This window comes from Zingiber officinale, chromosome 7B (genome assembly GCF_018446385.1).
Source record: "Zingiber officinale cultivar Zhangliang chromosome 7B, Zo_v1.1, whole genome shotgun sequence".
NCBI lineage: Eukaryota > Viridiplantae > Streptophyta > Magnoliopsida > Zingiberales > Zingiberaceae > Zingiber > Zingiber officinale.
In genome coordinates, this window is record NC_055999.1 from 42280451 (window position 1) to 42424629 (window position 144179).

General features: G+C 38.2%; 2 protein-coding genes across 5 annotated transcripts; both read left to right on the top strand.

Moving 5' to 3' along the window:
* The first annotated feature begins 64285 nt into the window (after positions 1 to 64285).
* On the top strand, positions 64286 to 92973 carry LOC122005699 (aminoacyl tRNA synthase complex-interacting multifunctional protein 1-like). The gene is made up of 11 exons (XM_042560822.1): positions 64286 to 64464; positions 65140 to 65244; positions 65334 to 65504; positions 66460 to 66525; positions 68004 to 68069; positions 68458 to 68651; positions 68712 to 68802; positions 68902 to 68970; positions 87822 to 87913; positions 89930 to 89993; positions 92659 to 92973. Exons 1-11 carry the CDS (start codon positions 64360 to 64362, stop codon positions 92761 to 92763), a joined length of 1128 nt encoding a protein of 375 aa, XP_042416756.1. The 5' UTR covers positions 64286 to 64359; the 3' UTR covers positions 92764 to 92973.
* Positions 92974 to 93481: 508 nt separating this feature from the next.
* LOC122005701 (protein FATTY ACID EXPORT 3, chloroplastic-like) lies at positions 93482 to 113201 on the top strand. 4 transcript variants are annotated; one of them, XM_042560825.1, is made up of 7 exons: positions 93482 to 93742; positions 94372 to 94759; positions 94922 to 95089; positions 110560 to 110606; positions 110739 to 110776; positions 112624 to 112722; positions 112809 to 113201. In XM_042560825.1, exons 1-6 carry the CDS (start codon positions 93575 to 93577, stop codon positions 112706 to 112708), a joined length of 894 nt encoding a protein of 297 aa, XP_042416759.1. In that variant the 5' UTR covers positions 93482 to 93574; the 3' UTR covers positions 112709 to 112722; positions 112809 to 113201. The 4 variants fall into 4 exon arrangements, with proteins under 4 accessions (XP_042416759.1, XP_042416758.1, XP_042416757.1 ...); XM_042560824.1 differs by having other exon boundaries at positions 112820 to 113201; XM_042560823.1 differs by having other exon boundaries at positions 112823 to 113201.
* Positions 113202 to 144179: the final 30978 nt, after the last annotated feature.

Consider the following 144179-nt stretch of genomic DNA (forward strand, 5'->3'; position numbering starts at 1 on the left):
CGAGTCGCACGCTCGAGGATCGAAGGCCCCGGACCGTTCGGCCGGAAATAAATTATCCGAGCCAAGCGCTCGAAAGCGAAGACCCCGTGCCGGTCGGCCGGGCGTATATTAAGCGAGCCCAACGCTCGAAACCGAAGGCCCCGGACCATTCGGCCGGAGGTATATTGATCGAGCCGCACGCTCGAGGATCGAAGGCCCCGGACCGTTCGGCCGGAGGTAAATTATCCGAGCCAAGCGCTCGAAAGCGAAGACCCCGTGCTGGTCGGCCGGGTGTATATTAAGCGAGCCCAACGCTCGAAACCGAAGGCCCCAGACCATTCGGTCGGAGGTATATTGATCGAGCCGCACGCTCGAGGATCGAAGGCCCTGGACCATTCGGCCGGAGGTATATTGATCGAGCCGCACGCTCGAGGATCGAAGGCCCCAGACCATTCGGCCGGAGGTATATTGATCGAGCCGCACGCTCGAGGATCGAAGGCCCCGGACCATTCGGCCGGAGGTATATTGATCGAGCCACACGCTCGAGGATCGAAGGCCCCGGACCGTTCGACCGGAGGTAAATTATCCGAGCCAAGCGCTCGAAATCGAAGACCCCGTGCCGGTCGGCCGGGTGTATATTAAGCGAGCCCAACGCTCGAAACCGAAGGCCCCGGACCATTCGGCCGGAGGTATATTGATCGAGCCGCACGCTCGAGGATCGAAGGCCCCAGACAGTTTGGCCGGAGGTAAATTATCCGAGCCAAGCGCTCGAAAGCGAAGACCCCGTGCCGGTCGGCTGGGCGTATATTAAGCGAGCCCAACGCTCGAAACCGAAGGACCCGGACCATTCGGCCGGAGGTATATTGATCGAGCCGCACGCTCGAGGATCGAAGGCCCCGGACCGTTCGGCCGGAGGTAATTTATCCGAGCCAAGCGCTCGGAAGCGAAGACCCCGTGCCGGTCGGCCGGGCGTATATTAAGCGATCCCAACGCTCGAAACCGAAGGCCCCGGACCATTCGGCCGGAGGTATATTGATCGAGCCGCACGCTCGAGGATCGAAGGCCCCGGACCGTTCGGCGGGAGGTAAATTATCCGAGCCAAGCGCTCGAAAGCGAAGACCCCGTGCCGGTCGGCCGGGTGTATATTAAGCGAGCCCAACGCTCGAAACCGAAGGCCCCGGACCATTCGGCCGGAGGTATATTGATCTAGCCGCACGCTCGAGGATCGAAGGCCCCGGACCATTCGGCCGGAGGTAAATTATCCGAGCCAAGCGCTCGAAAGAGAAGGCCCCGAGCCGTTCGGCCGGAGTTAAATTATTCGAGCCAAGCGCTCGACGACGAAGGCCCCGAGCTGCTCAGCCGGAGGTATAGTATCTGAAGGCCCCGTGCCGCTCGGCAGGAGGTAAATTATCCGAGCCAAGCGCTCGACGACGAAGGCCCTGAGTTGCTCAGCCGGAGGTATAGTATCCGAAGGCCCCGTGCCGCTCGGCCGGAGGTAAATTATCCGAGCCAAGCGCTCGACGACGAAGGCCCCGAGCTGCTTAGCCGGAGGTATAGTATCCGAAGGCCCCGTGCCGCTGGGCCAGAGGTAAATTATCCGAGCCAAGCACTCGACGACGAAGGCCCCGAGCTGCTCAACCGGAGGTATAGTATCTGAAGGCCCCGTGCCGCTCGGCCGGAGGTAAATTATCCGAGCCAAGCGCTCGACGACGAAGGCCCCGAGCTGCTCAGCCGGAGGTATAGCATCCGAAGGCCCCGTGCCGCTCGGCCGGAGGTAAATTATCCGAGCCAAGCGCTCGACGACGAAGGCCCCGAGCTGCTCAACCGGAGGTATAGTATCCGAAGGCCCCGTGCCGCTCGGCCGGAGGTAAATTATCCGAGCTGGGAGCTCGAGAGCGAAGGCCCCCGAGCCGATCGGCCGGGAGGTGTATATATTTAGACTCGTAAGCGAATGACCCGTGTTGTTCGGCCGGGCATAAATATTGTTCGAGCGCGGGATATGATACGAAGACCCAGGCCGCTCGGCCTGGTAAGGAGTTAGCCTTGGAAGACCGACGAGCTCCGTCGTTAAAAATCGAGAGCTGCGCCGACCGGCTATAAATATCCGCGCCGACGAGCTCCGTCGTTAAAGATCGAGAGCCGCGCCAACCGGCTATAAATATCCGCGCCGACGAGCTCCGTCGTTAAAGATCGAGAGCCGCGCCGACCGGCTATAAATATCCGCGCCGACGAGCCCCGTCGTTAAAAATCGAGAGACGGTTCGGCGTCTATAAACCCTCCGGCCGGGAAACCGGGAGACGGTCCGGCGTCTATAAACCCTCCGGCCGGGAAACCGGGAGACGAGCCGGCGTCTATAAATCCCCGAGCAGAAGACCGACGAGCTCCGTCGTTAAAGATCGAGAGCCGCGCCGACCGGCTATAAATATCCGCGCCGACGAGCTCCGTCGTTAAAGATCGAGAGCCGCGCCGACCGGCTATAAATATCCGCGCCGACGAGCTCCGTCGTTAAAGATCGAGAGCCGCGCCGACCGGCTATAAATATCCGCGCCGACGAGCTCCGTCGTTAAAGATCGAGAGCCACGCCGACCGGCTATAAATATCCGCGCCGACGAGCCCGAGGTATATTGTACGAGCCAAAGGCTTAATTCTGAAGACCCTGTGCCGTTCGGCCAGGTAAACGTTGTCCAAATTAGGCTTAAAAGCCCGACGAGCTCCGTCGTTAAAGATCGAGAGCCGCGCCGACCGGCTATAAATATCCGCGCCGACGAGCCCCGTCGTTAAAAATTGAGAGACGGTCCGGCGTCTATAAACCCTCCGGCCGGGAAACCGGGAGACGGTCCGGCGTCTATAAACCCTCCGACCGGGAAACCGGGAGACGAGCCGGCGTTTATAAATCCCCCAGCAGAAGACCGACGAGCTCCGTCGTTAAAGATCTAGAGACGCGCCGACCGGCTATAAATATCCGCGCCGACGAGCTCCGTCGTTAAAGATCGAGAGCCGCGCCGACCGGCTATAAATATCCGCGCCGACGAGCTCCGTCGTTAAAGATCGAGAGCCGCGCCGACCGGCTATAAATATCCGCGCCGACGAGCTCCGTCGTTAAAGATCGAGAGCCGCGCCGACCGGCTATAAATATCCGCGCCGACGAGCTCCGTCGTTAAAGATCGAGTGCCGCGCCGACCGGCTATAAATATCCGCGCCGACGAGCTCCGTCGTTAAAGATCGAGAGCCGCGCCGACGGCTATAAACTATCCGGCCGGGAGAGCGGGAGCCGTACCGGCGTCGATAAATCCCCGGGCAGAAGACCGACGAGCCCCGTCGTTAAAAATCGAGAGACGGTCCGGCGTCTATAAACCCTCCGGCCGGGAAACCGGGAGATGAGCCGGCGTCTATAAATCCCCGAGCAGAAGACCGACGAGCCCCGTCGTTAAAAATCGAGAGACGGTCCGGCGTCTATAAACCCTCCGGCCGGGAAACCGGGAGACGAGCCGGCGTCTATAAATCCCCGAGCAGAAGACCGACGAGCTCCGTCGTTAAAATCGAGAGACGGTCCGGTGTCTATAAACCCTCCGGCCGGGAAACCGGGAGACGAGCCAACATCCACGTTGAGCGCCAAGGCATACAAAGCGAAGAGCCGAGCGGCTCAAGGGATATCAGCAGCAGCGATAAGGCAACGACCGCCCGCTCGGACACACAGTCCAGTCAGTCGGACTCACTGCCTCCTTCGACTAGACTTGAAGGGGAGGCAAGTGATCCGGCGGTAAGAATGGGGGACCCACAGATGGGGTCCATGGGGTCCCGTCTGAGCGGAACCAGAGATTACCCAGCCAAAGGTTTGGGTTTCCGACGCCAAAGCAGGAGAACCGGAGCCGAGTGGCCGAGCGGAGGTGTTCGCTCGGCCGAGGACAGAGTGGCCGAGAGGAGGTGTCCGCTCGGCCGGAATCGTGGCGAGGGAACAGTGGTTAGCCTAGCGGCCTATTCGCTCGGCTCGGGATATGGTATGTCAGCAAAGGCATGATGATTAGACTGTACGCAAGATGGCATAATTAAAGGCCCCACCATCACGTCACGGAGAGGTTGATATAGTAGCAGTATGGTCTTATGGATGCCCTTCTGACAGGCCCACACCTAGGCATGGTCGAAAGCATATGATTGCTTCGATTGGTGTGCCTAGGCTCTTTCGAGAGGTCTATATAAGGCCTCCACTTCTTCACCGGAGGTACACAAGTCTACATTTTCTAAGCCACTTTCTTATTCCTTCGCCTGACTTGAGCGTCGGAGGGTCATCACCGGGGACCCCTCCCCGGCCCGACTTCTGTGCAGGTTCGCCGGAGGTCGGTGCAGCTGGTCGGAGATAGAGGAGAGCGCCACGTGCCCAGCGTCCGTCGATTCAGCGACTCGGACAGGATCAGTGTGCCATGCCAGTACATGTTTTCAAATAGCATTCTTTAAAAGCATGTTTGCATTGTTGCATGTTTTAGTGAGGTAGTTGGTTTCTTACTAAGCTTTAAGCTTACAGATTCTACTTTCCTTATACTACAGATAAAGGTAAAGGGAAAATGGACTAGCAGAGGAAGCTGGAGTTCAATGCAAAGATGGTGTGTGTGGCAGGAACTGGAATAAAAGATCCTTAGGGAATCTAGCAAGCTTAAACAATTGAACCTTTAGTATTTTTATTTTTATGCACTTTTAATTGTTAAATGCTACGAACTAGTAGACCATGCTTTATATCCAGTTTAGAATGCTAGCTTTATGTCATTAGAATATATTCTATGGATTGTATAAGTGAAATGTGAGATTTTGGCACGAACAAGTGCTGAAATCAGAGTGACAGGGTGAAATCAGAGACCCTGATCGGTCTACAGACCGATCAGAGTGTGGGTTGTGCCGCTGGATCAGTAGCTGACCGATCCATGCGCAAACAGAGAGTTGGCGTCAGTTATGGATCGGTCAGCCGACCGATCCGTGTGCGAACAGAGAGCACAGACGCTCGCTGATCGGTCAGCCGACCGATCAGTGAGCCACTGGATCGGTCTGCCGACCGATCAGTGTGCTCCTGGATCGGTCGGTAGACCGATCCAGCCGCATACAGAAGTGAGGAAGCATATGGATCGGTCTGCCGACCGATCCAGAGGATTTTTCCGTGCCAGTATCAAGCTGGATCGATCCGACAGCCCAATCTATCCATGGATCGATTGAAATGTCTGATTACAGCTAGCAGGACATCCGAGAGGCATAGAATATCTCCCCTAGCATGTGTACGACTCCTAGGTACACCTAGAATACTAAGTTCAGTTTACAGTAATCAGTTTTGTAAAATTTTAATAAATCCAGATTTTCCGCAATAGTAATTTAGCACAGCATTACGTAACGATCGGCCTTACAACCTAGTCAGTAGAAGGCGGGTCGTTACAGAGTGGTATCAGAGCAGTGTTCCATACTTCCTACACACACATCAGCATTGAACCTGCAGCTTCCAAGTAAGAATACCTCTACTTTATTTATGTTTCCTGCTTTCTTGTTATAGCTCATGTTTATAGATAACGGATGCATGTTAGTATATGATAGTAGTTAACATGATAACCATAGTTACTCCCTTATGATTATGTTAGTCATGTATGTCCTCCATGTCTTTAGAAATGGCACGAGGACGCCCAGCTAGAAGGGCACCAGCTACTGAGCCCCAGCACGAGGCAGGCAGTTCAGTGCCTCCCCCAAACCTTACGGCATTAGTGGCTCAGTTACAGCAGCAGCTAGCTGAACAGTAACAGGAGATAGCCACCCTCAGGCTAATCAGCAGAATACCCCCACAGTCACCCCTGAACCTGACCTAGCAACCCCAGCATTTATAGAGGTTCTACCAGTCCAGCCTACAGCACCAGCAGCCCCAGTAGCAGAGGCAAAGAGGGAAGCTTACCTGATCCAGTGGCAGAGAGTTAAGCCCGAGAACTTCTCAGGCACTAGTGAACCATGGGATGCACAAGCCTGGTTCAAAACACTGGAGAGTACGATGGAGCTTCTGGACTGGCCATAACACGAGAAGGTGAAGTGTGCCTCCTTCTGCCTGACAGGGGATGCACGCATGTGGTGGGAGAGAATCAGAACGAAGCGCCCAGTGAACCAGATGTCATGAGCTGACTTCGAGAAGGAGTTCTTTGAGGAATTCTTTCACATGCGGGTCACGAACCGCCACTACGACGAGTTCACAGAGTTTCGTCAGGGCAACCTTTTAGTGGAGGAAGCCGTGAAGAAATTCAACAGGTTGGCTCGTCTATGCCCAGAACTAGTCGGTAAAAAGAACAACCGTTGATGCTCAAGATGCCGAGGTCGAAATAGCAATGAACGTGGTCAGCGGCATCCACAGGCCGCAAACCACCGAAGAACTAGTCAGCAGCCTTGACCACCGAGCACTACCAGAATAGTATCAAGGCAAATCCTCTCGGAACCTAAGGGTCAAGGAGGCTCGGTACCCGAGCAGGCCACGGCCTCATGGCTCTAATCGAAAGGGAACTCCAGAACAAGCGCAAACCAGGGAGTTAACCAAAAGGAGGACCAGCCAGCAAGCAGCCCAGTTATCCAAAGTGTGCTACTTGTGGGAAATTCCATCCTGGAGTTTGTCGTAAGGGCACACGAGGATGCTTTGAATGTGGACAAGAAGGGCACATGGCTAAGCAGTGCCCGAACAAGACCAGTCTTCCTCAGCCACAGCCGATTCAGTACAGAGGCCAGCCAGCACAGTTGCATCAGATGCAGGCCGCTCTAGGTGGTCCACACATCAGCCAGGGCAGATTAGAAGCCCCTCCAGCTATGACCAATGCGAGGATCTACTCACTCACTAGAGAGGACGTAGCAAATGCCTCGACAGTTGTTACAGGTCAGATTAGTATTTTTCAGCAAATAGCAACTGTCTTATTCGATACTGGGGCAACCCATTCTTATATAGCCAGGGCATTCACAAACAAGTTAGCAATACCTCCAGAGGTACTCAGTAGTCAGTTTCTGACGACACTGCCTTCAGGAGAAATTATGGCATCCACGCATTGGCTCAGAGCAGTGCCAGTCATTATAGCAGACAGAGAACTCTTCTGTGATCTGATCGTGCTAAATATGACTGACTACGATGTCATTTTTGGAATGGACTTCTTGATCAAATACGGTGCTTCCATCGAGTGCCGTAAGCAGAAAGTCATATTCCAACCTGAAGTAGAAGCACAGTTCGAGTTCGTCAGAGAACCAAAGAGAAAGGCCAAGAGGTTTCTCTCAGCTATGAAGGCACAGAGATTGATGGATTCAGGGTGTACGGGATTTTTAGCACACGTAGTCAGTACCAGTCAGGATAAGGACCAACAGCTAGCAGAGGTCCGAGTCGTATGTGACTACCCAACAGTCTTCCCTGGAGAGTTACCAGGACTAGCACCAGACAGGGAGATTGAATTTGAGATAGAGCTCATTCCCGGTACCAACCCTATTTCCAAAGCACCCTACCGCATGGCTCCAGCAGAACTGAAGGAACTTCATGAGCAATTACAGGAGCTACTTGAAAAAGGCTTCATACGCCCTAGTCACTCACCATGGGGAGCGCCAGTATTGTTCGTGAAGAAGAAGGACGGGAGCATGCGCCTGTGTATAGATTACAGAGCATTGAACCAAGTTACCATCAAGAACAGGTATCCTCTTCCCAGAATTGATGACCTGTTCGATCAGCTAAAGGGAGCAGCAGTGTTCTCTAAGATAGACCTCAGATCAGGTTATCATCAGGTGAAGGTTAAAGAAGGGGATATACCCAAGACAACATTTAGGACCAGATACGGACATTATGAGTTCGTAGTCATGCCCTTTGGCGTGACAAATGCTCCAGCTACTTTCATGGACCTCATGAACAGGGTATTCAGGGAATATTTAGATAAGTTTGTCATCGTGTTCATCGACGACATCCTTATCTATTCCAGAACTCAGGAAGAACACGCAGAGCACCTGAGAATAGTACTGCAGACCCTCCAGCAGAACCAGTTGTACGCCAAGTTCACGAAATGTAAATTTTGGTTAGATCAGGTAGCCTTCCTGGGTCACATCATCTCAAAGGATGGTATCATGGTAGATCCCAGTAAGATAGAAGCAGTGAGTAACTGGAAAAGACCCAAGAACGCCAGTGAGATCAGAAGCTTTCTGGGATTAGCAAGCTATTACAGAAAATTTGTAGAGGACTTCTCCAGGATAGCCTCCCCACTGATAGCTCTTACCAGAAAGAATAGAAAGTTTCAGTGGACTGAGGACTGCGAGAACAGTTTCAGCGAGCTAAGACGGAGATTGACCAGTGCACCTATTCTAGCTTTACCATAAAATACAGACAGCTTCGACATTTACAGTGATGCCTCTAAGTTGGGACTAGGAGCAGTGCTGATGCAAGATGGCAAGGTAATCGCCTACGCCTCCAGACAACTCAAGGATTATGAGAAGAACTATCCTACTCATGACCTTGAGCTTGCAGCAGTGGTGTTCGCTCTCAAAATTTGGAGACATTACTTGTATGGAGCTCAGTGCAGAGTGTATACAGATCATCAGAGTCTGAAGTACTTCTTCACTCAGAAGGATCTGAATATGCGACAGCGCAGATGGATAGAGCTGGTCAAGGACTACGATATAGACATCCTCTACCACCCAGGGAAAGCAAATAGGGTAGCAGATGCACTTAGCAGAAAGTCCAGTGCTACCTTATTATCTCTAGCAGCCATGTCACCACCCCTACAGAAGGAGATCTCAGATTTCGGTCTCGAACTCATAGTCGGACAGCTCTCTACTATGACATTAGAATCTACCTTGCTTGGTGACATCTAGACAGCTCAGGAGCAGGATCCTGAAATTCAGAGAATCAAGCAAGGTATAACAGAATCAGAAGGTGGAGAGTTCAGAATATCAGATAGCGGAGTGTTGTATTTTGGTGACAGGCTATGTGTTCCAGATCAGGAGGAACTACAGAGGAAAATCCTAGATGAGGCTCACAAGACTCCCTATGCGATGCATCCTGGCTCCACCAAAATATACCAGGACTTGAAGAAACGTTTTTGGTGGCCTGGGATGAAGAGGGACATCGCACGATATGTCAGCACCTGCCTAACCTGTCAGAGGGTTAAGGCAGAACATCAGAGACCAGGAGGAGTTTTGCAGCCCATCCAGATCCCAGAGTGGAAGTGAGAGGATATTTCCATGGACTTCATAGTGGGATTACCCAGGACCACAAATGGTTTTGATACCATCTGGGTAATAGTCGATAGGTTGACTAAATCAGCCCACTTCCTAGCTATCAGAATATCCTATTCTATGGAGCAGTTAGCTCAGTTGTATCTCAAGGAGATCGTCAGGCTGCATGGAGTCCCACGAACCATTATTTCAGACAGAGACAGTAGATTCACATCACACTTCTGGGAGTGTGTACAGTCAGCTTTGGGCACGAAGTTAAAGTTCAGCACAGCTTTCCATCCTCGGACAGATGGACAGACGGAGCGAGTAAATCAGGTACTCGAAGATATGCTCCGAGCATGTGCCCTAGATTTCAAAGAAAGTTGGTGCAAATATCTGAGTCTAGCAGAATTTGCATATAACAACAGTTATCAGGCCACTATCGGTATGGCACCTTATGAGGCTCTCTATGGGCGGAGGTGTAGATCTCCAATCTGCTGGTATGAGAGTGGTGAACAGAAAGAACTAGAGTTTCAGACAGATATAGTAGCAGATACCACAGCAGCTATACAGCAGATCCGCCAGAGGATAGAGAAGAGCTATGTTGATACATGGCGCAGACCCTTAGAGTTTTCAGTTGGGGATTCAGTGTTCCTCAGAGTAGCTCCCATGAAGGGAGTAATGCGTTTTGGGAAGAAGGGCAAGCTAAGTCCCAGATATGTGGGACCATACCTTATCAGCAGAAGAGTGGGCAAGGTAGCATATGAGCTAGAGCTACCCCAGGAAATGTCAGCTGTCCACAACGTATTTCATGTCTCTATGCTGAAGAAGCATACCCCAGATGCCACCCAGGTGATTGAGCCCCAGTCGATACAGATCCGCGAAGACCTCAGCTATGACAGTCGGCCTATTCAGATAATAGACCGAGCAGTTAAGAAATTGCGGAACAAGGAAGTACCATTAGTCAAAGTCATTTGGCACAGTCACACAGCAGAAGAGGCAACTTGGGAGACAGAGGCTAGCATGAGACAGAAGTACCCAGAGTTATCCTAAGTTCGAGGACGAACTTTTTATAAGGTATGGGGGATTGTAACGCCCGGAAATTCTCAAAACTATTTTAGAAATATAGTATGATTTTTCTGGAATTTTTAGATATTTTTCCGGAATTTTCCGAGTAGCGGAAGCAGCAAAAATAATTAGAACCACAAAACGGCCTAAGCGGGAATCGAACTCGAGACCTATGGTTTAAGGGATAATGCTAGTAACCAGTTGAACACAGCAGGGCCATGCTGAAAGGAAAGGGGAACATTTATATTTAAGTCTAAGTTGGGTCGAATTATCCACTTAAGATAAATAAGAAATTAGTAAGTGAGGGTTTTATTTTTTATCGTGATTCTCTTCTCCTCAAACCCTCACCGCCGCCCCTCCTTTTTCCTCTCCTTCTCTCTCGGCACCCAAGCCCCCAAGGGCTCTCGGATCACTTTCCGGCGACGACTCCAACACGAGGACGCTCTCCTTCGCGAGGGGAACGCTTAGACGCGAGAAGATCGTCGAGAAGTCGTCTCCACCGGAATTCTAGCGAATAGAATTGTAAGGAAATTAGCGTACGAGGTAAGAAACCCCTCACCTGCAGTATAAGTAGCTCCGTTTGGGTTTTCTACGCATTAGTTTAGCTATATGCAGATTTTTATCGACGCATAGCGTGAAATTGACCCTCCTCGCAGGTTTAGGGATTTAGTGAGCACTTCTAGATGGGCCGGACACGTAATCCCTCTTCAGTGGGGGTTTCTAGACGTTGTCGGGTGCCTAGAAGTGGTCTCCCTAATAGAGAGGAGAGTTGGGGCACACTAAGTGTTCGATAAAATAGCTAGTTAAGTAAAAATACAAATTAGGCATTTTAACAGCTCAGTTGAATGCATTAGAAGCATCTAAATCAGTAAATCAGTTTATTCTAGCTTATATGGGACTACGGTCCAATGGGTGGGCTCCCACAGTCGCCTCTGGGTTCAGACAACCTAGCTCTAGGTTCAGATAACCTAGAAACAGCAATTTAGAACAGTTTAGCTATATTCAGTATTTTACTTTTCAGTTGGCACTGTACCGGATTAGATATCCATTGGGTTGGACTCCCACAGTCGTCCCTAGGTTCAGATAACCTAGTAAACCCTACTAAATTCGGGACTTGCAAACCCGGGTTTAGTTAGGGATGCGCGCACAGTAAGTACAGTTGCCGGGCCCAACAGCACATGATTATTATTTTGATCTACTATGCTATCAGTTTTCAAACTCATAAAATCAGTTATGTTAGTTGAGTTTGATTTCAGCTTCAGGTTAGCTTCAGTTAGCTTAGTTCTCTATTATTGTTCTATGTGATTAGCTTGCTATGCCATGTTTCAGCTTACATGTTCAGTTATTTCAGTTTATGCTTGCAACCATAGTATGCCATGCCAGTACATGTTTTCAAATATCATTCTTTAAAAGCATGTTTACATCGTTGCATGTTTTAGTGAGGTAGTTGGTTTCTTACTAAGCTTTAAGCTTACAGATTCTACTTTCCTTATACTGCAAATAAAGGTAAAGGGAAAATGGACTAGCAGAGAAAGCTGGAGTTCAATGCAAAGATGGTGTGTGTGGCAGGAACTGGAATAAAAGATCCTTAGGGAATCTAGCAAGCTTAAACAATTGAACCTTTAGTATTTCTATTTTTATGCACTTTTAACTGTTAAATGCTACGAACTAGTAGACCATGCTTTATATTCAGTTTAGAATGCTAGCTTTATGTCATTAGAATATATTCTATGGATTGTATAAGTGAAATGTGAGATTTTGGCACGAACAAGTGCTGAAATCAGAGTGACAGGGTGAAATCAGAGACCCTGATCGGTCTACAGATCAGAGTGTGGGTTGTGCCGCTGGATCGGTCAGCTGACCGATCCATGCGTGAACAGAGAGTTGGCGTCAGTTATGGATCGGTCAGCCGACCGATCCGTGTGCGAACAGAGAGCACAGACGCTCGCTGATCGGTCAGCCGACCGATCAGTGAGCCACTGGATCGGTCCGCCGACCGATCAGTGTGCTCCTGGATCGGTCGGTAGACCGATCCAGCCGTATACAGAAGCAATATGGCTTATGGATCGGTCAGGTATCAAGCTGGATCGATCACGGGATCGATCCGACAGCCCAATCGATCCATGGATCGATTGAAATGCCTGATTACAGCTAGCAGGACATCCGAGAGGCATAGAATATCTCCCCTAGCATGTGTACGACTCCTAGGTACACCTAGAATACTAAGTTCAGTTTACAGTAATCAGTTTTGTAAAATTTTAATAAATCCAGATTTTCCGCAATAGTAATTTAGCACAGCATTACGTAACGATCGGCCTTACAGCCTAGTCAGTAGAAGGCGGGTCGTTACAGAAGGCGCCTCCATAAGCCTTGAAGGCGCCTCCAATGCTGTCTGAGGCAGCTCAAGCCACCATGAGGGTGCCTCCAGCTCCGCTGCGCGTAAACTCTGCTCCTATGCACCCGAGGCACCTCAAGCTCCACGAGGGCGCCTCGGGTATTGTTCATCCGAAGCTAATCTTGCTCCTTTGTCCCTGCAAAACATGTTAGTCCACAAACCATCCACATATCCTGTAAAACAAAGTTAGCACCCACAATAAACATAATAATATGAAAGTTTGACAGTCACAGATTGTCCAGTTCTGACTTTGGACTTCCGACCGAAAACCCTAGGTCGAACCGACGCCTATTGTTCCCTCTTCCGGGGAAAGCATCCTCACCTACTCCTCTCAGGAGAAGTTACCTGATGCCAGTCCAGTCCTCAAGACCGACTGGACTTTCTGCCTAGGGTTACCACCCCCTAGGATTTTTCTCCACCTAGGGTTACCTCCCACTAGGACCTAAGTTTACCCTTCCTTAGGATTTCCACCACCTCGGGTTGCCACCCTTTGGACCTAAGATTATCGCCCCTTAGGGTTTTCCTCCACCTAGGGTTACCACCCCTTAGGACCTAAGGTTGCCGCCCCTTAGGATTTTCCTCCACCTAGGGTCACCACCCCCTAGTACCTAGAGTTATCACCCCCTAGGATTTTCTACCTTCCTAACCTCAGTTAGGACTTTCTTGAAAAACCTCATTTACACATGTTAGATAACAAAACAACTTAACTTTGAATCTCTTTGTCATTATCAAAACTTGGGTTTAATCGTCGGATGCTTCCCACGCCAACAATCTCCCCCTTTTTGATTATGGCAACGAAAATTCAAAGTTAAGTAAAACAATGCTATAAAGGATTTTCAAAGATAGCATAAGCGTAACAATATAAAAGTAGGATAAGCAAGCTTTGTAAAAAAAACTCCCCCTAAATAGAAGCTTACAAAAACTCCCCCTTAATAAAAGCTCCTCAAAAAAAATTAATTTGAATTTTCTCATACTCTCCCCCTTTGTCATATATCAAAATTGTTAGCTAGAGCCCTAGAACCAATCATTTGATGATTGTATTTTAGACTTGTTGTATCATATTCTATATAAATAAAGGCATTTGGTTTTTTGTTATTATACTTACTTATATTGGTGCCAAATAAACTAAGTATAATAACGTCCTTGAGTAGAAGGTTCTTACCTATATCAATCGATTGGTTGAATCGATAGTGAGATGATATAGGGAACACTACTCTTAATCATTTCTAGTCGAGTATTAACATTCAGGGACAATGTTAACGCAATAAGACTAACATGTAGGTCAACTCGATGACTTGATCTCACAAGTTATGGATATAGAGATATCAAGTTGACACATGGGTATGCATTAGAGAATGTATACTGAATGAACGGCCATGAGAAAGTATCATGGATCATTATATGAGTATCATATACTTTCTCATGTGGCTATTAGTATGACTACTAGTCCTTAGACCTGAAGTCACCATGATTCCCTACATAAGGAGTTATGTACTTTGGTTTCGTCAAACGTCACCCGTAACTGGGTGGACTATAAAGGCGATTACTGGGTATGTAACGAATTATGCAGAGGGATGTGAGTGATGTAGATGGGATCTATCCCTCCTATATGACGGGAGCGACATCGATATTCTTGATAGAGTGAGACCACGAAGTGCATGGCCATGCCCAAATGAGTCAATATAGGATATTGAGCTCATTTGATTTAGTGAGTCTACTTGGAGTTCAAGATTTAGATTGATTAGAGGATGACACGGTCTATGCCTCATATTGATCAATCTAGATGTCTAGGATAGAAGGACACTTGTCATATATTGTGAAGAGTCACAATTGATAGTCACAAGGTGATGTTGGATCTCAACATTCTTGTAACTTGGGTAGTAATGATGTATTGCTAGATACCGCTCATTACTTATGCTTCTAAATGAGTTTAGGGGCATTGCCAACATTACAAGAACCTATTGGGTCACACACAAAGAACAAGTGGATGGAGATTAGGTTCATATGATGAACCAAGAGGATTAGATTCATGTGATGAATCAAATTGGATTAAGAGTAATCCTAATTGGGCTAATTGAGTTGGACTCAAGTTGATTCATGTGTTCAATGAGTCTAATTTAAATTATGACTCATTGAATCAATTTAATTAAATGAATTAGATTCATTATATTAAATTGGCTTGAATTAAATGGTTGGATTAGATTAACCATGAGAGAGATTAAGTCAAGTTTGACTTGACTTGAGAGGAAGAGGAAGAGTCAAGTTTGACTTGACTTTATGCCACATCATTTGTGACTTGGCATTAGGAGAACTAATGATGATGTGCCACATCATCACATGTGCCACCTCATGGAGGTTACAACTATTCTCTTTAATGACCTCCACATTAATTGTGATTAATGTGAAGGGGGTTACACCACTTGTAGTGGCCGGCCACTTGATGGAAAAAGAGAAGTTTTCTTTTGGTGAGTAACTCTCATTCAAGTCATCTTCCTCCTCCTAAGCTCTCTTCTTGCTCTTTCTCTTCTCTTGGTCGTGGGTTTCAAGCAAGGGAGAAGAAAGGAGAGTGAATCTAATCCAAAAAGAAAGGTTAGTGAAAGTCACATAGAGATTTTAGAGGAGTGTGTTCTCTTCTTTTCTTTTCTTCTTCTTCCAATCCCATCCGAGAGCATCAAGAAGTGCTAGCACACTTGTGGTGTTCTCTTCTCCATCCTTGTGTGTTAGAGAACACATCTTGTTCATGTGGATACTTCTAGAGAGTTGTCTACTTTGACAACTAGAGATCCGGCATCTCCTTGGACAAGCGGGACTCGCGAAGGGCACGCATCGAAGGTATAAGATTTTCTCCATGTAGATCTAAGTGTAGATCTAGGTAAACTCGTACTCGTAGTTTTTCGAAAAAAAAATTCTTTGCACGGATCTGTTGGCTAGGGAGTTTCGGGGTTTCCGCGACGCGAAAAAGCGGTTTTCGCGGCCCGTAAAACCCAACAAAAATAAGCAAGACAGTAAAGAAAAATTAGAAAAGTGATCAATGGCTTTAGCTAAGAATAACTTCTTTTTGAGAAATCTTTTTATAACGTTTAAAATAGAGAATTAGAAATACTTTGATAAACACTTAGCTTTTTAAAATAAATTTCCTTGTAACACTTTTAGCTAAGTGAACTCAAAGGTTTTTAAAAAAACCACAACGAACATGTATAAGATGATTTAAAAAATATTAGGGTATACCTAGGAGGCATTCTTGGTCTTAGATGAAGGAAACTTGGGTTGAAGGCGCCTTTAGAGGGTTGATATCGGCTAAGGAATGGCGAGGAGAAAACGAACAGAACCTCTTCTGTTATCTGTAAATTTTTTGGTTGAGGGTGCCTTCAACGTCTTTGAAGGCGCCTTGGAGGCGTTATTAGAGGCGCCTTGGAGATGATTCGAGGCGCCCTAAGATGGGTCGGTAGGAGTTTTTCCGCCTTCCTCGAGGGTGCCTCCCTTGTGTGGGAGATGCCTCCGAGAGGCGACTGACGTGTCTTCTTCATTTTTTTTTAATAAGTTTTTTTAAATAAGTTTTTAAAAGATTTTTAAATAAATTTTTTAAAAGATTTTTAAATAAGTTTTGAAAGATTTTTAAATATGTTTTAAAAGATTTTTAAATAAGTTATTAAAAGATTTTTTAAATAAGTTATTAAAAGATTTTTAAATAAGTTTTTAAAATTTGACTTAGTTAAGTTTAAAAATTTATTTAATATAGTTAAATAAATTTGATTATTAATTAAGTTGATTAATTTGACTATATCCATCCTAGATCCATCTCACCCATTTTTTAGTTATTAATCAGAGAACCTTAAGTAGTTTTGTGATATGGTTATCTTTAATTTAGATTATTTCTAAGGATTAATTTACATTTGAGTTAAACTTAGATTTTTTTTTTCAATTGGTTAATTAAATATACATTTCGAAGATTGGATCCCAAGCTGTGGCGAGGCACTGGGCCTTCTTGGATATGGGATCATCCACCACTTCTAGACAGAGCCTTTCAAAGAAAATATATATTTAATTTCCCTTTTGAAACCCCTAGATTTAACTGAACAAATATAAATTACGCCTAGGTCCTTAATCTATCCTAATCTAAGCATGCATATTACAAGAAAAAAAATAAACAAGCATCAAGTAATTTTATCTATTTATTAAGATAGTTTTTCTATTGGCTCCCTCTGGATCATAGTCTCGATATGATCTATCAAGATAATATACTTGATCCTTGGGGGCCCAATATTGACCAAGTCCAACTTGATTGACCAAGTTGGACTTAGGTACCCATGCTTGGACTATCTTTCTATTCGATCTATTAACAAGCAATAAATAAGACCGATATTTCTTTTTGGTTCTAAATCCTAGTCCGGATCGATTGTATACGACTTTTTGATTTCCAAGAATCAAGTCGAGATTCTTGGAACCTAGTGTAAACCGTTCCAATGTAAACTTCAAATCTTTGACTTGACCTTTCAGGCTGGAATTCTCTTCCTCAAGCTTTTGGACTTGAGTTGAGGTTCCAGTCTGAACTGGGTCAGTCAAGGATTCAGAGTTAGTCACTTCTTTAAGAAATGTTAGATTTGATCCGAACATTAGACTTAGCTAGTTTACACATTATGTAATTTATTAAATTATACAAACGAAATGTACTTACAGAGGGGTTCGGCCCTTCGGAAATGAATACGGATTCGTGGCTTCTCTCGGACTCAGCTTCTGATTCGTCCTCGCTTCCAAATTCATTGATTTAGTCTCGGGCCATCATTGCGAGGAAACTCGTCTGTTCGAGTTCTTCACCGTCGGACTCTTCCGAAGAAGACTCGTCTTAAGTCGCTTTCAGGGTCTTCTTCCTTCTGGGTTTCTTCGCGTCTTTCTGGTTCGGACAGTTGGCCTTGATGTGCTCCTTTTGGTTGCATCCGTAGCATGTCACCTCGAGCTTCACCTTTAGTTGGGCCTCCTTGGATTGGATCACCTTTCTAACATCCTTCTTGTTGAAGCCCTTCTTCTTTCCGTAGAGCTTCCTCGCCAGGTTGACAAGTTCAGTCGTGAGCTTGTCATTGTCGTCGTCTGAATATGGTTCTTCTTCCGACTCTGGTTCGGCTCTGCGCCTTCTGCTTGTACCTACAACCAAAGCTACACCCTTCTCGGCTGGTCGTGCATTGGTCTGCTCATGCAATTCAAACTCAGAAAAAAGTTCATCTAACTTTATTGATGAGAGGTCCTTGGATACCTTGTAAGTATCTACCATGGATGCCCACAGGGTATTCCTAGGAAAGGCGTTGAGTGCATACCTTATAATGTCCCTGTTCTCCACCCTTTGGTCGATTACGTGGAGTCCGTTCAATAGGTCTTGTATGCGGGCGTGTAGTTGGCTTGCCGTTTCATTTTCCTACAATTTAATGTTATATAGTTTATTTAAAATAAGGTCTCTCTTGCTTACCTTTGTGTCTGATGTACCCTCATGTAATTCGATCAGCTTTTGCCATAGCTCCTTTGCACTTGGGAAAGGTCCTACTCTGTTGAGTTCCTCCTTTGTCAGACCACACTGGAGGGTGCAGGTTGCTTTGGCATTTGCTTCTACTTTCTTGATTAGGGTTGCATCCCAGTTCTCGCAAGGTAGTGGCTTACCGGCGCCGTCAGTTGGTATTTCCAGCTCAATTTTGACGATCATTCAGACTTCAAAATGAGTCTGGAGATACGCCTTCATCCGGCCCTTCCAGTAACTGAAGTCGTCTCCGGTGAAGAGCGGTGGACGGGCGATGCTATAACCTTCTTGGAGAGCCATTGAGGATCTAGCACGAAAGGATGAAAAAGAAACGTGTCCCAGGACTTGATCTTGGATTAGCAGTGCGGTTTAAAAGAAGAATATTACGCGATCTCGAGTGGTGTTGCACCAACTTCAAGACAAATCCGATTACGAAAAAAACTAGATCGAAAGACAGAAAGAATACCGATTCCGATCGACTCCGAAAAAGTTAAAAAAATATCACGAAAAAGTGCTTGATTCGTGGTTGCACCAAATCGAAGCTACCCCGCTCTGATACCAATTGTTGGATCAAGAAGAGCTAGAGGGGGTGAATAGTGCTCATGGCTTTCATTTGTTTCGTATTCAGAAATTCGACGAGTAATGCAGCGGAAATAAGCAAAACACACAGAAAGACTCAAGTGGTTAGTTGGTTCGGAGCCTTAGGCGACTCCTACTCCAAGGCTCGCGATCATTGATCGCTTACTGTGGGCAACAACTATAATATCGCAAAAGAGTACAATTGAATATTATAATTAAATGCACTAGAAATTATACCGACAATAATAAAACATAAAACTGAAGCTCCGGGTTGTCGGTGGCTTGTTACAGCACTTCTGGAACGTCTCTTGAGCAGCACGCAGAAGAAAGATCGCTTGGGAATTGTTATGTTGAGTTGCAGGTCGAGTGCTCCTTCTAAGGGATGTTAGAGGTGCCTCAAAGCCCCTTGAGGGTGCCTCTATTCGCCGAGTTAGTCGCGCGTGGATAAGCTGAGAAGAAGTCTTCGTCTATCCTCTTGAATGCACCTCCATAAGCCTTGAAGGCACCTCCAATGCTATTTGAGGTGCCTCAAGCCACCATGAGGGCGCCTCCAGCTCCGCTGCGCGCAAACTCTGCTCCATTGCACCCGAGCCGCCTCAAGCTCCATGAGGGTGCCTCGGGTACTGTTCATCCGAGGCTAATCTCGTTCCTTTGTCCCTGCAAAATATGTTAGTCCACAAACCAACCACATATCCTACAAAATAAATTTAGCACACACAATAAACATAATAATATGAAAGTTTGGCAGTCATGGACTGTCCGGTTCTGACTTCAGACTTCCGATCGAAAATCCTAGATCGAACCGACGCCTACTGTTCCCTCTTCCGGGGAATGCGTCCTCACCTACTCCTCTTAGGAGAAGTTACCTGATGCCAGTCCGGTCCTCCAGACCGACTGGACTTTCTGCCTAGGGTAACCACCCCCTAGAACCTAGGGTTACCACCCCCTAGGATTTTTCGCCACCTAGGTTTACCTCCCCCTAGGACCTAAGGTTACCCCCCCCTTAGGATTTTCACCACCTAGGGTTGCCACCCCCTAGGACCTAAGGTTGTCGTCCCTTAGAGTTTTCCTCCACCTAGGGTTACCACCCCTATGACTTAAGGTTGTCACCCCTTAGGGTTTTCCTCTACCTAGGGTTACCACCTCCTAGTACCTAGAGTTACCAGCTCCTAGGGTTTTCCACCTGCCTAACCGCAGTTAGGACTTTCCTGAAAAAGCTCATTCACACATGTTAGATAACAAAACAACTTAACTTTGAATCCCTTTGCCATTATCAAAACTTGGGTTCGATCGTCGGATGCTTCCCGCACCAACAAATCTCTATATTCGAAAGGTTCTATTGGTTGATCAATTCAATTTTAATTTACTTAGTATTAGTCAGTTGTGTGACTCGGGATACTTAATCACATTTTCAAAATCTGAGTGCTTAATTAAAAACATTGAAAATCCTGAAATCACACTTAAGAGGATTAGGAAAAAAGAATATTTATACAATTGACCTACCATCCTCTTCACTAAAGTGTCTATTGACACAACAAGAGGAAACTAAGTTGTGGCACAGAAGACTGTGTCACATTCATACTAGACTCATTTCAAAAATGAGTCAAAATAGCTTGGTTATAGGTCTGCCCAAACTTAAATTTATAGAAAGTTCAATTTGTAATGTTTGTCAACAGGGTAAACAAACCAAGTCAACACACAAATTAACCAACTTAAATAGAACTAATTCAATACTTGAGCTCCTATACTTAGACCTATTTGATTCACATAGAGCCAAGTCACTAAGCAAAAACCAATATTGCTTAGTGATAATCGATGACTACTCAATATTTACTTGGGTAAAATTTCTAAAAACTAAAGATGAAACCTACGCAGTCTTTAAAATATTTTGTAAATTAATAGAAAATAAAAAAGACACTCAAATAAAAAGAATTAGGAGTGATCATGGGGGAGAATTTGAAAACCACAAATTTATTGAATTTTGTGAAATAAACAGATATAAACACGAATATTTATGCCCTAGGACCCCCCAACAAAATGGTCTAGTAGAACGTAAAAACAGAATCCTACAAGAAACTGCTAGAACCATGTTAAATGAATATAATTTATCTAATCAATTCTGGTCTAAAGTAATTAATATAACTTGTTATATACAAAATAGAATTTTAATTAATAAAATTCAAAATAAAACACCATATGAAATTTATTATAATAAAATTCCCAACTTAATCTATTTAAAAGTATTTGAGTGTAAAGTACACATACTTAATACCAAAGACTACTTAGGCAAATTCACATCAAAATCAATCCCAGAAATCTTTTTAGGGTACTCCACAACTAGTAGAGCTTACCGAGTCTATAACAAAGAGACCCTAAAAGTTGAAGAAACAACCAATGTGATTTTTGATGAAGAAGAAATCACCCATCCGACCAAATTTTGGGTGACCCAACTCTAAGAGTAAGAACTAGGTCATCTTATAGAAACCTAAGTCAAATAGCCCTTATTTCCAAAATTGAACCCAAAACTATAGACGAAGCCCTACTCAACCCAGACTGGATATTAGCAATGCAATAAGAGTTTGCTCAATTCGAAAGAAACCAAGTCTGGGAACTAATAGCTAAACCCATTAATAAAATCATAATTGACACTAAATGGGTATTTAGAAATAAATTGGATGATCAAGGTGAGATAGTAAGGAATAAAGTCAGGTTAGTAGCAAAAGGGTTCAGCCAAGTAGAAGGGTTAGACTATGATGAAACCTATGCACCTATAGATATACTTGAATCTATTAGGATGTTGCTGGCCTATGCAGCACACAAATGATTCAAGTTATACCAAATGAATGTGAAATCCGCATTCTTAAATGAGTTCATCAAGGAAGAGGTCTATGTAAGTCAACCCCCAGGATTTGAGGATTTGAACCACCCAAACTATGTCTTTAGGTTAAAGAAAGTCTTATATGGTCTAAAACAAGCACCTAGGGCATGGTATAAATGACTATCAAATTATCTAATATCTAAAGGGTTTAACCAAGGTCAGATAGATCCAACCCTATTTGTAAAAATATTAGAAAAAGATATTTTTATAGCCCAAATTTATGTAGGCGATATAATTTTTGGTTCAACCAATACTAAATTTTTAAAAGAATTTACCAAGTTAATGGAAAATAAATTTGAAATGAGCCTAGTAGGAGAACTCAATTTTTTTCTTAGGCCTACAAATTAAACAAACCAAAGATGGTATTTATATTTTTCAAATTAAACATCCTTTTTACAGTAGGTATAGGTGCAAGATATCAATCTTGTGCAAAAGAGTCACACTTAACAAACGTTAAAAGAATACTTAGATATATTAAGGGAACCCTAAATGTAGGACTCTGGTACCCTAGGACTTACACCTTTGATCTAATTGGTTATTCTGACTCAGACTATGTCGGGTGCAAACTAGATAGAAAAAGCGTAAGTGGCAGCTGTCAATTTTTAGGTCAGTGCTTAGTAAGTTGGTCAAGCAGAAAGCAACACTATGTTGCTTTATCCACTACTGAAGCTGAATACATAGCCCTAGGAGAATGTGCATCTCAACTATTATGGATGATGCATACCCTAAAAGACTATCAACTAGAATATCAAAATATGAAAATTTCAATTGATAACATAAGTTCAATCAATCTAACCAAGAACCCAATTCACCACTTAAGGACTAAACATATAAAAGTAAAACACCACTTTGTAAGGGATCACGTAGCTAAGGGTGATATTGTACTTAACTATGTTGAGTCCAAATCAAACCTGGCTGACATATTCACAAAGCCCTTACCTGAACTTGAGTTCAGTGCACTTAGAAGACAAATAGGAATGTGCATGGTAGAATAGAATTTACTTTTAAAAAAATTTATTTCTGCTTTCTGGTTTACTATCTAAAAAAATTATGTTTTTAAAATCAATCTAATTTTAAAATTATCTTTAAAAATTCTATGAAAAATAGTTTTCAAAATCCCAATTTTGTTAGTTTTCAAAAATTTAGACTTAGCCTAGGAATTTACCCCTAGAAATCATGTACCCCTAGTTTCAACCAAAGCATCTCACAAGCATACTAGGTTTAACTTGCTTGTGTATGAAAACACCTAGAATGGTATGAGATGCATAGGGTACTGCTTGGACTTAAGAATGCTTATGTCTGTGCATCGACATAAGTCTGGGCAATAAATACCAATTTATATTAATCAAGTTAAGTTATCCTATATTAGTTAAATCTAACTAGATCACTGACTTAACTTGACTAACCAAGTGAAAGCTATTACCTCTTAGGTAAACAACTAGTAGCTAATGGTTAGACATTTGGCTAAGGAAATTAAGTATTCAGTTTAATTACTCATGCTTGGACTTTAGGACTTTTTAGAAAAGAGAACTAAATTTTTTAAATTTGACTTACTTGTTTTTGATTCTAAGTGAAACTGGCCTTAGCTAAAGTTTTACAAGTTGAAACTATTTAAGCTAAGTATTTTTTTCAAATTTAACCAAGTAAAATTACTTTTTCTCTAAAAATTTTTCTTTAAAGTTTTATCAAATATTTTTTCGCTCTTTTTAAACTAAAGTTTTTTGCTAAGTTACCTTTCAAAGTCAACAAACTATTCCTTAGCTAAAAACTTCTTTCCAAACTTTGTTTTTGAAAAGGTTTATGTAAATCTAAGTACTTTCTCAAAAATCAGATTATTTTTAAAGAACTAAGCTCCCTATTTAACTTTTGATAAAGGTTTTTCTATTCATTCACTTAGCTAAAAAGTCTACAAAAAAAATTTATTCTAAAAGCTAAGTTGTTATCAAAATGTTTTAAGCATTTGTTCAACCTTCTTGTTAAGTTAGGTCTAGCTAAAAGTTTTTTGTGTATTCTAAAAAGCTAAGTTTTTAAAATCTTTATAAGGCTAAAACTAAGTTTATGAAAGCTAAGTATTTTTTCAAAACCTTCTAAAAAGTCAAGTTTTAAAAACTTTCTCAAAATCAGTTATTGGCTATGTACTTTTAAGTTACATTCTTAAACTAAGGCCTATAATCAACTTCTCAACTTGTCTACTTTTATTTATTATACCCTCTTTTTGCTGTTATTTTTTATATATAGCAAAGGGGGAGAGTATATGAAAATTCAAATATGAAAAAAGAGGAGCTTTGCATTTAGGGGGAGTTTCTCACTTAAACTTTAATTAAAGGGGAGCTTTGCATTTAAATTTTTTGCTTGTACTGTCATTGAAATTCTTTACAGCATTATTTCTTTATTTCATTATATATTTTTACTTAACTTTGAATTTTTATTGCTATAATCAAAAAGGGGGAGATTGTTGGTGTAAGAAGCATCCGACAATCGAACCTGGATTTTGATAATGACAAAGGATTCAAAGTTAAGATTATTTGTGATCTAATGTGTTGAATAAGCTTGCAGGAAAAGTCCTAAGGTATCTTAGGCAAAAGTCTTAACTACGGTTAGGCAGGTAGGAAACTCTAAGGGGTGGTAACCCTAAGTCCTAGAGGGGTGGTAACCCTAGGCGAAAAGCCTTGGCGGGTCGAGGTCTTCAGGCAAAAGTCCTAAAGTCGAATACTCTAGGTGGAAAATCCTAATGTCGCGAATCAGGTGAAAGACTGGGCAGGTCATGGAGCGGACGTCCAGCGGAAAGACCTGAAAACTCGGGCGCTGAGCAAAAGTCCAGTCAGTCTGGAGGACCAGACTGGACCTAGGGTTTCCGGTCGGAAATCTGAAGTCAGAACTAGATAGTCCGGTAATTGTCAGACTTTTATATTCATGTTATTATGTACTAACCTTGTGTTGCAGGGTATTTTTGAGACTAACATATCTTGTAGGGACAAAGGAGTAAGATTTGTCTCGGATGAACAGTACTCGAGGCGCCCTACATGGAACTTGGAGACGCCTCAGGTGCAAAGGCTGAGGAGTGTGCACAGCGAAGCTGGAGGCACCCTCATGGAGTGCTGAGGTACCTCGAACAACGTTGAAGGCGCCCTCCAGGAGGTTGGAGGCGCCCTCTGTTAGGATGTACACTTAAAGCCTAGCTTTTTGTATGAACATTTATTTTGAAATAAGAATCACATTGGTCAAATGTCTGCATTTAGTAAAATGCAGTTGTCCATTTAATTTATATTGTAGATAACATGGTGTGTGGTGTCACACAAAAAATCATGTTATCAGTTCCTCATAAATTATAAATAGTAGCTTATAACCGAGATGAATTGGGACAAACCATTGGAATGGTTGTAGTGTAATTTGGTATTAGTTTATTTTGACTATAAAATTACACTAGTACACTATGAGTGTATTAAACAAGACCATTTGAGGCTATTCTTTTTATACTGACTGCATAAAAGAACAGGACCTCTGTTATTATAGAAGTGTGTGCTCTTAATCTCGATATAATAACAAGCACATATACTTAGTATTTATTTCTTTAATTTATCAATGGGTAATATTTATTCAGTTGGATCAATAGGCCCAATAAGTTGGGAAATAATATTATTTATATGGTGTGTTGTTGATTATAGAAGAAAACTATGTCCTAGTAATCTATGTTGATGATGTCCCCTTGAGGAGCTCATAAGGATTGTCATGTAAACCCTGTAGGTGGACCTAGTTCGGCATGACAATGAAGTTGAGTGGTACTACTCTTGGAGCTAGATGTTAATTAAGTGAGTGTCAGTAACTCATTTGATTAATGGACATTCGATATCTTAAACACAGGGAGATTAACGCACTCATAATAAGAAGGAACCCATAATGTAATATGGGATTGGTGCGGTAGTTCAATAATAACTCTTTAGTGGTATGAGTTATTATTGATGAATTTGAGTTGGGTGTTCGAGGCGAACACAGAAAGCTCAAGCTCGTCAGGAGATCAAAACCAATTCCTCCTCTCGGTCTCTGTTGTAGCCTCTATAAAGCCTTATATCCACAAAGTCCACTTCTTACCCAAGTAATGAGTCGGACACATCCTTACTTGGTGCAAGGGGGTCGGCCAAGCATTGGCTTGGAGCACAAGTAGTGGCCTGCCAATCCTTGCTTGGTGCCCAAGCAAGGGGTCGGCCATAACATGATAGAAAAGGAGATTTTATTTAAAATTAAATTTTGATAAAATCTTTCTTTTTTTGAAGTCATCCTCATGGTTTTAAAAGAGAGTTTTAAATTTTAAAATCTTTCCTTTTATAGCTATCTACAAAGGATTAAAAAAGAAATTTTAATTTTGTTAAAATCTTTCCTTATTTGTAGTTATCTATAATGTTTAAAAGAGAAATTTTAATTTTGATAAAACTTTCTTTTTTGTAACCATGATTTAAAAGAGAAATTTTAATCTTTCCTTTTCTGTAGCCTTCTACATTGTTTAAAAGAGAGAGATTAATTTTAAAATTTTCCTTTTATAGTCATCACAATAGGAAATTTAAAAGAGAGATATTTTAATTGTTATTAAAATTTCCTTTTTTGCCATGGACAAGGATTGTAAAAGAGAGGTAGAGGGTGCTTTAAGGACAACACATCTCTATAATTCCCTTGCTCCCTAAGGGTCGGCACCTCTTCTTCTCCTTGTGTGGCCGGTTTTCTCATCTTCTCCCCTTCACCTAGTTTTCTTCCCCAAGGTCGGCGGCACACATCTTCTTCTCTCCCTTTCTTCTTTCTAAGGTCGGCACTCATCTCTTCTTGGTGGCCGAAACTTGAAAGAAAAGAAGAAGCACTTGGTGGCCGGTTGATTAGAGAAGAAGGAGAAGAGAAGGAAGTTTCCCATTTTGGCATTCTTTGGTGGCCGGATTTTCTTGGAGGAGAAGAAGTAGTTCGAGTGGATTTTATCTTGGTAGATCGTCGCCCACACGATGTCCAAGAGGAGGAGAGGAATACAGGAGAAGATCAAGAGGTCTTTGTTTACAAAGAAAGGTATAACTAATTAATTGTTTTCGCTTCAAATTAATTAGTTTGTGTTCTTTGTATGGATCCTGAAATACCAACACAAGAGGCTAGCGATTTCGTGTTTCGTTTTTGTGTTTTGTTTTAGTGTTTTGATCTTGTACTTCTATTGAGGTCTTTGTAGTTAAACCTAGGGTTACTGTAAGAAGTTTAAATATCCAATTTGTTTGAAAGGGTTTATCTAGGAAGTGGTGGATGATCTCATATCCAAGAAGGCCAAGTGTCTCACCATGTTTAACCTGGAAGTCAATCCTTGAAATAAATATTTAATCAACTTCTGTAACATAGGATGAACTTGGAGTAATAATGTTAAGTATCATTTGCAATCCAAGTTTTAACTACTAAAGAACACATGAGTTGAATTTAAAGTAAGAATGTTAAGTTTCGTTTCTAATTCAAGTTTAACTCATGAGGAACACATAAGTTGTTAGGAAAGTTCTGTGCTTGTATAAATTTTTATACAGGGGAAGCAGAACGGAATTCTGAATAGCGACCAACAATCAAGTGGATAGACGAAGATTGTTTCGGAGCTGATCCACGCTGTGGATCCGGCGGTGATGGAGGCGCCCTAAAGGGGCTTGAAGGCGCCCTAAAGGGGCTTGAAGGCGCCCTTAACAGCCATTATAAGGCAGTCTCTATTAGTTAGAGCCCTAGTGTCAATCATGTGATGATTTTTGTATGGACTCATTGTATCATATTCCTATATATTAATAAAGGCATTTCTTTATGGTTATTATACTTACTTGTATTGGTGTCAAATAACTAAGTATAATAGCGTCCTTGAGTAGAAGGCTCTTATCTATATCAATCGATTGGTTGAATTGATAGTGAGATGATATAGAGAACACTACTCTTAATCATTTCTAGTCAAGTATTAACATTCAGAGACAATGTTAATGTGATAAGACTAGCATGTAGGTCAACTCGATGACTTGATCTCACAAGTCATGGATATAGAGATATCAAGTTGGCACATGGGTATACATTGGAGAATGTATACTGAATGACCCGCCATGAGAAAGTATCATGGATCATTATATGAGTGTCATATACTTTCTCATGTGGCTATTAGTATAACTATTAGTCCTTGGACCTGAAGTCACCATGGTTCCCTACATAAGGAGTTGCATACTTTGGCTTCGTCAAACGTCACCCGTAACTGGGTGGACCATAAAGGTGATTACTGGGTATGTAACAAATTATGTGGAGGGATGTGAGTGATGTAGATGGGATCTATCCCTCCTATATAACAGGAGTGACATCATTATTTTTGATAGAGTGAGACCACTAAGTGCATGGTCATGCCCAAATGAGTCAATATGAGATATTGAGCTCATTTGATTAGAGTGAGTCTACTTAGAGTTCAAGATTTAGATTGATTAGAGGATGACACGGTCTATGCCTCACATTGATCAATCTAGATGTCAATGATAGAAGGATATTGTCACATATTGTGAGAGTCACAATTAGTAGTCACAAAGGTGATGTTGGATCTCAACATTCTTGTAACTTGGGTAGTAATGATGTGTTACTAGATACCGCTCATTACTTATGCTTATAAATGGGTTTAGGAGCATTGCCAATGTACAAGAACCTATAGGGTCACACACAAAGGGCAATTAGATGGAGATTAGGTTCATATGATGAACCAAGAGGATTAGGTTCATGTGATGAACCAAATTGGATTAAGAGTAATCCAAATTAAACTAATTGAGTTAGACTCAATTTGATTCATGTGTTAAATGAGTCTAATTTAGACTTGGACTCATTGAGTCAATTTAATTCAATGAATAGAGATTCATTAAATCAAATTGACTTAAACCAATGGTTAGATTTGATCAATCATGGGAGATAAGAGGTCAAGTTTGACTTGACTTGAGAGGGAAGATGAAAGGTCAAGTTTGACTTGACCAATGCCACATCATTTATGTGTTGGCATAAGGTAAGCCAATGATGATATTTCACATCATCAAGGATGGCTTATGTGTGTGCCACCTCAAGAGGGAGACCAAGAGCCATGACTTTTGGTATCCCATGGAGGTTTATAACCTCTCCATGAAGTGGTCGGCCACTTGATTACAAGTGAATGCAATTATGTGCTCATTCACTCCTTCTTCTTCCTCATCTCTTCCTCTCTACTCTCCCTCTTCCTCCATTGCTGAGACTCCTTGGAGTGCTAGCACACTCTAAGGTTTCTTCTCCACCTATTTATTCGTGTGGATACATATAGAGGAGTGTTCACTTGACACTCTCGAGATCCGGTAACCTTGGACGAGCGGGATAAGCGAAGGGCTTCGCATCAAAGGTATAAAATCTCTACCATGTAGATCTAGAGTAGATCTAAGATAGAAACAAGTACATGAATTTATTTTAATCTTCTCACGGATCTGGTGGCAAGACTTCGGGGTTTCCGCACCGTAAAAAGCGATTTTTACGGCCTGAAAGTCCCAACACTGGTATCAGAGCCACGTGCGAAGCATGTACTTGTTTCATTTTGTATTTTTATGAAAAATATCAGATCTGTAAGTTTCTATAAACTTGCTATTTTTATATATTTTATGAGTATTTTTCTCGTAGAGGTGAAGCAACAAGTGTTTGGACACTTGTAGGCTTCGACTACCGAGAAACACCTTCCGAAATGGCAAGGTCTCGTCCATAATATTTTGGGGCAGTGGCTTAAGGTGCTGTTAGATCGTCGTGGGATACTCGTGAGACTCATTTCATGAGAAGGGGTGTTGCCCCTAACCCCACAAGGGGCATTGTCCCGCGATCGCGCTCGAATACCCCTAAACGGGACCGTCGGGAAGTTGTAACTCATAAAATTGTAAAAATAGTAATAAAATTATAGAAATTTATGGAAATTACATAATTTAGAATTATGTATAATTTTGTGATGGTCATGGCCCAAAGAATCTAATTTGATTGGAAATATGTGTTGTAATTCATAATATGGCTTGCGTGCCATTTTTGTATGATTATGCGTGTTGTATTTGATACGCAACCTGCGCGTCGTGCCTTTCTAATTTAATTCTTATTGTAAATAGATTTTAGACTCGAATGTAACTCGAGTTTCAAATTTGTAATGTACAAAAAAAAAATGAAGCGGTGGAAGGTCCACTCGAGACGGAGTTACGAGGAGGGTGTGAGCAACACATAGCGGTCAAAGGGATGAGCTTGAAGAAGCTGTTGACCCTAGGTTGACCGTCCGATCTTCTCATTGGCTTGAGAAGATCGTAGTAGGGTCATGACCTAATCAAAATTTAATTAATTGCTTGTGTGTATGTGATGCATGCTAGAGTAGAGTAATTAATTAGTGTCTTAACGATTAGATTAGATCTTAATCACGTATGTGATACATCTTAACGATTAGATTAGATCTTAATCGCGTATATGATACACATTAACGATTAGATTAGATTTTAATCGCGTTAACTCGAAATGCCTACCACATTTTGATACCCATCACTACCTCGATCACATGTTGTTGTTGAATTTGCCAAAGCAGAGCAACGCATATTATCTTGGTAGGGTGCAGAGGGACAATCTTGGTCCCATCTATCAAAGCTTGGGTGAGTACAAACTCAATTAGATTGAGTAAAACTAGTTAACTCAATTGGATCGGGTTTAACTATAGGTATTTTTCAATGGTTGGAAGATAGGTCAAAATCACATTTATATTAATTCTTGGGCGATTTAGCCAAAGCTAACTCAAGTTTTAATATATATGCGGATCTTAATCCTATAAACAAGAGTTGCATAGAGATGTAATTGGTAATTAATTACCTATCGATCATACTAAGTCTTGGGTGATTTAGCCAAAGCTAACTCAAGGCGTAGTATGATGTGGATCTTGTCCCGCAAGAATTATAGCTAGTTGGTTAGAATCTAGTGAGTGTGGTTTGACCACATCCATGACTCGATTTTACAAAAGTTCTATAATTCAGTGGGAGCATCGTTTAATTAAAGGCCTAATTAAATAATTAGTGGAATATGATATTTATTTTCTATATTTTTCTGTTGTAGATTTCCATGTCGACAAACACGAATACCTTCTCTCTGCGTTCTGTCCTTAATAAAGACAAGCTCAATGGAGCTAATTTCCTGGACTGGTACAGGAATCTGAGAATAGTTCTCACTCAAGAAAGAAAATTGTACGTCCTGGAGCAGCCCATTCCCGAGGCACCTCCTGCCACTGCCACGCGAGCTGACAGAGATGCTTATAAGAAGCATCAAGATGGCACATTAGATGTGTCATGTCTCATGCTCGCAACCATGAACTCTGAGCTTCAGAAGCAACATGAGTTGATGGATGCTTATGATATGGTTGAACATCTTCGTCAACTATATCAAGGACAAGCAAGGCATAAGAGATTCAAGATCTCCAAGGTACTGTTTCAGTGCAAGATGCAAGATGGGACTCCCGTAGGTCCATATGTACTCAAGATGATTGGATACATAGAGAATCTACAAAGGTTGGGATTCTCACTTGGCCAAGAGCTGGCCACTGACTTGATCTTGCAATCCTTGCCAAAAAGCTACAGTCAATTTGTCATGAATTACAACATGAACGAAATTGACAAACCACTGCCTGAGCTTCTGAGTATGTTGAGAACTGCTGAGCTCAACCTTAAGAAGGTTAAGCCCAACTCCATTTTGATGGTGCAAAGGCACAAAGGCAAGGGCAAGCCTAAAGGTAAGGGAAAGTCCCAAGCCAAGGGCAAAGGCAAGGCACTGAAACCCAAAGGAGGGGTCGCCAAGGATGCTACCTGCTTCCACTACGATCAGATCGGGCACTGGAAGAGGAACTGCAAAGTTTACCTGGAAGATCTTAAGAAGAAGAGAAGTGAGACTTCTACTTCAGGTATATATGTTATAGAAGTCAATCTATCTATTTCTGCATTATGGGTATTAGATATCGGATGTGCTTCTCACACTTGTACTAATGTGTCGGTGTTAGTTAGAGCCCTAGAGCCAATCATTTGATAATTGTTATATGGACTCGTTGTATCATATTCTTATATATATATAAAGGTATTTATTTATGGTTATTATACTTACTTGTATTGGTGCCAAATAACTAAGTATAATAGCGTCCTTGAGTAAAAGGTTCTTACCTATATCAATCGATTGGTTGAATCGATAGTGAGATGATATAGGGAACACTACTCTTAATCATTCCTAGTCAAGTATTAGCATTCAAGGACAATGTTAATGCGACGAGACTAGCATGTAGGTCAACTCGATGACTTGATCTCACAAGTCATGGATATGGAGATATCAAGTTGACACGTGGGTATGCATTGGAGAATGTATACTGAATGACCCACCATGAGAAAGTATCATGGATCGTTATATGAGTGTTATATACTTTCTCATGTGGCTATTAGTATGACTATTAGTCCTTGGACCTGAAGTCACCATGGTTCCCTACATAAGGAGTTGCATACTTTGGCTTCGTCAAACGTCACCCGTAACTGGGTGGACTATAAAGGCGATTACTGGTTATGTAACAAATTATGTGGAGGGATGTGAGTGATGTAGATGGGATCTATCCCTCCTATATGACGGGAGTGACATCGATATTCTTGATAGAGTGAGACCACTAAGTGCATGGCCATGCCCAAATGAGTCAATATGAGATGTTGAGCTCATTTGATTGAGTGAGTCTACTTGGGATTCAAGATTTAGATTGATTAGAGGATGACACGGTCTATGCCTGACATTGATCAATCTAGATGTCAAGAATAGAAGGACACTTGCCATATATTATGAAGAGTCACAATTAGTAGTCGCAAGGTGATGTTGGATCTCAACATTCTTATAACTTGGGTAGTAATGATGTGTTGCTAGATACCGCTCATTACTTATGCTTCTAAATGGGTTTAGGAGCATTGCCAATGTTATAAGAACCTATAGGATCACACACAAAGGGCAATTAGATGGAGATTAGGTTCATTTGATGAACCTAAAGGATTAGGTCCATGTGATGAACCAAATTGGATTAAGAGTAATCCAAATTAGGCTAATTGAGTTGGACTCAATTGGGTTCATGTGTTAGATGAGTCTAATTTGGACTTAGACTCATTGAGTCAATTTAATTCAATGAATAGAGATTCATTAAATTAAAATTGACTTGAACCAATGATTAGATTTGATCAACCATGGGAGAGAAGTGGTCAAGTTTGACTTGACTTGAGAGAAAGATGAAGGGTCAAGTTTGACTTGACCATTTGCCACCTCATTGGTGAGTTGGCAAAGAGTGGGCCAATGATGATACTCCACATCATCATGATTGCTTAAGTGGGATGCCACCTCATGGGAGTTACCAAGAGTTGTGACTCTTGGTATTCCATGGAGGTTATTAACCTCATTCATGTGACCGGCCACTTATTCATAGGGTGAGTTTCATTTTTTTTTTTTTAACTCTCATCTTCTTCCTCAAGCTCTCTCTTCTCTCCCTCTCCTCCACCTTGGCCGAACCTTTCAAAGGTGCTAGCACACCTTTTGTTTGGTTTCTTCATCTCTTGCTTGTGTGGATACACATAGAGGAGTATCTACTTTGATACTCTCGAGATCCGGCGAACCTTGGACGAGCGGGATTAGCGAAGGGCATCGCATTAAGGGTAAAGCTCTTCTCCTTTGTAGATCTAGTTTAGATCTAGCTAGAAACTCGTACTCAAAGTTTTACGTAAATTTTATTTCTTCGTACGGATCCGATGGCAGGGTTTCGGGGTTTCCGCAATGCAAAAAGCGGTTTTTACGGCCCGAAAAACCCAACAGTAGGCGCTGAGAAATAGCAGCGCGTTGACGAAGGGCGAGGTGGACCTATGAGTAGACAATGGAGCACGGGTTGCTGCTGTTGCTATAGGGACTTACTTTCTATCTCTTCCCTCTGGGCTTGTACTAGAACTAGATGAATGTTGTTATGTGCCTGCTCTTACTAAGAACATAATTTCAGTTTCTTGTTTGGACAAGAAAGGCTTTTCGTTTATCATAAAGAACAAATGTTGTTCCGTCTATTTAAACGATATGTTCTATTGTAGTGCACCTCTGATGAACGGACTCTATATTCTAGACTTAGAGAACCCCATCTATAACATAAATACCAAAAGGTTCAAGTCAAATGATATGAACCAAACCTATCTCTGGCACTGTCGCTTATGTCATATAAATGACAAATGCTTATCCCAGCTCCATAAAGATGGTTTGCTGGACTCATTTGATTTTGAATCATATAAGACATGTGAGTCATGCCTACTAGGCAAGATGACCAAGACTCCCTTTAGTGGACACAGCAAAAGAGCGACTGACTTGTTAGGACTTATACATAGTGATGTATGTGGTCCTTTCAATATCGCTGCCAGAGGTGGCTATAGGTACTTCATTACATTTACTGATGACTTCAGTAGATATGGTTATGTGTATTTGATGACACATAAGTCAGAATCCTTTGAAAAGTTCAAAGCATTCAAGAATGAAGTACAAAACCAGCTTGGCAAGAGTATTAAGATACTTCGATCAGATCGAGGTGGAGAATACCTTAGCCATGAGTTTCGTGACTATCTCCTGGAACACCACAGTGGAATGGTGTATCTGAAAGGAGAAATCGTACCCTATTAGATATGGTGTGATCTATGATGAGTCACACAGATCTTCCTATATCTCTTTGGGGCTATGCTCTAGACACAGCAGCCTTCATACTTAACCATGTTCCATCCAAGGTTGTGATAAAGACATCATATAGGATATGGACTGGGAGAGTTGCCCAGGAATCTTTTATGAGGATTTGGGGTTGTGAGGCTTACGTTCGACGTCAAGTCTCAGATAGACTGTGACCCAAATCTGATAAGTGATATTTTATAGGATATCCCAAAGAAACGAAGGGATATTACTTCTACATTCCTAGTCAACACAAAGTAGTTGTGGCTAAGACTGGGGTATTTCTAGTAAGGGACTTTGTTTCTAGAAAAACTAGTGGGAGTACGTTCAATCTTGAAGAAGTTCAAGATATGGGCCATAGCACTGAAGCCTTGATGGAAGTTGAACTGGAACCACAAAGTGTTGTGGATGATGAGATTGTTCCACAAGGAGTTGAGGAACAACAACTAGTTTAAGTAGACATACCTCTTCGCAGGTCTGATAGGGTACGTCATCAGCCAGAGAGATACTCATTTCTCTTGTCTGACCATGATGACGTTATGCTCGTTGAGAATGAGTCTACCTCCTATCAGGAGGCTGTGATGAGACCAGATTCTGAGAAGTGGCTAGAGGCCATGAAATCCGAGATACAATCTATGTACACCAACCAAGTATGGACTTTGGTTGATCCACCTGAAGGCGTCAAACCCATTGGATGTAAGTGGGTCTTTAAGAGAAAGACTGACATGAATGGACTTATTTATAAAGGTCATTTAGTAGCTAAAAGTTTCAAGCAAATTCATGGTATTGACTATAATGAAACCTTTTCTCCAATAGCGATGTTTAAGTCCATTCAGATTATGCTTGCTATTGCAGTATACCACGATTATGAGATCTGGCAGATGGATGTCAAAACCGCGTTTCTGAATGGAAACTTACTCGAGGATGTGTACATGACACAACCTGATGGTTTTGTAGATCCACAGCATACTGGCAGAGTATGTAAGTTGCATAAGTCCATTTATGGACTAAAGCAAGCTTCTCGGAGTTGGAATCTTCGATTCGATGATGCAATCAAACAGTTTGGTTTCATCAAGAATGAAGATGAACCCTATGTCTACAAGAAGGTTGTAGGGAACACAGTTGTCTTCCTTGTGTTGTATGTGGATGACATACTACTCATTGGGAACGACATCCCTTTGCTACAGTCTGTAAAGACTTGGCTAGGGAATTGTTTCTCAATGAAGGACTTAGGTGAAGCAGCCTGTATTCTAGGCATTAAGATCTATAGAGATAGATCTAAGAGATTGCTTGGCCTAAGTCAGAGTACATATGTTGACAAGGTATTACTACGGTTTGCCATGCAGAATTCTAAGAAAAGATTTCTGCCGATATCACATGGTGTGAGTCTTTCGAAGACTCAAAGTCCCTCTTCTAGAGAGGAGAGAGACTGCATGGATACGATCCCTTATGTCTCAGCCATAGGATCTATCATGTACACCATGCTATATACTCATCCTGATGTTTCATATGCTTTGAGCATAACGAGCAGATACCAGTCAGATCCAGGTGAGCGTCACTGGATAGCAGTCAAGAATATTCTTAAGTACTTAAGAAGGAGAATATTTCTTGATATATGGAAGCGATGACGAGCTAGCTGTAAAGGGTTACAGTGATGCTAGCTTCCAAACTGACCAGGATGATTATAGATCGCAGTCTGGGTTCATGTTTTGCTTAAATGGTGGTGCTGTGAGCTGGAAAAGTTCGAAGCAGGACACAATTGTTGATTCTACAACAGAGGTCGAGTATATTACTGCATCCGAAGCAGCAAAGGAGGCAGTTTGGATCCGCAAGTTCATTACTAAGCTTGGGTTGGTTCCTAGCATTGCAGATCCCATAGAGCTCTATTGTGACAACAATGGAGCAATTGCGCAGGCTAAGGAACCTCGCTCACACCAGCGGACCAAACACATACTACGGCGCTTCCATCTCATTCGAGAGATCATCAATAGAGGAGATATGAAGATTTGCAGAGTACCCACAGAGGCTAACATCGTTGGTCCCTTGACCAAGGCTTTGGCACAGAGAAAGCATGATGGTCACACTAGGTCATTGGACCTTAGAGCCTATACTGATTGGCACTAGTGCTAGTGGGAGATTGTTAGTTAGAGCCCTAGAGCCAATCATGTGATGATTGTTGTATGGACTCGTTGTATCATATTCCTATATATTAATAAAGGCATTTATTTATGGTTATTATACTTACTTGTATTGGTGCCCAATAACTAAGTATAATAGCGTCCTTGAGTAGAAGGCTCTTATCTATATCAATCGATTGGTTAAATCGATAGTGAGATGATATAGAGAACACTACTCTTAATCATTCCTAGTCAAGTATTAGCATTCAGGGATAATGTTAATGCGATGAAGCTAGCATGTAGGTCAGCTCGATGACTTGATCTCACAAGTCATGGATATAAAGATATGAAGTTGACACATGGGTATACATTGGAGAATGTATACTGAATGACCCGCCATGAGAAAGTATCATGGATCGTTATATGAGTGTCATATACTTTCTCATGTGGCTATTAGTATGACTATTAATCCTTGGACCTAAAGTCACCATGGTTCCCTACATAAGGAGTTGCATACTTTGGCTTCGTCAAACGTCACAAATAACTGGGTGGACCATAAAGGCGATTACTGGGTATGTAACAAATTATACGGAGGGATGTGAGTGATGTAGATAGGATCTATCCCTCCTATATAACGGGAGTGACATCATTATTCTTGATAGAGTGAGACCACTAAGTGCATGGTCATGCTCAAATAAGTCAATATGAGATATTGAGCTCATTTGATTAGAGTGAGTCTACTTGGAGTTCAAGATTTAGATTGATTAGAGGATGACATGGTCTATGCCTCACATTGATCAATCTAGATGTCAAGGATAGAAGGATATTGTTACATATTGTGAGAGTCACAATTAGTAGTCACAAAGGTGATGTTGGATCTCAACATTCTTGTAACTTGGGTAGTAATGATGTGTTGCTAGATACCGCTCATTACTTATGCTTCTAAATGGGTTTAGGAGCATTGGTAACATTACAAGAACCTATAGGGTCACACACAAAGGGTAATTAGATGGAGATTAGGTTCATATGATGAACCAAGAGGATTAGGTTCATGTGATGAACCAAATTAGATTAAGAGTAATCCAAATTAAACTAATTGAGTTAGACTCAATTTGATTCATGTGTTAAATGAGTCTAATTTAGACTTGGACTCATTGAGTCAATTTAATTCAATGAATAGAGATTCATTAAATCAAATTGACTTGAATCAATGGTTAGATTTGATCAACCATGGGAGATAAGAGGTCAAGTTTGACTTGACTAATGCAACATCATTTATGTGTTGGCATAAGGTGGGCCAATGATGATGTTCCACATCATCAAGGATGGCTTATGTGTGTGCCACCTCATGAGGGAGACCAAGAACCATGACTTTTGGTATCCCATGGAGGTTTATAACCTCTCCATGAAGTGGTCGGCCACTTGATTGCAAGTGAATGCAATTGTGTGCTCATTCACTCCTTCTTCTTCCTCATCTCTTCCTCTCTACTCTCCCTCTTCCTCCATTGCCGAGACTCCTTGGAGTGCTAGCACACTCTAAGGTTTCTTCTCCACCTATTTGTTCGTGTGGATACATATAGAGGAGTGTTCACTTGACACTCTCGAGATCCGGCAACCTTGGACGAGCGGGATAAGCGAAGGGCTTCGCATCAAAGGTATAAAATCTCTACCATCTAGATCTAGAGTAGATCTAGGATAGAAACAAGTACATGAATTTATTTTAATCTTCACACGGATCCAGTGGCAAGACTTCGGGGTTTCCGCAATGCAAAAAGCGGTTTTTACGGCCTGAAAGTCCCAACAGTCTCGACCAGCAGCTTGAACTATCACATTCTGAGCAATCTTTCTTCAGTGCACTGCTAACGAGATGATCAAGTTGAGATACAACTAGACACCGACAACCAAGATCTTTAGTTTTTCGATTCCCTTGTGTCGGTATAGTCTTTTAGTATAATTAAATTGTAATAATCTCTTGTACTATTTCGTGATTATAGTTGTTGCCTAAAGTAAACGCTCAACGAGCGTGGGCCTTGGAGTAGGAGTCGCTCAAGGCTTCGAACCAAGTAAAAACACTTGGGTCTTTCTGTGTTGTGTGTTATATTTCCGCTGCATTTACTCGTTGATTCTCCGAAATGAAAAGTGAAAGCCACGAGCGCTATTCACCCCCCCTCTAGCGCGTCTCTATCCAACATGTCGCGTACGTTCTTATCGTCCACCGGTGTACTCTTCCACGGCACCTCATCCCTCGGATGCACCAAGATCGTCGACTCTCTCCCATGTCGTCCTTCTCACTAGCAATGTATTCCGATTGACTTCCTGTACTCCTAAGCTGTTGCACACTTAGACACAGGGGTTAAACTAAATAGGACCTAACTTAACTTGTTTGATCACATCAAAATAACCTTGGGGTTCCAACAATCTCCCCTTTTTTGATGTGAGCAATCCAACTTAAGTTTGGGTAAACAAATATAATGTAAAAATAAATAATTTTACAAATAAGTACAAAAAGGATTTTATAATTTGAAATTTGGATAATATCCCCCTAGACTTAATAGTCCCTTCTCTCCCTTTGATTACATTAAAAAAATAGGGTATCAGAACAGGTCTAAGGGTAATTCTGATTTTTGTGCAGAAAAATTTTAAGTAAAAAAAAATTCTAAGTTTAAAGATAGAATTTTTTGTGTAGCGTATAAAATAACTTAAAATTTTTAAGTTAAAAAAATTAGTTTTAACAAAAATAATTTAAATGAAGTTTGCAATTAAAGATAAATTTTTAAGTAAAATTTGAAAAAAAAAATTAAGTGAAGTTTGTAATTAAAATTTTTTAATGAATATTAAACCTTTGATAAATATTGAAAGCATTTAATTTAATTAACTATTTCATGCTTATCGGTTTGTCAATTAAATATTCAATTCAGAACTTGATTTCTAGGCTGTGGCGAGGCACTAGGCCTTCTTGGTTATTGGATCATCAACCATTTATAGACAAAGTCTTTTAAGGAATTCAAATATTTAATTTTCTACCTGAAAGTCCTAAGTCTAATTTCACTTTTTAATTTAAACAAGTTTTTGGAACCCAATATAAGTTCCTTCCTACAGGGTTAATCAGGTATTTTCTAGAGATATAAGATTTTATTACTTTTTTATCTGACCTTTATGAAATTTATAGTACTAGTTTAATCCTCTATAGTTTCTAAAAATAGAAACATTTGAACATATAGAATTTTTCAAGTTTTCTATTTCTTCTTTTAATTTAACATTTTCAAGTTTTACCTTTTCAAAATATTCTATTAGACATGATTTTGCTAAAAAAAAATATTTCTAAGTTTTCATTTTTAATTTATCATTTTTATTTTTTAACTTGTACATAGATTTTTCCATAGACTTAATACCAAAATAGATCAGGAGGTAAGAGTCATACCTTACTTACCATATCAGACTTGAAGCCCGACTCTCCCCCTGCTTCGCTGCATTCATCTGAAGTCGCTCCCCCTTCATCGATGTTGGCTTCTAAGGTGCTTTGCTCTTCATGGCTTGCCATCAGTGCTAGTCCTGCATACTCTTTTATTTCTGATTCTAATGATGAGCTGTCGTCCCAGGTAGCAGTTAGAGTCTTGTGCTTGTTTTGCTTGGCCATCTTGCCTTTTTTCCTTTTTGAGTTCTGGGTAGTCCTCTTTTAAGTGTCCTTCCTTTTAACACTGGTAGTATCAAACCCTTCTTCCATTTCTTGGATTTTTCCTGTTTTGCATTTCTTTAAATTTGTTAGATCTAAAGAATTTTCTGAAATTCCTTACCATGTAAGCTTCTTGATCTTCTTTTGAGTCTAACTCGGGTTCATTCTTCTTGGTTACATTTAGTGCCATAATCTGGCTTGATTCTTTTATTGTACCTACACATCTGGCTTCATGTAATTATAAAGTAGAAAAGAGTTCCTCTAGGGTACTTACCTCCAGGTCCTTTGAAATGTAGTAGGTGTCGATTATCGAGGTCCATTTTGGAGTCCTGGGAAAGGCATTGAGTGCGTAGCGTATCGAGTCCTGGTTGGTTACCGTTTCACCGAGGTTTTCGAGTTTGGTGATTAGTTCTTTGACCTTCACGTGTAAATCGGCTACCTTCTCACCTCTTTCCAGATGGATATTCGTCAGTTTGTTCTGAAGTATGTCTTATCTTTAAGCTTGGTTTTGGATGTGCCTTTGTGGAGTTCCAGAAATTTTTCTCCCGATGCGGTTGACTTATTGAGGTGGCAGCACGCTCAGCAAGTGATATTCCGCTCGATTATTTGCTATGGAATCATTTTGTTCTTTCTTCGTCTAAAAACTCTCTTCCTTCTCCTCTCCATTTTGATTCGTAGGAGCTACAAAATCATACTTGATTATTAAACGAATCTCAAAGTCAGTTTCTAGAAATACCTCAATTCGACGTTTCCAGTGTGCGAAGTCTCCCTCGAATTTTAGTGGAACGATGCTTGGTCTGGCCATTGGTTTCTTTGCTTCGGTAAGCGGTTAGTCCTTTTAAAGCGTCCTGGTTCTGATACCACTTTTTGGACCCTTGGTGGCTGGCAAGAGGGGAGGGGTGAATTACCCTACAAAAACAAACTCAACCCTTTCTCGACTTATAGTTTAATAAAGAACACTTGTAATAAAACACTAAGAGACTAATTACATAGACAGAAACACAAGGAGACTTACTTGGTTTGCAATTAGAAGATTGCTAATCCAAGGAAAATGAAGCGCACTTTATGATGATCTCCTTCGGGTGGAGTAGGCTCTTACAACGTTAACAGCTCACAAATAAAAGTAGAATAGAAAGAAATGAATTACAAGTTGTTGTCTAAACTATTGAAATCAGAACTATATTTATAGCACTGTTCCGAACACCTGGAAGGGTTCCGGGAGCCTAGAGTGGGATAGAATTATATCCCCGATGTGTCGATCAACATACACGTCGATTCTGATAAACGTTGAGTTCCGAGAGCCAGGACGGGTTTCGGGTGCCCGAACCCACAAAAGTCAACACAGTTGACTTTTTTAGTCCGGGCCCTCTACTCCGGTTATGCTCGCCTCGGTTCGGGTCTTCAACTCTGATTCCACTCACTTGGGTGATCTCAGCCATCCGGAATAGGTCTCAACTGATGTGAACCCAATGAAAAAGATATCTCAAGAACCCACAATGAATTGAAAACAGAAAGAAGGAAGGTCTAAAGACGATAAGATGGATGAAAGAAACTTCGACCCAATGCTTAGAAAAGCACGAACCTTGGTATACAAGATGGAAGACGCCATAATCTTGGGATTGAGGTTGATAAGTCTTTGAACGCCACAAGGAGATGCCTTGATAAGTTCAAGTTTAATGAAGAACCAACAAGCGAGAGTCTCACTGTGCTTTAGATTGAAAAATATGTCAAAGATACATGTGTGGCCATCACCCCCTATATTTATAGCTATAAGGTGACCAAAAAACCCTAAAAGGCCAAAAGAAAGCCTATTTAGTAAAGGCCTATGTAGACTACTTAGCCATTTTAAGCTTATGGCTTTATTACAACCCAAATAAAAGTAAAAATTGAGTCTAAATTAAGCCTACATATCCCTACTACATAGACATGAGACTTAAGTGCTAATTAAGCTCATCTAAGGCTTGAATTAGGTTGACTATACCAAATGACTTGCTCTTGGTCAAACCTTCTTCAATGGTAGCTTTGGCCTTCACATCTTCAATTAGTACATTAAGTGGTTCCTTCATCTTTCTAGTCTTAGCCCTTGTAATTGGGCCTCCATTGATGCATAATGGATCATCATTAACATCTAGAGTGGGTTGATCATGATCTATATCGTTATCTTTTTGCTCTCTTTCTTTGACTCCATCATTATTAACATCTAGAGTGGGTTGACCATGATCCATATCGTTAGCTTGTTGCTCTCTTTCTTTGACTCCATCATTATTAACATCTAGAGTGGGTTGACTATGATCCATATCGTTAGCTTGTTGCTCTCTTTCTTTGACTCCATCATTCCCCCTTTCCCCAAAAGGATTCATCCTCGAATCTTGATCACCTACATCAAAGGGAGAAAGATCAGAAACATTAAATGTAGCACTCACATTATACTCACCTGGTAAGTCAAGCTTGTATGCATTATCATTGATTCTAGAAATGACTTGAAATGGACCATCTCCTCGTGGATTCAACTTAGTACGACGTTTAGTAGGGAATCTTTCCTTCCTCATATGAACCCAAACCCAATCTCCGGGTTCAAAGATCACTCTCTTTCGTCCCCTGTTGGCTTGCGTAGCATATTGTTTAGTTCTCTTTTCAATTTGCAATCGAACTTTTTCATGCAGTTGCCTCACAAACTCAGCTTTTCTAGTACCATATAAACTAGCACGCTCAAAGACAGGCAAAGGTGACAAATCTAAAGGAGTTAAAGGGTTGAACCCATATACCACTTCAAAAGGTGAAAAATTAGTAGTAGAATGCACAGATCTATTATAAGCAAATTAACATGTGGTAAACAAGTTTGCCAACCTTTAAAATTCTTTTGAATGATAGCTCTTAATAAAGTAGATAAAGTTCGATTTACTACCTCAGTTTATCCATCTGTTTGTGGATGCTAAGTTGTAGAAAACAAAAGCTTTGTTCCCAATTTTCCCCATAGTATCTTCCAAAAGTAGCTTAGGAACTTTGTATCACGATCTAAAATTATGCTCCTCGGTACTCCATGAAGCCGCACGATCTCCCTAAAAAAATAGATCAGCAATATGGTTAGCATCATATGTTTTCCTACAAGGAATAAAATAAGTCATTTTAGAAAATCTGTCCACAACCACAAAAATAGAATTCATACCTCATTTGGACCTTGGTAGTCCTAAAATAAAGTCCATAGAAATATCAACCCAAGGTTCACTAGGAATTGGTAAAGGTGTATACAATCTATGAGGTAAAGATCTAGATTTTGCTTGCCTACATGTAATACACTTCTCACAAAATTTAACTACATCTAGTTTCATGTGTGGCCAAAAGAAATGATCTACCAACACTTCTAGAGTTTTTTTAACTCCAAAATGTCTCATTAATCCCCCACCATGAGATTCTTGGATTAATAATTCCCTTAATGAACAATTAGGCACACACAACCTATTCACTCTAAAAAGAAACCCCTCATGCTTATAAAACTTCTCAAAACAGGCATGTTCACAAACTTCAAACACATTTCCAAAATCAGAATCATTAGAATATAGATCATTAATGTATTCAAATCCTAACAATTTAGTGTTTAAAGTAGAGATCAAGGTATACCTTTGAGACAAAGCATCGGCAACAATGTTTTCCATACCTTGTTTATACTTGATCATATAAGGGAATGATTCAATGAATTCTACCCATTTTGCATGACGCCTATTCAACTTACTTTGGCTCTTCAAATGCTTCAACGATTCATGATCAGTGTGAATAACAAATTCTTTGGGCCACAAGTAATACTGCCAAGTCTCTAAAGCCCTCACCAATGCATACATCTCCTTGTCATAAGTTGGATAGTTCAAAACTACTACGCTGAGTTTCTCACTAAAATAAGCAAGGGGTCGACCTTCTTGTATTAGCACAGCTCCAATACCTATTCCTGATGCATCACACTCAATTTCGAAAGTTTTAGCAAAGTTAGGTAATGCAAGTAATGGTGCCGAACTTAGCTTCTCCTTAAGTAAGTTGAAAGTTGTACCTTGTTCACTATCCCAACGAAATCCAACATTCTTTTTAACAACTTCAGTCAAGGGTGCAGCTATAAAACTAAAATTTTTAATAAACCTTCTGTAGAAACTTGTCAACCCGTGAAAGTTTCGTACCTCAGTTATCATTTTTGGTGTTGGCCACTCACGAATTGTCTTAACCTTTTCTTCATCAACTGTTATTCCCTTAGCACTAACAATATAACCAAGAAACTCTATCTGACTAGTGTAAAAAGAACATTTTTAAAGGTTAGCATACAATTTTTCATTTCGCAAAACAAGTAGAACTTTTTGTAAATGGTTGACATACTCATCTAAATTCTTACTATAAATCAAAATGTTATCAAAATATACTACAACAAAGTTCCCAATATAAGCACGGAAAATATGGTTCATTAATCTCATGAAAGTACTAGGTGCATTAGTTAGCCCAAATGACATGACTAACCATTCGTACAAACCATACCTAGTCTTAAAAGTAGTTTTCCATTCATCTCCCTCACGCATACAAATTTGATGATAGCCAGACTTCAAATCAATTTTAGAGAAAATACAAGAACTATATAGTTCATCTAGCATATCATCTAATCTAGAAATAAGATGACGATACTTACCGTAATTTTGTTGATAGCCCTGCAATCAACGCACATTCTCCAAGTTCCATTCTTCTTAGGCACAAGCAAAATAGGAACTGCACAAGGACTCAAACTTTCTCAAACATACCCTTTTCGCATCAACTTTTCAACTTAATTTTGAAGCTCCTTCATCTCCATAGTGTTGCACCTATAGGTTGGTCGATTAGGAACGACTGCTCCAGGGATGAAGCCAATCTGGTGCTCTATTCCCCTAAGTGGTGGCAATCCATTAGGAACTTCTTCCGGAAAGACATCGTCAAATTCCTGCAAAAGAGATTTAACAACACTAGGTAAAGAAGAGTTAAGGTTGTTAGTGTTGAAATAAGCCTCCTTGTACAAAAGTACAATCATCTGCTGTTGAGAATAAAAAGCTCTCTTAACCTCTCTTTCTTTTGCATAAAAGCTCCCTTTTTTACTCTCTATATTTTTTTTTTCCTTTTTCATTCATTTTTCCACTCCTCTCATCCTCACTTTTTCTTTTCTCACACTCCTTTTCTTTTCTATTTTTTTTCCTATCACAATCTTTTCTTTTTTCACTCTCATTTTTTATCCTCAATTGATCTTCATATACTTGCTTAGGAGTCAATAGTATAAGAGTTATAAGTTTACCATGCATCTTAAAAGAATATTTATTTGTGAACCCATCATGCATGACCCTCCTATCAAATTGACATGGTCTGCCTAAAAGCAAATAACTTGCATGCATTGGTACTACATCACAAAGAATATCATCATGATACCTACCAATGGATAATGAAACCAACACTTGCTTAGTGACCTTAACCTCCCCACAATCATTCAACCATTGTAGTTTCTAAGGTCTAGGATGTTTAGTGGTAGGTAAGCATAATTTTTCAACCAAGATAGTACTAGCAACATTAGTGCAACTTCCTATTTGTGAGGTCCGACACACAGCAGGACCTAACCAACTTGGTTGATCACATCAAAACATCATGAGGTCCGACACACATGATGTTGCAACTCTACTATATTTGTAATTTCTGAATTCAAATCTTGTAAAAATCTTGTCATGGTTGCTTCTCGGTCCTCCTCCACATTGGCTCAAATCATGGCAATTTCCATCTTTTTATGATATTCCTCCATAATTCTGGATCCTTGGGTTAGACTTTGTAGTCGTTGGTACAAATCTCAATAGTAATGTGATGGAATGAACCTCTTTCTCATAATTGATTTCATCTCTTCCCAAGTTCCAACAGGTCTCTCGTTATTTCTTCTCCTGCTTAGAATAACTTGATCCCACCAAATAATAGCATAATCAATAAATTCAACAACAGTAGGTTTTACCTTCTTCTCTTCAGAGTAGTTGTGACAATCAAATACTAATTCTACTTTCTTTTCCCACTCCAAATATGCGTCTGGATCACTTTTGCCTTGAAAAGAAGGAATCTTCATTTAGATATTTCCCAAGTTTCTATCAACATAATCACTCCTCCTTCCCCTTCTACCACCAATTCTGATACCACCAGATCTGCCACTAGAAGCTCTATCATCAATGTCCTCAGAAAGGTCATCATCATCATCATTGTTGCCTTCATGATTATATTACCTCGAACTTCGTGTAGGAACTCTACTTGCTTGGCTATTTTGCAATTCAGTAATTACAGCATCTTGTCTCTCCAATCTGTCGAGGATTTGATTGAATCTGATTTCCATGCATTCCAAGTGTTGTCTCAAGGCACGTTGTTCAAGTGTTTCTTTAGGTCTTGCTTCTTCTCCACTTGTCGCCATTAATGTAATCTGTTGTCACTCAATCACTAGACTCGCTAATGTTAGTTCTTTAAAGAACTTAGAATTGTGGCAATTCCTTGTAAACGATCATTGACTGATTGAAAATCCCAAAGGTATAGGATAAAAGAAAGGAATTGATAGAAGAATTCAAATTGTAGAATTGAAAACTTAAATTAAGTTCAGAAAGGAAATTTGCCAGAATTAAATCTAGGCAAAACTTATGAGAATGCGGGACTAAAAGATAAAGATATTTGAAATAAGAACTGAAAAGGAATTTGCCAGAACTTAATCTAGACAGGTGCAGAATTAAATCTAGGCAAAACTTTAAAGGAAATACGGAATTGGAAAGTGAAAGTATACTAGGCAAAACTTTAAAGAAATGCGGAATTGGAAAGTGAAAGTATACTAGGCAAAACTTTAAAGGAAATGCGGAATTGAAAAGTGCAAATATACTAGGCAAAATTTTAAAGGAAATGCGGAATTGAAAAGTGCAAATATAATAGGCAAAACTTTAAAGGAAATGCGGAATTAGAAAGTGTAAGTATAGAAATAATAATTCACTACACTCACCTTTTTTTCTATTTTTTTTTGGAATTTCGACCCTTTTTTTACTATTTTTTTTTGCCGAATATATATATATATATATATATATATATATATATATATATATATATATTGTTTTTGAATTTTTTTTTTTTTTGAAAATAATTTGATAGCACCAAGACGAATAAAACTCACTAAGATCGAGATGATAATGATAAGCAGATAATTTTGAACAAATAGACAAAGTTTCAAGCACAAAGAACAAAAGGATAACCAAATCGATTTAGAAAAACCAAAGCTCTGATACCAAATGATGTGAACCCAATGAGAAAGATATCTCAAGAATCCACAATGAATTGAAAACAGAAAGAAGGAAGGTCTAAAGATGATAAGATGGATGAAAGAAACCTTGACTCAATGCTTAGAAAAGCACGAACCTTGGTATACGAGATGGAAGACACCACAACCTTGGGATTGAGATTGATAAGTCTTTGAATGCCACAAGGAGATGCCTTGATAAGTTCAAGTTCAATGAAGAACCAACAAGTGAGAGCCTCACCATGCTTTAGATTGAAAAATATGTCAAAGATACATGTGTGGTTGTCACCCCCTTTATTTATAGCTATAAGGTGACCAAAAAATCCAAAAAGGGGTCAAAAGAAAGCTCATTTAGTAAAAGTCTATGTAGACTACTTAGCCATTTTTAAGTTTATGGCTTTATTACAACCCAAATAAAAGTAGAAATTGAGTCTAAATTAAGCATACATATCCCTACTACATAGACATGAGACTTAAGTGCTAATTAAGCTCATCTAAGGCTTCAATTAGGTTGACTATGTCGAATGACTTGCTTTTGGTCAAACCTTCTTCAATGGTAGCTTTGGCCTTCACATCTTCAATTAGTACATTAAGTGCTTCCTTCATATTTCTAGTCTTGCCCATTGTAATTGAGCCTCCATTGATGCATAATGAATCATCATTAACATCTAGAGTGGGTTGACCATGATCCATATCGTTAGCTTGTTGTTCTCTTTCTTTGACTCCATCATTATTAACATCTAGAGTGAGTTGACCATGATCCATATCGTTAGCTTGTTGCTCTCTTTCTTTGACTCCATCATCACCCGAACTTAATTTTTGACCTTCTCCTTGAGCAGCCTTCCTCCCCGGCTTCTCGTCCCTTAAACGTCGCGTACATTTTTTTCGTCCACCGGTGTACTCTGATGTGGCACCTCGTCTCTCGGATGCATCGAGCCCATCGGCTCTCTCCCGTGTCATCCTTCTCGCTAGTTCGTCGCGTCTTCCGCTCGACTTCCTGTGCTTCTAAGCTCCTGCACACTTAGACACAAGAGTTTAATCAAACAAGACCTAACTTAACTTATTTGATCACATCAAAACAACCTTGGGGTTCCAACAGTACTAAGGGAATAACAGTTGATGAAGAAAAGATTAAGGTAATTTGTGAGTGGCCAACACCAAAAATGATAACTGAGGTACGTAACTTTTACGGGTTGGCAAGTTTCTATAGGAGATTTGTTAAAAAATTTAGTTCTATAGCTGCACCCTTGACTAAAGTTGTTAAAAGAAATGTTGGGTTTCATTGGGATAGTGAACAAGTTTCAGCTTTCAACTTACTTAAGGAGAAGCTAAGTTCTGCACCATTACTTGCATTACCTAACTTTACTAAAACTTTCGAAATTGAGTGTGATGCATCAGGAATAGGTATTGGAGCTGTGCTAATACAAGAAGGTCAACCTCTTGTTTATTTTAGTGAGAAATTCAGCGGAGCAGCTTTGAACTATCTAACTTATGACAAAAAGATGTATGCATTGGTGAGAGCTTTAGAGACTTGGCAACATTACTTGTGGCCCAAAGAGTTTGTCATTCACATTGATCATGAATCATTGAAGCATTTGAGGAGCCAAAGTAAGTTGAATAGACGTCATGCAAAATGGGTGGAGTTTATTGAATCATTCTCTTATGTGATCAAATATAAACAAGGTATGGAAAATATTGTTGCAGATGCTTTGTCTCGAAGGTATACCTTGATCTCTACTTTGAACACTAAATTGTTAGGATTTGAATACATTAAAGATCTATATTCTAATGATCCTGACTTTGGAAATATTTTTGATGTTTGTGAACATGCTGTATTTGGGCAATTTTATAGACATGAGAGATTTCTTTTTAGAGTGAATAGGTTGTGTGCCCCTAATTGTTCATTAAGGGAATTATTAATCCAAGAAGCTCATGGTGGGGGACTAATGTGACATTTTAGAGTAAGAAAAACTCTAGAAGTGTTGGTAGAGCATTTCTTTTGGCCACACATGAAACGAGATGTAGTCAAGTTTTGTGAGAAGTATATTACATATAGGCAAGCAAAATCTAGATCTTTACCTCATGGATTGTATACACCTTTACCAATTCCTAGTGAACCTTGGGTTGATATTTCCATGGACTTTGTTGTAGGACTACCAAGGTCTAAATGAAGTATGAATATTTTTGTCATTGTGGATAGATTTTTCTAAAGTCGCTCATTTTATTCCTTTTAGAAAAATAAATTATACTAACCATATTGCTGATCTATTTTTTAGGGAGATTGTGCGGCTTCATGGAGTACCGAAGAGCATAGTTTTAGATCATGATGCAAAGTTCCCAAGCTACTTTTGGAAGACACTATGGGAAAAATTGGGAACAAAGCTTTTGTTTTCTATAACTTGTCATCCACAAACAGATGGATAAACTGAGGTAGTAAATTGAACTTTATCTACTTTATTGAGAGCTATCATTTAAAAGAATTTAAAATGTTGGGAAGATTGTTTACCACATGTTGAATTTGCTTATAATAGATCTGTGCATTCTACTACTAATTTTTCATCTTTTGGAGTGGTATATAGGTTCAACCCTTTAACTCCTTTATATTTGTCACCTTTGCCTATCTCTGAGTATGCCAGTTTAGATAGTACCAAAAAAGCTGAGTTTGTGAGGTAACTGCATGAAAAAGTTCAATTGCAAATTGAAAAGATGATTGAACAATATGCTACACAAGCCAATAGGGGACGAAAGAAAGTGATCTTTGAACTCGGAGATTGGGTTTGAGTTCATATGAGGAAGGAAATATTCCCTACTAAACGTCGTACTAAGTTGCATCCACGAGGAGATGGTCTATTTCAAGTCATTGCTAGAATCAATGAGAATGCATACAAGCTTGACTTACCAGGTGAGTATAATGTGAGTGCTACATTTAATGTTTCTGATATTTCTCCCTTTGATGTAGGTGATCAAGATTCGGGGATAAATCCTTTTGGGGAAAGGGGGAATGATGGAGTCAAAGAAAGAGAGCAACAAGCTAATGATATGGATCATGGTCAACCCACTATAGATATTAATGATGATCCATTATGCATCAATGGAGACCCAATTACAAGGGCTAAGGCTAGAAAGATGAAGGAAGCACTTAATGTACTAATTGAAGATGTGAAGGCCAAAACTACAATTGAAGAAGGTTTGACCAAGAGTAAGTCATTCGGCATAGTCAACCTAATTCAAACCTTAGATGAGCTTAATTAGCACTTAAGTCTCATGTCTATGTGGTAGGGATATGTGGGCTCAATTTAGACTCAATTTCTACTTTTATTTGAGTTGTAATAAAGCCATAAGCTTAAAGTGGTTAAGTAATCTACATAGGCCTTTACTAAATGAGCTTTATTTTGACCTTTTAGGGTTTTTTGGTCACCTTATAGCTATAAATAAAGGGGGTGACGGCCACACATGTATCTTTGACATATTTTTCAATCTAAAGCACGGTGAGGCTCTCACTTGTTGGTTCTTCGTTGAATTAGAACTTATCAAGACATTTCCTTGTGGCGTTCGAAGACTTATCAACCTCCATCCCAAGGTTGTGGCATCTACCATCTTCTATATCGAGATTCATGCTTTCCTAAGCATCGGGTCGAGGTTCTTTTCATCAATCTTATCGATTTAGTTCATTCTTTCTTTCTTCTTCCATTCGTTGTGGGTTCTTGAGATATCTTTCTCTTTGGATTCACATCACATGGTCTTAGTTTAGATATCTAAAATGGACCTAAATTAGACCAGCACCTAAAGTCTCTAATTGAGACTCGTCCTCATTAGAACATTCTCCTCGAGTGACTTACCTTACTTACCCATGCAAAATCACTTGACTTGTCTTTAACCCACCAGGTCTTCCCACCAATTGTCAAGTTCATAGATCTAACTAGACTTCGGCCAGCTATTAGGTCCCACTGACCAAGTCAGACTTTCCGCCAGATCGGGTTGCTCCTTAGTCTATCTAAACTTCCACACCAGCTATCAGGTCCTACAGATCTAGTTGGATTTTAGCCTGGTCTCAGGTCCTCTAGACCTGTCAAGTCCCGCACACTTGGTAATAAGGTTAGATTACACTGTTGGTATCTCAAGGTGATTTTGATGTGATCAACCAAGTTAGGTTAGGTCCTGTTGGTGTTTAACCCTGTGTCTAAGTGTGTAAGAGCTTAGGAGCACAGGAAATTGAGAAAAAGATGTAACTAGTGAGAAGGACGACATGGGAGAGAGTCGATAGGCTTAGTGTGTTCAAGGGACGATGTGCTGCGGAAGAGTACACGGACGGATGAGAAGGAGGCACGCGATGTTTCCGAGGGATGAGAAGTTGGAGTAGAAGCTTTCTCGAAGGTCGGAAGTTGGGTTCGGGTAAGCCCTATTCTGGAAAGCTGAGATCACCCTGTTGAAACCCCAAGATTGTTTTGGTGTGATCAACAAGTTAAGTGGTCATGTGTGTTTTTAACTTTGTGTCTAAGTGGGCAGGAGCTTAGGAGCACAGGTAGTCGAGCGGAAGACGCAGCTAACGAGAAGGACGACACGTGGTGCATCCGAGGGATGAGACGTTACGGAAGAGTACACCGGCGGACGAGAAGGAAGTGCGGTGGTTCCAAGGGACGAAAAGTCGGAGAGGAAGACTGCTTGGGGAGCAAGAGACGCAGCTAGCGAGAAGGTCGGCACGGGGTGCGACCGAGGGACGAATACTGTGAATGAGTACGCTGGCGGATGAGAAGGAAGCACACGACGATTTCGAGGGATGAGAAGCCGGAGCGGAAGCCTGTTCGAGAAGACCGGAAATTGGGTTCAGATGAGCCCTATTCCGGATGGAAGAAATCACCCAAGCAAGCGGAGCCTGAATGGAAGACCCAGACCGAGGCCAGCAACGCCGAGCAGAAGGCCCGGACCAAAAAGCCAACTTGGTTGACTTAGTGGTCCGGGCGCCCGGAAGTGGCTTTTTGACCAGATCGCGTCAAGCACAATCTGTTTCGTTGGGGATTAAGTTTTATCCCCCCCTCCCCCCGGCGCCCCGACCAAGGCTATAAATATAGCCTTGGTCTAGAAGCTTTTCATCAACTCAGAAATTGTGTATTCAACACTTGTGTGTCCCAGTTGTAGTTTGACTTCTATTTCTCTGTGTGTTATTGCTGTAAGAGGCTTCTCCGCCTGAATGAGATATTAGTGCGACATCTTCCTTGGATTAACAACCTCCCCGGTTGTAATCAAGTAAATCCCTGTGTGCCTCTTCTTTTCTGTTTTAATTTACTACTTTTATATTTTACAAGTGTTAGTTTAAGAAAAGTCGAGAAGGGCTTTTTGTTTTTGTTTATGCAAGCTATTCAACCCCCTTCTAGTCGTCCGCTGCGATCCAACAAGTGGTATCAGAGCAAAGTACGCCTCAGGAGGACTAACCGCCGACTGAAGCAACGAGATGGTCGGAGCTAACCTCTATCCACCAACTTTCGAGGAGGAGTTTGCATTTTGGAAGCGACGGATACATATATTTTTTAAAATAGATTTTGATTTAATGTTAATAATGAAATATGGTTATAAAGCACCGAAGAATACAAACGGAGAGGAAATCGAGAAACGCCTCTGGACCAAAAAGCAACGTGATGATTTTACATCAAATGGTAAGGCTGAGTTTCACCTTTTAAGCGTACTACCGGTTGAAGATCTTGACAAAATCGACGACTATCAGAGTGCAAAAGAACTTTGGGAAAATTTCTTAAAGCTCCATGAAGAACCCACAAAAGCCGCATCTAACTCCTCAATGGATACCCAGTCATCATCGGAGGAATCTGAAACCGAGAAAATCGCCGAAACAGCCTTAATAGCCGAGTACCTACCAGAAGATGAAGTAAGCTCATCCTTAATGAACATAAAGAGCATCGATGAAGGGGGAGAGTCTTCGGAAGATAGCAGCTTAACAGGGGGAGCATTAGCAAGCGACAAGGTAAGTCAGGTATGCTTTCTACCACCTGACCAAATGTTCAAATTTGTAAAGTTTTTAACTAAAGACTGTTACCTGCTAGAAAAAGAAAATAAAGAATTGAAATTAATTCTACATAAATCTTGTCTGTTAGAAGATTTTAAAAAATTAGAATTAGAAAATGAAAAATTGAAACTAGAAAATGATAATATGAAAGTACAAGTAATTAACTTGAAAACCCGTGCATGCTCATCTAATTTTAGAAAATTTAATAATCTAAATTGGTATTTTAGATATCACAAGGGACAAATTAGAAATATTTCAAAGAAATATGTCCCTAGGAAATTTCTGGTTAATCCAGTTGGCTGGAACCTATATTGGGTTCCTAAGTCTTGCTTAATCTAACTTTTTATCAGATTTAGCGCTTTCAGTGAGAAAACTAAACAGTGAGTTTCTTTATGAGGCTTTGTCTAAGGAAGTGGTTGTTGCTCCAATAACTAAGAAGGTCTAGTGCCTCGCCATGACCTGGAAGCTAAAATATTGAAATAAAATGTTTAATTAACTTTCTGATAAAGCATTAAGGTTGAAATTTAATAATGTTTTAAAAAGTCTTTTAAACATTTTTTTACTTAGAAATTCTTAAATTTTTTCATAAAACTTTTACTTAGAAAAATAAGTTAAAAGTTCTTCTGAAATTAGAAATTTCTGCTTAAATTTTTACTTAGAAAAATTTTAATTTTTTTTTTTCAAAATTTCCTAAGTCAGAATTTTTTTGAAAATTCTCTCACTTAAAGGCTTACTTAGAAAATTTTCTTACTTAGAGTTTTTTACTTAGAAAATTCTTCTTACTTAAAGTGTTACTTAGAAATTTTTTAACTTAGAATATTTTTCATTGAAAATTATTGCAAAATTTTTTAAGTTTCAAATTTTGTTACCCTTAGAGTTTTCTTAGAACCTCAATTTTTTATGCGATCAAAGGGGGAGAAGGAAAAGTATAAGTCTAGGGGGAGGTAGTCTAAATTTAAATTTTCTATCTTTTTTGTACTTTATTACAAAATTAGTTAGTTTATTTTTATGTCTATTTACCCTAGCTTAACTTGGGTTGCTCACATTAAAAAGGGGGAGATTGTTGGAACCCCAAGATTGTTTTGGTGCGATCAACAAGTTAAGTTAGGTTCTGTGTGTTTTTAACCTTGTGTCTAAGTGTGCAGGAGCTTAGGAGCACAAGTAGTCGAGCGGAAGACGCAGCTAATGAGAAGGATGGCACGCGGTGCGTCCGAGGGATGAGGCGCTGCGGAAGAGTACACCGGTGGACAAGAAGGAAACGTGCGGTGGTTCTGAGAGATGAGAAGCTGGAGCGGAAGACTGCTCGGGGAGCAAGAGACGCAGCTAGCAAGAAGGTCGGCATGGGGTGCGACCGAGGGACGAAGACTGCGGATGAGTACGTTGGCGGACGAGAAGAAAGCACGCGATGATTCCGAGGGACGAGAAGTCGGAGCGGAAGTCTGCTCGAAAAGACCGAAAGTTGGGTGTAACGCCCCGACCCTCCTGCTCAAGGGACGGGGGTTACTTTACTTACTTACTTATTATTAATATGCTTTCTACTTAAAACAGCGGAAGTCTTGTTTATAGTATATATATTTTTTTTGTAACTTTTCTTTTGCTTTTCAAATCATCATCACTAACTACCTATCATATAAAATCACATAGCATGCTTAACATAAATTTAAGCCATAATACTAATAAACATGATGAAATGTCATGGAGTCATGAAATAATGACATAAGCATAATTCTTATTAAATAAAAGCAGGTCTTTTTCTTTTAGCCGAGCCACTACTACACACATCCTTCTTGCCCCTCCTGCTGCTCCCTTAGTATATCCATTCCTTGTCTTTATCTGTGGTACAAGGAAAGTAAGCTATGAGCACACAAGGCTCAGTAAGATCCTTCCTACTCACAAAAACCGTAGAGCATAGCATATTCATAAGGCATAAAGCATAAAGACAACTCATCATATCATGTATAGAAGCATCATATAGTAACATAATCGTAAGGTATCATGGCATATCATGACAAAATCATAAAGTGCATCCTAGCATAGCATCACATAATCATAAGTATCATAGCATAACATGGCATAATCATAAAGTGCATCCTAACATAACATAACATAATCATAAGTATTATAGCATAACATGGCATAATCATAAAGTGCATCCTAACATAACATAACATAATCATAAGTATCATCCGAGATGACTTTCAAAAACATGTATCATGACAAATATATTCAACATGTCTTTTGAAAACTTATTACATACATACTTAAATATAATCTCAACATGATCAGGGCCCCGGTTTGTACCACATACATAAATGCGCGCGTCCTATGTAGGTCCAAGGTAGCAAGTCTTGAACTCTACAAGGCATACATACTAGGCTCGTTTCTTAGTCCATCGACCTAGGGGCACTTAGGAGCTCATCCCTAACGAGGCCCGTTTCTTAGTTCATCGACCCCTGGGCGCTTATGGAGCCCACCCTTGGTACAAGCCATATAAAGTAAAGTAGCATGTCATACATATCATGGTTCTTATCATTTCATGCATATCATATTTCTTAACATATCATAAACATGCATAATTTGGGCACACAACTCCTCATAATAGCATGCATAAGTTTGGGCACACAGCACTTCATAAAAACATGCATAACTTGGGCACACAGCTTATCATAATAGCATGCATAATTTGGGCACACAGCACATCATGATCACATGCATAATTGTGGGTACACAGCACATCATAAGGGTTATTAACATGTATAGGTCATGAGCATACATAAATAAACATAGAAGCATAGCAAGTTCTTATCATAACATGTAGCATTACATGTGAGACACATAGTAATCATAATTAGGTCTCTAACCCTAAAATCATATAGTGGCCGAAACATATAATTGTAGCTTAGGTTAACCATCAACATACAAGCATGTGAACCCTAAACCAATATCATATCATACTTCATAAGGAACATCATAAGCATGTTTAGTTTAGGTTCTAGGTTTCCTAAGCTTATAAACCTATCATGGTCGAATCTTATCAAGCTTTTCATTTGGTTAAAATCAACATACAAGCATGTGAACTTTAAACCAATATCATATCATAGATCATGAGGAACATCATAAGCATGTATGGTTTAGGTTCTAGGTTTCCTAAGCTTATAAACTTATCATGGCCGAATCTTATCAAACATTTCATTTGGTTAAAATCAACACACAAGCATGTGAACTCTAAACCAATATCATATCATATATCATGAGGAACATCATAAGCATGTATGGTTTAGGTTCTAGGTTTCCTAAGCTTATAAACCTATTATGGCCGAACCTTATCAAGCATTTCATTTGGTTAAAATCAACACACAAGCATGTGAACTCTATACCAATATCATATCATATATCATGAGGAACATCATAAGCATGTATGGTTTAGGTTCTAGGTTTCCTAAGCTTATAAACCTATCATGGCCGAACCTTATCAAGCATTTCATTTGGTTAAAATCAACATTCAAGCATGTGAACTCTAAACCAATATCATATCATATATCATGAGGAACATCATAAGCATTTATGGTTTAGATTCTAGGTTTCCTAAGCTTGTAACTTATTATGGCCGAATCTTGTGAGCTATGTAACTAGGTTTCATGTGGCATAAAAGCATGGAAACCCTAACCTATTTTCATAGCATTTATTACCAAGAACATCATGAGCATGTATAGTTCAAATTTTAGGTTTTCCTAGGCTTATAACCTTGTTGTGGCCGAAAGGTTCATGGAGCATGAAATAAGGTTCTAACTAACTTACAAGCATGAGTATGCCATATTAATTTCTTTTCTTGTCCTAGGGAGAATCATGGCATGCTTAGTTTAGGTTTAAAGATTTCCTAGGCCCTTAGTCCTACCATGGCCGAATGTTACAAGCATGAAATAAAGTTCATTTCAACATACAAGCATGAGCATATCATGTTAACTTCATATTTTATCTTAAGAAAGATCATGGCATGCTTAAATTAGGTTTAAAGCTCTCCTAAGGCCTTAATCTTATCATGTCCGAAAGTTGAAAGGGAGATATCTTATTTCCAAGCAACATACAAGTATGAGAAATATTAACAACTCTCTTATCATAAGGTATATATATATCGTAAAAACAAAGGAAGCATGTTTAGTTTAAGTCTTAAGCTTACCTAGCTCTTTTATTCATGCTTGGTCGAGAGTCTAGGGACATGAATCTAAATTCTAATCCAACATTCTAGCATAGAAACATCAGATAAATCCCTTACCATAAGATACATGTTACAAAAAATACATTGAGCATACTTAGTTGGGTCTTAATGTTTCCTAGGTCCTTCTTTTTCTTATTTTCCTTTTTCTTTGTCTTGGCCGAAAATCCCATGAAGAGATCCTAGGTTTTTAAGCAACCTAATCTCATGGAAAAATACATAAACTATTGTACCACAAGTGAGGGAAACTTACATAGTTTTCGCTTGTTGATCCTTAAGGAAGTGGTACCCTTGTGAGGAGGGAGGAGAAGTTTCTCTTCCTACTTTCCCTTTTTGTTTTTCTTCTTCTTGTATGAGGTAGACCTTGAGACTCCTTGCTAGTATTTGTTTTCCCTTAGAGAGAAAACCTAAACTCGGCTTTTGGAGATGAGGGATGAGAGCTCTAGTTCTTGGTGGAGAAGGGAAAGAGGATGAGGAAGAAGAAGATTTAGAATTTCCCTTTCTCTTTTCTCCTCTAATCCTTTTTATTCATCATGGGAAGGATTCTTGTCCCCATTCATCCCCCCCCCCCCCCCCTTTAACTTCTCTTTAATTCCCACGAAAATGAGAAGGGAGAGAGGAGAGGAAGGCAATTCACCTTTTGCTTGCTTCTTCTCTTAACCAAGAGGAAGAGGAGGTAAGCCACTTGGTTTTCTCTTGCTCTCTTCTTAGTTTTCTTTTATTTTCTCCTCACCTTTAACTAAATTTTTCATTCCTTCCTATCCACATATCATTCATTATCCTAGTGGTTATCATACATCAATTTATCTTCATTATTTGTGGGAGGTTCAAGGTTCAAACCTTGACTTCTCCTTCTTTTTATTTCTATTATTTCTTTTTGATTCCTCTTACTTTCATGCTCTAAAGAAAATACTATCCATATACTTATCTTATAATTTCGTGGGTGTTACATTGGGTTCAGGTGAGCCCTATTCCGGATGACAGAAATCACCCAAGCAAGTGGAGCCGGAATGGAGGACCCGGACTGAGGCAAGAAACACCGGACCAAAAGGCCCGGACCAGAAAGTCGGCCAGGTTGACTTAGTGGTCCGGGCACTCGGATCCATTCCGAGCGCCCAGACTGTTCGGGCGCCCAGAACCATTCCGAGCGCCCGAAGGTTGATTTTTGACCGGATCGCATCAAGCACGATACGTTTCGTTGGGGATAAAGTTTTATCCCCCCAGAGCGCCCGGAACCCCTTCGGGGCGCCCCAACCGAGGCTATAAATATAGCCTTGGTCCAGAAGCTTTTCATCAATCCAAGCAATTCATTCATTCAACACTTGTGCGCTTTATTTGTAGTTTAGCTTCTCTATTTTGCGCTTCATTGCTGTAAGAAGCTTCTCCGCCTGAAGGAGTACTAGTGCGATATTTTCCTTGGATTAACAACCTTCCCGGTTGTAACCAAGTCAAATCTTTGTGAGCCTCGTCTTTTACTTTCTGCTAATTTATTTTATGCAAATGTTAGTTTAAGAAAAGTCGAGAAGGGTTTTGTTTTTATTATTTGCAGGCTATCCAACCCCCCTTCTAGCCGGTCGTCGTGATCCAACACACCCAAGTGGAGCCGGAGCCAGAGCGGAAGACCCGAACCTAAGCGAGCAGAGTCGGAGCAAGAACCCGGGCCTTGAATCTTATCCGGATTACATCAAATGTGATCTGTTGTGGCAGGGATAAAGTTTTTTCCCCCTCCAGGCGCCTGGAACCCTTCTAGATGCCCCGACTAAGGTTATAAATATAGCCATAGTCCCAGAAGCTAAAAAAACAACTGAAAAAGAGAGAAACAACACTTGTAATCATTTACTTGTCTATTTAGCTTCGTGATTGTGAGCTTTGATTGTTGTAAGAGGCTTCTCTGCCCGAAGGAGACAATATTAAACTTTTCATCAACCTTGGATTAACAACCTCCCATTTGTAACTAAGTAAATAGTTATGCCTCTTCTTTTATCTAATTAGTTTTTATTTGTTTTATACAAGTGTTAATATTGGTAAAGCTACAAGTCGAGAAAGGATTTTTTATTTTCTTATTGGGCAGGCTATTCACCCTCCTCTAGCTGGCCGCTCGGGATCTAACAAGTGGTACCAGAGCGAGGTGGCTTTAGGAGGACTAACCGTCGAACAAAGCACATGAGATGGTCGGATCGAGCATTACCAACCAAAATTCGAGGGGGAATTCATGAACTGGAAGAAAATGATGGAGGTATTTTTTAAGACAGATTTTGATTTATCTTGATAATGGAATTTGATTTTGCAGCACCTGAAGGCAAAGAAAAACACCAATGGACAAAGAAAGAGCAAACTGATTTCATGGTAAATGACAAACCAGAGTTTCATCTGCTAAGTATTTTACCGCCATAAGAAGTCAACTGGATCGAAACTTACAAGTCTGCCAAGGAGCTCTATGAGAAATTCTTGGAACTACATGAAGGAACCTTGGAGGCAAAACTCACGAGATGGGATCTGCTCATAAACTATATCAGCAATATCAAACTAGAAGAATGTGAAACAGTTGCATACCTTCACTCAAAGATCAAGGAGCTCATCACCATACTCATGAATCTCGTAGAAAAGGTAAGCAATTGAGATTCACTAAGGTACGCGTTTAATGCATTCCTTAGAAATACTGAATGAGCATCATTAATAGATGCCTATTATATATTAAAGGATCTAGAAACTAATAATTTAGAAGAATTATTTTCAACTTTTGAAGTCCATAAAACAAGATGTGTAGATCTGAAGAAGGAGCCAAAGCACAACATTGCCTTAAAAGCAAAGATGGACGAACAAGATTCAGAATCTTCTCTCGATGATGACGAAACGACATTAATGGTAAGTAGATTTAAAAAATTATTTAAATCTAACAAATTTAATAAAATGCAAGGTATAAGAAGAAATAGAAAAGTAAGATGTTACCATTGCAATGAAGAAGGGCATGTTAAAGATAACTGCCTAAAATTGAAGAACAAGGGCATGGACAAGGAAAAGAACAAGAAGTCAGCTTGACCTAAGTATAATCTAAAGGCGACGTGGGATGCCACATCATCCGAATCAGAGATCGAAGTCATCGCCGAACTTGCGTTAGTAGCAAGTCATCAAAAAGATGAAGACGAAGCAAGCTCGTCCTAAATGAGCATCGAGAGCATTAATGAAGGGGAAGCGATATTGGAAGAAAGCAATACTTCAGGGAGAGATTCAGATAACGGGATCAACAAGGTAAGTCAGGTGTGATCTCTTCCTCCTAATAAGTTATTCAAATTTGTAAAGTTGTTATCAAAGAGTTGTTGTATGTTAGAAAAAGGAAATAAAGAATTAAAATCAATTTTAGCTATTACTTGTCGATTAGAGGGCTTCGATAAAATTAAAAATGAGAATGAAAAATTGCATAAAGAAATGGATAACTTGAAAAATCATACATGTTCTAATAATCAAAATATTAGAAAATACAATGATTTAAATTGACACTTCAAATATCATAAGGGACAAATTAGAAAAATTTCATAGACATATATTCCTAAGAAATTTTTAATTAACCCAGTAGGAAGGAACCTATATTGGGTTCCAAAATTATATTTGAATTAAATGTCTTTAAAATTAGAGCTTCCAGAGAGAAAATTAAATGTTTAATTTATTTAAGAGACTTTGTCTAGAAAGTGGCAGTTGCTCTAATAACCAAGAAGGTCTAGTGTCTCGCCATAGTCTGGAAGTCAATTACTGAAATGAATATTTAATTGACTAACTGTTAAACATTTAATTATAATTAGATAATGCTTTTAATGTTTGTCAAAATTCCACAAGAAATTAGTTAGATTTTTTTTCTTATCACTCATCTATAAAAAATTAAATTATGAATTGTTTATCTCACATAATGCTTTTAAATTTTTGGTAAATAGTTAGAAAATTTTCAAGTCCTTGTTAATTTTTTTTTTTGCAAAACATTTCAAAGTTTTTTTTTTAAAAAAAACTCATAGTTTTTTTCTTAAACTTTCATATTTTTTTAAGTAACCCTTAGACTTTTTATCATTGTTAAGTAGAATTTTTTTGATACCATATTTTTAATGTGATTAAAAGGGGGAGTAATAAAGATTAAGTATAGGGGAGGGTAGTATTTCAAATTTTAATTTTTACACTTAATTTTTGTACTTACAAATCTTTTTTTAATTATAATTGCTATTTGTTTACTTTAACTTAACTTGAGTTTGATCATATTAAAAAGGGGAAGATTGTTGGTACTCCAAGATGATTTTAATGTGATCAACCAAGTTAGGTTAGGTCTTGTTGGTATTTAACCTTATGTCTAAGTATGCAAGAGCTTAGGAGCACAAGAAGTCGAGCAAAAGTGAAAAGGACAACACGGGAGAGAGCCAATGGGCTCGGTGCATTCGAGGGACGAGGTGCTACAGAAGAGTACGCGGGTGGATAAGAAGGAGACACACGACATTTTCGAGGGATGAGAAGCCAGAGCAGAAGTTTGCTCGAAGGCCAGAAGTTGAGTTTGGGAGAGTCCTATTCTGGAAGGCCTAGATCACCCAAGCAGAGCCAGAGCCGGAGTGGAAGACCTGGACCTAAGTGAGTAGAGCCGGAGCAAGAACCTGGACCAAACAAGTTAACGAGTTGTTAACTTGGGTCCGGGTGCCTGGACTAAATCCAGGCGCCCGAACGGTCCAAGCGCCCAGACCTTGAATCTTATTCGGATTGTGTCAAATGCGATCTTTTATGACAGGAATAAAGTTAATTTTATCCCCCTCTAGGTGCCTGGAACCCTTCTAGGCGCCCTGACCAGGACTATAAATGCAGCCCTCGTCCTAGAAGCTGAAAAACAACTGAAAAAGAGAGAAACAACACTTGTAATCGTTTACTTGTCTATTTAGCTTCGTGATTGTGAGCTTTGATTGTTGTAAGAGGCTTCTCTACCCAAAGGAGAAAATATTGAGTTTTTCATCATCCTTATATTAATAATCTCTCCGGTTATAGTCAAGTAAATAGTTGTGCCTCTTCTTTTCTCTATTTAGTTTTTATTTATTTTATACAAGTGTTAATATTGGTAAAACTATAAGTCGAAAAAAGTTTTTTTGTTTTCTTACTGAGAGCCTTGGCGCAACGGTAAAGTTGTTTCTTTGTGACCAATAGGTCACAGGTTCGAATCTTGGAAACAACCTCTTGCAAAAAAGCAGGGTAAGGTTGCGTATAATGGATCCTTCCCCGGACCCCACATAGCGGGAGCTTCGTGCACCGGACTGCCCTTTATTGGGAAGACTACTTACCCCCTTTAGCCAGCCACCGGGGATCCAACATACACCACACCAAATTTTAATTCATTTGTTATTCATCAAAACTTAAGTTTGGCCATTGGTGCTAATTGCACCAACAGGATGACTCCAAACACCTCCAATATGCCAGATTAGTCGAACATTGACAGCGAAGCGGATAACAACTTAGCCCAGTGGAGGCGTCCCAAATCCACCACATTAGCAAGAATAGTCACTTCGACTAGTAGGTTATAAAACGAGCCCTTGAGCTCTAAGTTTAGATAACACACTCTATAATTTCCATTTCCAAATCGATTTTACGATTCTTGCTTGTAAATGCTATAAGAGGCTACTCTGCTTCCAATCATTGTTAAAGGAGCTTGAGAGTGCACTTTATATTACCTTAAATTAGGAACCACTCATATTGCAAATCAAGTAAATCCGTAGTCTCCTTACTTTCTTTTATGCATTAAATTTATTGTTAATTAGTGTGTCCTTGCAAAGCAATTAGCAAGATAAGTTGTAAAGTTTTATTTGTAGACTATTTATCCTCTTCTAGCCGGTCCACTAACCCTAATATGCAGCAGTTAAGATTTGAATCTTAGATCCCTTGGTTATCTATTGAAGGACCTAATCATTATACCATTACCTCCGGCTACATGGATCTCTATTTTTATTAATAATCAAGGTATCTAGTTTTTTGAATTGACTAATTCTGGAGGTGATCGGCTTAGTTCTAAAGAAGTTTTCCATTAGCCATTAGGATAAATCGAGAAGCACTCATGGAGGTCATCTAAATGACCAACATTCTTCGGCTGGCTGCACAGATCTTTACTTGAACTCCAAGTGAGTTGATTGTATAGGAAATGAGTTAGAAGTATCAAAAATGAACTCGACCCCCCTCCTAACCAGACTCGAGTTAATCTAAAAAAATTAAGCTCAGGGTGGGTATTTTCAGGTTCGGATTGAATTTAGGCTGATCTAAATTTAGGATTTAAGATTTTTTTAGAGTTAAATTAAATTTTATTTTAAAAATTAAAATATTTTATGTACATAAATAACTAAATGTAGTATAATAATGATGAAATATGAAAAAAAAAAGAAACATTATAAAAAATAATAAAAAAGAGATTTTTTTTCTTGATTAGGTTGGTTGATCGAATTATCCAGATTCAGATTTAGATCGTTTAGATTGATTTTAAGTTCAGATTCAGATTTCAGATTGAATTTTTTTTATAATAGATTTTCAATCTGATTCGAACCTATTTAATCCAGCCGTATTGACATATAATGAGGGGATACTTTTTGCTCCCCGGTTCACCGCGCCGTGTGTCTTTCCGGTTCGAACCTTTCATGCGACAAGTTAAACCCCCACCACGCTCGAGAAACAGAAGGCTCCTCGCTTCGTTCGCTGTAGTCTGGAAGGAGAAGACCCCTGCGGCGATCGAGAGTAGCGATGGCGGCAGGAACGGTGTCGAAGGTTTCGGACGATTTCGGGATGGCTTCCGATCGAAACAAAGCTATGGCTTTTGCTCTCTTCAAGCGCCTCTCTCTCGATCCGGTAATCTCAGATTTCCATCGTCGTTAGGGTTTTTGTGCTTCCCTTCATTTGTCTCTTAAGGAAAAACCAAGCTTCACTCTCTCTCATATTTTTTATTTTGACATATGCGTGTGGCTAGGCTGGATATTTGGTAGAATGATAACGAAATTAGTTGCCTTTCAGTTCACATTTAGTACAAAATTTTACTTAATTATTTAGGTTTATTTCACTATATGAATTTGAAAATGACGCATATGGTTTTCTTTTTCGTTTTGATCATCATAAAATTTGAAAATGTTTGTGTACTTCCTTTTTTTTATAGCCGTATATTTTGATATTGTAGTAATAACTTATTTTACTGGCATAGTTGACACTTGAGGTTCATGCAAAGGTTCATGCAACTTTTTTCATTATATTCTTACAGACTAGAAGAGTTTTCTAATGTGTGTTTATTTACATCTTTGGAATATTTAAGTTCCGTTTGTTGTATGTTCTTTTCTAAGAGGCTAAAAAGAAAGTGATGTCTACTGGTTTGTATCTTGTAAATCTGTTGGGACAAAAGAATCTTAATAATAGAAGTTGAAAGTTTTGTTCTGCAATTTATTATTGCGGAACATCCCAATAGGAATGATATAGTAGTGTACATGCAATTCTGACTGGTAGGATTCAAGAACTAATATTATTTGAATTTTACAGAACAAGTACTCTAGTGGAAGAATTGAAAGCTCTGATATGACAAGCCTATTCTCAAACATTTTGTGTTTATCAGACCATCAGGTTCCTTTGTCAAATGAACATGAGGTGAAGATAGAACTTAGTTGTTCTGTAAACTATCTTTGTTTCATTTCCTCTAATTTTATCATTATTTTTTTTTAAAAATTTTGATTTAGATAATGAAGTGGGTTGCATTTGCAAGTAGCTTTCCCAATGATGGTGATGCATGCCTTCTGGCACTTAAACATCTGAATGAGGAACTGAACCTTAAGTCTGTTTTATTAGACAATGGACTTAAACCATCAGAAGCTGACATAGTTGTGTTTGCAGCAGTTCATTCTTGTGTGGTATGTATTTTGTAAAGTCTACTAGAAGTGTTTTTTTCTTGGTTTTGTTTACTTATTGTTGTGACACACTGCCAGGGTAAAGAAAAACACTTGTGCTATTGTTATCAGTACTGAGGCACAAAACTGGTTTTATTTTAATTATATGCGCATTATTGTCGTTCTTATAATTATCTCGAGTAGGTGGGTCATTGCTCTTATGCTCCTGCTACAAAGTTGGTTTGTTTTTATTTGGCAAACTGCTTTTCGTAGTCTAGACAAACTGTTTGCACCGGATTGCAATGCTCCATATCTCGCCCTTCCGCTACTCTTCCTAGATCTGGCTAGACATCATTAGTGCAGGACATTTGGAACTAATTAGAAATGAATCTCAGTATTCTTGAACTTATTGGAATTGGGGATAAGAACCCAAATCTTTTTGAAATAGATAAAAGAGAGACTTGTTTGAGATATATACTTGGTGTCTTTCTTCCCCTCTCATGTATATATTCCTGTCAATATCAACCCATCACTTTATCCCTCAACACCACTATTTGAAAGTGACAACATACATAACAATACACTCTTACTATACCAGTAGTTTAACCAAAACAATACTAGTTTACTACTGCTTGAAGTCAACTCCACTACTTACTCATCAAGATAACTACACTTGCCAAGTGTAGCAAAAAATAATATTCATGTTTGTATACCATCTAATTGATGATATTTAATGCCACCAGATATATTACTCTTATAAACATTATCCTTCCTAATTTATTTGTTACATACAACTACATAACCATTTTTCTGTGGTCTTTTGAGTTATCTGACTTGTTAAGTCTGAAGTTTACTGGCTATCCTTTGCTTCCTGCACTTCCAAATACTAATTTTCAGCTGTATCATAGAGAATGCAAAAAGTTATGCCATTCTAATATTCTTCTTTCATTCTACTTATTTGGGATTTTTTTTATGTTAGATTCGTCTTGCTAACACATCTATGCAAAAATTTCCTAATGTGATTAGGTGGATGGACTATATCCAGGTACTATTTTGAGATAGCATGTCATTTTTGGTGCTCTGTTTCTGAACATTATAGATGTAACATGATAGGAAATTTCACACACTAGATATTTTATGTGCAGTAGCCTGGGGTAACCTGCTGTTTAAAATTGATTCCATTTGATTCATTCATATTAACACATACTGTTAACATTTTCAATATAACCGATAGTGTCCTTTTACAGCTTAATGCACATGGCTTCAAATGTCTTTGTACTTACACAAAACTGTTCACGTTATTAGAATGCTTAGATGCAAACTTATATAAATCTCCATATAATCTGACAATAGTCCAAGTTGCTTATACAAAACTTGTAATGCATCTACTAATATGATTAGAATTGCAGAGTATCGTAGGTTCTTCTATCACATATATGAAATTGACCTTATTGAGCTCAATAGGATGATGTTTTGTTTCCTTCTCATCATGATGACAGTCATTAGGAGATATGTTGCTGTTAATCTTGTGCTGTATTACTAGCTTAGTAACAAGTAATCTTATTAGAAGTTTGAAGATTTTTGTCAATTGCTTATTTATTTATTTATCACTTAATAGATATTGAATTTTTTGGATAAACATTGTTGGTGTTGGAAGTACCAGCTAATCGAACCCGGTTATTCCGCTGTTTTAACTCGAGTTTTCCCAAAAAGTGAAAAAGTGACTCGCGCTATTCACCCCTCTAATGCGCTTTACGATCCTACAAACATGAAATAATCTAATTTTTGAATAGAAGTTCTTAAATAGTGTTTTCTCTTTACCAACTCGCATTTTATCCTTCTCATAGTTAATTTTCAAATTGTATCGTTACCTTTTCAATATATTTACATGGACCATCATTGGTATTTTCTGTCTTATGTAGATCTCTTGTTCCCATATCTTGCCCACAGCTCAGATCCAACAGATTATGATGCTTGTTTAGTTAAAAAAAAACTGTTCGATCTAGTAGTTAAATTATATCAGATTATGATGAATTCATTTCAATAATTGCACACCACAATATTTAATCCTTCTTACGACCAGATGAATTTTGAGCTGGATTTTTCAATTGTGAACTCGTTTGAGTATGAAGTTAACTAATTTGTATCTGATCTTTGCTTATGCGGTGTCTTTTCTTTCGTCTTTTCCTCCCATTTGGTACACTCCAACAAGCCTTGCATGTCCTAGCTAGAAGTTGTCATTCTAATCACCAGTCATCTAAACTTTGATAGGTTCTAATGGGTGAAATTGGTTGTGTAGATTAGATGGGATTGCCTTTACATATGATACCACAAGAACATTTCACAAGAATATTAGATGGAATTGTCTTTACATATGATACCACAAGAACATTTCACAAGAAGATTAGATGGAATTGTCTTTACTAGTTATTTTGTTTGGTCAATAATAAGTGATCCGTGATATGTCCAAGTTCACCCTTGAGCTGTGTTTTTCAACATCATATTCCATTTCCATATATGCAGGACAAGGAAGATTTTGGTGGTGTATTTGCAAAAATCATGGTCGACAAGCCAGAATTCATACCTATTGTGAGTATACTTTACCTTGCTGTTAAATTGCTCACATTAGTTGGTCCTTTTAATTTGTTCTAGGGCTACAATCCTCAGAGATGAAGTTTCTATCTTTGTTTCCAATCTTTCTTGGTGGTTGGCATCTACACGGCTGTACTACTGCTTTCTTGTATATTTTTATTTACACTATTCCCGACTAATCTTTATGTTTTTTTAATCTTATATCTATATTTTTTCTTGAGTGTTAATTATTTTAGTTACTACAATGTCTGACGATAGGTTACTGACATATTAAGTACCTAATGAACATGAATTTATTTTGATTGTTTCATTTCTGTCCAAGTTTGCATTTTCCCCCCCTGTAAAATTGAAGCCTGAACTTGGTCATCATTTGCTTGGTCTTAAGGAAATTGCAAAGAAAAAGAATTCTGGTGATAATAAAGCTAATGGACCTTCAGGAAAAGATAGCGGGGCAAATGAGAAGAAAAAGAAAACACTAGAGAAGGAGACAGCTGAGAAGGATGCAGAATCCAATATAAGTATTCTCAGCATACAAATTGGTATCATTCGAAAGGCATCAAAGCACCCATCAGCTGATAGGTAGTTTTGTTATTCAACTTTCTAGTGTTGAATACTTGATCAAATTTAACATTGTTATAGTTTGTTGGTGGAGGAGATAGATTTGGGAGACGGTAACTTGCGCCAAGTAGTTAGTGGTCTTGCAAAATTTTACAGCCCTGAAGACCTAGTAGTAAGTGAATCTTAATGGAAAATAATTCTTAATCCTCCAGTGCAAGTCTTATTTTTTTTTTCCAATTTATTGTATTTATACTTCAAATTGACAATTCAGAACCGAAGAGTAGTTCTGGTGACAAATGTGAAACCGGGAAAGCTACGTGATTTCATGTCTGCTGGATTGGTAATTTTTCCGTGCTTTTATATCCACTTGAAGTTAGGTTTAACCAGACCATTTTAGTTCATTTTGATATTGTCATCTCAGTTGTCGAATTCCATAATTTTCATTACAATTAACTATTGAGTAGTGCCTTGCTTCCTGTTATGGTTATTAGCAGATAATTAATTATGTGACAGATTTCACAACAATCATAAAGGATTTTTTCTCATGTGAGTATTGATTAATTGTGGAAATATTTTTTTTATCGCATGTGCTGCAAAAGGATGCATTTAGGTTCATTCTTCCGGGTTCTCTAATTTACTATATTTGTATTTGAATGTTCTTTCTTTGGTTTGTTGTGTTATTTGATTTATCTATGCAATTAGTTGTCTTTCCCCAAGTGAGTTATTCTTGACTGTGCACAATTATATCGTGAGTCCTTGTGAGTCCTTGTGCTTAAAGAGCTGGATAGCACTCACAATAAAACTAGAAACATAATGTACAAAATTGTAGAATCATATCAAAGTCAATAATCAGCTATCTCTCATAAATATGAAGAACAAAATAACAAATGTGAAGCAAACCATTGAAAAGTTGAAAGTGACTTGCAAAACTCCAATTCTGATAGTGAGTTTCTCAGATCAAGATTAATAATAGTTTGCAAAACAGCTTACCTTAAGCTAATTTAGGGATGAGAATAAGGTAAAGATTGTCTGTAATAGTGTAATATTGGTAGGAGAGTCTCCTATTAGGGATCAAAGAATACAAATAAATAACAAATGAATAAAGGTGAGTGCAATGCATCATCCCCCACTCTATCAATTGTTAGATGAGTATAAAACTCTCTGTTTTGTATCTTTATATTCCCCTATATTTATGGACACATGCTTGGCATATAAAGTTGGGTGGAATTTTTGGGTCTCATTAAAGTTGATAATCTTAACTGTTGCTGAACTGTAACATCTCCAATTATGCAAGTCTTCTGTTAGGCATTATTTAACCATCATAGTTCACACTATCTTCAAGATCCTGTGGCCATAGGTTTAAGTATTAACAAATACAATAACCTCCACACACCCTCCTATCCTTGATGTCATGTGATTCTCGTTAGGTACAGGAGGCTCTAACCATCAAACGCCCTGCATTATACTTACGGTACCTAGTTTGGGTCTCAACCAGAGCATCTTCAAGCTGTTTACTCCTGAGTGTGATGTCCTCACAGGTTTACCAAAAGGGTTTAATCACATAGGGCCACCTATTCAATGGTAGACTGCTGTTAAGCTCCCTCAGGAGCTTCTCTTTGGGCATTGGGTGCTTGCTCTTTTGTTTTCTGTGGCTTTAGCTCGACCGCCTTCACTATAGACAGATTGTTGGCAGTGGCGAATTAGCTCACCTTCTATTTCATTTTGATGTAGTCACTTAGAGGATTTTTATAAAGGTAATATGATTAAAGGTTGCCATTGATATGATGGGTTTAGAGTGATTGACTTGCCTAACAACTTCAATGAATCACTTCAAGAATTTAAACAATGGTCCATTGCATAGTTATAAACATTTGATCCAATTGACGGTTGGATTTGAAAAAAATGGAACCTGATATCTCTCTAGGTTGGTTAGTTCATAGATTGGATGTGCATGGATATGCAAAAAAAAAAAAAAAAAGGAAGGTAAAAATGGGTCTGATCAGCCTTGGTGGAAATCATGTCATTTGTCATATGACTTGAAATACCAAAAATGCGATACCTGGATTAATATTTATTGATGAAATCAATAAATTTCTTATTTAACCTATGGATCTAGGTCGGTCCAACCGATGAACTTGGTTTAGTCAATGTGTGATTCGATCGATTGACCCAACGTGTGATTCGATCAATTGTCCCACTGGTTAGAACATTGAACTAGTTACTTAGAACTTAATTGGTTCAAATTTTTATATTGTTTTTATAATTATGGTTTATTATGCCTTTATCAGAGTGCCATTCTAATCTTCACTTTGGTCTTTTTTCAATTTCTCCCTACAAAGTTGACTTTAAAATCTTGACACGTTTTGTCAAAGGAACCAGTGCTGTCGAGGAGTAGCCTAAAATCATTGGTGGACTACTCTTAAGTAGTTAGGAAGAGTAGGAACATAAGGGTGTGTGTAACTGCATGCAAAAGTACTCGCGTAGAGGCTTGCATGTGTTCGAATGGGTCATTACTTTTGTAGTAAGCATCTATACTAGGTATTTGGAATCCTCTCGATATTAATTGTTTTTAGATATCAAGAGTGAAGAGTGTTTTGACCAGCCTAATGCAAACTCATTGGCTCTAGATCCTTTTCATGTGTAGGCTCCTTGCCCTTTGGTCAAAATTTGGGTCCAGGTCAAGCTCATCTCCATCTTGGTCATAATTTGATTAGATGAAGGAAGTGACCTATTAACTTATTAGCCCTTCACTATCCTTAAATCCAAATTGATAGTAGTTCTCTCGTCTAAGCACATAAAATTTATCTATTAACCCATAACTCAAAATGTGGGACTAAACTTAAGTTGTCACAATCTCCCCTAGTTTACATTTTAATATTCTCTTTAAGATCCAAGTTCTAATTCATTAGTAAGGATCATTCCTAATCGCCAACATTTGAGGTCGAATGCAAAGGTTTAAAATTTCGAGATGTGTCAGAGTTTCGATCTCGGACCGGAACTATATGATTTTAGTATCATATCAGTTTTGATACTTTTTAAAAAATTTAAATATAAGTGTCTATTAATTAAAAATTAATTTATTAATATTTGATTGTTATATATGTTCACTATTGTTATTATATTTCGGGTGTTGAGTTTGCTATTAAATTTTTACAACTATAGAAAGGTATAAATTTAAAAATTATTTTTAATTATTAAAATATATATTTAATTTTTAAAATTAAATAATTCTCAAAATAAAATTATTCGAAGGTCTTAAATTATTTTTTGAATGTTTTTATAATATTTTTTAGAATTTATTTAAAATGTTTAAAAATTATATTTTGAATTTTTTTAGATTATCTTAAATTAACATCCAATTTTCAATATATATTAAAAATTTCAAATTATTTGATAAATTTTAAAAATTGTCCTCTAAAATAAAAAATTTTGCAGTTGTTGCTGCAAGTGCCACGACCACACGGAGGTTAGGTTGTCGTGTGGTTGTGGTTGCAACACCATTTGATCCCTCATAGAGATCACGGCGCGGGGGGACGGAAGTTGTGGCATTCTCTGTGCCCTCACAGAGGGTACCGTGGGGGTGACGAGGTCGCGATGACCTCGCGGTGCCTATGCCGATTGGCATGACACGAAATTTAAATCCATAGCCCAATTATGACTACACTATCATGTAGGCAACCCTTTGCAACACCTCATCATGTCTTGGGTTTGCTGTGATACCAATTACCATAACTATGGACTTATCAGACTCAGCTATAACCAATTTTCCAAAATACTTAAGCTTAAGCCCAAGTTAATAATAATTATAGCTCTCTAATGTAAAACTTTTATTAATCCATAAGTCATAATGTGGGACTAAATTTAGACAATCTCTTCTGACCAATGTTGCCTTTGAGTTCTTTCATTACTGATCTGGGCTACGGCAAATTTGGTGTTTTCTTGTGTTTTTTTCTCCTTCCCCTTGTCTTGTTTATGGTTGGGGTTGAAGTAGTGAGTCATCACTTGTAGATGCTTCTTCATTCTCCCAACTTCTTTGTTAACCTATATTGTGTCTTCTTTTGTAGTGCTAAATTGATTTTTTTTTGTTATTTAGACGGGAAAAACTTTTTTATTCTGACAGGGTAGAAGCGATCTTAATGGTCTCGGGGTGCACTCTTTTTCTTGGGGCTTATGGTGAATTATTCCTATTTCAGTTGCCTTCTTCTATTGATTCTTCCTGACTACATTTTGACGTCAATCTTATATTGTCGAGATCATAACAGATAAAGTTAAATTTTATTAATAATGAAGCTCTTGACTCCTTGTGTTCCTTCTCATTCTCCTTTATCTTGTTTATGGTCAGGGTTGAAGTAGCGATATATCACTTCTACTCTCCGCTTCTTTGCTTACCTATATTGTATTATCATCTTCTCCTGTAGTGCCGAATTTAAAAACTACTTTATTCATACAGGAGGAGAAGGTATCATCATTGTCTTATTTTGATTCTTGGTGTTCTTTTTTTTTTGGGGCTTTGGTTGATTATGCCCTTGCGGGTTGTCTTCTATTGATTCTATGATTGTACATTTTCCATAGATAATGTCAATCCATTATTGTTGGGATTATAACAGATAAATTTTATTAATAATGCAGGATTTGCCCAAAAGGTGCACACATAGAATTGACCAAAAGGTGCATCATACTTTGATAATTATCAAAGGGTGCACTAATTTATCTGGTTTTCCCGTTCTACCCCTCCTACCAAACTTGACTTTTTACCCTCTTTGCTCTCTTATTTGTATGCATTTTTCTCTCTCTTCAATTTCCTCTCCTTCTCTTTCCTCCGATTAATTTTTTTTTTTTCTTTTTTAGATGCCCCACGAAAGTTTAATCTACCCATGGGGAGTTCGAAATAAGTAATGGAGGGTATTTTTGAACTCCTTGTAATCTCAGAAATCTATAGGACATGAAATGAGTATAATTTGAACTCTCTAGGTCGACAGAAACCTACTGATGGACCTAGACTATTTGGATTTCTGCAAACTTTCACCCATTCGGTGGAGTTGAATGAGAGGAAGGAATATATGATGTTAAACCTTGGTTTTGATCAAAGAAACACTGTGAGCATGATGTGGGAAGACTAGGATTATGTTGGGCCTGATTTGAGCAAATCAAGCCCAATGTGAGCTTGGTCTTTGAGACTATGCCCAAGTAGTCTAGTTTAAAGTTAACATAATAATGGAGCACCTATGGGTAGCCCGAAATAAGTAATGGAGGACATTTTTAGACTCCTTGCAATCTCAGAAATTCACAGGACATGAAATGAGTGCAATATGAGCTCTCTGGGTCTATTAGTGAGTTTTGACCAAAACCCGACCTAAGCTATTTGGATTTTTGCAAACTTGCAGCCATCCGATAGGGTTGAGTAAGAGGAAGGTAGATATGATGTCAAACCTTGCTCTGATCAAAGGAACCCTATGAGCATGGTGTGGGAAGACAAGCGATCTGCAAGTTTGCTCCTCTTCCCACACTATGCTCATAGTGTTCCTTTGATAATAATTATGGTTTGACACCATATCTACCTTCCTCTCACTCAACCCTACCGGATGACTGCAAGTTTGTAGAAATCCAAATTGTCTAGGTTCATTAATGGGTTTTGGTCAAAATTCATTAATTGGCTTATAGAGCTCAGATTGCATCCATTTCAAGTCTTGTGGATGGAGTCCAAAGATGTCCTCCGTTACTTGTTTCGGGCTCCCTATAGGTGCTCTAGGATTAAACTTTCGTGGGACATGGAAAGGAGGAGGAAAGAAACAAAAAGTTTAATTGGAAGAAAGAGAAGAGAGAGAAAAGTTACATACATATGAGAGATGAAAGAGTAAAAAGTCAGGTTTGACAAAAGGGATAGAAAGGGAAGACTAGCTAAATTAGGGCGCCCTTTGGTAATTATCAAAGTATGGTGTATCTTTTGGTTAATTCCTAGCTCTGTGTGCGCCCTTTGGGAAATTCCCTTTAATAATGAGGATCGAATTACAGTGTTGATTCGTAGTTGGAAAAAATACAAGTTGAGGATCCATGAGATGGGTGACTTAGTTTTAGTCTCGATTGTGGTAGAGTGAGGGTCAATCTCTTGAGGGTGGCTTGAGGATAATCAGGTTTTAACAATCCTAGGTTTTTGATGCTTGAGTGAGGTTCTAAGGGTTGTGTTTTGATCCAAGATGGCTTATGTCTTTAAGAGTTTATGCGGGGAAGAGTCCCTTGTTTTTCTTAGTTTGGAAGATTGAGTGTGCAGGGCTCCTTTCCTTTCCATGGCAAAACTCTACTTTTATTGTAAATTCTATAACTTCTGTTGTTTAGTGAGTATCCTATAAAAATTTCATTTTCCACTTTTGAGGTAAATTTTGCTAAGTATTCTCTTGTATTTAATATATAAACTGAGCATCCAAATACTTTAAAATATTTAATGTTAGGTATTTTATTATAGTAAATTTCAAACGATCTTTTATTATGTTTTTTAGTTATTGTTGTTTTGTTTTGGACGTAGCAGGTTGTACTAACGGCCACAGTCCAAAAGTACTTGGGTAGTTGATATTCATTAAACATTGTTCTAGTGGTTTTTTGAAGGGTTCTATTTTTTCTTTCCATTATTTCATTTTGTTGAGGTGTTTTAGGATATGAGAATTCATGATGGTACCCATTTTTTAGGCAAAATTTATGAAACCTATGGTTTTTTAATTATCCACCATTATCACTCCTAATTCTTTTAATTTTTAAATCCTTTTCATTTTTTGTTTGTTTACAAAAATTACTAAAGATTTCAAATGTTTTATCTTTGTTTCTTAAAAATTTTATTCAAGTAAATCTTGAATAATTATCAATTATTACTAAGCAATATAGACTTTTATTGATTGATTTGATTCCATGTGAGTGAAATAAGTCTTAAGTTTAATAATTCGAGTGTTGAGTTGGTTTGAGTTGATTTAGTCTGTTTTCTTTATTGGCAAACATTACAGATTGTTGATTCCAAGTTAAGTACTTTTGGTAATCCTCTAACTAGGTCACTTAATTTAGTGATGTTTCTAAAGTTATTGTGGGTTAGTCTTTTGTGCCATAAACGGATAATCTTCAAACGAATATTTGGGATAGTCTATTTTGGACATCTAGTTTAATTAGATGTCTGGCAGGTTCAGTTTGTGTAGCTAGCCATTCAGGAGGAGAGCTCTTGAAAGTAGTCAAGACAAATGTTTCTTTTTCTTCAAGTATATGAAGTATTCTATTTCTAAGTACAAAAGGCAAAGTTTGTATCGAGTCTATGTCTTGGACCCAAAGTTGTTATAGGAGTCCGTAGTTCATGAGTAAGAGGAGTAATTAACCTTCCTCTATAATTTTTGTGTTTGAATTTGTCAGCATGAATATTTGCTTTTATGAAGGAATAAAGAAGTTGACATCGATAGCCTAAGTCTGAAGTTCCGGGAGTAGCACATTGAGGAAAAGATTTTGTTCACTTGATTTTATAAGTGTATTCTTCTATATAAGTAATAGTTACCCCAAATATGGGATTTTGATGAAACCAATTCAAGGCCTCTTCAAGTTCAAGGACTGTTTATAGGAGGAGGTATCACCCAAACCTCGAAGATAAACATGTCTTCAGGAAATGCTTTGATGGACAGAAAATTGCCCCTTTTTGTATTGGCGTGTAAGACTTCCAATGACTTATATTGCATTGGTCGAAGTGGAACATACAACACATCAGTATCTTGTCTTTCTGGAATATATTTTTTTTTTTTATGAATACTTTCTGGATATTAGTGCTGGATGAAGTTGCTGCCATTAAGTATGTTTTGTCTTCTTGGATAGTATTATCCAGATGAAGTAAAGGACTTGTTATAAAGTTAGGATCTAATTTGTTCCTAAGTAAGTCATAGGTTTCATTAATGGAATAAAATCCTTTATAAGGGGGTTTATCTTCTTCCGGGAGAAGTACTTTGACTTCATCCCAAGTAGAGTATAAGCCTGCATAGGCTCTTGCAAGAATAGCGTAATACGAGAATTTCTTACCAAGTGGTTTTTGGAGCGTAGTAAGGAAGTAATTTGACAGTGCATTAATAATAGCTATTTTTGATTAGCTACTCCTGGAGAGGTTGGGATGTTCCAGATGTTATCAATTAAACATTGCTGGATAGGATCAAGTTGTATTTTTTCTGGAAATTGAAAAGTATCTTCGGGTCTCGAGTACTGTGGAAGTTCATGAATTCCAAATTTCATAGGATAGGATCAAGTTGTATTCTTACTTAAACTGAAAAGTATCTTCGGGTCTCGAGTACTGCGGAAGTTCATGAATTCTAAATTTCATAGTCTTTTTATAACCGTAAGTACAAACTCATTTTTGGTGGTCAATTTCTGCAAGAATCATGTTAAGTTAATAATCTTGATAAGTATCTGCTAAAGAGTTATTACTGCCTTTAATATGCTCCCAATGGATTTTAAGGTCTCTATTTAGAATAGTATCTATGAATTTGATCCATCTTTTAGATCCAAAATCTTTCCTCACATCCTTTAATTGTTCTTTCCTCACATCCTTTAATTGTTGACTATATTTGATGATAACCTCGCAATCTGTTCTGAGTGTAATTTCTGGCATGCTGCAAATAAATAGCATGAAGGCCTCTAAACAATAAATGAATGCCAATAATTCATAGTCTAAGGATGTAAGTCAGACCTTTTTCTTTGTAGTTGCGGCATAACGGCAAAGAGATTTAGACTTTTTCGAGTTGTATTTAGACCTTTTACTGAATAGAGCTCCACCCCAACCAGTTTCACAACCGTCTATTTCGATGATTAAATAGTCTGTATCTAAGGGTAAGGTTAACTGGGGTAAGTGTTGTACCATGTTTTTAATTTGTTTAACCAAAGCAACATCTTGTTGATTAAAATATCTTTGCTCAGTTTGTGAAGTTTTATTATATAAGAGACCACTAAGTTTGCCAATGTCTTTTAGATATGGTCTGGCGTAATTGAGTAATCCTAAAAAGGATCCAAGTGTTTTAATTTAATATCTTTCATTTTATCAAGAAAAGTTAATATTTTATTGACTATATGAGCCTTGAGTGTTATTTTTCCTTGGCTTAATAAGACTTCCTAAAATTCAGTACGCGTCAAGGTAAGTTGCATCTTTTTCTTTGAAACAATTAATCCATGTTTGTCAAATAAGTTAAAGATCATGTGTAAGTGAGCATAGTGCTCTTCTTTGGTACTAGAAAACACTAGTATGTCATTAATATAAACATAAGTGAAAGTGGCCACTGGTCTAAAAATATCATCCATTTTTTTTTGAAAAACCTGAGGTGATATTTTAAGTCCGAATAACATAACTAACCATTCAAAATGTCCTTCATGAAAAGACTGCCCAAGAAACAGAGTCAGGGTGCATTCTTACTTGCCAAAATTCAGATTTCATGTCAAACTTAGAATACCATTTTGATTTCTGAATTTTGTTAAGTAGTTGATCCTTATCAGGAATCTTATACCCATCTTCATGGCAATTGTCATTGAGACACTTATAATTGAACGCCATCTTAGATTGTCACGTTTTTGTTCTGCTCCTTTGTTAATGATAAAGGCAGGATTTCTATGTCTAGAATCAAATCGCCGTATTGCCTTAAGTGCCAGGAGTTGAGTAATATGCATTTTGCATTCTTCAACCTCCCAATTAGTATATTTTAGATCTTGTGCTTTTATGGTTAAGTCTGGATTAATGATATTTAATTTGCAATAAGTTTTATCCTTTTCCCAATATTTAGTTGGGTTTTCTCCTATGACCTCTAGTTTTTCGAGTCTAGAGATTAGACCATCCAAAGACTCTTGCTTGTTAAGTAAGGTATTTAAGTAGGATGGTTTAACCGTTTAAGACAGTCTTGGTAATAGGTTTACGAAGTTTCTGAAGACTTGGCTATGTCTTCCTCAGGGCTGCAATAGCCAAGTATATCTAGTTTTCCGTAAGGAAATATTAATAGTAGGTTTCTTAGAACAGGGTTTGGGTTTAGGACAGAGATAGGTGGAAGTAGAGGTAGGATTACAGGATTCAATTGGAGGGGTGTCACCACGCTTCCCAGCGCTGACCTCTAATGGGTAGGCGGACAAGATCAGAGAAATAATAGGAGCGGACAGAAAAATCACTTAATCTTTGGTAAGTAACAGAGAATGGTTAGGAGAAATAAGGAAATTAAGGCTGAGAATAAGAAGAATTGATTTATGGGGCATAGGGCGAGTCCAAAGTTAAGTTGTTGATTGTCAAACTGGGTACTTAACAATGGAGTATTGGTTGTTTTAATTAAGGTAGAAGGGAGAAAGGATGTGAGTAAAGTTTCATCAATAGTGGATGTAGTGGCTCCGCTATCCAGAAGAACATGTAAAGTAAGTTCATGACCTTGAATATTCAGGGTACATTGTACGCGAATATCAATAGTGAGCCTAGTATTACAAATACTAGGTGTTTGACTAAATACAAATGTTGGATTAGCTAGTTCCTCAAGAATGGGGGGATTTTTTCCTTTTTCCTAATAAGGGTCTTGTGTATAGGAGGAAGGGCTAGCTTCCGGATATGATGGGCAAGTGCCTTCTCTGAGAAGGGCAATTTCAGTTTCTAATAAATTGAGTCTAGTTTCAAGGATAGAAACCCTTGATTCTAACAAAGTATTTCTTGTGACTGTATGAGTTGGTGGTATACTGATTTGAAAGAGAGCACTAAGGCATAAATTACAACATTGTTTCTTGCATAATTTGCAAGTTCCTCGTTGTAAAATGGATGGGTAATAGCCACAAGTAAAACAATGGATATTATCAGATCCTTCTTTGAGCATAAGAATAAGCTCTTTGGTCAGAGCGTATATTAGTTAAGTTTTGTGGGATAAATTGGTGATACATAAGTGAGAACTGTTGGAAATCATGTAAAGTTTCTTCAAAAAGTGGATCGGTTAGAAGATCCTTCTTCGGAACTAGAGTTATATGTGGGATTTAAAAAAGAATTGATTAAGGAATAATCTTTTTGGACCGGAGTTGACATATTTTTAAGATCTAAGCTAGATAGGATAGAGTAAATAAGAGACGTACCGGAAACATTTGATTGAACTTCTATTAAGTCAAAATTTGTGTTGTCGACTACTTCTCTACGTATAAGTTTTTTCTCTCTGAACAAGCAGAGGATAGATGGCCAGGTTTATGACAAGCAAAGCAAGTAATAGTATTTGAGTAAGTTTTCTTTGGTTTAAAGCGTCTCACATGTTTTTCTTTGTTTAAATAGGGCTTTCTTTCTTTGCTTTTCCTAATATAATACGTCTTTTTGGGAGTTAGTTTTGGTTTAGGAGTTGGAAGTCTATTTCGATGTTTTTGTTTATATTTTATTTGTTTCTGTTGACTCTTATATTGTTGTGGTGTGTATATTGACTACATAAACCGTATTGTTGATTCTTTAGTTGTTTTTGAATTTGGATGTAAGTGCACTTAGTTTTAAGTGTTGTTAAAATGTGTGTTGTATGTGTACACTAGTGTTGTCATATAAAGTTGGTACTTGTAAGTCTGTCCAGGATTTATGGATTTCTTTACCTAATTCTCCTGGAGCTGGGTTACAGTAGTTTCCTGATACTGCTGTGAGAGCTAGAAAGTCATTACAGAATGGTTTAATATAATTCCAATTAAATAATTGGAGTTGCTCTAGATCTCTCATAGCTTCTTTTTGCCTAATATCTAGTTTAGTGTGGGTATCTCGTGCAGTTAAAAGCCTATGAATGGCGTAACAAAAATTAAGAATATTATCGTCTTATGAGGCAATACGAGCTACTTCTTCTGGAAAGTGAGTTTTAAATTCTTCCCAAGCTGCTCTAGCTACATCTCCTAAGTAATTTTTCCCTACACGGAACATCTCCTGTTTCTATGTCCATTTCATATTTGGCTTGATAATCTCGTTTGACAGAGATTATCCATTGTTCTAAGTAAGTATCATATAGTTGATGATCACATTCAGTAATATTAAGTAAAACAACATCCTTACAAAAAAAAAATTATTTCTGGTGGTCTACGTTTTCCTATGACTCTAACTAAGGGGTTATTATTTGTATATGGTACAATTCGTGTTCTTGGTGGATATCCTTGACCATAATCCATTGTTTTCATGGTCCTTCTAGGACAGTAAAGTCTATGGAAACAAATACATCTTTTTTATGGATAGATGCGATAACAAGAACTAGTACTTCCAACTTTAGGACCCCTTAGGTTAGAAGAAGTAATTGATGTTGATTGAAATCTTACAATTTTCTCGAATGAACAATTAAACACTTTAAATCCCAAAAAATTATATAGTCAAGGAATTTTAAACTTTTCAACATCAGTATATAGGCATCACAAATAAGAAGCCCTTCATCTTCCCGATGGGGGAGAAGTTAAACTTGGACTCATGACAGAAGAGGCGGCTAAAGCCTTATATCTTAGAAAACATAATTATATTCATCTTGGCCTTATTGTGTTTGGGCTACAAGGTCTGACTCGAGCCAAGTTAGGAGGAAAAGTATTATTAGTCTTATATGATCCCTATTTCCCAGATACTGAGAAAGCAATCATTGGACTTATAGAAATAGTCATGAATGCAAATTTAGGCATTACATACTTAGACCAACTCCAACCGGTGCCCTTTTACACCATTTTGGTGTAAAAGGGACACCAGGTCTCCTCCAATGGAGACCCCAAAACCTGCACCATTTTGGTGCAAGTACGGATTTTTAAAATATATTATATTTTAATAAGCAAGTTATATTTAAAATATTTTTAGGTGTTATTAGTCTGGTGAAAATATTTTAAAAAAAATTATCTAAATTGTTTATGATTGTGTATTATCTTTAAATATTAAATATTAGTATGTTTATTAAATTATTTCTAATAAAATTATAAAAATACTAATTTTAATTTTCTTGTAACTAAAAATATAATATCATAAAAATTAATAGTAATTATTATCGTAATAAAAATATTTAACAAATTAATATATATGTTGAATAATAAATTATAAGATGGAAAAATAGAATATTCTAAAAAATATTTCTTTTAGTGTAGGAAATGGTGTCCATTGATTGGAGTTGGAAAAAATTTTGGTGCTCAAATGACACCAAATTAGTGTTGAAAGTGCACCAAAATAGGTTGTGGTTGGAGATGATCTTATATCCCAACTTTAATATGACCATAAGAGACTTTGTGAAACACATGCAAATCCATATCCAAGCCAAAGGCTATGGCCAATTCCAGGGAGATAATCTTCAATTAGATATTATCTTTTTAGGTAAAACAATACATCACATGCATAATCATTTTAAAATATCTATTACAGATGTGATTGAAACCTTAACTACAAAAGGTATACACTTTCTTAAACTTAGAGAATACAACTCTGGAACTTTTGCAGGGCTAGAATGGAATATTAATTTACAAAATCATGACACCACTCTTAAACCAACATCATCACTTATGTATAAAGATAGAAACAACCAACTCTCAGTTAGATTTTCTGGATACCAACCTACTTCTATGGCACCTGACATAGAAAGAGAAGAGGAACCAATAAATTAATTGAATTTAATGCATCAAACAACAACCCAAGATCAATTATTGCTTGCTTTGGGAAAAGACATCTACAACTTATGTCTATTTATCTGGGAAAGGCAGAACTAGGACCCCGGAATTTTATGAATCCAGGCGAATCCTCTGCTACTTCTAGACCATATGAAGTACACTTACCTAAAAGCACCATGAAAACAATGGATTATGGTCAAGGCCATCCACCAAGAACACGAATTGTACCATATACAAATAATAACCCCTTAGTTAGAACCATAGGAAAACGTAGACCACCATAAATGATTTTTTTTAGTAAGGATGTTTTACTTAATATTACTGAATGTGATCCTCAACCATATGATACTTATTTAGAACAATGGATAGTCTCTTGTAATGACTTTCTAATGTGATCCTCAACCATATGATACTTATTTAGAACAATGGATAGTCTCTTATAATGACTTTCTAACTCTCACAACAGTATCAAGAAACTACTGTAACCCAACTCCAAGAGAATTAGGCAAAGAAATCCATAAATCCTGGACAAACTTACAAGTACCAGCTTTATATGACAACATTGGTGTACGCATACAACACATTTTAACATCACTTAAAACTAAGTGCACTTACATCCAAATTCAAAAACAACTTAAGAATCAACAATATGATTTTTATAGTCAAATATACACACTACAACAATATGGGAGTCAATAGAAACAAATAAAATATAAACAAAAACATCGGAATAGACTTCCAACTCCTAAACCAAAACTGACTCCTAAAATAGAAAAAGAATCAAACTATTATTTTCCTATCTAGCTCTAATTACCCAAGTGGATAAGTTTTACTTTTGAGGTGTCAATTAATTTGGAGTCTCCCCTGAATCATATACTCTTGTGTTTTGAGTTTATATAGCAAATTTCCTTTTTTTAGGTACATAGAATTAAATTTGTCCTACTTGCTATGTTAGATAAGCTTTCGGAATGCATGTTTTGATTTGTTTCTTATTTTGACTAATTAGTGAAATAAATGATTTATTTGTTGAGCTGAGTTTGTATCTGAGTCCGAACTTATTATATACAACTCTTTGTGATCTAATTATTAAATCTAAATTTTTGGATTTTGGGGTAAAAATTTCTAATAGTGCTTTAAATTTATCAACTTCACATTTCAAAACATAGTTTTGTTCCTCAAGTTTTGCAACTTGAGTTGAGTCTCCATTTTAAACTTATTTAGTTGAGGAGTTATGTCAAGTTGTTCCTTAAGGTTTTGATTTTTCTTAAGGAGCAAATTAATTTATTTTTCAGATTCAGATAATTTTCTATTTAAACACAAAATTACTTTAAAAAATTTTGCATTTAAAATAACTTGTACCATGTTGGAAGTTTTAGAAACGGGTACGGACCTGTGACTTGATTCGTACTCGGATTCATCTTCTTGATCTAGGTCGTTTTCTGACTTGGGTCCGGCTGCTATTAATGCGAGGGAGCTAGCTTGCTTCCAATCTAATGTATCTGATTTTTCTGAGGAAGATTTGTCTAAAGTGGCTTAGAGTGCCTTTTTCTGCTTCATCTTCTTATACTTGTCTTCTTTTCGATCCAGACACTCGTGCTTGAAATGACCCTTCTTTTTGTATCCAAAGTAGGTGATATTTGCCTTTGCGTCGTTGGATGTTGACTTGATCATTTTTTGTTGATCGTTCTAGGTGAACTTCTTCTTTCTAGTGAACATTTTCCTTACCAAATTCACTAGTTGCTCCTCTTTGTCTGATTCTGAATCAGATTCATCTTCTGACTCGGGCTTGGTTCGAGTTCTTGTTTTCACCTCCTTTGTCAAATTTGCAAGAAACGCTGTACTCATCTGGACCTATTTTGAGTTAGTCTGTTTATAGAGTTCTAATTCACAAAATAGCTCGTCTACTTAGATAAATCCTCAAAACTTTATAGACATCTACTATAAATGCCCACAGTGCATTTCGAGGAAAAGAGTTTAGAGCATACCTTATGATGTCCTTGTTTCCAATTGGTACTCGATTAGATGAAGTCCGTTGAGGATCTCCTTAATCCTCGTGTGCAGTTGGGTTACTGTTTCTCCGTCTTGCATTTTTATATTAAGTAAACTATTTAATAACAAATCACATTTAGTTACCTTGGAATCCTTTGTGCCTTCATGTACGCTCAATTAGATTGTCCCAAAGATCCTTTGAATTCTCGAACAGTCCGATTTGGTTGAATTCTTCCTTCGTTAGTCCGCATTGGAGGGTGTTTATTGCTTTGGGTTCCATTTTTTTTTGGGGTTCAAGAGCGTACTAGATACGCTATCTACTGGAGTCGTGTACCCTCGTTGAGTGCTCATCCATTGTTCAATGTCTATCTTTAGATACACCTACATTCTTCTCTTCCAGTATGGGAAGTCATCCTCGCGGAAGAGTGGAGGGCGAGTAGAGGGCCATTTAGTTTGAAACAGAAAAGCCTCAAGAAGGTTTCAAGACTATGTCTTGGGGTAAGTGGTGTGTGAGGAGAGAAAAAAGAACGGAGAGAAAGCTCGAGTGGTGTTGCACTAATTTTGAGTAATTCGAAGAAATCGAAACGAAAAGTTTATCCGAAGAGGTGATTGCTCCAATTCAGATTAAGTTGAAAAGGCTCAAAGCCGAAAAGGAAAAAATGAAGCGAAAAAGCAACCAGAAAAACCCCCTACTCGAATGGTGGTTACACTATTTTAGAGCGAACCTGACTCGATACCACTTGTAGGACCGATGGCATGTGAGAGGGTGTGAATCATGTGTTTTTAAAAAATGTTTCTATTTTGAATTTGAAAAACAAGTGGACATCGGAAATCAAAACAGTTAAGTAAGAAAGAAGAGAGAGCAAGACACATGATTTATTTAGTTTGGAGCTTTTGACGATTCCTACTTCAAGACCCCCTTTGGACCTTTCTGATGGGTAATCCACTAACTTTGAATCTCAAATACAAAATACAAGGAGAGTGTAACACTCTACACTTTTCTTTTGCAAGTATATTAAGCATGCACAATAAGAAATTCTTTACCAACACAAAGATGTTGAAATGGATGCGCTCATGTGTTGATGTTGGTCTAACTGCAACGATCGAGCATAGTATAGTAGTGGCACAACAGTATCGCGAAGATGAAGCAGCCGAACGGTCAAGAATGAGCATAGAAAAGTCGTAAAACCTCCTAGCCAAACGTTCCTTTTAAACACTGTTGGAGGCGCCTCCAACGACGCTTATCTGATCCAAAAACTTCGGTCTTTATTCGCGCGATGGCGCCTTCCATAAGCTTTGAGGCGCCTCCAATGCTCTATGAGGCGCCTTCAGTTTACTCCGAGGTGCCTCCCTGCAGTGAAACTTTATCTTCAAATCTTATTTGCACGAGGGCGCCTCCATACAACTCCGAGGCACCTCTAGTCAGCTTCGAGGCACCTCCAGTCAGCTTCTAGGCGTCTCGGATGAACAGTGCTCGAGGCGCCTCGAGCACTGTCCTCGCCTCGAGCACTGTTCATCCGAGGCTAACTCTTCCACTTTATTTCTGCAAGACACTTTAGTCCAAACAACAAAAGATAACCTGCAAAACAGAGTTAACATATTAAAAATGAGATGTATGAATTAGATTCTTAGGATCTAATCATGGTCTCAACTTAGACTTTCAAAATAAATCTAAATTAGACCAACGCCTGAGGTTCATCCTCACTAGATCACTCTCCTCCAGTACTTACCTCACTTACCATTGTCGACTTACTTAACTCTTGACCTACCATGTCTTCCTGCCAAATGCCTCATCTAGACTTCAACTAGTTGTCAGGTCTCGCGGACCCAACTGGACTTCTTGCTAGATATTAACCTATCTGGTCTTCCTGCCAGTTATTAGGTCCTCCAGACCTAATTGGTCTTCAGCCTGGTATCAGGTCTCATCATGTCTTTTGATCGTGCACACTTGGTAAATAGATTTAGAATCACAACATCTAACTTTAACCTTTTGTCATACATCAAAATCTGAGTTGGATTATCAGTAGAGATGACTAACTATAAAGCCTCTGAAAAATGTGTTGGCCTGTCCTGAATAACCATGTGTGATAGAAGGTTAGAGCCCTGGTGAACCACAAATTCTTCCGTGGTCACAGTACTCCAAGTTATATATGTGGGGCTCATTCAGCCAACTTAGAGTCTCCTTACAGCTTTATGGCGTTTCCATATTCATCAATAGGTAATGCACCATCAGGGAGAGAGAATTGTAAAAAAAGAGCAACTTATTATATTGATATTGATGGAATAATGGATGATAAGGGTCTCTGTTGTAGGACCAATCATATTCCAAACTTAAAGCATGATGCGGTTAAAAAAATAAAAATTAAGTAATCTTTAATTAGAAGCAAAATAAATTTTAAAATTTGGATTGATCTATTTTAATTGGGCAATAATTATTTTTGCATATCATGCAAGTTGAAATTTTGTCATGAACTACTGTTTTGATCCTTGACTGGAATGAGATGGTACTATTATCATGCGGATGGCATGTTGTAGGCTCCGGAGAGATGAAGAATTGGGGATGTCCTTTAACACTTAACAATACAAGCAAAAATTTAGAATCTCCACGAGAATAATCGGGGATGTTGTCGAAATACTTTGTGAGAAAAGAGGAAGGCTAAAACCTTTGTGTGATGTCAAAGAACCCTTGCAATCCTTACTGAAGTTGTAGAGGTGAGAACATAAAGAAGAAGCTTCACATAAGTCGAAACACATGTGTGACCTCTCCTACTTTATGAAAAGGCAGAACCTTCGCACAATCCTCGTCAATATTGCAAAATGCTTGTGTCCTTGTTGACGTTGTAGCCTCATGATTGCCACTTGTCGTTGTAGTTTTGCCAGTCTTGAGGATGCTCTTTGTACTAGTCAGTTTGTGGGAGTGTAAATTTTGTCTGTGCAGACCAACATAAAACAACATTTTAGACTATGATATCAATGTGTTTTTATATTTCTACTAGATGCATATGCTACTCTTCAGTTAATCTTATCAATAGCAAATAAAAACACAAGTGACTAGATGGTGAGGCACAGCTCGATCTAATATTGTGCTATCCTAAAATGTGTGATTAATTGGTGAGAAGCATCTGTCTGACTGATCATCATGTGGCCTTTAATCTAAAAGAAAATTTTAATATGGCACTAACAACTAGAACTATTGGATAGTAAAAACATTCACAAACAAAATAAAACTAATGTAACATAGATTAAAAATTGAAGGACTGCTTGGATATGTATATTAACAATATCAATATCTGTGAGGATTTAGGTGACAGATGATGCAACGAGAGAAATATATTAAGATCCTGATATAAACTTATTAAAAGTTGATTGAAACTTTCATAACTAGTTGAATCAATCTGAGTTCCAGATGTGAAAAGGAATGAAGATCAAAGATCTTTACTTATCATAATTAAAAGAGTTTTAGCAATGTAGGTTTTGTTGATGATAAGACCTTGTATAGAGATCAATTGATGATTGACACCTTGGGACAAGTCTTGTTTCTATTGTTTCTTCACGATTTATTACTTTACTAAATATTTTTGCTTGCTGACCTGAATTTTTCTGATCTTTCAGGTGTTATGTGCTTCTAATGAAGATCATACAGTGGTGGAGCCCTTGATTCCTCCCGAAGGAGCTTTACTTGGAGAGCGGGTTTCATTTTCAGGGTACATGAATTCTTTCTTTTTTCTTATGTGAAAATAAAAAATAACAAAGTGTTACCCTTCTTAAGTGGCAATTTTGTTTAGGAGCCAAAAAAGAAAAATCTTCATGAGGAAGCATCGCTAAAATCCCATATTATGTTTTTTTGATTACATACTTTGTTTTAGAAGTAACTTAATTTTGTTGGAGATCTGGTGATATTGCTTGTTGAAGCAAATTTTAGGTGCAGACAGTGACAGGAGTAGCTGATATTCTGTTCAGTCCTTGTTTTAATGGCTCTTGACATGATTCTTTCGTTCCCTTTTCCATGTCTTAGTCATTACTATTGAAAAACCAATAATATCTTAAATTCCAAGTTTGACCCTTGCTAGTGTTATTGCATTTATGGGAGAAAGTGGACTTGATTTATTATTTTAATACTGCATGTTATCCCAACATTACCGATCTAGCATGAGTTGGAAAACATTATATGTTAGGAGTTCTTAGTATAGCTTTGAAGAAATAATTGGACCTGAGATAAAACATTATTTTAATCCTGCATGTTATCCCAACATTGGCTCTGTTAAAGTAGTATTTTTGTTTAATGACTCATACATTTTATGAAATTTTCTTGAACCTGGGAATTAGATGATATACCGATCCTACCAGTGCTAGAGAACCTTCAACAACTACACATAAGATTATCAATAAACCCAATTACCGCAAAAATTGCAACAGCAAAATTTGATAGAAGGACATCTTAATGTACAATGATCTGTCAGCTTTGATATGGGTGATTGTTATTGTCATCATTCAGATCAGATCACTATGAGATATACCTGCTTGTGTATTCAGATATATTTAGATACACGCTACTGCTTGTTTCATTCATAGAATATTTGCAGTATTTGATGTTGGCTGACAACCTAACACAATTCTCAACCATTTTCATCTAGGCTTGGGACCCGACATTGGTGTTTTTTGTTGTTGTACTGCTTGTTTCATCATTCCCCTGTTGGATCTTGACATTAGAATTCATTACTTCCATTCAAATTACTAGCCAGTTTTCTAATGCTGGTCTGATGTATTAAAAGAAGGGGAAATTATCTGCATTGTAGTTCTATTGCCATTTTCATGCACCTTAAACTTGTTTCTTCCCTTTAGTCCATAATTTCACTTATTTAACATAAGTTAATACACACTATATTTTAAAAGGATCTTTTATCTAAAAATGATCATTAAGAATAAAGGACAAAGTATTAGTTTATATTAAATTGGATTGAATTAATCAATACTATGGACTAAATGAATATTTTGGAAAAGACGGGATTACATGTAATGCTGAACTAAAAGTGTTGTAGATATAATTTGCCCTAATAACTTGTTTCCTTTAGAACTCAGAAAGAAATTAGGTGTCAAAGAGATTTTTCCATCGACACTTTCGCTTCATTTCGTATCGTGGAAAAAGAGGGAGGAAAGGAGACAACGGGGCAGATATGTTTTTAGTTTTCCTATGTATTTCTTCCATTCAATTTGGTGAAACTTGTTTGTGCATGCAATGAAATTCAAATCTAATCTTAAAAAAAAATTCAAAAATATATATTTTTTTTTCAAATTTATAATAAATAAAAGTTTAAAAATTAAGTTTTCCTCCTTTTCTTGTCTCCAAAGAAACAGTTAGATTGAAAATGTTTCTCAACTTTTTTCCATTTTTTTTTTCTTTATATGAAGCAGAGCCTAAACGAAATTTGAAAAAGGATCAAATGACCTGATATCTTTGTGCAACATGTGGCACTTTTGATAGTTTTACTATAAATATGCCCTATGTTGAAAATCGACAAAAAGAAATGTAAAATTAATTGTATTTTTATTTTCCATTTGAATCTGCAAGTCCTGTTTTCTTTTCACGTTAAAAACTTTATTCATGTTTGTTACAGGTTCTCTGTCAGAATCACACATCCACTCTCTTTTATGGGATTTTCAGTATCTAATGCTTTTATTCCTTGTTTTTTATATACTTATTCTGCATCTATTCTGTCTAGGTATGATGGTAAGCCAGAGGATGTGCTAAATCCAAAGAAAAAGCAATTGGAAAAGATTACACCTGTATGTTTCTACGATCTGATGCCTACATGACATTGGTCTTATTATTATGCGCCTTCTGTGGTCCTGTGCCATATTCTGGCTTTACATATTTGATTATATTTATGCAAATTGCATCTTGACATGATAGTCTTAAATGCTGAATACATTATGGTCTTAGAGGAGCAAAAGGAAAGATATACCAAGTTATATTTGGTCTGCATCGCCATTCGAATAGGATATAGTGATGACAAAGATGATTATGGTAGAACCACCATGACATACAAAATGGGTTATTTCAGCCATATTGTTCTTAAAACAACATTTATTGTGGTGGCAAAAAGATGATTACGCTCGCCCCCAACACCCCCACTACCTATCCCAAGGCTAACATGGAGACGGTAAATCATGGGTGGCTACTAGCCTTTGGAATAATGACTGGCGCATGAGAGAAGTATTTATTTCGGCTATGCCAAGATTTGAATCCCAGATCTCATGGTGGCAGCACCTCATGCGTTAGCCACTAGACCGTTTCGAGAGGGCATACAACAACATTTATTGTGAATGCAACCAAGGTTGTAATGAGAGTGGTCCATAGGCTCATACCTTAGGATTAGAGGGTAGATGGTAGTATCATAAGATCTGATAATTTAATTAAAATATTCTAGAACTTTATTTTGACTTTTACAACTTACAGTGGATATGAAGTTCAGTATGATCATTTTAAACATTATTATTCCAATATCATGAATCATAAATAAAATGATTCAGACAATAAATATGATATAATTCATAATCTTTTATGGTGGCAAAGGCGATTTGCTCGTCTCCAGCGCTTCCGCCAGCCCGTTCCAGGCTAACATGGAAGACGTAAATCACGGGTGACTACTAGCCTAGACAGTTAAATAGTATATGGGGGGAGGGTAGGCATCTGGTTACTAGCTCGGATTTGACCCCTAATCTCATGGTGGCAACACTAGCATGTGCTAGCCAACTGCCTATCCCGAGGGGACCAATTCATAGTCTTTATATTTCTATGGCAAGTAGCAACTTAGGATTCTCTTACCTAGGAGTTAAAAATAATTTTGTATTGTTGAAATTTTTTCCAAATGATAGGATACAGAAAAAATATATCTATAGTAAACATCAATCTTTAAAATTATTTCTGATACATATATTCTTGTAGGAACACTAAGTAGGCAACTAGGCATAGGGTTGGAGTGTAAGTTTGTAAGATCCCGACCTAATTCAAGTCCTACATGAGATAGAACCCAAAATCCAGATAGCAATCTTGACTGCTGTCACAAATGACAATATGCAATATTGAGGAGAGGTGAAAATCTTTTTTGTCTAGCAAGCTAACTTCTACTCTTATTTTATTAGTACCACTTCACAAACTAAACTAAATATCAGCAAGGTTTGGAGATTGAGAGTAATTTCATGGTTAGCTTGTTTGACTCATCCATAGAAGATGATTAAGAGATGAATCTTCTTATTACCCATTTGATATCCTTTCTAGCCATTCGAGGACCATGATGATCAAATGTTTCTATCTTCAATCCTTGCTTCTTCTTTTTTTTTTTCATGTTTCTCCCCTTGTTTTCCTGTTGATCAATTCTTTTAGGTTAATCACTAATTGAGAAAATTCTCAAAGCGTCATCTAAGTTTCATATTTTCATGCATCACATGCTATATTGTCTTTGTTTTTCCCCAAATCAATCATATCCACTTTTTATATCCCAAAAATACCCTTAATATGTGATTTGGGAAAAATATAAATCGCATTCTATGTTGTTTCTTTTTCAAATCAAGTACCTCTTTTTATATCCTGAAAATACCCTTACTATCTGATTTAGGGAAAATGTAAATTTAGGGAGTGTGATTTGGGAAAAGAGAAACATAGGTGTGTCAACTGGAAAATCTATCAAACTCTAGTGCTTCAATTGAGAAATTAACCTCCAAGCATCCTTGATATAGCAAAATTAACCTTCTTTCTAAATATTTTTTGATGGCTCAAACTTAATCCTTTTTTTTTAAAAAAAAAGTGGTCATGAATTGGTGAGAGAGAACTATATATAGAAATTAATGTTGAGTAAATTGGTTGATGATATCATCAAGGTGTTTTAATGTGATATATCTAAACAATATTCTAAGTTGAAAAAAACTAGATTATTCTTATCGAGACTCTAAGCCTTTAGTATGCTTTTTTAAAGCTAAAATGAATTGCTTCAAACATGTTTTTGGTTAAGTAGCATATAGTACAATCGATCTAATGCAGTTATAAAAACCTGTGTTGACGTGTAAACAGATTTATTACAACCTAATTGCCTCTAGGAATCATATATATCATTTTTTAATACTGCAACAAATCTGTCATATTTTCTACTTGAACTCATTGATTCTCATAGAAATTATTAATACATGACAATTTGCTGATCATTTATCATTGCCTCAAATTTTTTCGGTAATAAAATCCTTACAATATTGGAAGGAGGCAATGTAATTGTTGAAAGTGAAGGTCTCAGATTTATTAAAATCTGAAAACTGTTGGTGATAGATTTAAAAACTTGCACGCACTCTTGCATTCTCTCTTTATAATTTGTGATCTTTTCCCTTGGTGATCTGAGCTGACTTTTGTTTTTGATTTTGGTATCGACGCTGATTCATGAAATGTTTGCATTTGATCTAGCATCTCTACACCAATGAGGAAGGCGTGGCAACTTTCAAGGGAATAGCATTCATGACATCTGCAGGTCCTTGCAAGTCTTCCATCACCAAGGCAAGCATAAAATAGAATCAATTAAACCTCGCATCAGCAATCACGTTGGCTCTAAGCTTTCACGCTGCTACAATCGCTACAATCTTAGGCAACGCAACATGTTGGTAATACTTTTGTGGTATATTCTTAGAGACCATATTCGAGAGCACACTATAGTAGCTTCTCATGAGATAATGTTGGAATGTCATGCTCAATTTCCAAATAAATTATTTTTCTGGGAGTAAATGTTTGGATGGGAAAGTTTAGCATTTTCAGTTCCATTTTCATCCAATTTGTTCTGGTTATTTTGCACGAAAAGGTACCAAATTTTCCTTCCGCCACTGAACAGGGAAGGATATATGCTTTGCTTCAGATCTCAGCTCGAGGAGCTAAAGAAAGAGTGGATCAATTCTTTTCTTGTTTCGCGTCCTTCCCTTTCCGTATTATTATCCATCCCTTTGTGTTTTGGTCAACTGTTCAATGAAGATGCTGGTGTTTTTGTTCATTTTTCATAATAACTATGCAAGCTCGCTTCCAATAACAATTTGGTATAAACTGGGAATTTCGAACTGTTTTCTATTTTCCTTTTTCGTGTAAATTATCTTTAGTAATTTTTTTCAGTCCAACTTTTGTACACGTCAGCCGAATTACATTTTACGTGGTCACCTTCACTGCCCTGAAAGTCACGTTGGCGGTTGGTCTCTTCTCTGACGTGTATATAAATAAAAGTTCAAACCGTCGACGAAAAATAAATGAAGAGAGAGTCGTAACTAATTCACCAATATAATTTTGCACGTTGCCGTCATTCTCGGGTGTCTCCGCCATCTCTTCCCACCAGTAGTCGCCAATGGCTGCCTTTCCTCCCGGCTTTCTTCTCTTCCGGAACCCTAGCGCTACTCTCTACATTGCCCGGGTAGCCCCCCGCGGCTTGGGCCTGGCCAAGAGAGCTCGTCTCGTGCCCGCCGACAGGCGCCCGAAGAAGTACGTCGTTCTATCGGCTTCTCATGAGGAACCGGTAAGCTGAACTAAAGCATGTTTAATGTTTCTAGCTCTCCCATCCCATGTTTTTACTCTGCTCATCATCATCATCAACATTTGCTATTGTGCTGATGTTTTTGTCCCTTATTATTTCTCTTTTTTTATGCTAATTAGTTTTGTGCTATCAATTCTTAGGCAATGTAGTTTTTTTCCGTTTCCTGAAAAGATTAGGTAATGTCGATTCTGTGTCTGGCTTTTTGTTCAAGTGTTATTGCTCGATCTTGATTCTGAAGTAGTCACAGTTTCGTGGTTACTTGACATGATGGAAAAGATTTCAGGCCTTAGGCATATGAAAAAGAATGGGAAGACCTAAAGATGGAAATTTTAGAAGCCTATTGAGTAGTTTGGTAAAAAAAAAGAGAATCTGCTAAAATTTCGAGACTGTGACTGGAACATTTAGGATCTAAAATATTTTGTGGACATTATAAAAAAGCGTCAAACAACTAGTTACAACGCTTGTACAACTCAACAGAAAAATACAGGGGACTGTTAACTTATCGCTTATACACCACGTCCTATTTGTATTGCTTTACACTTGGGTTTGTTCGAATGCTATCTGTTTTATAATGCATATGAAATGCTAAATGTCTTAATTCTGATGTGAAGCATTTGGATATTGAACTGGAGAAGGATGATGATGACGTGAACAAAAACTCTGGATTCTCACAAGAACAATGGAAAGAGGCACTCAATCGGTTCAAGGTGGAAGCCTTAAAAGTCAAAGCTGTCTCAGAAAAAGCATATGCAGTTTATTCGAAGAAAATTATGGAAATGTTGACGGACAAAGCTGAGAAGCTGAAGATTCAAGCTGATAGAGCACAAAAAGATCTAAGTATACTTGCTCAAGACATGTCAAAAGAAGGGCAAGAGTATCTTTCTGCCACTGAAAAAAATTATCCTGATTTAATTAAGGAAATTACAGAGGCTTATGCTTCACGGGATAAAACCACTGCCATTTACTCAATCAGAGAGTTTTATCTTGGAATACCCTATGGTATGCAATAAGACTGGTATTCATATATGATTTTGCTGTGATGTTCTTTTGCCTAGTGATTGAGTTCAGATCTTTATTAGTATTATCAATACTTGTAGCCTTCTTTTGCAGTCATCTTCTCTAGTAGAGTTTTAAAAACAATGGAAACAAAATCCTATGCAGGCTGTTTTCTCTCCATTGGTGGTTTCTTATATTTCATGCTCACTGGAAGCATTCCTGCCATCCGGTTTGGTGTGATTCTTGGCAGTGCCATTTTGGCTTTGAGTGTGTCAAGCATGAGGTCATGGAAGAATGGAAAAGCAACCCCTCTTCTTTTGATCGGGCAAACTGGTAAGTTGTTTTCCATCATCCGGTATCATTCTCATTATTTTTTAGGATCAAATTGTTGCTTTGATTGGCTCGCATTCTCACTGCTGTAGCTGGTAACAACTATTTGGTGCATTTTTTATCTCCTCAATTTTTATTAGTAACTTTTCTGAGTGGCATTCTCTTATTGATTAACAAAGATGGATTCATTATTAGCTGTATTGTTCTTGCCTACATTTGTATAGTGCTGATTATTGTCTACGTTTCCTTTCAACTTACTTTATGGTACTGAAGTCCTTAAGTTACTCACATCATAAATCGCATTTAAACTGAAAGCATCTGAATTTTTTATAATTTTTTTTTAATTTTTAGTAAATTAATTTATAAAAATTCCTCCCTTGACGAACCAATTATGGCTGGTCCCAAGCCTCGATAAAGGAGGAGAGTTGCGTTAGGCTGCCAGCCAGTGTTAAAACTATAACACGGATTGCAGGGTTTGACTGTAACGTCTTGACAAAGACCGTTACATCTCCGGAACTCAAGTGTAGTTCTAAATATGTAAGAGTTCGCGTTGCAGGGTTCGATTGTAATACAACGGCAAGGACCGCTACATCTCCACGAGAACTTATGTGTAGTGTTAAATAGGCAAGAGTTCTCACATCATAGGTTAGATAAGAACAAATATCATAAGAAAACTACTAATATAAGATTTGGAACAGGGAACATAGAACATAGGAACTCTCACTGATAAATCAATGGAGGTAGTAGATACGACGATGATTATGAGAAGAATTAGTATTTTATATGTATAAGAGACAAAAATAGTAGGCGAGAAGACAAAACTGATAGAGAACTTGAGTTTTAAGTTATGTTACAAGGAAAGAGTAAAGCAAGAAGTAAAGTGAGTATTGTTGTAGATAGTTCGTTAAAGCATGAAGTTGTAATAGTAGTTAGAAAAGGGATATAATTATAGCCCTTAAGATAATAGTAGCGAAAGAAACTATAAACATAATTAGCGTATGTGCACCGCATGTAGGATTAGATGAAACTACTAAATCAAGGTTTTAGGATGACTTAGATGAAATATTATAAAATATTCTATCAAATAAAATAATTTTAATAAGAAGTGATCTAATGGGCATGTTGGAGTAAAAAATGAGGAATATGAGAGGATATATAAGGTTATGGGTTTAGAATGAGAAATGAAGAAAGAAAAACTATATTAGATTTTGCGATAGCATATGATTTTATATTAGCTAATACGTTTTTTAAGAAAAGAGAAGAACACTTAGTCACGTTCAAAAGTGAGTCACAAATTAACTTTTTTATGGTTAGGAAGAAAGATAGATTTACAAAGATTGCAAGGTCATCCCTGGAGAAAGCTTAACTACCCTACATAAGTTAGTAGTATTGGATATACGCCTCAAATATAATATCAATAGCAAGAAAATATGTACGACTCCTAGAATTAAGTGGTGGAAGTTAAAAGATGAGAAGCAAAATATATTTAAGGAGAAGGTAGGAGTATAAGTATTAAGTGAAATATATGGTGACTCTAATATGACATGGAATAAGATGATATTAAAGTTAAAAATAGTAGCTAAAAGTGTAGTTGGTGAATCAAAGGGACATGCACCATTAAATAAGGAATCTTGATGGTGGAATGAGAAAGTCTCAGAGAAAGTGAAGAAAAAATGAACAGTTTATAAGAAATTATATATTTGTAAGAATGAGAAAAACTTTAAAAAAAAAATACAATACTCAAGAAATAGACTAAGAAAGTAGTGAATGAAGCAAAAAAAATAAAACTTTTGAATGATTATATCAAAGTTAGATACAAAAGAAGGAGAAAGAGACATTTATAGAATAGTTAAAGTGAGTGGAAGGAAGACTAGAGATCTTATTCAAATAAAATATATTAAAGATGAATATAATAGAGTACTAGTAAACGATGAAGAAATAAAAGAGTGATGGAAGAGATATTTTCATCAACTTTTTAATGAAGGTTTAGGTGACCAACTTAAATTAGGTAATTTAAGTAGATCAAATGAGTATAGAAATTTAATTTTTTATCCTAGAATTCTAGCTTTAGAATTAGAATAAACTTTAAATGAGATGCATAATGGAAAAGCTATTGGACTAGATAATATTTCGATAGAGGTATGGAAGTGTTTAGGGAAACAAAGTATTGAATGACTTATAAAATTATTTAACATGATATTGAAAACTAAAAAAATGTCTAATCAACGGAGGGTAAGTACTCTAGTTCTCTTATATAAGAATAAATGAGACGTATAAAATTGTGCAAAATATAGAGGTATTAAACTAATAAGTCATATCATGAAACTTTGATAAAAAGTAATAGAAAAAAGATTAAGGAAGGAGACTACGGTGATCGAAAATCAATTTGGGTTGGAAGGTTGACAATAGAAGCTATATATTTTATTAAACAATTAATTGAAAAATATTGAGAGCAAAAATAAGATCTGCACATGGTATTTATGGACTTAAAAAAAGCTTATGATAGAGTTCCAAGAGAAATTATATGTAGAATTCTAGAAAAGAGAGGTGTTAGTATAACATATATTGAACTAATTAAGGATATGCACGAGGATGTAATGATTAGAGTAAAGACTTCAGGCATAGTAATTGAAATATTTTCAATAAAGATAGGATTACATCAAGGATCAACTTTAAGTCTTTATCTTTTTACACTAATTATGGATGAACTGGATCGAGTCAGACGTGAGGGGAAGGGGGGATGAATCACGTAGTTTTGACAAACTTGTTCTTTTTTATTTTGAAAACAAAGTACGCAGTGAAAAAACATAGAAATTAAAATAAATAAGTAAGAAGACAGAGACAGACACGACTAATTTTATTTAGTTTGAAGCCTTTGGCGACTCCTACTCCAAGACCTAGGTTCCGCGAATCTATCGATAGGTAATCCACTAAAATAGCTCTTTTGGAACCATCGAAAGAGAGAATCGAGTACAAAAGAAAGTCGAAACAAGTGCAACACACAACACTTGTCCTTTTTGCAATAATTAAGTATAGAATTTAAAGTTATCAAACACTTTTTTTTGAGTCGGTCGGCTCGAACTTAGTGTTTGGACGGCTTCTTAGCAGTAGACGGGTGTAGCAGTGTTGTAACAGAGTCATAGCAAGAAGTCGGAGCAGTCGGAACGTCAATCGGATGCGTAGAATCTTGTGTATAAGTTGTTCTTTGAAGCTTGGTCAAGATGCTCTTATAAAGGCTATGGGAGGCGCCTTGTATAGGGTTGAAGACACCTCCAACGTGTAAAACTTATCCCAAAAAAAGCTGATTCTTATCGCCGAAGAGGTCAGAAATTTATCCTGCGGAAGGCACCTTCTATAAATACTGTCAAGACGCCTTCCAATGCTTGAAGGCGCCTCGGGTACTATTCACCCGAGGTTTTTTGTGCTCTTCTTTCCTTGCAAAATGTGTTAGTCCAATAAACTAAATAATAACCTGCAAGATAAGTATTAGCACAATAATAATGAGTAATAATAATTAGCTCCTATCCTCCCTAGACTAGGAACTAGTCAAAGTTTCAGTTTAGGGATCCAAAATGGACCTAAATTGAATCGACGCCTGTAGTCTCTCAACCGGAATGCATCCTCACTATATCACTCTCCTCCAGTGACTTACCTAACTTACCAACTTACAGTCTGTCGACTAGCCTCTTGACTCACCTGGTCTTTATACTAGTTGTCAGGTCCGCAGACCCAACTAGACTTCTATCAGTCGTCAGGTCCCGCGGATCCAACCAAACTTCCTGCTAGATATCAGGTCGGCCCTTTGACCTATCTGAGTTTCACACCAACTATCAGGTCCTCAGACTTAGTTGGATTTCAGTCTAGTGTCAGATCCTTTAGATCCGTCAACTCCTGTACACTTGGTAAAATAATTAGATCACATAAAAACCTAATGTAACTCACTTGTCATTCATTAAAACCTGAGTTGGACTGTTAGTGAAAATTACACCAACAGAACTCATTGCACACTTTCAAGACACAATACCGTGGTTATGTTGTTTGCAGATGATATTATTTTGATAGATGAAACACGTGAAAGAGTAATTCTAAACTAGAATTTTGATGGAAAATACTAGAAGGGAAAGATTTTAGGCTTAGTAGAATAAAGACAGAATATATGGAATTTAAGTTTAGCAATATTAGATATAATGAGAAATTGTTAAGATAGGAGATGATGAGTTGCCCAGAACCGAGAGCTTTAGATATTTAGGATCATTTTTGCAAAATGATAGTGGGATTGAAACAGATGTCTTACATAGAATACAAGCAGGATGGTTGAAATTAAGGAGAACGTCGAGTGTTTTATGTGACCGTAAAGTACTTCTAAAACTTAAAAGAAAATTCTATAAAATCGTAGTTAGACCTGTTATGTTATATGAAGTTGAATGTTGGGTTATGACTCGAGCACATGAGCAGAAGGTGAAAGTTGCAAAGATGAGGATGTTAAGCTAGATGTGTGTACATACAAGAATGAACATAATAAGAAATGAGAGTATTAGAGAGAAAATCGGAGTTGCATCTATCGAGGAAAAACTCTGAGAGATGTTTAAGATGACACGGACATGTATTTAGATGACCAATAAATGTTCCAGTTATGTGATGTGAAACTATGACAAACATGTATATCAAACAAGCAAGAGGAAAATTAAAAAAGACTTGGTTAATAATAATAAAATAAAATAAAATTTATGTAAGTATAGATGATGATATAGTAGGAGATAGAGCTCAATGACGTAAAAGGATCTATAGCCGACCTCACCTAGTGGGATAAGTCTGGGTTGTTATTGTTGTTATAGTAAATTAATTTATAATGAAGTTGGTCATTTTAGATCTTTCCTACCTCTTGCATATGATAAAAACTCTTATGTGAAAGCCTGGCCCGTAACAAACCGCAACAAGAAGTTTCCTTTGAAGATGTTAATGCCATGTGATCTTAAGAGTAAACCAAGTGTTACAATTCTAACACTTGCATCTATACCAATTGATTTCAAGTCCCTATTGGTATTCGAGGTGCCCGTTTATCATCACTTAAGTTACCTAAAGCTCTAATGCTTAGAACTTAAATGAGCCTCTGAGATTTTTAGTCCAAGAATGGGGAGACAAGTTTTATAACTTCAAATAAAAATGCATAGCAATGGTATCCACATACATGCACGTTTACTTTGCATTATAATCACCTTGTTTCAATCAGCAAACAAGAATCTATTTTAACTTGAGAAGAATCAATACTTTTTTCTATTTCTAGTGTCTCATTCACACCAGTCTCATGCAGAAGAGACTTGTTGAGCAGAAACAGTAAGTGAACAACTTAATTTATTAACTATTATAAATAATTATTAATTCATTTTCATTACCATCTCTATGATAAATTCATTATGGTATTGATCTTATGGGGGGAAAAAATAGAGGGCCACTCCTTTTTATTCAAATCATCAAAGAAGCATTTTGATTTCTAAATGGCATCCCACCTAGTTCTTTTGTCAAATTTAACATGTAAACTCACCTAAACTGCTGCAACTTTAGCTAAGATACATGCCTAAGCAAACTCACAGTTATAAATTTTTTAAAGATATCAAAACATTATTAAAAAAGTTATAAATCTACCAGAAGTTTTAAAAAACATTACATGTTTAAAATTATTACATGAGTTATATTTTTTTTAAAAAAAATATCAGTATATATATATATATATATATTACAAATTTAAAATTAACAAAAAAAACTAAAAGTTTTAAAAAAATTATAATTTGAAAAAAATTCAAAATATAAAGTTTTCTAAAAGAGTAATAGAAATCAAAGTCATTCAATTTCTATAAGTTTAGGAGATTTTTCTTCTTCAAAACATAACATGAAATATGATTATAAAATATATTTTTGGTCAAAATTGGCTAAAATATGGTCTTCCTCAAATTTTAAATTGATTAGATAAATGCAGTCTAAGAATTTATTAGAGTTAACTTATACTTTTAAAACGACCAAATTAACACCTTAAAAATAATATGTAAAAATTTTAGCTTGGCTACATGACTATTTTTTTATATATTCTTTAATTTGAATTGACAGATGCACTGAAGGAAGTGATTGGAAAGAAATAAATGTGCAACAATATAAGTTGATTTGATTTGAATTGACTTGCAAAGTGGCCATGTAACACTTTTGGCCAAAAATGATACGTGACGTTTTTTTTTTTTTGGGTCTTTTTTGAATTTTAATAGATAAATGCACTCTAAGAGGCTATTTAAGCACTCATATTTACAAAGTGACCGAACAAAAATTACAATTTTGGCAGTCATTTATGAGAATTTTTTAACAAAAATTACAATTTTGGCAGTCATTTATGAGAATTTTTTATACTGGATAGATAAAATACTATAGATGAACACTAGGGCACCGTTGACACTCAAAATGACAATGTAGAAGTTTTAACCTGAGTTTTTTTTTTACCCTTTTTGTTCTTTTTGAATTTGAATTGATAGCCACCCATGCAATGTATGTATTGTAGGAGGCGATTGAAGTTCACCCATGCTCTCTATTGCGGCAAAAGACGAATACACTCGTCCCAGTGTCTCTGGCAATTTGTCCCAAGGTCAACACGGAGGTGGTAAATCACGGACGACTACTAACTTTTGGAATAATAACTAGCACATAAGGGAGGTATTTACCTCGTCTTTGTCGAGATTCGAACCCCAAACCTGATTATAACAATATCTCATGTGTTAGCCATTAGACCCATCCGAATAGACACATCCATGCTCTCTATGAACTTTAGGAGACTAAAGGAGACTAAATGGTTAGGTAGCTTTGGCCCAATTCATTTTGAGTCTTTTTCTAAATTCAATTCGAATATATCCATGCACTCATGTTTTTGGCCAAAATTATTATATAATCAATTCTGATCAAACATATCATTTTTTAAATTTATATTTCACTTCATTTTTTAATAAAAAATAATTTGTATCACTTTGATCTATATTACCAAAATTTTACATTTTGTGAGAATATTTTTAAAACTTTTTTTTTGTATTTTTTGATAATTTTTTATATTACAATGCATGTTACAATTTTAAAATAATTATGGAAAATTTATATTATTTTGTTCTTTGTTACTTTCTTTCTTAAAATTTTATATTTTAAGATTTTATAATATATATATATATATATATATATATATATATATATATATATATATATATATATATTTAAAATTTATATTTTTATGTCTTTTTAAAAATTAATCTAGTACTTTTTAAAATTTTATATTAGAATTGGTATCACTTTGCCCTTTTTAAAAGTTCTAACCAAAACTACTACCTGAGTGTAGGGTTAGACTAGTTGGACGGTCAATTTAATTTCTTTTAAATGATAGTAAAAATGAAACGATCCTGTGATGATTTAGAAAATAAGGGAAAATGAATTTAATGATTTAATCTGTTTTTATAGATATTTATATACATAAGAAGAGAAGAATGATCATATAATTATGGTACATCTATCAATCATTAATTTTAATTAATTTTAATCTTTATAATTAAGCTAATTTAAATCAATCATAATCCCTACAATTAAGGGATCTTTGGAAGTATTTAATACTTCCCCTCAAGCTGGAGCATATATGTCGATCATATCCAGCTTGTCATAAAGTTCTGAGAATCGTTTTTCTCTTAATGCTTTAGTGAAGACATCAATAACTTGGTTAGATGATGATATGAACGGAGTGATAATTTTTTAACTTATTACACACTCACGAATAAAGTGACAGTCAACCAACCTCAATATACTTAAACCTATCATAAGAAATTAGGTTACTTGTAATGTGAATAACTGCTTAATTATCGCAGTACATTGGCAGTGGTTCATTGTAGGTGAACCCTAATTCTTTAAGTAAATTCTTTCGCTATAACTTCTTAGTTACAGTGTGAGCCATGACTGTATTTGACTTCGACAGTCGACAGTCGATCTGGCAACACCAGTTGTTTCTTACTAGGCTATGTTACTAGATTTCCCCCTAGATAAGTGCAATACCCAAAACTAGATCATCGGTTGATTTTAGATCCAGCATAGTCGACATCAGAATAAGTTTCAATCTTTAGGTGTCAATTTCTCTCAAATGACAACTCTTTTTCGGGAGATTTCTTAATGTACTTAAGAATCTTGATAGCGGCATCCCAATGAACTTGCTTCGGTTTATCCACAAAACAACTGAATATTCCAACTGTCAAGGAGATGTCATGTTTCGTTACTGTTAAATAGATAAGTTTCCAACAAGCCACCTATATTTTACATCATCCTCAAAGAACTCTCCAGTATCATCCTAAACACTTGAAAATATCCATAGACGTATCAACCGATTTCATTCCAAGCAATCCAGTTTTTTTGAGTAAATATATAGTATACTTCTGGTGGCATAATAAAACTCGAGATTTGTTATGAGTAATTTTAATTCCCAAGAAATACTTAGGATACCCCATATCCCTCGTCACAAAGTGTTATTGCAAATACTTCTTAACTTTGTCTATCCCACATATATCACTGTCGGAAATTAGAATATCATCAACATAAACAATAAGAACGATAATCTCATTTGTGCTCTGTTGTTCAAACACAAAATGATCTGATTTATACTGTTTGATTCCGGGAAGATTGGTTAGGCTTAGAAAACCTAGCATTAGTACAGGTGTTACAATATGATATCCTTTTTTGTGTGAGAGAATATCTAAGTATGATACATTTAATAGAGCGAGAAGATAATTTATCCAAGGCCAGAGTAAAATTATGAATCAAATAAACACAACCAAATATACGAGGAGATATAGAGAAAAGAAATATATCAAGATGAAAACAAGAGAAGGGGATATCCCCATATAACACAGTAGACGACATCCTATTTATGAGAAAGCAAGCTGTGAGAACAACATCACCCCACAAAAACTTAGAAACATGCATGTGACAAATAAGAGTACGAGTTAATCTAACATATGACGGTGCTTGCATTCAACAACTTCATTTTGTTGGGATGTATATAAACAAGTGGTTTATAAATTATACCATGAGAATCACAGAATGTAGACAATGTCTTCTGAATGAAATCAAGTGCATTATCGATACGAAGAATGCGCAAGGTAACATAATATTGAGTTTTCATTTCATTATAAAATGATGCTAACACCTTAGAAACCTCACTTTATTTTTGAGTAAATACAACTAAGTCGCGCGAGAATAGTCATCAACAAAAATTATAAAATACTGAAAACCTCCTCTCGACTCAACTCTACTAAGTCCCCAACCATCACAATGGACAAGTTCAAATGCAAAAGAACTATGTTTATCAACTCATATGACTCACATTGGATTAATAGACAGAATGAGAACTAAACTTTTAAGAGTAGAAGAAGATGAGTGACATAGAATACAATACCACTGATAAGGAGATAGTTGTTGAGAGTGCCCAAGAACTTACAGGTGTAACTGAATCTAGATAGTATATGTCATTATTCTCATGTCCTCCACCAATTATTCTTCGTATGCAAGTCCTGAAAAATACAATAGGATGAATAAAAAGATATAGATTAGTTGCGAGCTTTTGTTTGCCAGCTTATAGGCAATAAACTAATAGGAAATTTAGGTGAAAAGAGAGCATTGGTAATGGGTCTGACAACACCTCTTCTCATAATCAGATAATAGGTACTATTGGCTAGACGGACAGAGGATAAAGATGATAAAATAAAAGAGGAAGAGAAAACATATTTGTTACTAGTAATACGAGCAGACGTACTAGAATCCAACATCCAAGACTTATCACAAGACATAGCAAACACACCTGGAGAGGATGAGATAACAGTGACAGAGGGAATGCTTGTAGAAGAGCGAAACAATTTCTCATATTCAGTACGAAAAATAGAGACCATATCATCATGATTGCCAGTATCTAGTGATGGAGTCGATAGTTTGGTAGATGTATTATTAGCCCAATCATGTTTACCAAATTTTGCCCAACACTTCTTGAAGACATGGTTGGAACGTGTCACACCCCGGAGGTATAATTGTCCAACATAATAGATGGTATCTCCTAGTGACAATGTACAATACAACATAATATAACCCACAAAGTTGGAAATAAACACAACGGAAGATAAAAGATAACCAACTATGCAATATAGAGATTTACACAATCCCACACAATATAAAAAACATAAATAAACTGCGTGTCAACATGACTTAACACAATAAATATCACAACTGAATACAGATACACCAGACGACTAAAATCCACGAATCAAAACCAAATGTAAATACAAAATAGCAAGACATAATGTGGAAAATACAATCTCAAGTGTGGTGTGGGACCGACAATCAAGACCTCTGAGTGACATGACACACCCTCTAGCTGCTAACTTAGAAATAAAGGGAAAGTAAGGGGTAGTGAGTACAAAAAAAATCCAGTGGGTATAACATAGATAGTGAATAATACTACTATAAGGAAATCAAATAATGTAGCCTCAGGTAAAATACTTACTTCAAAGATAGGAGCACCAAAATAATAATCGGCTAACCGACAACATAATCAATAATATAACACACACTAACCTGCTCAACCAAATCTAACCAATAAATCAGGAGAACTTATAGTACATCCCTTTATGCACGAATAAATACATGACCAACATATAGCAAACATATAACAAGCACTGACTGCAGGAGAACACTCTACCACGGATGGTCCCATGGGCAGTCTAGTAAGTAAATAACAAGCAATGACTACAAGAGAATGCTCTACCATGGATGGTTCCGTGGGCAGTCTGGGTAAGTAAATAACAATCACTGACTGCAGGAGAATGCTCTATCATGGATGATCCTATGGGCAGTCAGGGTAAGCAAATAGTCATTGTCTGCGGGCAAACTCGCTACCACGAATGATCTGGTGGACAGACATGATATATACGTAGCTATTTAGCTATGGACTGCACGCGAACTCGCTGCCACGAATGTCTTATGGGCAATCGTACGTATCATGATCACTTATGACTCTCTCAACCACGAATGAGAGACGATGATCGACAAGATATATCAACGGTCGTTAACGACTCTCTTAACCACGGATGAGAGACAATGATCGATCGGGTATAACAATGTGGGTCTAACCTCACTAGCATTTAGGCATGAACATAAATAACAAACAAAGTTTAGTAGGATACTCGATATCCTACAATACGGTATGGTCCTACTAATACACAGGAATGAATAAATATCAAGTTGGTAACTTAGTTCAATATTTTTCAGTTATGCCACGGTATAGTGTTATGATACGAAACGAGCATTTTAATATGAGGATATTTTTCAGTTATGCTCGTTTCGTATCAGTGTCTTGTATCACAGGATACATATTATAGCTAAGTTCTATCATAAACCAAGTAGCAAAATCTAATCCTAATCTAATTAGTTAACACCAATTAATCCATCCTATGAAATTAATAGATCAAGTACTACATTGGTGGCAAAAGGCGAATACGCTCACCCCCAGCGCCCCTGCCAACCCGTCCCAGGGCCAACACGGAGGAGGTAAATCACGGACGGCTACTAACATTTGGAATAATGAGATCAGGTACTACATTGATCTTTAACCAACTGATTAATTTATCCATCTATTAATCCATCTATCAATTACTCTTTAATTAATCCAGATTGATAATTCTCCAAATACATGATTTATTAACTAATCCAGTATTTAATCAAACCAATCTCTAATTCAATGACATATCACATTAATTCACAACTAAATTAATCATCCCTTAGTTTAATCAGATCCAAATTTAATTAATTGTATCAACTAATCCATCAAATTATCATCAATCAACTAATAAATATATAATTAATGGTTAACCAACTAATCAATATCTTCAAAGCAATAAACATAAATTCAAATAGGGGTGTAATTGAGTCAAACTGAGTCGAACTCTTGAATGTTTGAGTTTGACTCGTTTATAATCGAGCTGAACTCAAACTTTATTTAACGAATATATTCATGACTCATGAACTTATTCGAACTTTTATCGAACTTAAACGAGCTTACTAAATATAAATTATAAATTTAAATATTCATTAAAAATTAAATTATATATTTAGAAAAAATTATAATATTTATATTAAAATTTATAATTTCATTCAAATAAATAAATTTAATATATTTACCTATATATTTCATGAGTGGAGAGTAAAATCTATAAATTCAATATCAAAAATATAATTTTTTTTAATTAAAAGTTGATTCATGATCTTAACACATGTTCACGAACTAAAGAGCCGAATATTATGAAACTTGAATTTGATTTGTTTATCTTAACGAATCTCATTAAACGAGTTCAAACGAACTTTTATCGAATCGAATTTCGAATAACTCGTGAACGACTTAATTCATTTAGACTCCTAAATCCAAATCACTGTTGAAAATCAAATTGTAACATAAATCAAACTAAACAAATAGAACTATAGGGTAAAGAAATTCACTACCCTACGGCTTCTCTTCCGGTTCCGGTTGTACAATGGAATGGGGTAGGCAATGGAGGGTCGGCAGCTGCGGCTGATCAGATGAAGCGGCGCCCAACTGAGGCAGGGCAAATCACAGCAATTGCCACGGTTGCTCAGAGCCGTGGTAGGTCGCACCACTGTAGTGTCTAGGTCAATGGCGTCGCTGGGCTAGCCTCGCACGATGTGAGGGAGAAACGATGAAGAGGGGCGGCAGATCTGTGGCTATTCGCAGGCGGTTGGTTGGTCACTGGCGGTGGTTTAGGGGTGAGGCGCGCAAGGAGCAGTGCCCGTAGTTCTCACGGCACGGACAGTGGACATGACGGTTTCGGCTGCTGCTCAGGGTCGAAGTAGAGGTGAGGCAGTGGCGACCGCAACAGGGAGACCGGCGCTCTCGCAACAGTCGACGTCGTCGGCGTCGTCGCGCTGGCCTCACACTGAGTAGCGGTGTCGACTCTGGATCGGGAGTAGAAAGGAAGAGGCTCGGTGAAGAGGCGAATCCGGCGGCTCTTGCACAACCGGCGGCGTTGACCCTCGCGACGGTGGCGACCGCTCGAAGAGAGCGTCGCCCAAGAGGGAGGGGCGGCATGGATTTAGGGCACGAGTGAGGAAAAGGAAATTCATTTTAGGTTTTAATTAAATAAACTTCTCTCATTTAAATGAGATAGCCAGACTTTCCTTTTATCCCATTTATCTCCATAATTTTTTTAAAAGGTTCATTTAAATTTCAGAAAAATCCTTTCTAAAAAATTTCCGCAAGGTTATTTCTCAATTAACCATATTATTTAATTATTATTTGATTATTATATTTAACAGAATGATCAGTGAAGACAACTACTCCTAGTGGTAACACAACCACGACTACTATTACTACCATGAAAGAACTCACAACCACGAGCAACCATAGTTGAAGCGTCGGAAGATAAGGGAAAACTAGTGTTAGGATGATCCATGGTCACCCAAAGAACCACCTGAGATAAAACATTCGATAACGTAGGAATGCTATCACTTGCCAGCAGATTATCCCGAACCGGTTGTAGAATGGAATCTAAACCGGATAGGAACTTCACAACTAAGAATTTCTCCCACTAATTCTTTCGAGTCTGAGCGTCACAAGAGATCGGATGGTATAACAGAATTTCATCGGCAGTCTCCTTAAGAGTAGCAAAATAGTCGCAAACAGATTGACCATCGATGAAGAGAGAAGAGTTTTTCATATACTTTGAAAACCAGAGAAATGTTCTTGTTATTCGAATACATATCCCGTAAAGCATCCCACATCTCCTTGTCAGTTTCCACAAACATAACATTAGTGCTCGCAGACTCCTAATTATTGAGAAGCCAAGCCATAACAGAATAATCGTCTAAAACCCAATCTGAATATTTCGGATCTTTAGGGTCAGGAGGGCAGGACAACATTCCTTATGGGATTTAAGGAATAATTCAAAACGAACGTGACCACAAGAGATAATTGGTCCCATTCAATTTAATAGTGGTAGCCAAATTGGGTTTAGAATCTAAAGACTTCATCATAGGAGAAAATTGTAGGATCGAAAAGAATTTAGATATCTCCACAATGACATGATATTGTCCACTTTGGGCCTAAGCCCTCATGGTTTTGCTCTTGGGCTCTACCCAAAAGGCCTCATGCCAATGGAGATATCTTTTTCTTATAAACCCATGATCTTTTCCATGTGTTTTCAATATGGGACTATGTTTGCAACCTTGCAACCCCAACAATCCCCCCCCCCCCCCTCAAATAAAGGACCACGGGCTTCCCACGTCCGATCCTCGACCCACCAGGTCTTCCTGCCCCTCGGTCTACTCGACCTACTAGGACTTCCTGCCCCTCGGTCTACCCGACCTACTAGGACTTCCTTGCCTAGCCGCAACTAGGACTTCCTGCCTAGCCGCAACTAGGACTTCCTGCCTGGTGTCTGGTCCTCTTGATCCGAACTTAGGAGCCCCCACTTTCTTTGTTCGAGGTCAATATTGTACTCACATGGTTCAATCAGACCATAGCTCTTGTGCACAGTCGGCGGTTAAACCTTCTGGCAGTCCGGGCTCTGATACCAATTGTAGGATCGAAAAGAATTTAAATATCTCCACAATGACATGATATTGTCCACTTTGGACCTAAGCCCTCATGGTTTTGCTCTTGGGCTCTACCCAAAAGGCCTCATGCCAATGGAGATATCTTTTTCTTATAAACCCATGATCTTTTCCATGTGTTTTCAATATGGGACTATGTTTGCAACCTTGCAACCCCAACAAAAATCATATACAGAACGTGAGTAGTAGCAGATTAGGGCAGCGTTGGTTGATCCAGCAGCAGGCAACAGCAGCCGTAGTAGAAGGCGGCAGCAAGGGACGGTGACGAAATCGACAGCAAAGGACGTCGGTGCTGAAATCGACAGCAAGGGACCTCGACGCTGAAATCGGCAGCAAAGGACGTCGGCACCGAAACCAATAGCAAGGGATGTCGACATCGAAATCGGCAACAAGAGGCATTGATAGTAGTAGGAGGCACAGCAATAGCAATGACGGCAAAAAAAAAACGGTCAAAGAAGGAGAACTTGCTATATAAAAGAGAAAGAGATAATATATTTCCAATGACCTAATCTATTTACATGCAGATATTTATATACATAAGGAGGGAAAGAGCATCCTATAATTATGGTATGGCTATCAATCATTAATTATAATCAATCTTAATCCTTATAATCAAGCTAATCTAAATCAATCATAATCCCTAAAATTAAGGAAATCTTTGGAAGTATTCAACAAATCTTATTCTAGATCTGGTTCTAGTCACTCCTTGCTTGATTTTTTTTTAACTAATACTGCTACTTATCTTAAATTGTTTTTAATTTCCATAATCACATGTACTAATAACATCCCCTCTCATCTTGCAGCAATTTCTACAATTGTTTTCTTCAAGCATTGGCAGTTGTGTTCTCAGGTACATGTTTGTTTGGTTATGCAGGTAGATTGGCGTGCTAATAATAAGTTCATAATGATTTTTACAATTCCTTTGGGACAAATCCAAGTTTTCATTAAAATTTTGATGATATGTTTATATTCAATCATGCAGATGGGATTATTTTCAAATCGTTTGATGCTTCTTATCAGGTTAGCATGCACTTAATCATAATGAATTTATGTGGTTGTTCTAATACTTTCGGAACAATGGAAACATTTAATTTCAAAGAAATCTTACCATATCTTGTTCTCAGTCTATTCCTGATAAGTGAAAAAAATAGAAAATTGTATATATTGTTATTTGTTTATAGCCGCATTGTTGCCCAATGTGCAATTAACTAAAACAAAAAATGTATTTTTTTTGGAGTATGTAAAATATTTTAAACATTCATAATGGAAAAACATTTTAACAAAAAAGAAGTAAGAATAACTTTTTTTTGTTGCTTCAAAGATAACAAATCATCTAACATTTAGTATGCATCAAAGGATTTAATATTATAATTATAGAGATACTCTCATACAATGTTGTTACAATTATAACAATAATATTGTTTTCTTAATTTAAAAGTCTCTTTTAAAGAAAATACAAAGAAAAACATATCCCACAATGTTATAAATTATAACTTTATCTTACTAGTTAGATAATAAATTATTTTACCAAAGTACATGATTAATAATGTACAATATATACACCGCTAATCAGATTAATATAGCATATGAAGTACATAATTCTAATAACTATAGTAACCATCCATTTGAACATATGAAGCACATAATTCTAATAATCATCCCTTTGAAGGGATCCCTAACTAATTGTTAATGAGTAAAGCATTTATATATTTGAGAAGCCATTACATCTATCAAAATTAGATATAACATTTTTCTGCATGGCAAAGGAACTGTAAATTTTGGATAAATGCTGTAACATGTAAATGTAATCTTTAGCTATTACATTCTCCATATTTTACTCCTGATCTCATCCACTTACTAAAATATTAGAAAACATAACGGTTATATTATGTAATGAGAGTAATGCATCCATAATAATTTTACCAAACTCGACAAAACTTTTAAAAAATAATATGATATTTATATGATGTAACAAAGTAGGAGATCATCTTTGATTCAAAGAAGATCATAGTCCTTTTCACTCTTTTCATGTTAATCTTTAACCTTCCAACACCATCTAAAGGAAGATTATAATAATCACATGCATCATCCTCTCCTTCATTTGCAGAATCTGATTTCTGAATCCTGCATCAGTTTTCTCCATTAAAAAAATGGATCTAATCTTTCATTCTCCCTTGGTTCAAATATCCTATTATTTCTAAACCTCCATAATTTCCAGAGCAAGCCGTGGCACAAACCTCTAAGATATATGGCTTCATACTCAATTTGATGTGGCTATCTTATTTAAAGAACCAATCAAAACACTGTTCCATTGGAAAGCTTGCCATTTGGCTTATTATTCATCTAGCCTCTACATGCCTCTGTGCATGTAAGAAACAATGGTATCTTGTCTCAAACTTCTTCTGCATATCCCACAGCTTGAATCTTTTACTAGTAGACCTCTTCCAGCAATCTGTCTGATCAGTATTTTCTCATTGATAATCAGCCAAACTGTTACTTATACTTTGTTAACAGTGAATGTTGCCACATATTACTGAAAAGTTCTGATGATATACCTCCATTTGCAAGCAACTTGTACATTGAATGAACTAGACCACTTGCATTCCATCTCCATTCTATAAAATCATTGTTACCAGAAATCAGCTGAGCAGATTGGATAGCTCTTCTGAGTTGCATCAAATCATTATATGCCATTGTAGCCCCTGAAACCAGCTTATATTCCAGTCTTTTACTGAAAATTCAACCACTGAAATATTTATATATTAAACCACTCAACGCATAGCTAGCATCAAAGTGTATATATATATAGAGAGAGAGAGAGAGAGATACTTTTGGAAATAATAACCAATCTTGGATTTGGTGAATAGTGGGGCAATGCTGGGTTTCTATGTCTATAGAATTGCATCCGACTTCAACAAGTCTGAAAAAGTGGAGCAGAGTTCAGAAGCCTAACGGACACAGTTGAGGTTAGATATTTACATTTATAATTTTCTTTGTACATTTGGATAGACATTATATTCTTTTTGCACACAATATAATATATAAGCTGAAGATCCTAATTAGCAGGATGAATTAGTGAAGATGACTCTGAAAGAAAGATGCTGTTACCTGCCATTGCTTTCTCTTCCTGTACGTACCAGATGATTGTGCTTGTTGACATCAGGGGTTGTGAAAGTTTCTTGAATTGTTGCATCATGCTCTCTCTCAGATGTTGGGTAATACAATGATACATAAATGATTCCATATGTCGGGTTAGGGTAGCTATTCTTTTTCTTTTGAGTTGCTTGTTAATGGTGTTGCAGTTTCTCTTTGGAGTTGAAACATTTTGCTCTTTTATGTTAATGTTCAACATTAATAGAGCACTAACTCAAAATGACTGAGTTTGCCAGAGTATGTTGTTTTTCCAGACTAGTGAAGGGTGAGGTGACGAGAGGATATTGTATCACTTGCGAATTGCTGAGATATGTGCTTTCAATGAGTGTTAGATAGGGGTATGATAAGATGCCTCGATTCTTTTTTAGCATTGAATATTTTTAGTCGATACTCTTCTTTGTCAAATTTCCTAAGCCATGTATTTGGATTTTGAGTTCTCGACACCAAGCCACACAACTTTCCCTGATATCTGCACAATATGGTTGGCTCATTCCAATCTCAGTATCCTGTCCTTGCCCCTTTCATCTCAAAAACCTAAAGCCATAACTAACAAATCTGTTGGGTTATATTCTCATTTCATTACTTAAAAACACCCTTTTAATCCTGAAATTTGAATTCTCCCTATTGTAAGATAGTAAATCGTGACTATGTTCTTCCCCGAGAAGGTTGTAGAATGTTGTTGTCATCCAAGGAAATCAATAGGACACGTGAGTTGGACAACATGAAGAAAAGTCAAATGGCATAAAAGCTCGTAACTTTAGTGATTTTTCGTGTTTGTGATTTTTGTATGTTGCATCAATTAGTGAATAATAATTTTTTTATACCAATGATTTTCCTGTGTTTACTGAATGACCTTGTTATGTTCTATTACGGAATTTGCATTGTCTACAATCGCAGTTGAAATAGTCACAAAGTTGTTATAACTTGAGGTTACTAACTGTGGACTATGAGTATTTATATGTGTAATCTTCTAAAATGCCATAAAGGTGGCCCTGGTGAGGTTTCTTTTTCACTAGAAAAGGAGATTTATATTATACTATTGAAGATTGAGCTAGATGTCTTGTTGAAGAATGATATCTACCAATAGCTAGCTATTACACACTTGTTTGTAATAATCTTGTGGCTAGGCGAGGTAATCAACTAGAATGTGTTTGCTTGCTCTAGTGCTAAATATAATTTAGAATTTTGGTTTAAGGTAATCAATTAGTTAGCTAATGGTTGGATTAATATGTTTATTTTCTTCTCTCAATAGTAAAACGTGCTTAAAATATTTAAAGTGTCCTTTCATGTATATATAAATTTATCGAGTTATATGTAATATGATTATGAACATATTTGATTATATCAGTAAAAATTAGGGTAATAGAATAGATTGATTAATCTTATTTTTTTTCCTGCTTCACTTTCCTTTAGTTAAGTTGTCTGCTTAGAAAATTTTGAGTCAATTGACATGAACATGTGAAAGTTTTGAAAAGAGAAGTAATATTTTGGTTGCTCAATTTTGTCTGAAATCCATTGTGCTTGAAAGGTTTGCACAGCGAAAAACTTTAACGTGCAGAACATAGGTTGTTTATTTAGTTCACCGCCATCTGAGGTGATTACTCCAAGTTCTAACAATCTATCACCACCAATAATAAATTTCCTCATTCTCAGACCAAATTTGGAGAGGAAGAAGCATTTTACAACAGTATTGCACAATATCCCTTTCTCTTTTTCACTTGAAGATTGTTGAGATTGAGCACTTTGAACTACAGTTGAGCAAGAGAATTGTAACATAGAAGTGTGTAGGAGACAACTGAAAACCCTTTTAAACATGCTTTAATTGGGCTGTTTCTTACACTTTTTTGCCGCCACTAGTCAATTGCTATTATTCACCAATCAACTGATGTAGAGCTTAGACAGTTGAATGGTTACTAACTCCGGATCAACGGTTGTTATCATCCTATTTTTTTTTTTTTGCATATCAGTCAATTATTAGGAATTATCAGTCGACTAGTATCCTTCGGTCGAACTGGCCAATTGTATTAGGAACATTCTGGTCACTCGACATGGACTACTAATTAATTGCTAGAACCTAACAATCGATTTCTAGCCCTCAGTTAAATTGATCAGTTGAATTGAGAACATTCTGTTTGTGTGGAATGATTTACAAATTGATTATCACATCACAATAATTAATTGTTAGGGTGATTGTACAAACCCCGAATTCGGGATTTAACTCAGCAGTCAATTGTTGTGCCACAACAATCAATTATTGTGCTAAACCCTTTCCCCGTTTGGTGTTTAGTTCATTAGTCGAAATGTTGGAAACCAACAGTCGAAATGCAAGAAACCAGTAGTCGAACTATTGGAAACCAGCAATCAAATTGTTGGAAACTAGTAGATGATTGGTGAACCCTAAGTCAGGGTTTGCACACTTAAACCTTCAATCACAAACTCCCTTTTCCCATCCTCAATATATCAGGCGATTGCTACACTATCAATACACAACTTTTAGCTATCCTAACGACCAACATATGTCTAACTGTAAAATACCGGAAAATAGGCGAATATTAATAAGGGAATTTTTCAGAATTTTTGGAAATTTTTCGGGAATTATTCGGAGCTCGTACGGACGAGTTAGCGGGGATAAATACGTGCCGAGAAAAGCCTGTTCAGGCAACCTGTTTAAGCGAGGAAATGTTTATTTTATATTCCTTTTTCTTTTTTTTTTTCCTTTATTTCCTCTCATCCTCGCCGATTCTCTCATCCTCGCCGAAAACTCCCTCTTCTCTTCTTCTCTCACGCCGAATGCCCTAACTGCCACAGCAGTTTCTTCCTTTTCTTCACCACGGAAGCCGACGCCGACCCCAATCACCGGTGCCCTAGCCTCTGCCCCGACTCCAGCGACGCCGATTCTTCTCTCCTCTGTGCTCTAGCATCTTCGCCGACGCCGTCTGTGCCTAAATCCTCTCTACCGCCGGCGACGAGAGCCACTGCCGATCCTTCTTTTCTCTTGTGCCCTAGTTTAGGGTTCACAGCCGCCGGTGCCGCACGGAGCAGCATCGACGTCGAACTTCTTCCTGCTGTGCTCGTGCCCTAGCATCGTTGCCACCTTTGTTGTCCCGGCTCGGCACCACAGTGGCATTGGGATTTCATCAGAGAAAGCTTCGGACCTGATTTGGGTACGATGTGTTTAGTATCAGGCTTGTAAGGATCTGATCGCATATTTTTGTGTGGGTATATTATGTTTAATTGGTTGATCAATCTTTGTAGTTTCAGCCATTTCTAAATACAGATCAGGTCGTGGAGTTCCGATCACAAATTCCTTCGGTTGTGAGCCATCCGTGAACATTATCGTGTTAGGTGAGTTTTGGATTAGTTCATGTATTAATTTAATCCAATTTGATTGTAGATAATTGAGGTTTGCCCTAAATAGTTCTTAAGAATTTATTTAGCTATTTATGTAAATTGTAGCTAAATAAAATATATTTATTTGTTCGTGATTTAGGGTTTTGACGCGAGACGAGTATCTCGATTACCGGATTGGACCTTTTCCTATTGGAGGCGGGTACTTTTGACTTATTGTCTTTGATATGCTTAGTAATGAAATTAACATGTTGCATTAATTGTGTTTCTTATTTGTTTCGGTTAATCACTGCCCAATACATGTTACCTGTTTGATTGGTTGTTTGTTTGCATCTCGTATTGATCTCGTACCTGATTTTTCATGCTCATGGGTAGTGATATAACCATGTTTCACATGTTCAGGATCTAGGTTTAATACCTTATTGATCAGTATATCTTGATATGATTTATTTACTATGGTGCACATCATTATATGTCCATAGATTAGTTTAGTATATTACCATGCTTAGTGACATGCACCATACGCATGATTGCATGCTGTGTGATAGATTGCTCCATTATTGTCGAGCACATTGCCAGTTTCATTACTGTTCGGTGCTCCGCTGTGACGCTCATGGGTAGCGTGACGCAGCGTGGTAGCACGTCAGTTTGCTCTTCCGGTGCTCCGTTGATCCGCTCAGGGGTAGTGTGACGCAGCGTGTAGCACGTTAGAGATCCCTTCCCGTCATAGTGTACCGGGAGATGAGAGCACTGAGCTCCCCCATTTACGATTTGGGGTAGGAGTATGTATGTACTCCGACAGCATCCCGTCCTCTCGGTCACTCATCAGGAGTAGTGATGGAGAGTGCACGGTCGTCACAGCCCTACCCACTCGGTCCCACTTTTGTTGTGAGTTGGCTGACTGGCGTCAGAGGTGACCATGACATTGGCATCATATGCATGATGCATTTATTGCTTGTGTTTGTTTTTGCTGCATTTATATGCTGCATATTCTTTGGATACCCATGTTTGATATGCATACATGTCTTCTATACCTTTCGGACTGTTTGTCCTTATACCCAGGTCCTGGTTAGTACAGTTTCTCTCCTGTTTATTTCGGTTTACATTTACCTTTATTTTTATCAGGAGACTGTACGCATGATTAGTGCTAGGTGTTATTTTCCTTACTTTGCATATCAATTGTACCTGCTGAGTGTTGGACTCACCCCGCCTCCATTGTTGTTATATTTCAGGTTGATGCTGTCAGGAGAGAGAGTTCCAGTTGCTAGTCCCCTGCAGACCACCAGCTATAGTTATCTTTGGTTTTGTTTATGCTTCTCATTTGACTATGTTTTAGACTTGGTTGATTTGATACTTGGATATTGTATGGATTCTTATGATCGATGGATTTTCGTATGGTTTAGATTTGTTCTACTACATGCCTGCCTAGACGGCAGAAGAGGTAAGTTGATCTTATCGTCGGATTTGAGCTTTACGAGTGTAGTTGAGTAGGGTTGATTTCGAGTCAGAGTACTATTGTTTGTGAGTACTATTATTAACTGCGTGGTTGTGACAGCCAAAGGCTGAATATCTATATAAACTGCGTGGTGATTGTTTTTATTTATTGTTATGATTCCAGCCGCCTGTAGCTGAGGTATATGTGTTATGTAGAAGTTTCAGATTGTCCGCCGTACAGGGGAGATGTTGTCGAAATTTCTTCGGACAAGGACTCCTCTGGGGCGTGACACTAACTTCACTATCCTCATCCCACAAGTACTTCATACTAGATGAACATCTTGTTCCTCATACTTTGTGTTTGAAACTTCCTCGTCTTTGAGTCTTCATCCGCTCTTGCATCTGATCTCGCAATCTGCTCGAGCTTTCCTTCTGCGAAGAATTCGGCCCTCAGCCACCTTGGACTTCTATGTCTTGCATTTATTTGTTCGACTTGCAAGAACTTCTGCTTGCCAAGAATCTAGCCCCACTACAACAAAAACGCTAATAAACACGGATAAAATTCATTATTTTTGACCTTTCAAAACCATTGTAATTGATGATGTTGTTAATTGTACCCTCAACGACAATGATTTTTAAATCGTTGTCTTTTAATACAAACAACAATAGTTTCGTAGCGTTTAAAAATCGTTGTCTTTTATATGCTTTTGACAATAGTTAAGCATCGTTGTCTTTTTTAAGGACCTCAATGGTTCGATAATAGTTTAAAACCGTTATTTTTTAATTACTTTAAACAACAATTATCTTAAACACAAGCAAAACACAATAAAACACTAATAATTAAACAAACAGATAAATGTACACTAATAATTATAGCATAGATTGATACACATTGTATAATACAACAATTCTACATTAGGATAATAAAAGTACATTTTGACCAACTTCCACATTTTCATTCTTACTCGCGGCCCTCGGTTTTTTTCATCAAGAAAATCAAGAGTGTTGTTGCAATTGCACAATAGAGCACTTCTGATTCCCTAACTCTTACTTTTCTTTGTAGTAACTGCTCCCAATCCTTGATTCCCGAGTTGGTAAGAGGTGTTCCAAATGTATTACCATGGTATACTTCAGCACGAGGATATCCTCTATTCACAGAACCTATAGCAGATCCATAGCCATATGAAGATCGTTGTTGCTGTTGTGAACCCTGAAATCAGTAGGAAAATAAAGTGAATACACTTTCAAAAAGATAGATAGACTCTGTAAATAACTTGTTACAAGAAAGCACAAACGATCACGCATAAATAACTTATAACAAAATACAAACAACCTCTGCTAAAAAAAACTGTAATGTATTTTAAATGGAACAGAAATAATCATTATTACACCCAAATTTAGCTAAAATATATAGTTGTCAAATAGACAGTGCTGCCTATAGCCTAGCTCGACTCGGCAACAAAGTAGACATAGCTCAGTTGAGTACTAAGTGAAAACAACACCTATAAAGAGAGGAATTATAACACTCACCTTCAAGGATGGTTTTAAAGCATAAACTTCATCTACATTCGCTGGACTCAAAAGCAAGCATATAGATATGGATCAAAATGCGTAAATCAAGAATAGTTAAGCTAGAGTACAAATCTCACCATCAGTGACTGCATTTAGTTTCAAAGTTCTAAAAACTTGAGTTAATGATCCAATTGAAAAAGGCTTTCCAAATAATAACATAATGCAAAAGTTAACCAAAAATAATGTGTTAAAATGGAAGGATACTTCAAAACCTGTCGCACACAGCCTTGGCATTTTTATAATGATCATTGACTTTAGAGTATTGCAATGCCTTGCTAAATGACATGAGAAGAAAAATATATCATTAAGAAAAACAAGTATCAACTATGAAAATATGAATAATCTGCAAACAAAGCACACAGAAAAGAACAAAGTCCCAATGTAATTGTAAGCTAGTACTCAGACATTTTTATCTTTGGATCTTATGATAGAACAGTCATGTGTTCATGGATATCTTGTAAAACTTCTGCAGCTTTACAATCCATTAATAATGTAGCATCTTTTGGAAGTTCTGAAAGAAGTTCAATAACAAAAAAAATGAGTCCCCAACATATTAACATAAGGTTCTTAATTAAGTTCATTGGATAGCACAAAATGATTATAATACAAGTAGTTCAAAGCAAAACAAATTGTCAGAAATTATAGAGTTTTGAAAACTATTTTAACCATTTAACCCTCTGTGATTATGCATCATCGAAAAGATATGCAGCGTAGAGGAGAGGATATATAGGGAAAATTAGATAGCAGTGCTATTGTTTATTGGAAGTTCTATCAGTAATAGGAGAGTTTATTTCATGGGTAGGGTATTCTGCATTTTCAGTTTTGATACTGGCTGTAGTAGTTGTTACAAGTGCTAAAGTCAGAACAACAGTTAAAAATATAAATCAGAATGAAAACAATAGAATACTCACAAATGATATATAAAGAATAAGATTGCACATTAATTCAACCAATGGTCAACATAATGAATGATATACATATCTAAATTAGTTGTAAGTGTCACACTATACAGAGATACTGTTTGTGAATTTGAAAATAGTCGGGTCTAACTTGTAGTGCAATGGGTGATACAAAAAAGTATACAAACATGAATTCTTTGATCAGAAAAAAATGGAGATTTTTATAGAGCCAGATATGAAGCCTACAACTATTTATTTGATGGACTAAAAGAAAAATGACTCAAACGTGTAGGAAAAAGAATATGAAAAAAAATTGTAATATAATGAAGATCCATGCTCTAGAATGAAGATTCATGTATTTATCTACATCCCATACACTTGATCTAGATGAGTTACGGTCATAAGAGAGAGTAGATGAAGAAATCATATTCTCAAATTATACAACCATATAACCAAGTAACAGCTTCACCAAATCATTACCGTAATACAGTTCACTCAACAATCAATTAGAATGAATGAATGTATTTATACAAACACTTGAGTAGTTAAACCTAATACTGAAAGAATAAAGTGAAGGAGCTCAAGATGTGTAATCTAACTCATGTTTTCGAGTAATTAATTATGAAATTATTGTTGGATCGTAGAGTTTCGCTAGAGGGGGGGGGGGGGTGAATAGCGATTTAAAAAACAATTCGTAGAGTAAGCACAGCGGAAAAGTAAACAAGCCAAAGAGAACACAAGGATTTACTTGGTTCGGAGCCTTTGGCGACTCTTACTCCAAGGTCCGCACACAAGGATGCTTTCGATGGGCAATTCACTAGCAATTCGAAAAATGTTTACAACTTAAAGTACACGAATGCTAATAAATAAAAAATACTGACAAGAAAAAGAAGAATGAAAAGCAAAGCGTTGTCAGTAGCGTCGCAGGAGCATCAGAGATCGAGTCGTTAGTTGATGTTGGAGCTTCAGCCTTAACCCTCCTTATATAAGAGGTTCGGGGTGCCTGCAACCTTCAGGGCACCCTGATTATGACGTAGCCGAACCAACCAGGGAGCTCCACCAGGCGAAATGACGTTGAGGATAATTTTTCACCTCCGGGCGCCCGGACCCTTAGTTTTCAGCAGATTCCTTCCTGTATGAAAACGTTAGTCAGGAGGTAAATATAAGATATATCCTGCAACACAGAGTATTAACATAGTTCAAAATTAAGCAGAATATTACTTAGATTCTGTCTCTCCGAAACCGGAATCTAGTCAAGATCTCGACTTAGAGTTCTGAAATGGTTCTAAATCGGATCGGCGCCTAAGTTCCCTTCCCGTGAATGCGTCCTCACAGTCACTCCCTTCCAGTGACTTACCTTCACTTATTTGCCAGACGTCCGGTCAAACCTTCGACCCGTCTGGGCTTCGCGCCAGCTATATATCCAGTTAGCCCGCCGACCTAGCTGGACTACGTGCCAAACGTTCGGTCAGTCCGTCGACCTGTTTGGACTTCGTGCCAACTATCCGGTCGGCCTGTCGACCTAGCTGGGCTTCGTGCCAGACATCAGGTTAGCCCATCGACCAGTTTGGACTTCTCCTGCACACTCGATCAGAGTGTTAGATAACAACGAAACTAACTTAACCTATTTTTTCATTCATCAAAACTTGAGTTAGACCGTTAGTACTAACCACACCAACAATCTATCCCTTTTTGATGCAATGACAACCTGGTTAAGTTAGTGATAAATATGCATGCAAGAAACAAGCATAAGGTTGTTAAGTTGGCTTTTTAAATTTTGTTCTGTTTCTATTTAACTAACTTAACCACCTACCCCTCCCCCTTTGGCATTCATCAAAAGCATAGAGCAGCAAGGTAAAAGAAATGCAAAGTAAAAATAATCTAGAAATGTAAGTCAGATTGTCTTGGGGGGGGGGGGGGGTTTAAAAAAAAAATATAGACAATTTTCCATTTACCTCTTAACCTTTGTAAAATAGCTAAGTTTTGAAAAAATAGTTGATTTAGCAAAATAACTTAGTAATTTTTGCAGATTAATTTTCAACAGATAAATTTTTCAACCATAAATTTATAAAAGCTAATTTTCAAGTATAAGTTTATTAAAGCTAACTTTATAAAAGCTAAGTTTAGAAATTCTAATTTTCAAGCATAAGTGTATAAGTTCATAATTTTCAAAATAAATTTGAACTTGAAAAATTTAATTTTCAACACTAAGTAAGATCGAACTTTTAAAATCAATTTTCAAAACTAAGTGTCGAAGTTGTCATTTTCAAAATTGCCTTTGAAAAGTTTAAAAGCATAAATCTAATTTTCAAAAGTGATTTTTAACTTTCAAACTGATTTTAAAAAATCCAAAGAAATTTTTAAAACACTTAGGATTGATTAAAAAAGGTATTTTTTCAAAAATTAATTTTAAAATAAGTATAAAAATGATTAACCTTCCCTTGAACCTGACATTATAAAAATCTGTCTAACCAGTTAGTTACTTACTGACTATTAGAGGATAGCAGCTTTCACTTGGTTAGTTAAGTTAAGTCTGCATTAGGTAGTGTTTGACTAAACTGAATGACTTAACTTGATTAATATCTGTTTGGTATTTAACGCCCAGACTTATATTGATGCGCTGACATAAGCATCTTAAGTCCAGGCAATTCGCCTATGCATCTCACCCCTTTCTATGTTAGTTAAGTTAAGTCTAAGCATTAGGTAGTGTTTGACTAAACTGAATGACTTAACTTGATTAATATCTGTTTGGTATTTAACGCCCAGACTTATATTGATGCACTGACATAAGCATCTTAAGTCCAGGCAATTCGCCTATGCATCTCACCCCTTTCTATGTTTGGCAATCACAAACAAAGGAATCCTATGGTGTTGGTGAGATGCTCAAGTACTAGCCCTAGGGGAACATGCTTTCTAAGGGATTATTCTAATCTAAGGCTAAAACTGATTTTGAAATTCTAAAAATAGGAAATTTTGAAAACATAAAAGCGTTTTACCTTAGAATTTGAAAATAACCATATTTGAAAACCATTTTAAAGTTCCTAATCTATTAGACACATCCCTAATTTTCTATGTAGATGCTAAACTCACTTTCAGGGAGGGATTTAGTAAATATGTCAGTTAAATTAGACTTTGACTCAATGTACTTGAGTTCAATGTCTCCTTTAGTGACATGATCCCTGATAAAGTGATGTCTAATTTCAATGTGTTTGGTTCTGGAATGATGCACTGGATTTTTTGCTAAATAATTGAACTAATATTGTCAATTAATACTTTTACATTTGTAAGGTTAAAGTTAAAATCTTTTAAAGTGTGCATCATCCATAATAGTTGTGTAACACATTCTCCTATGTCTATATATTCTGACTCAGTTGTAGATAGAGTAACACAGTGTTGCTTTCTACTAAACCAGCTAACAAGTGATGGACCTAGTAGTTGACATCCACCGCTTGTGCTCTTGCGATCTAATTTGCACCTAGCATAATCTGAGTCAGAATACCCTATTAATTCAAAATTATTAGTTCTAGGATACCAAATACCAACATTTGTTGTTCCTTTAAGGTATCTAAAGATTCTTTTGACTTGAGTCAAATGTGATTCTTTAGCACAGGTTTGGTATATAGTACACATACTAACTGCAAATAAGATATCGGGTCGACTTGCGGTTAAGTACAGTAGGCTACCTATGACACTCCTATAGTATTTTAAGTCAACTGGTTTTCCATTAGCATCTTCATCTAGGATTGTGTTTACTGTCATAGGTGTTTTTATTTCTTTAGTATTTTCCATTCTAATTTTTTTAAGTAATTCTTTAGTGTATTTTTGTTGATAAATATAATTACCTTCATTTGTCTGTTTGATTTGTAATCCTAAAAAGTAAGTTAGTTTGCCTACTAGACTCATTTCAAATTCTTGTTCCATTAGAGTTGTAAATTCATCTAAAAATTTTGAATTAGTTGAACCAAAAATTATATCATCTACATAGATTTGGGCTATAAAAATATCCTCTTTTATTAACTTAACAAATAGGGTTGGGTCAATTTAACCTTGGTTGAATCCTTTGGATATTAGGTAAGAAGTTAACCTTTCATACCATGCCCTAGGTGCTTGCTTAAGTCCATATAAAGCTTTCTTTAATTTAAATATATAGTCAGGATGTTCTATATTTTCAAACCTAAGTAGTTGTCCTACATAGACTTCTTCTTTTATTAATCCATTTAGAAAGGCTGATTTGACGTCCATTTGATATAGTCTAAACCCTTTATAGGTTGCATAGCTGAGTAATATTCTAATGGACTCTAGTATAGCTACTGGGGTATAAGTTTCATCATAGTCAAGTTCTTCAACTTGACTAAACCCCTTGGCGACTAGCCTAGCCTTATTTCTAATAATTTCCCCAGTTTCACTTTGTTTATTTCTAAAAACCCATTTTGTTTCTATTACTTTTTTATTTTTGGGTGGTGGTATTAAGTCCCAAACTTCATTTCGCTCAAATTGAGCTAGTTCCTCCTGCATAGCTATGACCTAGTCTGGGTCGAGTAGGGATTTAGCTATGGTTTAAGGCTCGATTTTTGAAATTAAAGAAATTTGACTTAGGTTCCTAAAGGATGACCTAGTCTGAACCTTTAGGTCTGGATCACCAATTATCTGGTTAGTTGGATGATTTGGGTTGACTCTTATGGTTCTAAGAGGTTGGTTTTCTCGAGTTCTTTCTTCCTCTTCATGATTTAAGTCTTGATTGGTGCCTTCTTGATTACTACTACTTTGAATGAACTCAATTGGCTGAAGTTGAGTTTGATCTAAGTTTGGTTTAGATTCCTCAAATTTTACATTGGTGGTTTCTTCAATTCTTAATGTAACTTTATTATATATTCTGTATCCCCTACTGTTGAGTGAATATCCTACAAAAATTCTATTTTCTACTTTAGAGGTAAATTTTCCTAAATGTTCCCTTGTGTTTAAGATGAAAGTTGGGCACCCAAATACTTTAAAATATTGGGTTGTTTATTATAATAAACTTCTAAAAAGGTTTTATTATGTACTTTATTTAGGGTTGTTCTATTTTGCACGTAGCAAGCTGTACTAACAACTTTTGCCCAAAAATATTTGGGGGAGATTATATTCATCTAACATAGTTCTAGAGGCTTCAAGTAAAGTTCTATTTTTCTTTCTACAATCCCATTTTGTTGAGGAGTTTTAGGGCACGAAAATTCGTGATGATAGCCATTTTTAAGACACAATTTATTAAAGTTATGATTTTTAAATTCTCCCCCATTATCACTTCTAATTCTTTTAATTTTAAGATCTTTTTCATTTTCAACTTGTTTACAAAAGTTTGTAAAAGTTTCAAAGGTTTCATCCTTATTTTTTAAGAATTTTACCCAAGTGAACCTGGAGTAGTCATCTATTATTACTAGACAATATAAACTACCGTTTATTGATTTGACCCCATGGAAGTCAAACAGGTCTAGATGTAAAAGTTCTAGTATTGAATTAGTTTGAGATTGATTAATTGGTTTGTGGGTAAATTTTGTTTGTTTGCCTTGTTGACAAGCATTACTTATGGTTGAGTCTAAGTTAGGTAATTTTGGTAAGCCTCTAACTAATCTATTTAATTTGCTTATATTTCTGAAATTGGTGTGTGACATTCTTCTATGCCATAACCACGTTTCTTCTTTTTGTGTTAAATAACACTTAATTGAAGAAGTGGTTAGGTTAATTACATAGATGTTGTCTTTTTTAAACCTTTTTAGACTTATTTTAGGGTTATCTAGGTGCTTGATTAGACATTATGAAGATAAGAACCTAACCTTATACCTAGTGTCACACAATTGTAACCTTAGGAGATTATACTTGAAATTTTCAACAAGTAAGACATTTGTAATAATGAAGTCAGATTTTAGCTCAATGTTACCTATACAATTACCTTGAGTTTAGCATTGTTTCCAAAGGCAACTGTCCTTAAGCTTTTGTAAGTAAGTTGGGTGAATTTGGTGTGATCTCCAGTCATATGTTTGGAGCAACCACTGTCCAAAATCCACTTAGTTTCCTACAACAGGTAGGAACTAGAATTAGTCTAAGTTCAGGCTGATAAAATTTTAAGGTTAGTTTTAACGTAAACCTTAAGTTAATTTAAGTTAATGTATTTTGAGTTAATAAATTTTTAAGGTTATTAAAATAATTTTTAAATTTTTTTTAAAATGATTTTTAAAGTTTTTTTAAAGAATTTTTAATTAAAGTTTTTAAAATAATTTTTAAAATAATTTTTAAAGTTTTTTTTAAAATAATTTTTAAAATAAATTTTAAAGTTTTTAAAAGAATTTTTAAAATAATTTTTTATAGTTTTTAAAATAATTTTAAAAGTTTTTTTTAAAAATTATTTTTAAAGTTTTTAAAATAATTATTAAAGTTTTTTTTAAAATTTTTAAAGTTTTTAAAGGAATTTTTAAAGTTTTTAAAAGAATTTTAAAGGGTTTTAAAAGAATTTTTAAAATAATTTTTTGATTTAATTTTAATTTAAATTTAATTTAATTTCATTTAAATTTAATTAAGTCCTTAGTCATCTCAACCGATCTATGTTTTCAATCAGGGAATCCTATAATTTTGTGAGATGAATTAGGTTCAGTTTTAGGGTTTGATTTAACTTTGTATTAGATTCAGGTTTAACTTTGGGTCCAACAAATAGACATTCTCTGGATAAATTTCTGGGCTATGGTGAATCACTTGGACATCATTAGAGTAATCATGCCTTCGAGGTTTTCTGAATAGTCCTATCCACTGGACTTAGTACAAAACCTTGGTCTAACTAGTTAGGATCCATAAACGGTAGCTTCGGTCAGTTCCACTTAGCCAAATGCACCAGGTCGAAGTCATATCTTCCTAGACATGCATAGACTAAGCTTCCCTAACGTACTATCATCCAAAATTTCACCAGTACCATAGGTTAAGTTAAACTTGGTCCCTTTCTAATTAGTCCTAATTACCCTACCAGGTAGGTTGGTTTGGGTTACCCTGTCGGGTAGGTTAGTTTTAGAGGTGCCAGCTATTCTGGAGCCTCCCCCTGAATTATTGGCCTTTATTTAATTTTTGGTTCTTGGTTTATGTTTGCTCTTTTTGTAGTTATAATTTACTTGATGATATTCTAAGTCTTGGTGTGACTTAAAATATTTAGATTTTAAATTTGTTGGTCTAAGTTTGTATTTTATTTTTTGATTTGGTTTATTTGGTTTTATATAATGTATTTTTTCTTTGGGTATATAGTATTGGTTAAGTGTTACTTGCGTGGTTAAGCACGCTTTCAGAATCCAAGCTTTACTTGATTATTTGTGTTGGATTATTAACGATTTAAATGTTTTATTCGAACTTGACTTGTAGCCAAGCCCAGTTTTGTTGTAAATTACATTTTGATTATTTAATATTAGATCTAAATTTTTAGATCTAGTTGTAAATTTTTCTAACATTTCTTTTAATTTGTTAATTTCTATTTTTTGTGATAAATTCTCCTCCTCAAGTGTTAGATCTTGAGTTGGATTTGATGTTGTGCTTTGTTCCTTGAGGATTTGATTTTCCTCAAGGAGCGTTTTATTTTCATTTTCTAATGTTATCAATTTCTTATTCAAGCACGAAATAATTTTAAAGAATTTTTTATTTAAATCAACATTTACCTCGTCGGGGCCTTCAGAAACGAGTATGGACTCGTGGCTCGATTCGGGTTCGGACCCGTCTTCTAATTCTTCGTCCAATTCTTCTTCGAGGGCCATCAACGCAAGGTGGCTCTGGTGCTTCTGGTCTTCGGCCACCGATTCGTCCGAGGAGTCATCCCAAGTCGCTTTGAGAGCTTTCTTCTTGGATGCATTTGTCTTGTCGCTCTTCAGTTTTGGGCACTCGTTCTTGTAGTGACCCTTTTTGTTGCATTTGAAGCAGGTCACATTCCTTGGTTCGTTTGGAGAGTTGATCTTCTGCAGGTCCTTCTTGTTGAAGCTATTCTTTCTCCTGGTGAGCATCTTCCTTACCAGGTTCACCAGGTACTCTTCATCTTCAGTCTCTTGATCAGACTCTTCTTCGAGTTCAGGCTTGTTTTTAGATCTCTCCTTGAAGGAACCTGCAACTAAAGCTACACCTTTCTCGGTCCCGACATTAGTTTGCTCATGCAATTCTAATTCATAAAAAAGCTCGTCTAATTTTAATTTGGATAAGTTTTTAGAAATTTTGTAGGCATCCACGATAGATGCCCACAAATTATTGCGTGGTAAAATGTTCAAGGCATACGTTATTAAGTCTCAGTTCTCCATTTGATGTCCTATTGCATGGAGCTGACTTGCCGTTTCTCCTTCCTGCATTTTAATATTAAATAATCTATTTAAAAGCAAGTCGCGTTTGATTACCTTGACGTTGCTCGTTCCTTCGTGTAGCTCGATCAACTTGTCCCAAAGTTCTTTCGCATTCTGGTGATGTCCTACCCGGTTTAGCTCTTCCTTCGTCAACCCGCATTGCAGTGTGTTGAGGGCCTTGAAATCTGTTGAAGCTTTCTTCTTCATATCTGGAGTCCACTGTTCTGGCTCTAGTGGAATTCCAGAGTTGTCGACCGGCGCCTTGTAGCCTCTGGTGACGTTTAACCATTGGTCGAAGTCTGTCTTCAGATACACTTCCATTCTCTTCTTCCAGTACGGAAAATCATCCCCGTTGAACAGGGGTGGTCGTATTGTGTTGAATCCTTCGATTTGAGACATCCTGCACACACGAAAAAGATAGACAAAAGAACGTCCCAAGACTAGGTCTTGGATTAGTAGTGCGGAATAAGAAGAAGTAAACTAAAAAACTGATTTGGTGTTGCACCAAATCAGATTAATAGCAACGAAAAGAATTCCCAAAAAGGTGATAATACCAGTTTGGAATTAAGACGAAAAATTGAAACCGATGAAGAAAAGGAAAGAAAATTACACCCCCTGTCTGATTGGTGGTTGCACCAAATCAGAGTGGTACCTGCTCTGATACCACTTGTTAGATCGTAGAGTTTCGCTAGAGGGGGGGTGAATAGTGTAACGCCCGAAAATTCTCAAAACTATTTTATAAATATTCTATGATTTTTTTTAAATTTTAGAATATTTTTACAGAATTTTTAGAGTAGCGGAGGTAGCAAAAACAAATAGAAAACGAAAACGGCCTAAGCGGGAATTGAACCCGAGACCTATGGTTTACGGATAATTTTAGTAACCAGTTGAACCCAGCAGGGCCGTGCTGAAAGAAAAGGGAGGCAATTATATTTAAGTTGGAGTTGGGCCGGAATTATCACTTAATATAAATAGGAAATAATTAGGTGAAGAGTTATTTTCTTGGATCGTAGCTTTCTCCACCACAACCTAATTCCGCCGCCCACTTCTCCTCTCCCTCTCTCGGCGCCAACCACAAGGAAGGCTGAGGTTCGGCCCAAGGACACTTTCCGGCGATGACTTCGACACGAGGACGCTCCCCTTCGCGAGAGGAACGCATAGACGCGAGAAGATCGTCGAAAGGATCGTCTCCTCCGGAAATCCAGCAATTAGAATCGTAAGAAAATCCGAACAGGAGGTAAGAAACCCCTCACCTACAGTATAAGTAGCTTTTTGTACTATAGAATGTTGTCAAATTATCTATATGTAGACTTTTTGATGCATAGGGTGTATTTAACCCTCCTCGCAGGTTTAGGGATCTAGTTGAGCACCTCTAGAGGGGCTAGACACGTTTTCTCTCTCTTCAGTTGGAGATTCTAGACGTTGTCGGGTGCCTAGAGGTGGCCTCCCTAATAGAGAGGAGAGTTGGAGCACACTAGGTGTCCGATAAAATGTTTAGCTCAGTAAAATGCTACAGTAGGCATTTTTAATAGCCCAGTAAATGCAATAGAAGCATTTGAATAGTTTAGTTAGTCTTGCTACAGCTTATATGGGACTACGGTCCAATGGGTGGGCACCCACAGTCGCCTCTAGGTTCAGATAACCTAGTAAAAGCAAGATAAATTAACTAGATATGATCCAGTATTTTACTTTCAGTAGGGGCACTGTACAGGATTAGATATCCATTGGGTTGGGCTCCCATAGTCGGTCCCTAGGTTTAGATAACCTAGTAAACCTTGCTAAGTTCGGGATTTGCAACCCCGGGTTTAGTTAAGGATGCGCGCATAGCATGTACAGTTGCCGGGCCCATTAGTAGTATGATTATGTATTTTGATCTATTATGATGATAGTTTTTCCAAACTCACAATCAGTCATGTGATTATATTTTAAATTCAGTTCTAGTTCAGCTTAGTTTAACTTAGTTATGATTCAGTTTAGCCTCTTCTTGTTGACACTTCAGTTATTGCCATGATGGGTTCTTGGTTTCTATGTTTTGTATGATAGTATGTCATGCTTAGCATTCTCCATTATGTTTTCCATCAGCATCTTTCAAAAGCATGAACTCATTGTATGCATGTTTTAGTGAGGTAGATGATTTCTTACTAAGCGAAAGCTTATAGATACTTTCTTTTCCTTATACTGCAAATAAAGGTAAAGGAAAGATGGACTAGTGGAGGCTGGAGGGCAATGCGATGAAGATGCGTGTGGATGAAACCTGGAATAAAGATCTTAGGGAATTCAGCGAAGCTTGTTTTAAGCATTAGAACCTTTAGCGTTTTGTTATTTCGCACCTTAGTAAGTTAAATGTTATGAATCAGTTAATCATGCATCCTATCATGTTTAGAACACTATTTTTGTGATGTTAGAATGTTTTGCATTTAGTTTAGAATTGTTATAAGTAGGTTTGGCACGAACAAGTGCTGAAATCAGACCTTCGGCATGAAATCAGAAACTCGGATCGATCAGCTGACCGAGTCGAGAGCTTCCAATCGATCGAAGGATCGACTGGGCAATTTGTCCACGAACAGTAGACTTCTGGATCGCTCAACCGATCGATCCAGCAATTTCTGTAGTGAACAGAAGGCTCTGGGATCGATCACCGGATCGATTGGCCAGACTGGATCGATCAGCCGATCGATCCAGAATATCGTCCCGAGCACAGTAGCGTGCTGGATCGATCACTGGATCGATCCAACCTATGTCCCGTATACAGTAGCCGGCTGAATCGATCACTGGATCGATCAACTATTCCAATCGATCTTTGGATCGATTGGGAGGTCTGATAACAGCTGAAAAACATTTATTTCAGTTCCTTGACCATAGGGGATGTAGTATATGCTAGGTATACTTTAGATTACACCCTTTAGCATGTATAGAATCAAGGAAAGTAACAGTTTAGCAAAATTTAAATTAGTACAGCTTCCGCATTTAGATTTAGTGATGGTCAGGGAATAGTTAGCACAGATTAATGTGACGATCGGCCTTACAGCTTAGTTAGTAGAAGGCGAGTCGTTACAAATAGTGATTTAAAAAATAATTTGTAGAGTAAGCACAGTGGAAAAGTAAACAAGCCAAAGAGAACATAAGATTTATTTGGTTCAGAGCCTTTGGCGGCTCCTATTCCAAGGTCTGCACACAAGGGTGCTTTCGATGGGCAATTCACTAGCAATTCGAAAAATGTTTACAACTTAAAGTACATGAATGCTAATAAATAAAAAATACTGAAAAGAAAAAGAAGAATGAAAAGCAAAGCGTTGTCAGCAGCGTCGCAGGAGCACCAGAGATCGAGTCGTGAGTTGATGTTGGAACTTCAGCCTTAACCCTCCTTATATAGGAGGTTCGGGGTGCCTGGAACCTTCAGGGCACCTTGATTATGACGTAGCTGAGCCAACCAAGGAGCTCCACGCGGCGAAATGATGTTGAGAATAATTTTTCACCTCCGAGCGCTCGGATCCCTCCTGAGCACCCGGACCTCCGAGCGCTTGGAACTATCCCGGGCGTCCGGACCCTTAGTTTTCAACAGATTCCTTCCTGCACGAAAACGTTAGTCCGGAGGTAAATATAAGATATATCCTGCAACACAGAGTATTAGCACAGTTCAAAATTAAGTAGAATATTACTTAGATTCCGTCTCTCCGAGACCGAAATCTAGTCAAGATCTCGACTTAGAGTTCCGAAATGGTTCTAAGTCGGATCGGCGCCTAAGTTCCCTTCCCGGGAACGCGTTCTCACAGTCACTCCCTTCCAGTGACTTACTTTCACTTACCTGCCAGACGTCCGGTCAGCCATTCAACCCGTCTGGGCTTCGCGCCAGCTATCCGGTCAGCCCGTCGACTTAGCTGGACTTCGTGCCAAACGTCCGGTCAACCCGTCGACCTATTTGGACTTCGTGTCAGCTATCCGGTTGACCCGTCGACCTAGCTGGGCTTCGTGTCAGACATCAGGTCAGCCCGTCGATCAGTCTGGACTTCTCCTGCACACTCAATCAGAGTGTTAGATAACAACAAAACTAACTTAACCTATTTTGTCATTCATCAAAACTTGAGTTAGACTGTTAGTGCTAACCGCACCAACAATTATATCCTCTATATCTCCTCCTCCCGTTTCCTTACTCCAATGAAATTATTATTTCTATCCTCTGGAATGGATCCTCATATTTACACATTACAGACTGAGATAAAACAAGAGAAGCTGACTAACTACTTCTTACCTATTCTCTAGGCATACATAACACATGATTGCCCCCCCCCCCCCCCCTTTACCCCTTTGTTTATTTATGTTGGGCTAATGACCGAAGACTAAGATAATATATCCAAATAATACATAACAACTCGTTGCCTATTCTCTGGCAAGCAACAAGTGGCGGTGAAGAAGATCTCAAGCAACTCCAAACAAGGAATCAAAGAGTACCTGTCAGAGATCAAATCATTAGCCGACTTCGACATCGGAATCTAGTGCAGCTCATGGGTTGGTGCCACAAGTTCTCTGAGTTCATCCTTGTCTACGAGTTCCTCCCCAATCAAAGCCTCGATTGGCACCTTTTCCCCATGAAGAAGAATAATCACTCACTCACTCTCTTGGGAGGTCTCGCCTCGACCTCGCCTCGGCACTACTCTACCTTTACAAAGAAGTGGAGCAGTGCGTGGTGCACAAGGATGTAAAATCCAGCAACGTGATGCCGGATTCCGATTTCAACATGAAGATGAGTGACTTTGGGCTGGCCAGGCTAGTGGATCGTGTTGGTGCAGCGGGGCCGACAAGAGGGGGTGAATTGTCTATAAAAAATAAATTCCCCTTTTTGATCCTTTGATTAGATTAGACTAGCACAATAATAATAATGAATTAATTGAACAACTAAATAAAAGAAAGTAAGAGGATAATTCTATTTACTTGGTTACAACCTAAGTTGTAGTTAATCCAAGGCGCTAAAGAAAGTTCCACTAGAATTCTCCTATGTTGCAGGCGGAGAAGCCTCTTATAAAAGTTGATAGCTCAAAAGAAAGACTAGGAAAGTGTACAATACTTGTTGTTAAAGTTGTTGAATTAGTCCTAACTCTAGCCATTTTTTTATTGCCCCTGGAAAATTCTATTCGAAGTTGGAAGACTCCTTCAATAGGGTGGAAGGCGTCTCTAGAATGGAAAATCTTATCACCGAAGATAAAATTTTATCTTTGGCTAACAGCTAGGGAATGCGCCATCAATAAGCTGGAAGGCGCCTTCACACTATTCATCAAAGGCGCCTTCTAGCCATGGAAGGCACCTTCCAAGTGGGAGATCAGCTCCTTAGTGGCTGATCTTTTCATATGGGTAAATCTCTGGCTAATCGGAGTTGAGTTCACCCGAACCCAACTCCGATCTTCTCCTCGAGCAGCCTATTGGTCCCCATGGTTGTTTTGATGTGATCAACCAAGTTAGGTTATGTCCTGTTTGGTTTTGATCCATGTGTCTAAATGTGCAGGAGCTTATGAGCGCAGGAAGTCTAGCGGAAGATGTAGCTAGCAAGAAGGACAGCACGGGAAAGGAGTCGACAGGCTCGGTGCGTCCGAAGGATGAAAGAGCTACGGAAGAGTACTCCAGTGGATGAGAAGAACGTGCACAACGCTCGAGGGATGACGAGAAGCTGAGACGGAAGCCTGCTCGAGGAGAAGGCCGAAAATTGAGTTCAGGTGAGCCCTATTTCGGTTGGCCACAATCACCCAAGATATCGGGACTTCATAAGCCAAAGTAAAAGACAAAGAAGTACTGGAAAAGTAGCTGGAGGCTCCCTCAACGACTGTTGAGGCGCCTCCGCCCTCACCAGAGGGCGCCCTCAATGCCTTTGAGGGCGCCTTCAACTGGGTCAATCTGACCATTTGCACGTGGATAAAGTTTTATCCGCTTATCCACTTGGAGGCACCCTCAACCCCTTTGGAGGCGCCCTCAAAACTCGAGATAGAATTTTCAGGAGCTATATAAAGGCCCCTGGAGCTAGGAAATTATTGAATCAACTCTGTAATCAATTCCTAGTAACTCTTGAGCTCTCTAAGTGTGTAAAAGGCTTCTCCGCCTTCAGAGAAGGAGTTTCTTAGTACGCTGTTCAACTGCCTTGGATTAATAACCATCTGGGTTGTAACCAAGTCAAACTGCTGAGTCTCTTTTCCTTCTTTTCTGTTATTTGCGTTTATTTTATTGTTGCTATTTTAGAGTTGAAAGTACGAGGAGGGTAGTTCTTATTTTGTAGGTAATTCACCCCTCCCTTCTTGCCGGCGACCAACAAATGGTATCAGAGCCAGACCACCTCAGAATGACTGACCACCGACTGAAGCATCAAGATCAAGACGATGGTCGGTGCAAGTATTCATCTCTCGAAATTCGATGGAGACTTCGCAACATGGAACCGCCGAATGGAGGTATTATTCAAAACAGAGTTTAATATTCTTTTAATTATGAAATACGGTTTTGCAGCCCCTAAAGACAAGGAAGAATACAATTGGACGAAAAAGAAGCAAGCTGATTTTGTGGCCAATGGAAAGGCAGAGTTCCATCTGCTCAGCGTCCTACCACCCCAGGAGGTAAGTCGGATCGGAAGCTACGACTTCGCTAAAGAGCTTTGGGAAAAATTCCTGGAGCTCCACGAAGGCACCTCAGAAGAGAAGTTAGTAAAGTGTGACATCCTCCGGACTCAACTGACAAATCTCCGGATGAATAACGACGAAAAGGTAGCGCAACTCCAAGCAAGAACTAAGGAGCTGATAACTCAACAAAACAATCTCGGAGAAACGGGTAACAAACCGAGACTCGATACGGTATGCGCTCAACGCCTTCCTAAGAACTCCAGAATGAGCGTCCTTAGTAGATGCATACTACATCTCTAAGGACTTTGAGGTAAGTATGCTAGAAAATTTATTTTCTACATTTAAAACTTCACGAGTCTCGAATTGCAGAGCCTAAACAAATAGAGAAGTCAAATCTCAATGTTGCTCTACAAGCCAAGATGGACGATCCTGACTCCGAAGCATCGATCGATGAAAATGAAGCAGCGCTATTGGTAAGGAAATTAAATAAGTTTATTAAAATTAATAAATTTAGATCACAGTCGAGAAAACGTCAACGCAACAGAAGAATAGTCCAATGCTACAACTGCAACGAGGAAGGGTGCATCATGGATGATTGCCCAAAGTTGAAGAAAAGGGACAAGGAGAAGTCCCAAAGATCGACGTTCACTAAACGCAAGAGTCTGAAGGCTACATGGGATGAATCATCATCCTCCGAATCTGAAGTCGAAGCCTTCTCGGGATTAGCACTGATGGCCAACCATCAAGTAGAAGAAGATGAGACCAGCTCAGAAATGAGCATAGATGAAGGGGGAGGATCATCAGAAGAAGAAAGCTGCGATGAAGGAGGAGCATCAAAAATTGAGGTAAGTAAGGTACGTGCTCTAACTCGCAATCCTTTCAGTTCATTAAAGTGCTTACTAAAGATTTAGTTAAATTAGAAAAGGAAAATGATGAGTTAAAGTTAAACTTAGCAAAAGCATGCCCTCTAGAAATGTACGATAATCTAAAATTAGAAAATGAAAAATTGAAAATTGAAATTAAAAAATTGAAAAATGATCATGCATGCCTAAATAAATTCTAAAAATCAAAACTTAGAATTATGGTAAATTAAATTGGTATATTAAACATCACCAGGGACAACTTAAAAAGTTCCCAAAAATTATGTATCCTCTAAATTTTTTATTAACCCAGTAGGAACGAACCTATACTGAGTTTCAAAATCTTTACTAGATTAAATTTTTGTAAGTTAGTGCTTTCAGCAAGAAACATGTAACGCCCGAAAATTCTCAAACTTGCATTAGAATTATTCTACGATTTTTCTGGAATTTTTAGATATTTTTCCGGAATTTTTCGAGTAGCGTAAGTAGCAAAAATAAATATAAGCGTAAAATGGCCTAGGCGGGGATTGAACCCGAGACCTATGGTTTAGTGGACAAGGCTAGTAACCAGTGGACCCAGCAGGGCTGTGCTGAAAGGAAAGGGAAACAATCCTAGTTAAGTGGGATTTGGGCGGAACTTATCACTAAGTATAAATAGAAAACTTAAGTTGGGTTTGGGATTAATTTGGTTCGGCAGCCATCTCCTCATAAACCTTCACCGTGACCTATCCCTCTCCCAAAAACCTGCACCGCCGCCCACATCTCTCCCTCCTCCTCTCTCGGCGCCCAAGCCCCCAAGGGCTCTCGGATCACTTTCCGGCGACGACTCCAACACGAAAAGGGTTCTTCTCCGCGAGAGGAACGCGAAGACGTGAGCGGATCGTCGAGAGGACCATCTCCACCGGAGTTTTAGCGAATAGAATCGTAAGGAATTACGATTAGGAGGTAAGAAACCCCTCACCTGCAGTATAATAGCTCCGTTTGGACTTTCTATGCATTAGATTAGTAATATGCAGATTTTTGTTGACATGTAGGGTGTTTTAACCCTCCTCTCAGATTTAGGGATTTAGTTAGCACCTTTAGATGGGCCGAACACGTTTATTCTCCTTCAGTTGGAGTTCATAGACGCTGTTGGGTGCCTAGAGGTGATTTCCCTAAGGGAAAGGAGGGTTTAGGCACACCAAGTGTTCGATAAAATGACTAGACCAGCTAAAATGCAACTTAGGCATTTTAAACAGCGTAGATAAATGCATTAGAAGCATTTAGATCAGTAAATCAGTTTATTCTAGCTTATATGGGACTAGATGCCCAAATGGGTGGGCTCCCACAGTCGCCTCTAGGTTCAGACAACCTAGATTCAGCTAACTAGCATATCAGTATTTTACTTTCAGCAGCGGCACTGTACTGGATTAGATATCCATTGGGTTGGACTCCCACAGTCGTCCCTAGGTTCAGATAACCTAGTAAACCCTGCTAAATTCGGAACTTGCAACCCCGGGTCTAGTAGGGATGCGCGCACAGCAAGTACAGTTGTCAGGGCCCTACAGCAGCATGTTTAGTATTTTCACTTACTATGTATTAGTTTTCAAAACTCAAAAATCAGTTATACCAGTTGAGTTTGATTGCAGCTTCAGTTTAGTCTAGCTTAGCTCAGCATTATGCTTCAGTGTAATTTTCCATGTTAGCTCTATGTTTCAGCTTATGCTATGCCATGCTTGTATTATACTATGCCATGCCATGCTTGCATATTCAGTATGTTTTCCAAAAGCATGTTTTAAAAGCATATTTGCATCGTATGCATGATTTAGTGAGGTAGATGGTTTCTTACTAAGCTTTTTAGCTTACAGATACTATTTTCCTTATACTGCAGATACAGGTAAAAGGAAAATGGACTAGCAGAGGAGGCTGGAGGACAATGCGAAGATGGTGTGTGTGTGTGGAACTGGAAGCAAAGGTCCTTAGGGGACTTAGCAGGATGAACATTAGACTCTTTAGCATGTTTACCTTAGCACCTTACAGTTTATGGTTTAATACTTTCATTTTTATGCACCTTTAGTTTTGGAACGTACTAAACTATGAAAGAATGAGTTAGATTGTTAGTAGTCATTATAGGAATGTTTGTTAATGCATGTTAGAAGTAGCTTCAATTGATTTAGAACTGCTGTGTGAGGTTTTGGCACGCCAAAGTGCTGAAATCAGAACTTCCGGGTGAAATCAGACTCTGATCGGTCACCAGACCGATCAGGGTCTGAGCTGTGCCACTGGATCGGTCAGCCGACCGATCCAGCGCGATGCAGTATGCTACTGGATCCTCCTTGATCGGTCAGCTGACCGATCCAGCTATACCTGGATCGGTCTGCCGACCGATCCAGCCTCGCCTGGATCGGTCTGCCGACCGATCCATCACGGGACAATAGCGAACCCAGATTCTGCAGGTTTAAGGATCGGTCAGCCGACCGATCCAGGTGCGATCGGTCGCACCGAAAGTTCGCGTGGGGGGGTCAATGGATCGTTCCACGGACCGATCCAAAGTTCCAATTTTGTCTCCTCAGCCTAGCTATGAATATCTAGAAGGTAGTGGGACATGAAATCTCACTCTCACAGAGTTAACAGAGACAACTACAATAGTTTAGTAAAATTTTTATTCAGCCCAGTTTTTCCGCATTAGAAATTTAGCTGCAGTTAGCAAAGAAACTGTAGCGGTCCGCCTTGCAGCATAGCAGTAGAAGGCGGGTCGTTACAGAGTGGTATCAGAGCCGTGTTCCATACTTCCTACACACACATCAGCATTGTACCTGCAGCTTCCAAGTAAGAATACCTCTACTCTCTATATGTTCCTTGCTTTCTTATTTCAGTTCATGTTTATATATACCTGAAGCATGCTAGTATATGATAGTTTTAGACATGATATCAGTAGTTGTGAAACTATGAGTGCTTTAGTTATGTATGTTCTCTATGTCATTAGAAATGGCACGAGGACGCCCAGCTAAGCGGGCACCAGCTACTGAGCCCCAGCAGGAGGCAGGCAGTTCAGTGCCCCCTCCAGATCTTGCAGCGTTGGTGGCTCAGTTACAGCATCAGCTAGCTGAACAGCAACAGGAAATAGCCACCTTAAAGGCTAACCAGCAGCATACTCCTACCGTCACCCCGGAACCGAACTTAGCAACCCCAGCATTTATAGAGGTTCCACCAGTTCAGCCAACAGCACCAATACCAGCACCAGTGGTCCCAGCAGCTGAGCTAAGGAAAGAAGCTTACCTAATCCAGTGGCAGAGAGTTAAGCCCGAGAATTTCTCAGGCACTAGCGAACCATGGGATGCTCAAGCATGGTTCAAAACACTGGAGAGGATAATGGAGCTTCTAGACTGGCCGGAACAGGAGAAGGTTAAATGTGCTTCCTTCTGCCTGACAGGGGACGCTAGCATATGGTGGGAGAGAGTTAGAGCGAAGCGCCCAGTGAATCAGATGTCATGGGCTGACTTCGAGAAAGAGTTCTTCGAGGAATTCTTTCACATGCGAGTTACAGACCGCCGCTACGACGAGTTCATTGAATTTCGCCAGGGCAACCTCTCAGTGGAGGAAGCCGTGAAGAAATTCAACAGGTTGGCTCGTTTATGCCCAGAGCTAGTCAGCACAGAGAAGGAGCGAATCCGGTTGATGCTCAAGATGCTGAGGCCAGAGATAGCAGTGAACGTGGCTGGTGGCGTACATAAGCCACAAACCACAGAGGAGTTAGTGAGCAGCGCCTTGACCACAGAACATTATCAGAACAGCATAAAGCAGCAGAAGCAGGTCTCCTCAGAGTCCAAAGGCCAAGGAAGCTCTCACACTCAAAAACAGCAAGGCCACAGCTCTAACTGGAAGGGGAACTCCAACAGCAAGCGCAAATCAGGGAGTGACTCAAAAGGAGGACCATCTAGCAAGCGACCCAGTTATCCAAAGTGTGCTACTTGTGGGAAATTCCACCCTGGGGTTTGCCGCAAGGGCACGCGAGGATGCTTTGAATGTGGACAAGAAGGGCACATGGCCAAGCAGTGCCCGAACAAGACTGGTCTTCCTCAGCCACAGCAGATTCAGCATGCAGGCCAGCCAGCGCAGCTATATCAGATGCAGTCTGCTCTAGAAGGTCCCCTTATCAGCCAGGGCAGATTAGAAGCCCCTCCAGCTATGGCGAATGCGAGGATCTACTCACTCACCAGAGATGACGTAGCCAATGCCTCGACAGTCGTCACAGGTCAGATTAGCATTTTTCAGTATAGTGCTACTGTTCTATTTGATACTGGGGCAACCCATTCATACGTAGCCAGGGTGTTCTCCGAAAAATTAGAAATACCATCAGAATTACTCAGTGGTCAGTTTTTGACGACACTACCTTCGGGAGAAGTTATGGCATCCACGCACTGGCTCAGAGCAGTGCCAGTCATTATAGCAGACAGGGAACTCTTCTGTGATCTGATCCTGCTAGAAATGACTGACTACGACGTCATCCTGGGAATGGACTTTCTGATCAGATACGGTGCTTCCATAGAGTGCCGTAAACAGAAAGTCGTATTCCAACCCGAAGCAGAAGCACAGTTTGAATACCTCGGCGAACCGAAGAGAAAAGCCAGAAGATTTCTCTCAGCAATGAAGGCCCAGAAGTTGATGGATTCGGGATGTACGGGGTACCTAGCACATGTAGTCAGTACTAGTCAGGGCAAGGACCAACAGCTAGCAGAGGTCCGAGTCGTATGTGACTACCCAGCAGTCTTCCCTGAGGAATTACCAGGCTTAGCACCAGACAGGGAGATTGAATTTGAGATAGAGCTCTTCCCCGGTACTAATCCCATTTCCAAAGCGCCTTATCGCATGGCTCCAGCAGAACTGAAGGAACTTCAGGAGCAATTACAGGAGCTGCTCGACAAGGGTTTCATACGCCCGAGTCACTCACCATGGGGAGCGCCTGTATTGTTCGTGAAGAAAAAGGATGGAAGCATGCGACTGTGTATAGACTACAGATCCCTGAATCAAGTCACGATCAAGAATAGGTATCCTCTTCCCAGAATCGATGACCTGTTCGACCAGTTGAAGGGAGCAGCAGTGTTCTCTAAGATAGATCTCAGATCGGGTTATCATCAGGTGAAAGTCAAGGAAGGGGATGTACCTAAGACAGCATTCAGGACCAGATACGGACACTACGAGTTCGTAGTCATGCCCTTTGGCGTGACCAATGCTCCAGCTACATTCATGGACCTCATGAACAGAGTATTCAGGGAATACTTGGACAAGTTTGTCATCGTGTTCATAGATGACATCCTTATCTATTCAAGTACTCAGGAGGACCACGCAGAGCATCTGAAGACAGTTTTGCAGATCCTTCAGCAGAACCAGTTATACGCCAAATTCACGAAATGTGAATTTTGGCTAGACCGGGTAGCCTTTCTCGGTCACATCATCTCAAAGGATGGTATTATGGTAGATCCCAGCAAGATAGAAGCAGTAAGTAACTGGAAGAGACCTAAGAACGCCAGCGAAATCAGGATTAGCAGGATATTACCGGAAGTTTGTAGAGGACTTCTCCAGGATAGCCTCCCCACTGACAGCTCTTACCAGGAAGAACAGGAAATTTCAGTGGACAGAGGACTGTGAGGACAGCTTCAGCGAGCTAAAAAGGAGGTTGACCAGTGCTCCCGTTTTGGCTCTACCAGACGACACCAGCAGCTTCGACATCTACAGTGATGCCTCTAAGTTGGGACTAGGAGTAGTACTGATGCAAAACGGCAAGGTGATCGCCTATGTCTCCAGACAACTCAAGGATTATGAGAAGAACTACCCTACTCATGACCTTGAGCTTGCAGCAGTAGTGTTCGCTCTCAAGATTTGGAGACATTACTTATATGGAGCTCAGTGCAGAGTATATACAGATCATCAGAATCTGAAGTACTTCTTCACTCAGAAGGATCTGAATATGCGACAGCGCAGGTGGCTAGAGCTGGTCAAAGATTACGACATAGACATCCTCTACCACCCAGGGAAAGCCAACAAGGTAGCAGACGCACTCAGCAGAAAATCCAGCGCTACCTTGTTATCTCTTACAGCTATGTCACCGCCCCTACAGAAGGAGATCGTAGAGTTCGGTCTCGAGCTTATTGTTGGACAGCTCTCTACTATGACCTTAGGGTCTACCTTGCTTAGTGACATTCAGTCAGCTCAGGGACAGGACCCTGAAATTCAGAAGATCAAGCAAGGACTAGCAGAATCAGAAAGTAGAGAGTTCAGGGTGTCCGATAGCGGGGTGCTGTATTTTGGAGACAGACTCTGTGTTCCAAGTCAGGAGGAGCTACGGAGACAGATTTTAGATGAGGCTCACAAGACTCCCTATGCGATGCATCCAGGTTCCACCAAAATGTACCAAGACGTGAAGAAACATTTTTGGTGGCCTGGAATGAAGCGAGACATCGCCAGATATGTTAGCGTCTGCCTCACCTGTCAGAGGGTCAAGGCGGAACATCAGCGACCAGGAGGAGTCTTGCAGCCTATACAGATTCCAGAATGGAAGTGGGAGGATATCTCTATGGATTTTATAGTGGGACTGCCCAGAACCACGAATGGGTTCGATGCCATCTGGGTAATAGTCGACAGGTTGACCAAATCAGCCCACTTTTTAGCTATCAAGATATCCTACTCCATGGAGAAGCTAGCTCAGTTGTATCTCCAGGAGATCGTCAGACTACATGGAGTCCCAGACAGAGACAGCCGATTCACATCACACTTCTGGGAGTGTGTACAGTCAGCATTGGGTACAAAGCTAAAGTTCAGCACAGCATTCCATCCTCAGACAGATGGACAGACGGAGCGAGTAAATCAAGTACTCGAAGACATGCTCCGAGCTTGTGCCCTAGACTTTAAGGGAAGTTGGTGCAAATATCTGAGCTTAGCAGAGTTTGCATACAACAACAGCTATCAGGCCACTATCGGCATGGCACCTTACGAGGCTCTCTATGGGCGGAGGTGTAGATCTCCAATCTGCTGGTATGAGAGTGGTGAACAGAAGGAACTAGAGCTTCAGACAGATCTAGTGGCAGATACCACAGCAGCTATACAGCAGATCCGCCAGAGGATAGAGACAGCTCAGAGCCGCCAGAAGAGCTATGCTGATACGCGGCGCAGACCCTTAGAGTTTTCAGTTGGGGATTCAGTGTTCCTCAGAGTAGCTCCCATGAGGGGAGTAATGCGTTTTGGGAAGAAGGGCAAGCTAAGTCCCAGATATGTGGGACCATACCTTATCAGTCGAAGAGTGGGCAAGGTAGCATATGAGCTAGAGCTACCTCAGGAGATGTCAGCTGTCCACAACGTATTTCATGTCTCTATGCTGAAGAAGCATACCCCAGATGCCACCCAGGTGATTGAGCCCCAGTCGGTACAGATCCGCGAAGACCTCAGCTATGATAGTCGGCCTATTCAGATAATAGACCGAGCAGTTAAGAAATTGCGGAACAAGGAAGTACCATTAGTCAAAGTTATTTGGCACAATCACACAGCAGAAGAGGCAACTTGGGAGACAGAAGCCAGCATGAGACAGAAGTACTCCTTGGACTAGTCACTTTTTATAAGGTATGGGGTAATGCCTGAAAATTCTCAAACTTGCATTAGAATTATTCTACGATTTTTCTGGAATTTTAGATATTTTAATTTTTAGATATTTTTCCGGAATTTTTCGAGTAGCGGAAGTAGCAAAAATAAATATAAGCGTAAAATGGCCTAGGCGGGGATTGAACCCGAGACCTATGGTTTAGTGGACAAGGCTAGTAACCAGTGGACCCAGCAGGGCTGTGCTGAAAGGAAAGGGAAACAATCCTAGTTAAGTGGGATTTGGGCGGAACTTATCACTAAGTATAAATAGAAAACTTAAGTTGGGTTTGGGATTAATTTGGTTCGGCAGCCATCTCCTCATAAACCTTCACCGTGACCTATCCCTCTCCCAAAAACCTGCACCGCCGCCCACATCTCTCCCTCCTCCTCTCTCGGCGCCCAAGCCCCCAAGGGCTCTCGGATCACTTTCCGGCGACGACTCCAACACGAAAAGGGTTCTTCTCCGCGAGAGGAACGCGAAGACGTGAGCGGATCGTCGAGAGGACCATCTCCACCGGAGTTTTAGCGAATAGAATCGTAAGGAATTACGATTAGGAGGTAAGAAACCCCTCACCTGCAGTATAATAGCTCCGTTTGGACTTTCTATGCATTAGATTAGTAAT

Bases quoted from the DNA above. Each gene is read 5' to 3' on its own strand.
- LOC122005699 (XM_042560822.1), top strand. From the start codon at position 64,360: ATGGCGGCAGGAACGGTGTCGAAGGTTTCGGACGATTTCGGGATGGCT. The intron at 68,652-68,711 runs GTAGTTTTGTTA...ACATTGTTATAG, and splicing joins AAGCACCCATCAGCTGATAG to TTTGTTGGTGGAGGAGATAG. The intron at 68,971-87,821 runs GTAATTTTTCCG...CTGATCTTTCAG, and splicing joins ATTTCATGTCTGCTGGATTG to GTGTTATGTGCTTCTAATGA.
- LOC122005701 (XM_042560825.1), top strand. From the start codon at position 93,575: ATGGCTGCCTTTCCTCCCGGCTTTCTTCTCTTCCGGAACCCTAGCGCT. The intron at 93,743-94,371 runs GTAAGCTGAACT...TCTGATGTGAAG, and splicing joins CGGCTTCTCATGAGGAACCG to CATTTGGATATTGAACTGGA. The intron at 110,607-110,738 runs GTACATGTTTGT...TCAATCATGCAG, and splicing joins ATTGGCAGTTGTGTTCTCAG to ATGGGATTATTTTCAAATCG.